The sequence below is a fragment of the Cynocephalus volans genome, chromosome 12 (genome assembly GCF_027409185.1).
Source record: "Cynocephalus volans isolate mCynVol1 chromosome 12, mCynVol1.pri, whole genome shotgun sequence".
Classification (NCBI taxonomy): Eukaryota; Metazoa; Chordata; class Mammalia; order Dermoptera; family Cynocephalidae; genus Cynocephalus; species Cynocephalus volans.
In genome coordinates, this window is record NC_084471.1 from 105,891,339 (window position 1) to 106,035,517 (window position 144,179).

General features: G+C 38.2%; 1 protein-coding gene and 1 pseudogene across 1 annotated transcript; both read left to right on the forward strand.

Annotated features, from left to right (window-relative positions):
• Window positions 1–34,921: 34,921 nt before the first annotated feature.
• A2M (alpha-2-macroglobulin) lies at window positions 34,922–104,329 on the forward strand. Its single transcript, XM_063115760.1, has 36 exons — window positions 34,922–35,034; window positions 37,369–37,552; window positions 38,397–38,556; window positions 38,700–38,752; window positions 40,198–40,218; window positions 40,485–40,650; window positions 41,079–41,163; window positions 42,674–42,794; window positions 43,510–43,624; window positions 43,777–43,886; window positions 45,787–45,948; window positions 48,769–48,996; window positions 49,187–49,250; window positions 50,225–50,367; window positions 50,991–51,140; window positions 53,462–53,629; window positions 54,083–54,194; window positions 55,711–55,831; window positions 57,377–57,605; window positions 58,333–58,459; window positions 58,818–58,939; window positions 59,594–59,645; window positions 86,997–87,080; window positions 87,360–87,536; window positions 87,862–87,949; window positions 88,752–88,908; window positions 89,193–89,267; window positions 89,684–89,864; window positions 91,538–91,761; window positions 93,106–93,324; window positions 93,483–93,610; window positions 94,478–94,568; window positions 95,246–95,314; window positions 101,997–102,099; window positions 102,545–102,586; window positions 104,274–104,329. The coding sequence occupies exons 1-36, from the start codon at window positions 34,952–34,954 to the stop codon at window positions 104,327–104,329; spliced, it is 4,470 nt and encodes a 1,489-aa protein (XP_062971830.1). The 5' UTR covers window positions 34,922–34,951.
• A 2,022-nt stretch (window positions 104,330–106,351) lies between these two features.
• LOC134391850 (WD repeat domain phosphoinositide-interacting protein 3-like) lies at window positions 106,352–109,829 on the forward strand (annotated as a pseudogene).
• The last annotated feature ends 34,350 nt before the right edge of the window (window positions 109,830–144,179 follow it).

Consider the following 144,179-nt stretch of genomic DNA (forward strand, 5'->3'; position numbering starts at 1 on the left):
TATTCAAAAGAATATATTTCTCTTGAAAAGTTCATGGAAAAATGGAAATAAATGATAACACAAATCTTTCCATGAACTTTTTGAAGGTCCCTCTTATAGATATAATGAGATGGACAGTTATCTCCAGTACATATTTATTTTTTATTTTAATTTTGTTGCTTTCTTTATTATTTTTTAATTGCTTTTTTATTTTATTAATATTTTTTTTTACATTCTAGGATGTTGTTGTGGAGCAGTTGGGAGAGAGGAAGAGAGGGGAAAAGGGAAGGAAATGCGATGGAAGGAAGAGGAAGGAGAAGGGGTGGGATTGAGGCCTGTGGCACCCCCCCCCATTCCCACAAGGGGCTTCCAGCAGTGGCTTGGTCATTACGGGCTGGGCACAGATGACGGGGGGGTGGCAAAAGCCCTCGCCCCACACTACCTCAGCCTGGGAACCTGGGGCCCTTCTTGATGCAGCTCGGTGGTCATCACTGGGCTGGTTGCAGGTATCGGGTGGGTATGGTCAAGGCACTCAACTCCCCAGCCCCTCACCACCCCAGTTCAGGAGAGCCCAGGGCGCTTCCTGTAGTGGCTCACTGGTTGTCATTGGGCTGGGGGACATGGCTGAGGTACTCAGCCCCCCAGCACCCCAGCTCAAGAGAGCCCAGACCACTTCTTGCAGCAGCTGAGTGGTCACCGCTAGACTGGCTGCAGGTATTGGGGGCACGTGACCAAGGCCCTTGGCCCTCCACTGCCCTAGCTCAGGGGGGCCCAGGGCACGTCCTGCAGCAGTTCAGTGTTCATTGCTGGGTTGGTAGTTCATGTCAGGGGGGTGTGTCTGAGGCTCTTGTCCCCCACCCTTGGGACTGGTTGTGGGTATCAGGGGGCATGGCTGAGACCTCAGCCCTCTCCCTTTCCTGGCTTGGAGCCCAGGGCACTTCCAGCCCTTCTAGGTGTTACAGGTATTCTTTGGTGAAATGAGACCTTTACTTATTAATATCAAACTTTGTGTCTGGTTGTGGGTACTTTGTTTTTTCTTTCAGTTCCGTGTAGGATTATTTGCTGTTCCCACCACTTACACTCTGCACTGGAACTAATTTGTTGTCCTTTGCTTACTTCTAAAATGGGAGAACTTCATGTGGGGACCAGTACTTAAGCTGTGTCATTAAGCTAAATTGCTGCTTTGCTGCTGGTTCCCTAGGGAAGTCTTTTTGTGCAGTTTGGGTTTTAATAGTTGACTTTTTAGGTACTCCCAGGTCTAGTGAAATCCGGTGAACCTGGGTTCTGTAGAAACTCTGGTCTGGGCCTGAGTCCTTCCATCAAACTGCACCTCATGCAGTTCTATATTCCTGACCAGTCTCTGAGTGGTCCTGTGCTGATTGGGGGGCAGATCAGCTGTCCTTGCTATGTCCCAGTGTTCCCCCAGTCAGCCTGTCTCCCCTGCTGCCCATGCTGCAGACACTTCCCATGGAAATGGCCATGCTCTGGTCCCTTGCGATGACTCACCAGCCTCTGAGTGACCCCTTCTTACAGTTGTTGTGGGTCCTCACTCCGCGGGAACCACATTAGTGGTCTTGCTGGCCTTGGGACCACCAAGGCCCTCGACTCCCCTGCCACCTCCAAGCAACTTTACCCGAAGGACACAGCTCCAGCACTCACCAGCTCCAGCCTTGAAGCAGCCAGGGCTCGAAACAGTCAGAGCTGTCCCTTCTTTCTCTCATTGTGGCTTCTCCCACCTTCATACACTCCATAGGTCTCTCCTCCTCTTCTGCTGAGCTCCAACAGCCCCAGCTTGTCTGTTGTTGCTTTTTTATAGTTGTAAATTGGTTGATTTGTGGGAGAAAGTGACACTGGGGACCTTCTACTCTGCCATCTTGACAGGAAGTCTCCTCTAGCATATATTTTAATTTTAAAAAATTGTGGAGCAAAATGTATAGTAAAATCTCAGTGAAAAAAAATTTCATCCTAAAATTTATATGAGGATCCTAAGATGGCGGTGGCTGCGGCGGTTGGCGCGGAGTAGCTGAGGTGGAAAAGGTGGCCGCTGGGCCTTAGGCAGCCGGGAAACTTGTGGACCTTCCTCTTGCCATCTCTTAAGGGAGGACCGCTGCTGGTGGCCGGTCATGGGGGCTGACCGCAACTTTGCCCTTAGCAGGAGAGGCTGCTTTGTTTACAGACAACAGCTTTGAAGTATGGAGCAGGAAAAGAACTGTTTCTTAGCTGCAAAAGCGAGTCTCTAAACAGGGAACACAGTGCCAGGGCTGCTGTTGAAGTTGCCAGGATCCCAGAGGCTGGGGCCGCGCTGAAGGCGGCCCACTGCCTTTTCATGATTCGAGGTTTCAGGCCGGCATAAAAGAAGATTCCTGGGGGTGCCCGAGCCACGCCACGGGACCAAGTGAGCAGCCCGAGGCGGCGGCGGCCGAGAATGGGGATGGTGATGATGCAGAGGCAGAGAGGGAGCTGCCAGACCCGGCACAGCCCCGTGAGTGACCCCCGACCCGGCCCTGCTCGGGGGGCAGACGCCCACCCGAATTCCGCCTGCCCCACCAGGCCACTCACCGGTCCCAGGGCTGCCTCCATTTTTTCAGGTGGTGGCAGCTCTGACCCGGCTCAGCCAAGCCTGTCCTCCTCGCCCAGCTCGGCTCCTCACTGAGCCCCGGCGCGGGGCTTCCCAAGGCCTGCGGGCTGGCCTCCCCTCCTACTCCCTCCGTGATTCTCTGGCAGGGCGGGTGGTGTGGGGCATCCCCGGCCAGCATCGGGAGGGCAAGAAAGTATGGGCTGGGCCGACTGTCACTCCACCACACCCTGGGCTCCAGCCCCCAGTAAACTTCCTGTTACTGGGAGGCAGATACCATCTCTGTGGCCACCAGTTTGGAAAAACGTTTAACCGATTTCTGGTTAGGAATAGTGTGGTCGGAGAGTTCCCAAGTTAACTTGAACCTGCTGGAGAGCTGACTGGGGGCCGTCACCGGACTCGGCCCGCACCGGGGGGATTCAAAGGTGAACCGTGTGTTGCAGGCTCCTCCCCCAAGAAGCTCATGCTCTGGTATGGGAGATAAGACAAGTACACAAATATCCGCGATACCAGGAAGAAGGTGATAAGTCCCAAGAAGGATTACACAGTGGAACAAAGGCACCCAGAGCTACCGGTCATCTGTGCCTAGCAGAAACCTGGTAAATTCCTGGGCAAGGTGGTGCCAAGCAGGGTCTTGCAGGCCCAGCTGATAAACAAGGGCTGCAGAAGACACGTCCAAGCCCAGCCCAGTGCACACAGAGCAGGGAGACATCTGGCTAGGGAGGCGGAGACTCGACAGAAACCACACACCCTGTTGGGTCACCACTGCACGATCCAACAGCCTGGGCCAGAGCACACGGAACAGGGAGAAGTCCTGCACAGGAAGTGGAAGCTCACCAGAGACCACACACCCTGCAATACCACCCCGTGATCAAGCAGCCCAGCAGAGTCCAAGCTGACCAGAGAGGTGGCTCCCCAGAGAGGCCCAAGACCCGAGGCAACCACACACACAAGGCACTAGAGGCCAACTGAGCAGTCACGGAGGGAGCCATACCAAATTGGCAACCACAGCAACATCTTAGTTAGTCAATAGTCTCAAACCGGTGGACTGTGAAACCCCCTGCCACAATGAATAAACATCCAAAAAAAGATACCAGAAATACAAAAAATCAAGAAAGTACACCACCAAACGTTAATAAATCTCAAACTCTAGATCCTATAGAACAAGAAGCCCTTGAAATGACTGACAAGGAATTTCGAGTGATAATTCTAAGGAAACTGAATGAGATACAAGAAAACTCAGCTAGACATCATGATGAAATGAGGTAAAGTATACAGGACCTGAAAGAGGAAATGTACAAGGAAATCAATGTCCTGAAAAAAAATGTAGCAGAACTTGCTGAACTGAAAATATAAATCAGCGAAATAAAAAACACAATGGAGACTTTTTTTTTTTTTTTTTAATTTTATTTTGTCGATATACATTGTGGCTGATTATTGCTCCCCATCACCAAAACCTCCCTCCCTTCTCCCTCCCCCCGTCCCCCCCAACAATGTCCTTTCTGTTTGCTTGTCGTATCAACTTCAAGTAATTGTGGTTGTTATATCTTCTCCCCCCCCCCCGGTTTGTGTGTGTGTGTGTGTGTGTGTGTGTGTGTGTGTGTGAATTTATATATTAATTTTTAGCTCCCACCAATAAGTGAGAAAATGTGGTATTTCTCTTTCTGTGCCTGACTTGTTTCACTTAATATAATTCTCTCAAGGTCCATCCATGTTGTTGCAAATGGCAGGATTTCATTCGTTTTTATAGCTGAGTAGTATTCCATTGTGTAGATGTACCACATTTTCCGTATCCACTCATCCGATGATGGGCATTTGGGCTGGTTCCCACTCTTGGCTATTGTAAAGAGTGCTGCGATAAACATTGGGAAACAGGTATAACTTCGACTTGATGATTTCCATTCCTCTGGGTATATTCCCAACAGTGGTATAGCTGGGTCGTATGGTAGATCTATCTGCAATTATTTGAGGAACCTCCATACCATTTTCCATAGAGGCTGCACCATTTTGCAGTCCCACCAACAATGTATGAGACTTCCTTTTTCTCCGCAGCCTCGCCAGCATTTATCGTTCATAGTCTTTTGGATTTTAGCCATCCTAACTGGGGTTAGATGGTATCTCAATGTGGTTTTGATTTCAATTTCCCGGATGCTGAGTGATGTTGAGCATTTTTTCATATGTCTGTTGGCCATTTGTATATCTTCCTTAGAGAAATGCCTACTTAGCTCTTTTGCCCATTTTTTAATCGGGTTGCTTGTTTTCTTCTTGTACAGTTGTTTGAGTTCCTTATATATTCTGGATATCAATCCTTTGTCAGATATATATTTTGCAAATATTTTCTCCCACTCTGTTGGTTGTCTTTTAACTCTTTTAATTGTTTCTTTTGCTGTGCAGAAGCTTTTTAGTTTGATATAATCCCATTTGTTTATTTTTCCTTTGGTTGCCCGTGCTTTTGGGGTCGTATTCATGAAGTCTGTGCCAAGTCCTATTTCCTGAAGTGTTTCTCCTATGTTTTCTTTGACAAGTTTTATTGTTTCAGGGTGTATATTTAAATCCTTTATCCATTTTGAGTTGATTTTAGTATACGGCGAGAGGTATGGATCTAGTTTCATTCTCCTGCATATGAATATCCAGTTATCCCAGCACCATTTGCTGAAGAGGCAGTCCCTTCGCCACTGAATAGGCTTGGTGCCTTTGTCAAAGATCAGCTGACAGTAAGTGTGTGGGTTGATTTCTGGATTCTCTATTCTATTCCATTGGTCAGTGTGTCTGATTTTATGCCGGTACCATACTGTTTGGGTTATTATAGCTTTGTAGTATAGCTTAAAGTCAGGTAGCATTATGCCTCCAGCTTCATTTTTTTTGCTCAGCATTGCTTTGGCTATGCGTGGTCTTTTATTGTTCCATATAAATGTCTGGGTAGTTTTTTCCATTTCTGAGAAAAATGTCTTTGGAATTTTGATGGGGATTGCATTGAATTTGTATATCACTTTGGGTAGAATGGACATTTTCACTATGTTGATTCTTACAATCCAAGAGCATGGGATATCTTTCCATCTTCTTGTATCCTCTCTAATTTCTCTCAGCAGTGGTTTGTAGTTCTCATTATAGAGATTTTTCACCTCCTTGGTTAACTCAATTCCTAAGTATTTTATTTTTCTGGTGGCTATTGTAAATGGGCAGGCTTTCTTGATTTCTCTTTCTGTATGTTCACTATTGGAGAAAAGAAATGCTACTGATTTTTGTGTGTTGATTTTGTATCCTGCTACTGTGCTGAAATCATTTATCAATTCCAGCAGTTTTTTTGTAGAGGTTTTAGGCTGTTCGATATATAGGATCATGTCATCTGCAAACAGGGACAGTTTGACTTCCTCTTTTCCAATCTGGATGCCCTTTATTTCCTTCTCTTCTCTGATTGCTCTGGCTAGTACTTCCAACACTATGTTGAATAGGAGTGGTGAGAGTGGGCATCCTTGTCTAGTTCCTGTTCTTAAAGGAAAAGCTTTCAGCTTTTCCCCATTCAGGAAGATATTGGCTGTGGGTTTGGCATATATGGCTTTAATTATGTTGAGATACTTTCCCTCTATACCTAACTTATAGAGGGTCTTTGTCATGAATGAGTGCTGAACTTTATCAAATGCTTTTTCAGCATCTATAGAGATGATCATATGGTCCTTGTGTTTGAGTTTATTAATATGGTGTATCCCATTTATTGATTTGCGTATGTTGAACCAACCTTGCATCCCTGGGATGAATCCCACTTGATCGTGATGAATAATTTTATGTATGTGTTGCTGTATTCTGTTTGCTAGTAATTTAGTGAGGATTTTTGCACCTATATTCATGAAGGATATTGGCCTGTAGTTTTCTTTTTTGGTTATATCTTTACCTGGTTTTGGTATCAGGATGATGTTTGCTTCATAGAATGAGTTTGGGAGATTTGCGTCTGTTTCAATCTCTTGGAATAGTTTGTAAAGAATCGGTGTCAATTCCTCTTTGAATGTTTGGTAAAATTCTGCTGTGAATCCATCTGGTCCTGGGCTTTTCTTTGTTGGGAGCCTTCTGATAACAGCTTCAATCTCCTTTATTGTTATTGGTCTGTTCAAATTTTCTACGTCTTCACGGTTCAGTTTTGGGAGCTTGTGTGTGTCCAGAAATTTATCCATTTCCTCCAGATTTTCAAATTTCTTCGCGTATAGTTGTTTATAGTAGTCTTGAATGATTCCTTGTATTTCAGATGAATCAGTTGTAATATCGCCTTTTTCATTTCTCATTTTTGTTATTTGAGTCTTCTCTCTTCTTTTTTTTGTTAGCCATGCTAATGGTTTGTCAATTTTATTTATCTTTTCAAAAAACCAACTTTTTGATTCATTGATCTTTTGAATTGTTTTTTGGTTTTCAATTTCATTCAGTTCTGCTCTGATCTTAATGATTTCTTTCCGTCTGCTAACTTTAGGTTTGGATTGTTCTTGTTTTTCTAGTTCTTTAAGGTGAAGTGTTAGGTTGTTCACTTGCCATCTTTCTATTCTTCTGAAGTGAGCGTTTAATGCAATAAATTTTCCCCTCAATACTGCTTTTGCACTATCCCACAGGTTTTGGTATGATGTATCATTATTTTCATTAGTTTCAATAAAGTTTTTGATTTCCTGCTTGATTTCTTCTTGGACCCACATGTCATTAAGTAGAATGCTGTTTAATTTCCATGTGTTTGTATAGTTTCCAGAGTTTCGTTTGTTATTAATTTCTAGTTTTAATCCATTGTGGTCTGAGAAGATACATGGGATAATTGCAATTTTTTTGAATTTATTCAGACTTGATTTGTGACCTAATATGTGATCTATCCTGGAGAATGATCCATGTGCTGCTGAGAAGAATGAATATTCTGGGGTTGTTGGGTGGAATGTTCTGTAGATATCTGCCAATTCCAATTGGTCTAGAGTCTTGTTTAGATCTTGTGTTTCTCTACTGATTCTTTGCCTAGATGATCTGTCTAATATTGACAGTGGGGTGTTCAGGTCCCCTGCTATTATGGTATTAGTGTCTATTTCCTTCTTTAGGTCTAATAGAGTTTGTTTTATAAATCTGGCTGCTCCAACATTGGGTGCGTACATATTTATGATTGTTATGTCTTCTTGATGGATCAGTCCTTTTATCATTAAGTAGTGTCCCTCATTGTCTCTTTTTATGCTTTCTAGTTTAAAGTCTATTTTGTCAGATATAAGAATAGCCACTCCAGCTCGTTTTTCTTTTCTGTTTGCATGGTAAATCTTTTTCCATCCTTTCACTCTTAGTCTGTGTGAATCTTTATGGGTGAGGTGGGTCTCTTGTAGGCAGCATATACTTGGGTCCTGCTTTTTGATCCAGTCAGCCAGTCTGTGTCTTTTAATTGGGGAATTTAAGCCTTTTACATTAAGAGTTGTTATTGAAAGGTGTTGATTTATTCCTAGCATTTTATTGGTTGTTTGGTTGTCTTAGGTGTCTTTTGTTCCTTGCTTTCTGATTTACTGTTTGGTTTCTGTGTTTGTTGGTTCCTTAGGTTGTAGATAGTGTTTTTGTTAGCTTGTTTTCTCTTCATGAATGCCATTTTTATTATACTAGCGGGTTTAGATTTTTCTTGGGTTTTTATGGCAGTGGTAATTATTTTTCAGGAACCAAACCCAGTACTCCCTTGAGGATTTCTTGTAAGGGTGGTCGTGTGGTAGTGAACTCCCGTAGTTTTTGTTTGTCTGAGAAATATACTATTTGCCCCTCACTTCGGAAGGATAGCCTTGCAGGGTAGAGTATTCTTGGCTGGCAATCTTTGTCTTTTAGTATTTTGAAAATATCATCCCATTCCTTTCTAGCTTTTAGGGTTTGTGATGAAAAGTCTGATGTTAACCTGATTGGGGCTCCCTTATAGGTGATTTGACGCTTCTCTCTTGCAGCTTTTAAGATTCTCTCTTTCTCTCTGAGTTTTGCCAATTTGACTATGACATGTCTTGGAGAAGGTCTTTTTGGGTTGAATACATTTGGAGATCGTTGAGCTTCCTGGATCTGAAGATCTGTGATTTTTCCTATACCTGGGAAGTTTTCTGCCACTATTTTGTTGAATATGTTTTCAATGGAATCTCCATTTTCTTCCCCTTCTGGAATACCCATGACTCGGATATTTGATCGCTTATGGTTGTCTGATATCTCTCTCAGATTTTCTTCAATGTCCTTGATTCTTTTTTCTTTCTTTTTGTCTGCTTGTGTTATTTCAAACAGCCCATCTTCAAGTTCAGAGGTTCTCTCTTCAACTTCGACAAGCCTGCTGGTTAAACTCTCCGTTGTGTTTTTTATTTCGCTGAATAACTTCTTCAGTTCAGCAAGTTCTGCTACATTTTTTTTCAGGTCATTGATTTCCTTGTACATTTCCTCTTTCAGATCCTGTATACTTTTCCGCATTTCATCATAATGTCTAGCTGAGTTTTCTTGTATCTCATTCAGTTTCCTTAGAATTATCACTCGAAATTCCTTGTCAGTCATTTCAAGGGCTTCTTGTTCTATAGGATCTAGAGTTTGAGATTTATTAACTTTTGGTGGTGTGCTTTCTTGATTTTTTGTATTTCTGGTATCTTTTTTTGGTGTGTATTCATTGTGGCAGGGGGTTTCACAGTCCACCGGTTTGAGACTAATGACTAACTAGGATGTTGCTGTGGTTGCCAATTTCGTATGGCTCCCACCGTCACTGCTCAGTTGGCCTCTAGTGCCTTCTGTGTGTGGTTGCCTCGGGTCTTGGGCTTCTCCGCGGAGCCACCTTTCTGGTCAGCTTGGACTCTGCTGGGCTGGTGGATCACATACCCCAGGGTGTGTGATCTGTGTTGAGCTTTCACTTCCTGTGCAGTACTTCTCCCTGTTCCGTGTGCTCTGGCCCAGGCTGTTACATCGTGCAGTGGCGACCCCACCGGGTGTGTGGTTTCTGTCGAGTCTCCGCCTCCCTGGCCGCACGTCTTCCCCCTCTGTGTGCACTGTGCTGGGCTGGGGCGTGTCTTCTGCACCCCTCGTCTATCAGCTGGGCCTTCAAGACCCTGCTCGGCACCACCTCGTCCAGGAAGTCTACCAGGTTTCTACTGGGCACAGACGACCGGTCTCTCTGGGTGCCTTTGTAGCACTATGTAGATCTTTCTCGGGTCTTGTTCACCTTTGCATCCCCCCAGTATTAACCGAGTCTAGCGCCCACCTGCAGCCTGGTCTCCGGCAGGTTCAAGCGGACCTGGGAACTCTCCTACCACACTATTCCCAACCAGAAATTCGTTAGGCTTTTTTCCAAACTGGTGGCCGCAGAGATGGTATCTGCCTCCCAGTAACAGGGAGTTTACCTGGGGCCGGAGTCCAGGGTATGGTGGAGTGACAGTCGGCCTGCCCGTACTTCCTTGCCCTCCCGACACTGGCCTGGGACACCCCCCGCCACCAGCCCCGCCAGAGAACCGTGGAGGGAGTGGGAGCAGAGGCCGGTCCTCAGGTTCCGGAAAGCCCGGCGCCAGGCCAAGCAAATGGGAGGGCTCAGTGATGGCCGAGCAGGGCGGAGCTGCCCGCACCTGGGAAAATGGAGGCAGCACCTGGCGGTGAGTGGCCTGGTGGTGCAGGCGGGAGCCGCGTGGGCATCCACCCCCCGAACAGAGCTGTGCCAGGGGTCACTCACAGTGCTGTGCTAGGTCGGGCGCTCGCTCTGTCGCTGGCTTGCCGCCTTTCCCAGTTCTCGGCCGCTGCCACCTCAGGCTGTTCAGTCGCAGCGCGGCTCGGGCGCTCCCAGGAATCTTCTTTAATGCCAGCCCGAAACCTCGAATTCTAATAGGGCAGCTGGCCACCTTCAGCGCAGCCCCGTCCTCCGGGATCCTAGCTGCATCCACAGCAGCCCTGGCACCCTGTTCCCTGTTTCGAGACTCGCTTTTGCAGCTAAGAAACAGTTCTTTTCCTGCTCCACACTTCAAAGCTGTGGCCTGTAAATGAGGCAGCCTCTCCTCCCGGGGGCAAAGTGGCGGTCACCCCCCACGACCGGTCAGCAGCAGCAGTCCTCCCTTAAGAGATGGCGAGAGGAAGGTCCACAAGTTTCCCGGCTGCCTGAGGCCCAGTGGCCACCTTTACCACCTCAGCTACTCCACGCCAGCCGCCGCAGCCGCCGCCATCTTGAAAAGCCCACAATGGAGACTTTAACCAGCAGTCTTGTTGAAGTTGAAGAGAAAACCTCTAAACTTGAAGATGGGCTGTTTGAAATAAAACAAGCAGACAAAAAGAAAAGAAAAGAAAAGAAAAAAGAATCAAAGACACTGAAGAAAATCTGAGAGAGATATCAGACAACCTTAAGTGCTCAAATGTCTGACTCATGGGTATTCCAGAAGGGGAGGAAAATGGAGATTCCATTGAAAACATATTCAACAAAATAGTGGCAGAAAACTTCCCAGGTATAGGAAAAATTACAGATCTTCAGATCCAGGAAGCTCAAAGATCTCCAAAAGTATTCAACCCAAAAAGGCCCTATCCAAGACATGTTATAGTCAAATTGGCAAAACTCAGAGACAAAGAGAGAATCTTAAAAACTGCAAGAGAGAAGCACCAAATCACCTATAAGGGAGCCCCAATCAGGCTAACATCAGACTTTTCATCACAAACCCTAAAAGCTAGAAAGGAATGGGATGATATATTCAAAATACAAAAAGACAAAGATTGCCAGCCAAGAATACTCTACCCTGCAAGGCTATCCTTCCAAAATGAGGGGCAAATAGGATATTTCTCAGACAAATGAAAACTGCGGGAGTTCACTACCACATGACCACCCTTACAAGAAATCCTCAAAGGAGTACTGGGTTTAGTTCCTGAAAAATAACTACCACTGCCATAAAAACCCAAGAAAAATCAAAACCCACTAGTATAATAAAAATGGCATTCATGAAGAGAAAACAAACAAAAACGCTATCTACAACCTAAGGAACCAACAAACACAGAAACCAAACAATAAATCAGAAAGCAAGGAACAAAAGACACCTAAGACAAACAAACAACCAATAAAATCCTAGGAATAAATCAACACCTTTCAATAACAACTCTTAATGTAAAAGGCTTAAATTCCCCAATCAAAAGACACAGACTGGCTGACTGGATCAAAAAGGAGGACAAAACTATATGCTGCCTACAAGAGACCCACCTTACCCATAAAGATTCACATAGACTAAAAATGAAAGGATGGAAAAAGATTTACCACGCAAACAGAAAAGAAAAACTAGCTGGAGTAGCTATTCTTATATCGGACAAAATAGACTTTACACTAAAAACCATAAAAAGAGACAATGAGGAACACTACTTAATGATAAAAGGACTGAGGCATCAAGAAGACATAACAATCATAAATATGTATGAACCCAATGTCAGAGCAGCCAGATTTATAAAACAAACTCTATTAGACCTAAAAAAGGAAATAGACTCTTACACCATAATAGCAGGGGACCTGAACACCCCACTGTCAATATTAGACAGATCATCTAGGCAAAGAATCAGTAGAGAAACACAAGGTCTAAACAATACTCTAGACCAATTGGAATTGGCAGATATCTACAGAACATTCCATCCAACAACCTCAGAATATTCATTCTTCTCATCAGCACATAGATCATTCTCCAGGATAGATTACATATTAGGTCACAAATCAAGTCTCAACAAATTCAAAAAAATTGGAATTATCCCGTGTATCTTCTCAGACCACAATGGATTAAAACTAGAAATTAATAACAAATGAAACTCTGGAAACTATACAAACACATGGAAATTAAACAGCATTCTACTTAATGACATGTGGGTCCAAGAAGAAATCAAGCAGGAAATCAAAAACTTTATTGAAACTAATGAAAATAATGATACATCATACCAAAACCTGTGGGATACTGCAAAAGCAGTACTAAGGGGGAAATTTATTGCATTAAATGCTCACCTCAGAAGAATGGAAAGATTGCAAGTGAACAACCTAACACTTCACCTTCAAGAACTAGAAAAACAAGAACAATCAAAACCTAAGGTGAGCAGATGGAAAGAAATCATTAAGATCAGAGCAGAACTGAATGAAATTGAACCCAAAAAAAACAATTCAAAAGATCAATTAATCAAAAAGTTGGTTTTTTGAAAGATAAATAAAATTGACAAGCCATTAGCATGGCTAACAAAAAAAAGAAGAGAGAAGACTCAAATAACAAAAATTAGAAATGGAAAAGGCGATATTACAACTGATTCATCTGAAATACAAGGAATGATTCGAGACTACTATAAACAACTATACGCCAACAAATTTGAAAATCTGGAGGAAATGGATAAATTTCTGGACACACACAAGCTCCCAAAACTGAACCGTGAAGACGTAGAAAATTTGAACAGACCAATAACAATAAAGGAGATTGAAGCTGTTATCAGAAGGCTCCCAACAAAGAAAAGCCCAGGATCAGATGGATTCACAGCAGAATTTTACCAAACATTCAAAGAGGAATTGACACCCATTCTTTACAAACTATTCCAAGAGATTGAAACAGACGCAAATCTCCCAAACTCATTCTATGAAGCAAACATCATCCTGATACCAAAACCAGGTAAAGATATAACCAAAAAAGAAAACTACAGGCCGATATCCTTGATGAATATAGATGCAAAAATCCTCACTAAAATACTAGCAAACAGAATACAGCAACACATATGCAAAATTATTCACCACGATCAAGTGGGATTCATCCCAGGGATGCAAGGTTGGTTCAACATATTCAAATCAATAAATGTGATACACCATATTAATAAAGTCAAACACAAGGACCATATGATCATCTCTATAGATGCTGAAAAAGCATTTGATAAAGTTCAGCATGCATTCATGACAAAGACCCTCTATAATTTAGGTATAGAGGGAAAGTATCTCAACATAATTAAAGCCATATATGCCAAACCCACTGCCAATATAATCCTGAATGGGGAAAGGCTGAAAGCTTTTCCTTTAAGAACACGAACTAGACAAGGATGCCCACTCTCACCACTCCTATTCAACATAGTGTTGGAAGTACTAACCAGAGCAATCAGAGAAGAGAAGGAAATAAAGGGCATCCAGATTGGAAAAGATGAAGTCAAACTGTCCCTGTTTGCAGATGACATGATCCTATATATCAAACAGCCTAAAAGCTCTACAAAAAAAAAAAAACTCTTGGAGGTGATAAATGATTTCAGCACAGTAGCAGGATACAAAATCAACACCCAAAAATCAGTAGCATTTCTTTTCTCCAATAGTGAACATGCAGAACGAGAAATCAAGAAAGCCTGCCCATTTACAATAGCCACCAAAAAAATAAAATACTTAGGAATTGAGTTAACCATGGATGTGAAAAATCTCTATAATTAGAACTACAAACCACTGCTGAGAGAAATTAGAGAGGATACAAGAAGATGGAAAGATATCCATGCTGTTGGATTGGAAGAATCAACATAGTGAAAATGTCCATACTACCCAAAGTGATATATAAATTCAATGCAATCCCCATCTAAATTCCAAGAACATTTTCCTCAGAAATGGAAAGAACCACGTAGACATTTATATGGAATAATAAAGACCACGCATAGCCAAAGCAATGCTGAGCAAAAAAAATAAAGCTGGAGGCATAACACTATCTGACTTTAAGCTATACTACAAAGCTATAATAACCAAAACAGTATGGTACTGGCATAAAAACAGACACACTGACCAATGGAATAGAATAGAGAATCCAGAAATCAACCCACACACTTACTGTCAGCTGATCTTTGACAAAGGCACCAAGCCTATTCAGTGGCGAAGGGACTGCCTCTTCAGCAAATGGTGCTGGGATAACTGGATATCCATATGCAGGAGAATGAAACTAGATCCATACCTCTCACCGTAGACTAAAATCAACTCAAAATGGATTAAGCATTTAAATATACACCCTGAAACAATAAAACTTCTTAAAGAAAACATAGGAGAGACACTTCAGGAAATAGGACTGGACACAGACTTCATGAATACGACCCCAAAAGCATGGGCAACCAAAGGAAAAATAAACAAATGGGATTATATCAAACTAGAGAGCTTCTGCACAGCAAGAGAAACAATTAAAAGAGTTAAAAGACAACCAACAGAGCGGGAGAAAATATTTGCAAAATTTACGTCTGACAAAGTATTTATATCCAGAATATATAAGGAACTCTAACAACTTCACAAGAAGAAAACAAGCAACCCAATTAAAAAATGGGCAAAAGAGCTAAGTAGGCATTTCTCTAAGGAAGATATACAAATGGCCAACAGACATATGAAAAAATGCTCAACATCATTCAGCATCCGGGAAATGCAAATCAAAACCACACTGAGATACCATCTAACCCCAGTTAGGATGGCTAAAATCCAAAAGACTCTGAACGATAAACGCTGGCGAGGTTGCGGAGAAAAAGGAATTCTCATACATTGTTGGTGGGACTGCAAAATGGTGCAGCCTCTATGGAAAATGGTATGGAGGTTCCTCAAATAATTGCAGATAGATCTACCATACGACCCAGCTATCCCACTGCTGGGAATATACCCAGAGGAATGGAAATCATCATGTCAAAGGTATACCTGTTCCCCAATGTTCATCGCAGCACTCTTTACAATAGCCAAGAGTGGAACCAGCCCAAATGTCCATCATCAGATGAGTGGATATGGAAAATGTGGTACATCTACACAATGGAATACTACTCAGCTATAAAAACGAATGAAATCCTGCCATTTGCAACAACATGGATGGACCTTGAGAGAATTATATTAAGTGAAACAAGTCAGGCACAGAAAGAGAAATACCACATTTTCTCACTTATTGGTGGGAGCTAAAACTTAATATATAAATTCACACACACACACACACACAAAAAAAAAAACAGGGTGGGGGATACGAAGATATAACAACCACAATTACTTGAAGTTGATACGACAAGCAAACAGAAAGGACATTGTTGGGTGGGAGGGAGGAGAGGGAGGAGATAGGGAGGTTTTGGTAAGGGGCATCAATAATCAACCACAATATATATTGACAAAGTAAAAGTTAAAAAAAAAATAATAAAATAAAATAAAGTAAATAAATAAATAAATAATTTTTTAAAATCAAATTTATATGAAATATCAAGGGACCCCCCCAAAAACAGCCAGAACAATTTTGAGAAAAGAGCTCAGGAATAAACCCTCAGATATATGATTAAATGATATTTGATAAGGGTGCCAAGACCACTCTTTGGGAAAAGAACAGTCTCTCCTACAAAATGTGATGGGAAAACTAGATATCCCCTTGCAAATGAATGAAATTGGACCCTTATCATACAGTGCATATAAAAATTCAGTTAAAATGAATCAAAGTCACACACATAAGACTTAAAACTATAAAATTCCTAGAAGAAAGCATAAAGAAAAATCTTTATGACATTGAACTTGGCAAAGACACCAAAAGCACAGGTAATAATAACAAAAATAAGTGCTGGCAAAAATGTAGAGAGATTGAAACCCTTGTACACTATTGGTGGGATTGTAAAATGGTGCAACTCCTATGGAAAACAGTATGAAGATTTCTCAAAAAAATTATAAATAGAACTACCATATGATCTAGGAATTCTGCTTCTGGTTATACATTCAAAGGAATTAAAAATAAGTTCTCAAAGAAATATTTTCACAACCGTGACTATAGCAGCATTATTCACAATAGCCAAGAAGTGGAAGCAACTCAAATGTCCATCAACAGATGAATAAATAAACAGTATGTGATATACACACACAATGGAATATTACTCAGCCTTAAAAATAAATGAAATTCTGATACATGCTACAACATGGATAAACCTAAGAACATTTTGCTAAGTGAAATAATTTAGTCACAAAAGATAAATTTTGTATGATTTATCATACATGAGATATCTGAAACAAAAAGTAGAATGATGGTTACCAAGGGCTTGGGAAGGAGAAAAGAAAGTTGTTCAATGAGTATAGAGTTTCAAATTTGTGAGATGAACAAGTTCTGGAGATCTGCTGCACAACAACGAAAATATACTTAACATAACAGAGACCAACACTTTAAAATGTTTAAGATGGGGGGAAAGCCCATATCCCCATTTTCATATATAAGGGTACTTCAAAAAGTTTGTGGACAAAATGGAATTAAAAGATCATATGAATCTTTCTATGAATTTTTTGAAGTACCCTCATATATTATTATATATAATAATATTTAAATACTGGAATACTTGGGTGGCAGCTTATATATTATTTTCTATTTTCTTTATAACTATATATTTTAAAATAAGCAAAATTACTTTTACAATCAGAGAAATTTTTGAAAAAAACTAAAAGTTACTTTCTTCTCTCCAACTCTTTTGAAATAGTACTGACCATTTATTTGCACTTACATTGTCACCAACAGAATTTATAATGTTTATTGAATGAAATAATAACTTTATCATCAACTAGTGATGGTAAAAAACGCGTTTAAAAACAATCGATATTTAGCCCCAAATTAACAATTAAATTCAATATCATTCTGTACTTAATAAAAGTATATTGTTACTAAGTGCCTACCATGCGCCAGATGTGCCCGTGTAGGTTTTAAGTATTGTTATTTTTGAAGCTGTCTCTTGATAAAGGAAGAGAAAAAAAGAAAAAGAAAGAAAAAGGTAATGACTAGCGGGTGACATTAAAATGTAAGCCACAGAATGAAATCCTATAACAAGCCAAGATTATTTTATCCAAGTGTGTAATATTCTGGTTGTCTAATCTTACCAAAGTTAGAGCCTAAATATATAGCAAAGTAAGCACATTTCATATATTTCAAAAAAATTTGACTGGAAGAATGAAATACCTCTTGACCCCAGAGACCTCACTCCAGCTTCTGCCAGAGAAAACTGTTGGAAGAACAACTGTCTTGGCTTAGACACTAATTGCATTCTTACCAACTACAAGAATTTTAGGGTTATGAGTGGACTTAGCAAGGCTAAGAAAAAGGTCAGTAAAAGGCAATGGCCACTGGTGAGGGAAATTTAAGAGGAGGAACTAGGTATCAAGCTTCTAAACTCACTGTTGACTACCTATGTAAAGTCCGGTCCTCATCCCCAGAAGAAAGGGCCAAAGTCCACCATTGGATGTCCTACCAAAGTCCATCCCCTGGGCATTATTCTATGCAGAACAACTCAGATGTAGACAAATGTACTCCTGGAAGAAAGGATGACTCGATTTCTAGGAGTATTGGATAGACACTCTCAAAAGTTCGCTGGAAAAATAACAGAGAAAAGAAGAAAGAGGTACCTTTATAAGGAGAAAGGAAAGGGAGAATAAGGGATTGAGATTGGGAGCTGAATGTGCCCGTTACAAACCTCATAGCAAGAATGTGATATCCTAGAGCTTTCATTGATGGACTGTCAGAAAAGGTATAATTACCACATAGCTTTGTATGGTCTTTTTTATATTATAATGTTTTCTTTAATTGTTCTAACCCTTTTAGCAAAGTCTAATATACTTGGACAGCATTATGTGAGGATGACATAAAGAATAAATGGACAAGTGAGTAAAAGAAATTATGGTGCTTCACTGTCTATACAGGAGGAACAGAATCCCTGGCAAGGACACTATGTGCAGAAGTCTCAGGCAGTGAGCACCTGAAAGGCAAATTGTAGTCCGTTATATTCCACATTGGAGACAAGAACAAAGGGAGGGGGTACTCGATACTTAAGGGAAACTTCTGGATTTGGAGCAGTCTGATACTTTCATAGATGTCACTTCTTTCAGTTAATCTTTGAATGGGAACTAGACAGCAGCCCACTGAAGGACCTGGGGTCCCAGTATTCTAAATTGCTATGTGGGATAGATCTATTACTTAGAAATCAGATGAGCAGCTGGTACATTATGCATTCTTCTGCAAACAGGTGACTTAAATGCTTACCCAGAATCATTGTGGTATATTACCAAATCTGTTATGCCGGCTGCATTATTAAATTATAAATTTTAATAGTAAATTGCATGAACTGATAACACAAATACTTTTTTCATATTTATTTTTTAAAATAAAAACTAAGTTGAAAGTCTTTGGAAAGACTCAATGGAAATGAGCCACTTAAAAATGCCATTGAAGCCATTTCACTATGTATACATATTTCAAAATAACATGTATGTCATAAATATATATAATTTTTGTCAATTAAAAATATATTAGAGGGCCGGCCCCATGGTTCACTAGGGAGAGTGTGGTGCTGGTAGCGCTATGGCCGCGGGTTCGGATCCTATATAGGGATGGCCAGTGTGCTCACTGGCTGAGTGTGGTATGGATGACACCGTGCCAAGGGTTGTGATCCCCTTACTGGTCAGAATATATATATATATTAGACTGACAGTGGAGGCACCCAGGCAGGCAGGAGAACAAGCCAGCCACCCTCCAGACCCCTGCTCCACCCATGCAGAAGGCAGGACCCTGCTTTGTGCCACTACTGATGGTGGAGGCAACCAGGCAAGCAAGAGAACAAGCCAGCCACCCGCCAGAGCTTCACCCCACCTGTGCAGAAAGCAGGACCCCATGCAACACACCGCCACCATGAGGCTTCACACAGCTTTCACAGAGGTGAACCACAACAGCCACCACCACAGCTAATACTGTTGCAAGAACAGCTGGCTACCTTAAAAACATCCATGACCACTGTGCAGGTAGCCTGTTACATATTAGACTTCATCAACACAAGGAGAGTCACTGGACAAGCCTGGAGAAAGAGGAAGAAGTCTTTCTCCTCACAGTCCACTCCAGAGTAACAGAAGAACCAATCGATCTACCAGAAGACCAAAAATCAGCATACAGATACTAGAAATATGAAAAAAAATCAGAAAATATGACACCACCAAAGGAATTCAGTAGCTCTCAAGCAGTAGATTCTATAGAACAGGAAACGCTTGAAATGACTGAAAAAGAATTCTGAATAACTATCTTAAGGAAACACAATAAGATAAAAGAGGACTCTGTAAGACAACACAATGAACTGAGAAAAAATATCCAGGATATGAAGGATGAAATTTACAAGGAGATTAACACCTTAAAAAAGAATGTAGCAGAACTACTGGGACTGAAAGACACACTAAATAAAATTAAAACATAACCAACAGCTTAAGCAACAGATTAGAACAAGCTGAAGAAAGAATATTTGAACTCAAAGATGGTCTTTATGAAATAACTCAGGCAGACAAGAAAAAGGAAAAGAGAATTTAAAAAAATGAAGAATCTCTAAGAGAGCTAGCGGAAAACCTTAAGCACACAAACATCCAAATCATGGGTGTTCCTGAAGGGGAGGAGAAGAATAAAGGCATTGAAAATCTGTTTAACAAAATAATAGCAGAAAACTTCCCAGGTAAAGGGAGAGACACAAACCTTCAGATTCAGGAGGCTCAAAAATCCCCAAACAGTTTCAATCCAAAAAGATCCTCTCTGAGACATGTATAGTCAAACCGGCAAACCTCAGAGACAAAGAGAAAATCCTAAAAGCAGCAAGAGAAAAGCATCAAGTCACTTATAAGGGAACCCCCATCAGACCAACAGCAACCTCTCAACTAAAACCCTAGAGCAAGAAGAAAATGGAATGACATATTCAAAACTCTGAAAGAAGAAAACTGCTAGCCAAGAATACTGTACCCAGCAAGGCTATCCTTCAGAAATAAGAAATAGTGTGTTTTCCAGACAAACAAAAACTATAGGAGTTCATCACCAGTCCTTCAAGAAATTATCAAGGGAGTCCCGCATCTGGAATCTTAAAAGCAATGATCACTATCATGCATTCACAGGTGAGAAAAAAACCCACCAGTAAAACACAAAGGCAAATGAGAAAGAAAAAGGAAACTAAATCTTACCACCTCAATAAACCCTTATAAATATTGAAGACCAATTATCAAGGGAAAAGAAAGGAACAAATGACACTGAAAACATCTAAACAAAAAGTCATCAAATGCCAAGAATAAGACAAAAACCTCTCAATAAGAACCCTTTAAATTTAATGGATTAAATTTAAATGGATTAAACTCCCCACTCCAAAGACACAGACTGACGATTGGCTCTAAAAGTAAGACCCAACAATATGCTATCTTCAAGTGACTCATCTCACCAGTAAAGATGCACACAAACTAACAGTGAAGGGATGGAAAAAGATATACCACAGAAATGGAAACCAAAAATGAGCAGGAGTAGCTATTCTTATATCACATAAACCATAAAACCATAAAAAGAAACAAAGGCCCCTAGATAATTATAAAGGGATAGATCCAGCAGAAGACATAACAATCATAAATATGTGTGCACCCAACACTGGAGCACCCAGATATATAAAGCAAACACTATTAGATATGAAGAAAGAGATAGACCTCAATATGATAATAGTAGAGAACCTGAACACCCCTTCTCATCACTAGACAGATCACCCAGGCAACAAATCAACAGAGAAACACAGGATTTAAACAAGACTTTAGACCAGTTGGACTTGGCAGATATCTACAGAAAATTTCACCCAACATCTACAGAACATACAGTCTTCTCATCAGCATGGAACTTTCCCTGACATAGACTACATGATAGATCACAAATCAAGTCTCAATAACTTTTAAAAAATTGAAATCATCTCAAACACCTTTGAATTAAAATTAGAAATTAATAACAAGCAAAATTCAGGACTCTATACAAATACATGAAAATTAAACATCAGGCTCCTGAATGACCTAAGGTTTCAAGAAGAAATTAAACAGGAAATCAAAAATTTTCTAGAAAACACTGAAAATAAAGTCACATCATATCAAAACCTATGGGATACTGTAAAAGCAGTACTAAGAAGGTTTATAGCAATAAATGCTTACATTAAAAAAAAAAGATTTCAACTAAACAACCTAATCTACACCTAAAAGAACTAGAAAAACAACAATCCAATCCCAAAGTTAGCAGAAGGAAAGAAATAATTAAGATTAGAGCAGAACTAAATAAAAGACCCCACCCCCCAAAATATAAAAGATCAATGAAACAAAAAGGGTTTTTTTGAGAAGATAAACAAAATAGACAAACCATTGGCTAGGCTAACTAAAAAAAAGGAAGAGAGAAGACCCAAATGCCAAAAAAATCAGAAATGAAAAGGAGACATTACAACTAATTCCACAGAAACACAAAAAATTACTAGAGACTATTATAAACAACTATACACCAACAAATTTGAAAACCAGGAGGAAAGGAATAAATTTCTGGACACATTTAAACTACCAAAACTGAACCAAGAAGAAATAGAAAACCTGAACACACTAATAACAAGCATGGGACTAAAGCAATCAGCAATCTCCCAACAAAGAAAATCCCAGGACTGGATGGCTTTACTGCTGAATTCTACCAAACCTTTAAAGAGGAATTAATACCAATTCTCTTCAAACTATTCAAAAAATTAAAACAGAAGCCACTCTCCCAAAGTCATTCTATGTGGCCAGCATCAACCTGACACCAAAACCAGACAAAGATACAACAAAAAAAGAAAACCGCAGACCAATATCTCTGATGAACATAGATGCAAAAATCCTCAATAAAATGCTAACAGTCAGAATACAGCAACACATCACAAAAGTTATACACCACAATCAAGTGGGATTCATCCCAGAAATGCAAGGATGGTTCAACATGTGCAAGTCAATAAATGTGACACATCACATCAACAAAATCAAGGGCAAAAATCATATGAACAGATGCAGAAAAAGCATTTGACAAAATTCAACATCAATTCAAGATGAAGACTCAACAAATTAGGCATAGAAGGAAAGTATCTCCACATAATAAAAGCCATCTATGACAAGCCCTCCACCAATATCATCCTGAATGGGGAAAAACTGAAGCCTACGCCCTTAGGAACAGGAAGAAGATGAGAATGCCCACTCTTACAACTCCTACTTAACATAGTTCTGGAGATACTAGCCAGAGCAGTCAGGCAAAAAAAAAGAATTAAAGGCCACCCAGATTGGAAAAGACAAAGTTGGGCCGAGCCCGTGGCGCACTTGGTAGAGTGCTGCGCTGGGAGCACGGCGACTCTCCCGCCGCGGGTTCGGATCCTATATAGGAATGACCAGTGCACTCACTGGCTGAGTGCCGGTCACGAAAAAACGACAAAAAAAAAAAAAAAAGGAAAAGACAAAGTTGAACTGTCCCTATCTGCAGATGACATGATCCTATATATAGAACAAACTAAAGACTCTATCAAAAAACTACTAGAGACAGCCAAGATGGGGCTGCTGGAGCTCAGGAGAAGAGGAGGACAGACCTAGGGAATTCATGAAGGCAGGAGAAGCCACGATGAGAGAAAGAAAGGATCACTCCTACCATCTCAAGCCACTGCTGTCAAGGCTGGAGCTGGTGAGCACACAGAGCAAGAGCTGGCAAAAGCCACAGCTGTGCCTATCCTACGAAGATGCTTGGAGGTGACAGGGGAGAAGAGGACCTTGACGGCACCCAGGCCAGCAAGACCACTAACAGGGTTCCTGTGGACCCACATAGGAGGGAGGAGCCACAGCCAACAGAAAAAAGGAGCCACTCAGAGGCTGGTGAGTCATTGCAAGGGACAGATGCACAGCCTGTCCCATGGGAAGTGTTTGGAGTGTGGGCAGTGGGGGAGATAGGCCCACCAAGGAAACATGGGAGCACAGCAAGGACAGCTGATCTGCCCCCAATCAGAGCAGACCACTCAGTGGAGACTGGTCAGGAATACAGATCTGCAGGGGGTGCAGTTTGCTGAAAAGACTCAGGCCCAGAACAGAGATTCCACACAACCCAGGTGTACCAGACCTCGCAAGACCCAGAAGTACCTACAAGGTCAACAATTAAAACCTGAGCTGCAGAAAAAGCCTTTCCCAGGGAATCAGCAGCAAAGCAGCAATTTAGCTTGGCTCAACTACAAGGCTCAAGTGCTGGTCTCCACAGGAGTTTCCTCCTTTAGAAGTAACCAAAGGACAACAAATTAGTTCCAGTGCAGAATTTAAGTGGTGGAAACAGCAAATAATCCAACACAGAACTGAAAGAAAAAACAAAATACCCACAGACCAGAGACAAAGTCTGATATTAACTAGTAAAGGTCTAATACCACCAAAGAATACCTATAAAACCTAGAAGGACCAGAAGCCCACTGGGCTCCCAATCCAGGGAGGTTGGAGGGCCAAGGGCCTCAGCCATGCCTCCCCAACATCTGCAACCAGCCCAGCGACAACAAACAAGCCTCCCTAAGAAGTGCCCCAGGCCCCCAAGCCAGGGCAATGTGGAGCTGAGGGCCTCATCCACACTCCCTCCACCTCCAACACCCACAACTAGCCCAGCAATGATAATCAAGCTGCTGCAGGAAGCACCTTGGGCCCCCAAGGTGGGGTGGGGGGGGCCAAGGGCTTTAGCCACACCAGCTAGACATCTGCATCCAGCCTAGCAATGACCAAGCTGCTGCTAGAAACCCCCTGGTCTCCCCTGCCAGAATGATGGGAGTGCCAAGGACCTCGATCACACCTCCACCTTCCTCCTATTCTCACCTGTTTCTTTCCCCATTCCCTTCTCTCCCCCCTCCCACTCCCCAGCTGCTCCACAACATAAATGAGTCATGGAGCCAGGGAAAGCTGAGTCCAGCCACAACTAGGCAAGCTGCCACCACTGCCCTGGGGCCCTGGAGCTTGGAGAAAACTATGTTGAGTGAAAAAAAGACTGGCACAGAAAGAAAAACACTGCATGTCCTCACTCATAAGTGGGAGCTAAGAGAGAAACAAGGAAGGGAAAAAAAGACCACAGCGGTGTGTTGGACTTGCAGAGGGAGAGAGCAGACCTAGGGTAGCAGAGTGGGGGGAAGGGCAGAGGGAGAGGGAGGCTGGGAATTGAGTGGGAGACACAGGGAATAATCACAATTCGTGGTAATGGACATGCTGATAGTATTGATCTGGCCATCACATCATGAGTACAAGTGGTGACAGTCAACTTTGTATCCCACGAATATGCATCACCAATAAAATAAATATGTATTTATTAAGTGACCAATTCGATTTTTTAAAATATATCATTATGAACTCAAATTTAAATATATTTAATGAATTTAAATACATTATACGAGTTTCTTATCATTATTAAACTCAAGGTGTCACATCTTTGGCCAGTGGAAACCTCTTAAGCATGACAGCTGAGTCCTTTTGACATAACCCTAGTTGTCTTTGATAGCATCTTTTTATCGGATAGGATAAGGTATGCTCATCTTGCACTCCCTGCCAAAAAAATATATATATATGCCTTTGAATTGGGCATAGAAGAAATAACTAAAATTTTACAGGAAAGTGTAAAGAATCTAGGAAGATTCTTCTCTCCAATTGCTTCACAATCAAGGGAGAAACTGAAACTAGAAACGCAGTCAATGAATTGCAGATGTGCTTTATGCAAGAAAGATAGTACAGTAGACCCCCTTATCTGCAGTTCCACTTGCTGCGTTTTGTTACACACAGGCAACCAGGTCCGAAAATACTCAATGGAAATTTCCAGAAATAAACAAACAATTCCTGAGTTTAAAATTGTGCACTGTTCCAAGTGGCATGATGAAATCTCACACAGGTCTACTCCGTCCCACCCAGTCCCTCCTGGAACATGAATGATATCTTTGTCCAGCGTCTCCATACTGTACATGCTACCTGACCATTCGTCATTTAATAGCCTTGTAAGTTATTGGAACGACTATCACTGGATCTCACTGTTTGTGTTAAAGTAAACCTTATTTTACTTATTAATGACCCGAAAGTGCAAGAGTAGTGATGCTGGGGAAGCCACAAAGTGCTTCCTTTAATTGAAAAAGTGAAAGTTCTCGATTTAATAGGGAAATTTTAAAATCTTATGCTGGTATGATCTACAGTAAAATAAGATATTTTGAGAGAAAGAGACCACATTCACATAACTTTTATTACAATATACTGTTGCAATTCTATTTTTTTTTTTAATTTTATTTTGTCGATATACATTGTAGCTGATTATTGCTCCCCATCACCAAAACCTCCCTCCCTTCTCCCTCCCCCCTCCCCCCCAACAATGTCCTTTCTGTTTGCTTGTTGTATCAACTTCAAATAATTGTGGTTGTTATATCTTCTTCCCCCCACCCCGGTTTGTGTGTGTGTGTGTGTGTATGTGTGTGTGTGAATTTATATATTAATTTTTAGCTCCCTCCAATAAGTGAGAACATGTGGTATTTCTCTTTCTGTGCCTGACTTGTTTCACTTAATATAATTCTCTCAAGGTCCATCCATGTTGTTGCAAATGGCAGTATTTCATTCGTTTTTATAGCTGAGTAGTATTCCATTGTGTAGATGTACCACATTTTCCGTATCCACTCATCTGATGATGGGCATTTGGGCTGGTTCCAACTCTTGGCTATTGTAAAGAGTGCTGCGATGAACATTTAGGAATGCAATTCTATTTTATTATTGTTGTTGTTAATCTCTTACTGTGTTTAATCTATAAATTAAATGTTATCATAATGATGCATGTATAGAAAAACACCATAGTATATATAGGATTTGGTACTATCCACAGTTTCAGGTATCCACTGGAGGTCTTGGAACATATCCCCCAAGGATAAGGGGAGACTGCTATATGCAAGATTTAAATAAGGTCATTTTAAATTCATTGATACAATTATATCATAAAATATTTATTTCAGGAACAAGAAATGTTTAAATTATTTCATCTGATAAAAATTAACATTTGTAGTTTCTACTAAAAGTTAAAATACGTTGGCAGTCTGTACCATTTTCTTTAATTGTATGGGAAAAGTTACAACGTGATGTCTAACCAATTAATGGAATTCTTTGTGATTATTGCCAAAAACCAAAAACCAGAATTTGATACACATGTATTAAATACCATAACTTTTTATGCCCCTTGCTTTATAAATAACTTATAATTTTACCTTCAAATTACACTGCATAATTTAAAATTAAATAACTAGAGTACATATTTATAACTTGCCTTGAAAATACATTAATTATGGGAGTTCCAGTCAAGATGGCAGAATAGATGGTTCCCAGCATCACTCTCTCCCACAAATCAACCAATTTACAGCCATAAAAATGTAACAACAGCCAAGCTGGGGCTGCTGGAGCTCAGGGGAAGAGGAGGAGAGACCTACGGAGTGCATGAAGGCGGGAGAAACCACGTTGAGAGAAAAAAAATACTGCTCGGAGCTGTGAGTGCATGGAGCAGGAGCCGGCAGAAGCCACAGTTGTGCCCTTTGGATGGAGTTGCTTGGAGGTGGCAGGGGAGAAGAGGGCATTGGCAGCCCCCAGGACAGCAAGACCACTAATAGTGTTCCTGTTGACCCACGCAGGAGCAAGGAGCCAGAACAACTGAAAAAAAGGAGCCATTCAGAGGCCAGTGAGTCATCGCAAGGGACTGGCGCAGGGCATCCTATGGGAAGTGTTTGGAGTATGGGCAGTGGGGGAGACAAGCCCACTGGGAGAACACCAGCACACAGCAAGGACAGCCTTTCCCCCCACAGTCAGCACAGGACCACTCAGAGGAGACTGGTCAGGAATGCAGAATTGCATGGGGTACAGTTTGATGGAAAGACTCAGGCCCAGATCATAGTTTCTACACAACCCAGATCCACTGGGTCTCTGGAGAGCTGGAAGTACCTATAAGGTCAACAATTAAACCCTGAGCTTCACAAAAAGACTTTCCTAGGGAAACAGCAGCAAAACAGCAATTTGGCTCAACCACACAGCTCAAGTACTGGTTCCCACAGGAAGTTCCCCCATTTAAGAAGTAAGCAAAGGACAAATAATTAGTTCCAGCCCAGGCACACCACCAGTGCCTTGGGGCCCACCAGGGAACACGAGGCTTAGAACCGGGGACTGGACCCCACTCCCACCTCCAGGCATACTGCCAGTGCCTGGGGCCCACCCACGGACCTGAGGCATGGAGAAGGGGACTGGACTCCCCTCCCACAACCAGGCACATCATACCAGTGCCTTGCGGCCCACCCAGAGACCTGAGGCATTGAGAAGGTGACCGGACCCCATTCCCACATCCAGACACACCACCAGTGCCTCAGGGTCCTGCCCAGGGGCCCAGGGCATGGAGCCAGGGACCAGACACACCCCATAACCAGGCACACCACCAGCCCCAAGGAGAATCAAAAACATCACCTCCATGTGGGTGGCCCACCACAGCCACCACAATAACCATGGCTGCCACAAAAGCAGCTAGATGCCACAACCACCACGCAGATGGTCCACCAGCCACTAGAGTGCATTGACACAAGGAGTCACCAGCAGAGATAAAAAAGAGGACGTCTCTCTCCACGAAGCCCATTTCAGAGTGACAGAAGAAGCATCTGCTCTGTGATAATATTGGGGACCTGATCACATCTCTCGGCATTGGACAGATCATCTAGGCAACAAATCAACAAAGTAACCATTATTCTTTCAGAAGGAGAGAAGAAATCTAGGGCAATTAGAGGGGGAGGAGGGAGAGGGGGATGGGGAGAGATTGGACAAGGGGCATAAAGAATAATTACGATTTGTAACAATATATATGCTAGTAATATTGATTTGATCAACATATCTCGATGTTGAACCCTGAAAATATGTATAATCAATTTTGATTCAATAAAAAATAAATTTTAAAAAAAATTCACATAAGCATCTCTGATACCCACACCTTCAATCCGAAATGCTGAATAAACTCAGACTGAAATTGAGAAAAAAGAAAAAATGAAAATACATTAATTATGAGAAATACACCATTTAACACTTAACAGCTTTTAATAATATCAATATTTCCTAATTTATTTCTTACAAATTTTTATAGTATTACTATAAATTGTGGGCTAAATAACTCACAGTTTAACTAAGAGTTAATAATCTTTGGGTGTGACAAAAATCAAATAAATTAGAACGTGTGAGGCTCTTAGACTATTACTCAGCACAATCGTATGGTAAGGACTGCATAATTGCTAGCTATCATTTGTGTTATTGTCGCAGCTTTTGTTAACATCATTATCATCTAAGTAATTAAAGAAAGTTTGGCAAACAATTTTACCTTTCCCTCTTCTTAAAATCTGACTCCAATGTTTGTTCTCAGGCTAAATAGAATTTGCTAAAATGGAAGTTCTGACACTGAAAAGTTCCATAGAGAACACTAGAGCCACAGTGAACAAAGCGGATTCATGAGATTAAAAGTCATGCAACAATCCGTGTGCATGCATGAGTGCACACACATGCACACAAAATTTTTATTCACCCAAGGAAAACTAACCGTGCAGCATTTCCCCTACCTTCCTTCCTATTCAAAAATAAGCTGCAGACAGTTACACATAAAAATTTAAACACAAATACTTAACATAGGAAAAAATATGGGAGAATATTTTTTATAATTTCAGTGTGCAGAGGACTTCCTAATCAGAAAATAAAACCCCTAAACCAAGTTAAAATACAAGCAACAAACCGAGGTCCTACAAGTAACAATGATGCTGAACCTCACTAGTGATCATAAACTCAGAAAAGAAAAAATATGTGTCCCCCTCCCTATCAGACTGATAACATTTAAAAAGATGAGTTGTAGGAAAATACACACTCTTAAGCATTGATGGTGAGAAGGTAAACTGGCAGAATCATTTTAGAAAGGTGATGTGACAATATCTGTAAAAAGGTTTCAATAATGTATGTACTCTGGCCTAGCAAGTTCACAGTACAGACCATACGAAGATAAGTCCATATGCCCTAAAATATGTGCAGTATATGTAAGGACAGTCATCAAATTTTATTGTTTGTAGTAAATTGTTCTAGTGCAGGAAATAACTCCCCTGTATCACAGTGTAGGGTCTAGTAAAATGGATTGTCTATGGATATCAGTCCTCTTTAGAAACCTAGAGAAGCAAGTGGATTTTAATTGAAAGATAAAACATTTACTAAACTTTTTGATAATTTTGAGAAACTATGGCAAGCATATCGTTAGAATAGAAACAATCCGAGTTGCTATGCTTTTATTTTTGTACATTCAAATATTCTTTCTCACTGAAAATTAGGGGGAAAAGTTAATGAGATGGCACAAATGAGAAACACTGGTCTTTAAGAAAGTCTCCGTAGACACATATTGCCCTAACTCCAGGTTTTGCCCAAGTCACTTGTGCAAAGAGAAAGACTACATTCTCTGACAGGGTGAATATGGCTATGCCACCAACTGAGCTTTCTGATTTTGAAGGTGGTTAATAAGCAACCAGCTGAAATGTCCTTCATTCTCATCATGTCAGTAAATACATGTTGCTTAAGTGTTCTATTTTCTCAGGAAAAGTAAACTAAGTGTGCAATTGGTATGATTACAGAAGTTATATTCAGTCCCTGGCAAGCACTACAGCAATACAAGGGGAAAAAAAATTTTTCTGTTTATTTTTATTAAGGCCCATCTACTTCCTAGCCCTAATTTTTCTCAATTCTCAAATATTCCTCCTTTATTTTTAATGGTGTGTGTTTTCCTGTATTTTGCTCCCCTCCTTCCTTTTCCATGAACTGCCTTTCTTTTTCCCTTACTTTCTTTTTTCTCGTACCCCTTTACCTCAGCTGTCCAGCAAGTAAGTCTTGGCTAAATATTTCAAAGTTGTCTAGAACTTGCCCAAGTGGTGTGGCTCCCTTTCCTGTCAAGGACATCCTGCTCAGGTCACCTACCTCGTTTTTTCCCCCTGGAAATGCTAACGCTTGCTGTTGTTCCTACAGCAAAGCCCAGAACAGATAGAAAACAGACTTCTTCCTCAGCCGTTAGGATTCAAAATATAAGTATTAATATACACTGCTATGGTAAGATTTTTAAAATTCTGTCACATGCAGCATCTTGTATAAAACTAGCCCACGAAGCTGGTAACGCAGGGGGTTATTGGCAAGGAGGCTGCGGCTCAGAGCTGTTAACTGAGTCACCAGGACCACATGGCTCCATCAGGACTGGCACCCAGGTGTCCCCCAGTCCTCCTGACTGGTCCGGTCAGTTTTTTGTGTGTTTGTTTTTTCCCTCAATCTTATTTTCCCTTTCCACAAGAGGAGAAAGCTCTGTCTCAGTGAAAGGGGATTTTAATAAAACTGTCCCTCGTTTTCTGTGAGTGTCCTGCAAGTGGTGGCCCTGCCCGAGCAGACCCCTCACCCACCTTCTTGGGCCTCGACCTGCGCTTCCTGCAGTCCCTCTGGGCCACCCCTTCTCTCTCTGCAAAGCTCGACCTGTCCCCTTTCGTTTGCTCCTCCCACTCGGCATTGACAGAAGCAACCTTCCATTTCAACTTGCTCAGGTCTCTCTCCTCTTAAAGAAACCTTCCTCTCGCCGGGGCATCTCTGCCAAATACTGCCCTGTCGCCTTTCTCCCCTTCAAACTCTGTGAAACTGGCTCCGGTTCGTCACATCCCCCCACTTCTTAGCAAGTTGCGATTAAGCCTCTGCCTACATGGATAATGAAATAGCTGGATCCCGATATTCATGTCCCCAAATCTATCAGAAAAATTATCCATCTATTATTTGATTTCACAGTGGCATTTGACATGAACGTCTGGGAATTTAGCAATCGCAACCTTTATAGATCATCTTTGTAATTTATATGAGGCATCAAATGAATGCTATTATCCTTAATCACTTCTACATTAAGCAATTAATCTTTCAAATAAATGTTCAGTTATTTCTGGCTTCTTAAAAAATACTTAAAATCTGTTATATTTTTCATGGATACATTATAAAATCATAAATCTTTTGTAATATTGTATTTTAATTTTGTATGCTATTAACATTGATGCCTTGGCATAAAGTTACAATCACTCTGAACTAGTAAAAATCTTCTGACTCTTCTCATATTCAAATGGTCCCTTCACTGGGATGTAGAGAGACCCCATGACCTCCTGCCTGTGTTCTTCCCTCTCTGGCTGGTCCTTCTTGGTCCATTTTGGTGTCCCTGCCCATCACCTTGTGGGCGATCCCTGTGACTCTGTCTAGGGCTCTTTCCTCTTTTAATCAACATATTCTACATGGGTTTTATCATCCATTTCCACGGCATTGGGTCTCCCAATAATCTGATAAATCTCTGTCAGCAGGCCAGATCTCAGTAAATTGTTGGCATTCAGACTGCTTTAACTTTCACCTACAATAAGATAATTTGCACATTTTTAATAGAAAGTTTACAATGTAACACTATGGTCACATTTTCACAATGTAACTTTTGTATTGTGCCCTAGGACACTCACAGTTAAGAACAGAGATAATCAAGATAATGAAAGAGAAAGTTAGGATACGGGTTTTGCTGCTCTAACAAACAGAGCCCAAAATACAAAGCCTTAACTAAGAGAACGTATTTCTCTCACGTGAAAGTCCAATAAGAGTAGCCTTTGGATGACTCAGGAACTCAAACTGGTTCTTGAGCATTATTCCACCTTCCCCTACACATGGCTTCCATTTTATAGTCTACGATAGAAGTTCTGACACAGTAATCATGCCCACATTCCAGCCAGGGTAAGGAAGAAAGAGGAAGCACAGGACCTGACCCTTCAAGTCATAAACTGTAAGTTGCAGGCTGGCCGATTAGCTCGGTTGATGACAGCATGATGCTGATAACACCAAAGTCCAGGGTTTGATCCCTGAACTGGCCAGCTGCCAAAAAAATAAATAAATAAATTTTAAAAATGAAATGAAGATAAGTCATAAACTGAAAGTTGCATATTTCGCTTCTACTCACACGCCAGTCACCAGAACCCAGCTTCAAAGGAGAAGTCTAGGAAATAAAAGTCATTGACTAGGCAGTCTGTGCACAGCAAAAACTCAGGAGTTCTATTATTAAAGCAGAATTGGGGAAATGGTAACGGGAAACACCCAACAGTCTCTGCAGCATATATGTGAAAGAGATGTTTCCAAATGAGTATTTTCACTTACTGTGTGTAAATACACTGTATTTTCTATTTCATTTTTTTTAAATCCTGGTCATTATTCATAGATCATATCATAACTCACTATAGATGATGACCCATAATTTGAAAAACATTGCTCTAAACTTATTATGTCCAATACATAGCCACTAGACACATGGAACTGTTAAACACTTGAAATTTGGCTCGTCTAAATTGATCTGTACAGTAAGTATGAAATCCACACCAGGTTGCAAAGACTAGCCACAAATCTCATTAGCATTTCGTATATTGGCTAAATGTTGAAATGATAATATTTTGGATATATTGAGTTAAATAAAACACATTACTAATTTAATTTAATCTGTTGTCCTTTTTTTAATGTGGCTACTAGATAGTTCTAAATTACATAGGAGGCTCACGTTATGTTTCTATTAGACTACACTGCCGCAAGCTTAGATTCAAATGTCAAACTCCCTATGAATAATAATATCTGAATATCCCACAAGCACTTTTTAAAACTATACTTTTTATTTTCCCAGCCCTCAGCCCTTCTGTCCTCCTTCTGCTCCCCCCAGTCTGTGTTTCTTCTGTTTCACTCACTCAAAGGCAGCACAATCTACTCAGTGACCAGCCAGAAAAATTGAAAGGCACATTTTCCTTTATTCCTTGTACTCAGACATTCACCGAGCACTATAATTTTACCCCTTAAATATGATATAAATTTACTACCTCTTTCCAATCCCATCATGAATACGCTGGTTCAAAATACCATCAGCTCTCACCTATGCCATTGCACCAACTCCTAACTGGTCTCCCTCTGCCTCCTTCCAGCCAGTCTTTCAAAATTCAGTGAAAGTGATCTTTGCAGGAAGCAAATCTGAGGTCGGTCTATTGATTACTCCTCCACATAAGTTAATATGGCCAACAAATTCCTTTCTGACTTGAAGCCAGCTCTCACCACCCCTCTTCTAAGCGTACAGGCGCTTCCTCCATGCCAAACAGTGATCATTATACTGATTGTGCCATGATTGTTCTCACCGCCTGGGCCTTTGCATATGTCATTCCCGAGACTTATGATGCAGTTTTCATCTCCTTCCTCCTCTGACTAACCACTGCTTATACTTCAGAGCTTAATTTACACTTTGCTTTCCTCCAAATTTCCTTTCCAATGCCCCAAGTCTGGGTTGTGTGCCATTTTATGTGCTCCCAGAGCATTATGAACTTCTCCAATAATAATGTTTGCCTGGTCCGGCCCCGTGGCTCACTCGGGAGAGTGTGGCGCTAGTAGCACCAAGGCCGCAGGTTCAGATCCTATATAGGGATGGCCGGTGCGCTCACTGGCTGGGCGCGGTGCGGGCGACACCAAGCCAGGGGTTGCAATCCCCTTACTGGTCACAAAAAAAGAAAAAATAAATAAAAATAATGTTTGCCTACTGTATTTTTATTGCTTGTGTGTGTGTGTGTGTGTGTGTGTGTGTGTGTGTATTTACCCCCTATAAGAGTATAAGAACTTTTACTGCATATCTGTTTCTACTTACTCACCCATTCTATCTCTAGGATATTGCATGGTGTCTAGCCCTAACAGGATCAATAAACACTTACAAAACAACCAAATAGCTGCACAAACAAATGGATGGATGAATGAATGGACAAATGAATGGATTAATGAAATTCTTTATGTGACTTAAAGATTGGTAAGAAGTATCATATTCAGAACGCAGTAAGAAAGTTTGATTGTATAGCAGATGGTAAAGGCATTTGGGATCCCCATTAGGCACCATAGGGCAAAGCTTGTTTTCAAGGTCCTGTTACTTCTCCTTTCATCTTTTTACTTCATTAAAACAGGAAACTCTTTTCTATTATCGTTCTTCCAGAGCCTGGCTCTTCATCTTCAAACCAGTAATATGCATAAGATCAAAACTTACTAGCTTAATGCAATATCATCCATAAAGACTACTGAATTCTGAAGCAGCTTCAACATTTAAGGAAGGCATATGGAATGGAAGACTTGCAGGCACACCGACTTCTAGTGAAATATCTATTTTGAGCCTGCCCAGTATTGCTTGAATTGCGGCCACCCTTGCCAACTATTCATACAAGAGAAGTGAAGAGAGCCATAAAAGGTGCTGTGGGGGGGCTGTGGAGGCAGGGAGAGAGAGAAGGGGTTGAAAAGCTAATTAGCTGCTTTACAGGAAAACCCAGAAAAAGTGAGCACTAGTGGGAATGTGGTTTTATCCCTTCAAGAATTCTATTTAGCCTGCCAGGAATTAACCTTGACTGCAATTAGGCCATCAATACCCTTTCAGAAAATGTTCAGAGACCTCAACTTTGTTTAGAGACCTTGTGTGGGTGGAACTTCCTGTTTGCACAGAGAGCAGCATAAAGCTGGGTTGCTCTGGGGAGTGTGGGGACCAGATCGATTGTAGGGAGTAGGGTACAATAGCCTGGTCTCCTCCGGTCCCTTCTCCCTGCACAATGGAGGACAAACTCCTTCATCCAAGTCTTGTTCTCCTCTTCCTGGTCCTCCTGCCCACAGACACCTCAGTCTCTGGAAAACCGTGAGTTCCACACAGAGCATACAGCATGAACTTTCCTTATTTCAGATTCTCTTTTCTATCATTCATTTCATTTTTTCTAAAACTGTCACCTTCTTGTCTTTAAGGTTCTTTTCAACCACGAAGTGTTGTAAATCTGATTTATTCATTCTTTGCTTATGTTTAACCATTTCGTCCCAACTGTTTGGATCTCTGAATCTCTAAATTCAGAGTGATATGCAAAGCTTAAGAAGCATCAGAAATTGATTCTTTTTTAGAGGAATCAATTTTTAGATCTTCATGCTCCTATTGATGTGTTTAAGATTATGCTATTTATCCTTCGTATCTCTCTTAATTTCCCATCTTCTATTTTATAAAATAAAGATAATCCTCTCCCTCAATCAGATCCTGCCATGGAGCACTGTCCTGGAGTATAGACATCTCTAGGGTGCCAAATAAAGGAACAATTTGAAATACTGGTGTTTATGCTGAAAAAGCAAAGGACCCTAATACCAGGGGAGAAATCCTTTTGCAGATCAGGGGTGATGACTTCTCTGCTTAAACAAAACTGAAGGAGAAACTAAAGGAAATGCCATCTGATAGATGATTAGAAGCAAATGTTGATAACCAGGTACTGGGTGATTTTTGGCCTGCAATGCAGAAGCAGCTGCCAGAAGTGGTGACGATACAATCATCTGACCTGCCATTGACTTACTTTGATGTGAATAATTCTTCATAGCACTTTCATCTAACCAAAACAAAAATAGTAAGGGAATTAATGCTAGACCTTGTTTAATTCTTGCAATAAGGAATATCCATCTGTGAATACATAAATTTACTGAAGGAAAAAACATCTCATCATTCTCATTAAAGTTGCGTCTCAAAAGTATTTTAATTTTATATCTAATATGTATGAATCATAATTTGCAATATATCTATTTTATTTTGATCAGTTGTATACTAGTGCTATTGAAAGTTACCCAATCAGAAGAAAATGTTCAATATTTGCAAATTTAATGGTCTCATTATATTTAATAGAAGAGTTAAAGTTATATTTATATACCCACATTAATATTACATATGTATGTATATATGTACGTATGTATATTTGTTAGTAAAGAGTGAAAAAAAATTAGTTAAAATTAAAAAGAAGAGTGATCCATAAAATATTTTGAAGCATAAAAGTCTTAGCATAAACTTCTGTATGTTAAGTGGCATGGAAATTCAAGTTCAAGGAGGAAAATAGGGAAAGACCATTACCAAAAGAACTTTTTGATATTTTTTTAAATAGGTAATATTGGATATCCGATCACTATCATATTTAAGATTCCATGAGAAACTTGTGAAAGTAATCTAAGTTTTAATTTAAAATATCATCAAAAAAATCTTTCACTATTACTTAAAATTGTAATTAGAAAACAGATGTTTACTTGAAAATATGACAGTGGTGCACAGTGTCTAAATTTTATCTTAGGAGTTCTGCGAGCAAAATGTTGGGAAACCACAGTATCAATTTTAAATTATATATCAGGATATTGGGAAAGTTTCTGTCCAGCTCGTGAGTTACCAAGATCCAAATTCAATTCATCTTTGGATGGAGCCATTGTCTAGCTATGAGGTAAAAGGCAGATATTTAAAATGCAAACATCCATGGTCAGGTAACACACTAAGACTTTATTAGTTGCTTACCACCACTGAGACTTTCAACTGATGACTCACTTTCCTTGAGCCTCAGAATCCATATCTGCAAAGAGGAAGCGAGTACTTGCCAGACAGTTTTAACAGGGTTGTTAAACATGTATACAGGGGTACTTCAAAAAGGTCATGGAAAGATTCACACTATCTTGTGTTTTCCCACAAACTTTTTAAGTACCCTCGTATACTGGGTGATATATATACACATATGTATATGTGTACATATGTATATTTTTGTTCGTTTGCTTGTTTTTTAAGGAAAGTTGTGTACTTTGATTGGCTTTTGTACTGTCCACATGCCTGAGAGCTTGCTCGTTTTTACAGCAATCCTAAGGTAAAATAGATTTGTAAAGTGAATAAATGTAACTACCATATTTTTTAATTTGAATCCAGATGCTCACATATTGATGTTCCTTGTAGTAAGGTATGCTAACAAATTTTAGTCTGTTTAAGGCCCATCTCAAGTGTTCACTGCCACAGCATATGACAGAAAGGGAAAATAATCCCCTTGCAAGCCATTCAACAGCAGAGCTCCGTGCATATCACACACCTTTTTCGGTGTAGAGCAAATGATGATAACAAGAGTTGGGATGGAAAACAGTGCTGTTGATAGCAACGTCTCTCCTCCTTCACTTTCCTCGAACTGGACGCCCCCCCTCCCAGGCAGTATATGGTGCTGGTCCCCTCCCTGCTGCACACTGAGACCCCTGAGAAGGGCTGCCTCCTTCTGAGCCACCTGAACGAGACAGTGACCGTGAGCGCGTCCTTGGAGTCTGTCAGGGGGAACAGGAGCCTCTTCGCTGACCTGGTGGTGGAGAAGGATTTATTCCGCTGCGTCTCCTTCACTGTGAGTGTGGCTGCTCGACTGAATGTACTCAGTTCTAGTGGTTAGGGTCGTCGGGATCCAGTATTCAAGATAAGGTTTTAGTAAGCTGGTAAGTTCTTCAGGAAGGAATCTAAATATGGCAACTAAGAGTAGAAATTAAGAAGCAATGCAAGAATTTCCAACCATGGAAGACAAATATTTATAGATATGTTAAAAATCAACTCAGTGATCAATGAGAAATCCTATTAACCAGAAGGGGAAAAAAAAAAAAAAACAGTACGCACTATATGCACTAGACAAAGGGAAAATGTGACTTTCCCTTAAAATTAAAATGGAAAAAAACATTGATAAAGCAAACTAGGTCAAGGTTCAACATGAGCCACTAGTAGTGGACTGACAGGAACACATCAATTCACACTCTTTCTAAGAAAAAAAGTCGTAGAAATTACCCCATGCAAATGCCCGATTCTCTTTAGAGTTTCCTGTTTATGGGATGCTTACAGCCTAGTGTCAATAAAATATTCTAATTTTTTTCATAGCCTTAAGACATGCTTCTTCCATGCCCTTGTAACATCAGCTTGGTACAGATCAGTGTATAATTGAATCAAGACCGTATTGTCTGAGGTGCACCAAAATATGTCTCAGTTATAACCTCTCTAACTGATGTATTTTCGTCTATTTTGTGTTCTGTCTTCCCATTTGTTAAATGACAGAAGTAATTTCTGTCCGTGCCTACTTTCCCAAATGAAAATGAAGGAGTGAAATTAAGTAGAAAGGCCAAGATCTTAGGAAGGAGTAGAACAGAGAATAGGGGAGGAGACCTGGGAGACCCAGTGGTTTTCTCAGGATCTCTTCTATATTTCAGGTCCCAAGGTCATCACCCAATGAGGAGGTAATGTTCCTCACCATCCAAGTCAAAGGACCAACCCAAGAATTCAAGAGGCGAACTACAGTGATGGTTAAAAACGAAGAGAGTCTGGTCTTTGTCCAGACAGACAAACCCATCTACAAACCAGAGCAGACAGGTATGAAGAGGGCTATGGTCAGGACAATTTCCCCTGCATATTCCCCAAACTACGTATAACCCTGGTTCCTTAATAGTTTGTCTTACCAGCCTGTAGGCCGAGTTAGAGTTTTGGGGGCTCATGGAAAAATATTTCTGTTTCAGTAAAATTTCGTGTTGTCTCATTGGATGAAAATTTTCACCCCCTGAATGAGTTGGTGAGTCTCCTTTTATCGACATAAAATCATTATTATCTCTATAAACAGTCTGGGAGTCTGTTTTGAGCATTGGAGGGAGGACCACAGAGAGGAAGAATCTGGTCTTATTAACAGCAATTTCTGGCACTGTAATAATAACACCTGATTCTAATTTAAAACATTATTCCCAGTAAAGAGAGTAGGTAATTCTTCCTGCCTTGGTACTGGTACTCAGTTGTCACACAATTAAACTTATCCTTTTGATAGTTCTACATTGGAAAAATTAGAAAGATACATTAAATAATAGACACAGATAAACCATCAAAAGCCCATGTTCAAATAACTTCTCAGAGATTTAGACTTTTCCTGCACACACTTACCAGAGCCTCTGCTATATAGGAAGAGAGTGATTATCTGTTCCTCTGCACTAAGCCGTATTTGCAATAAGAAACACTGCTGTCTGTTGCAATGCAGTTATCAAATCAAATCTTCATTTTTCTTTCCTACATCTACTTCTCCACTACATTTTATTAGCTCTATCAGAGGCAATTCCTTTCTAGCTCCTAAAGCAAAAGATTATGGTGCAATCCTTGCTTCTCTTTCTTTCACACCCACATCCACTTCACCAGAAAATCATGTCAGCTTAGAATAATATATCCAGACTACTTCTTACCACCTGAATTGTTACAACCTAGTACTGGCCAATATCATCTCTAAACAAAATCACTGCAATAACCTTGAAAACTGGTCTCCCAGTTTCTACTTTTACTCCTCTACTTAAAATCAAACACCACATCCATCACTGTCAGCTTAAACCTGCTTTATTTTTCTTCATGGTACTTACTATCCCCTGAGATACATAAATCTCATATATATGAGGGGGTTTTGACTTATCTGTCCATTTCTATTAGAATGTAACTTTCATGAGGACAGACATATTGTTCTTTTGTGCATTGCTTTATTCTCAGAACTTACATACACAGCATATGAGTAGGCACTTAATGAGTATTAGTTATTAAAGATGAATAAACATTGATAGTAGAGGAGCTATTCCCACTCCTCCTCATTCTTAGAACTACCTAAGAGTTCTATGATGAATCTTAATAATTGGATCTGAACATGATTATTTCCATAGGTTATTTCCATAGGTGTTTATATCTTAATCTGTAAAATTGCATAGCAAAGGAATGTTCTTCTCTGGAATGCTATAAGCACTTAAGTAATGTTAGTAAATCCCATTTCTAATGAATGGAAGTGCACATATATATTTGTTGCTGATGATCTAGTAAGTTCTTAACATTATTTATTAATTGCTTAAAATGGATTAATTAAAAGTTCTGTAAAATTTAACCTGGAATCTTCCTGTTAAGAATTAGTTTACATAAAGCTGTTTTGCTTATAAATCAAAACTATTTAGAATAGTTTAGGACAAGTATAAGCTCCTTTCTTTCTCTTTTGTCTTTCAGATTCCACTGGTATATGTTGAGGTAAGTAACATGAAACATACCATAATTAAAAGGAAAGCAGTAAATTTAGGGGAAATGATCTTATTTGAGAGGTTCTTAAAATATCCCAGATATTTGTCATTAGGGAGAAAACTTCAAATGCACATAGGGTTCGATGGTTACAACTCATCTCCCCTTCCTACCACTCTATTTGTCCTTTTTGTGAATAACATAGGAGTTCCCAAAGATTAATTTATCGTCTCTAATGCTCTGGGTGCAATTGTAAGTTATAATGAATTTATCCACAGGACCCCAAAAGAAATCGCATCACACAATGGCAGAATCTCAAGTTAGAGAGTGGCCTGAAGCAACTGTCCTTTCCTCTCTCATCAGAGCCCTTTCAGGGTTCCTACAAGGTGGTGGTGCAGAGGGAATCAGGAAGGACAGAGCACCCCTTCACCGTGCAGGAATTTGGTATGGATCATGGAAAACCTTGGAACTTTTTTTTCATATTTAAAGTTCTAGGGCTCAGAATTTGAGCTCATTTGGAGCCCTTCCTTTTCCCATGGGTGATATTGGGCTTGGAGTAGAACTAGTTGTATCAAAGTCCAATGAAGACATCAATGATTTGTGAATAGGACTTCATATGACTTGGTTATTTTGTAGCAATATTTAATGCCCCCAAAATGTAAAACATCTTCGTTATAGTAGAGTCTTCTAAAATTCATTAAGGTTACAGGGATCCGTCATAGTCCCTCAACAAAAATCTCCATTTCAGAGAAAGGTGGAAATGGATATATTGGAGAGTGGAGCTACCTTTTCACAGCCCTAGACAATCTGAAAATATTAATGCCCCAAAAGTTGAAAACCAATCACTAACCTCCTTTATCACCAATCAACAGTGCTTCCTAAGTTTGAAGTGCAAGTAACAGTGCCAAAGATAATCACTATCTTGGAAGAAGAGATTAACGTGTCAGTGTGTGGCCTGTAAGTTGTTTTTTTTAATCATTTAAGAGGAATATTTTTATTAAAACATATTGATTACACATATTTATGGGGTAGAGAGTTATATTTCAATAATAACCAAATCAGGATAATTAGCATATTCATCATTTAAAAACTTAATCATTTCTTTGTGATATGGGCATTCGGTCTTCTCTCTTCTAGCCAGTTGATAACGTGCAGTAAATTATTTACGAGACTCACCCTTTGCGGTATTTTGGCTAGTTTCTAAGGGAGGAGTGGCAACACAGACACTTCAAATATTTGGCAAGCATTCCCATCTCTAGAATGTTCTCTTGCTCTCCTATTTTTCCTTTTTATTTTCTTTCATGTCCTTATCTGCATAACTAACTACTTCAAGAGAGGCTGTGCTACCAGTATTGATTCTGGCACACACCAAAAAAAACAAACAACGACAACAAAAAGCAGGATAGTGTTGAAGGGTAGTAGCTTTCTCGTAACTAGAAGTAACCAAACATATATTAGAGAGATAATCAGCATATCGTTATAGGAGTATTCAATTATCAACACATCATTTACCCAACCTTGCATGCATAAGTGGAAAAATAGCTCAGATTCAAACTTTGTAGTGATAGGCATATAACCGAAATCTCATCTAACTCGTTGGTCTACGTATGGCATGTCACATATCTCTCCGCACTGCCGTTTTTACTGAGGAGACTCTCAGTATGGTCCCTTTTACCCTTGAAAATTCATGTTTTCTGGATCTTATGCTCCCACCTCTGGTAGCCCAGTAGTAGCACTAGCATTAGAGCAGGCAGAGTGAAAAAACCAGTCCTGCCTAAAGACCATATATGTAATGCACCTACTAATCACCTAGGCTTCTGCCCCAGCACTGTGTCAGAGTAATGGCCACCAAGTTCTTGGTCACACATAACTGGTGAGCCAACGCTCCTACAAATCCAGATATAAAGGATTCAAACAGGAAAGGAAGTAAATGCTTTGAAAATATAGCAATCGTTTACGACATATTTATGGCACAGCCCTATTTTTGTAAAATAGCAAACAAGTAAAATTTGATGTAAATAGAGAGGCTGCACGTGGAAAGAAATTGATGGAAGGAGAGACATTGTCATATTAATAGTTATTAATAGTTTTTATTACCAGACAGGCATTAGGGCATTCATTTCTTCTCTTGGTTTCTTGTTTTGCTTTGTTTTGTTTTGTTTGCTACTATTGTTTTTTCTTTGAAGAATAGGTTTAGATTTTGTAATACACAAGACATTTTTAAAGATGAAATTGAAAAGAAAAAAAATCAAGAAAAAAACTTAATAAAAGAAGAATGTAGTAAATTTCAGCTTGTTATACTGGAGATTTCTAAAAGAGAAGAGTTGTTACTCAGTTCACTTGCCTTCAATACTGTATGAGCTCGACAGAGAGTGACTATACTGCAGCTAAGGGGGGAATATAAATAGGTAGAAAATGTGGAGGTTCAATGCCTCCTTTGATTCATTTGACAATGTCCTCATGACAGATACACATATGGGAAACCTGTCCCAGGACATGTGACCGTGAAGGTTTGCAGGAAGTTTGGTAACCCTTCCGACTGCTTTGGTGAAGAGTCACAGGCTTCCTGTAAGAAATTCAGTCAACAGGTAGAGTGAAAACTGTTCCTTCTAGGAATTAGCAATAAAGGCATTGTTGACAGGCTGTGAGTTGCAACATGGTGCTAACTCAGAAAGAGAACTATATGGAAGAGAATTCCATGCTAGCTACTGTAATTTTTAAAAAAATCAGCGAACGAGCACAATAAGAATTATTTATGTCTTGTATTTGGACATTGTGGATGTTCCAAAATGATAGAAGTTGAGCCATCCAAAGCCTCGATGGGTATCTACTTCTAGGAAGGAAAGAGAAAAAACATACCTCCTTACCTGCCTTGGCTGGGATGGGTATCAATTCTGTTTTCTTTCTATGAGCAAGAGCCTAACACATAGCCCCACCTAGATACCAGGGACATGGGAACACAGTTCCCAGATGAGCAGCCGCTGCAAGCCACAGTTCTATTATACAGGAGGAGGAACAAGACTTTGGTGAAGAGTTAGTTGCCTGCTACAGTAAGATTACCCAAAAAAATTTAAGTCATTTCTATCTCATTTTATCTAGAGAATTTTAGATAATAAGGAATATACCAGTCAACTATACACAAGATATTATTTTGAATTGTAGTACTAATTAGTCCCTAGAGAATATTTATTGTGTCCTTATCATAGAAAATGCCTAGATTATGTTGTCTCAAAAAAATCCCACCAGAGTAACTGTCCAGTACGATATGCGTTAGGTTTCGTATTTTATTTTCTCTCCTCTTAGCTAAACAACCATGGCTGCTTCTCTCAGCAAGTAAAAACCAACATCTTCCAGCTGAAGAGGCAAGGATATGAAATGAAACTTGAAGTGGAGGCCAAGATCCAAGAAGAAGGAACAGGTTTGTGTACCACCTGGATATGGGAGAAAAAACAGTGGACACTGATTTACTGTTCCACCCAAATTATGAACTGTAAGGGAGGAGGTAATATAAGAAGTTCAGGGACATCATCTTTTCAAGAATGAATTTATTTTTTTCTTTTTCTTTTACAGCGGTAGAATTAACTGGAAGCGCATCGACTGAAATCACAAGAACCATAACCAAACTCTCATTTGTGAAAGTGGACTCGTACTTTAGACAAGGGATCCCATTCTGTGGGCAGGTGGAGTATTTTACAACTCACTAGTCAAACTGGGTACTGTCACCTAGCTAACAGAATAGGTATGGTTTCTGTTATTAAAACTATTATAGCTGTTTATTTATTTATTTATTTTGTGGCTGGCTGGTCTGGGGATCTGAACCCGTGACCTGGGTGTTGTAAGGCTGCACTCTAACCAACTGAGCTAACCAGCCAGCTCTAAAACCACAGGTGTTTAATGTTATCAGTTAATATAACCAAAGGTGTAAAAGATACCAAAGTTTGATTAATATATCTAAATGTATAAAACCTTATAAGAATAGATTCCTCTGTAAATTGGTATATGAAATCTATAAAGTCATTTTGAAGCCCTATTGAAATTAGTAAAATTTTTTTCTCACTTTTGGAACAGCATTGTATATCACTCAATCTCTTTTTCATGGTTTACCAGGCAGTCTCAGGTTTTTATGACTTTTTTTAACAAGAATCTCAAAATTCATGGTGACCAATTACCTTATCCTTCTAACACTGACTTGTATGGAAATAGGTAGGTAGGTGGTTTTAATTTTTATTTTGAAGTATTAAAGATTTTACTATATATAGTGTTTCTTTTATGGATATTATATTTGTATTAATTTTCTATAATAACAATTATATTTTTTTTTAAAGTAAACATAAGGGTAAAATACTGCTGTTTAGTGTTCCCAGATCTTAAAATTATAAATTTTCTCACAGATTTACAAAAAAAAAAAATCTTCTATTGTGATTCTTCTATTGTCAGCACATGGATTGTCTGACTCCAGAAATTCGAGGTAATAGTTGCATATACCTCAATGCATAATTACTACATATCATGTTCTTAATGGAAACGAGACAGGATTTAAGCTATATATGGTATAAAAGACAGAGAAACTAGACTCAACAAAGTGGAGTACATTCTAGAAAATTAGCTTATGTTATGACAGCAAAACGTATCCAGAAACCTTGGCCGCTTCCTAAAAATGAAAGTACAGTCTACTTTTAAATTTCTCAGAGGCATAACATACCTTTTATATTTTATTGCTGCTAAATAACTATCCTACTTGTCATAAGAGTCTCTCACTAGAAGAGAAAGAATCAGAATTTTGTGCCTATTCTTGTCTTTGTACGTGCAACCCGCATTTCACTGGCAAACTTAGAAATACTGATCCAAGTCAGACCATCATGCCTATCAACCTGAAAAAAGAGTCACCATGTTAGCGGTAATTTGCCTTTATGGACTTACTTGATACTGTGTGCCTCTTCTCATTTCACATTTTTCACATGGGAAGTGAGTCATAAAATCTGCCTGCCTTCCAAAAGGTTGAAGATCTAGGTTGAGAAGCAGATACCATACGTAAAACAGCTAGAGAACCACGCAAGACAATGTACTAACAATTGCTTACTTGTGCACTTATGACATTTTAGAACACTGATCCTTACAAAGTTAATGGCCTAGCACAAAATAAGCGTTTGGGACTCAGCTAAATTTGGCTAAGTAAGGAATTAAAAATGTTTATCGCTATCTTACTCTTGTGGTCTGTGACTCTCCAGGAATTATATATAATACACAGCATTTCCAAAATATCCAGAGTACATTTTTCTGATCACCCCTATTATCATCCCTATCATTTACAATCCCTTCACATTGATTTATTTTTCTCTTAGGAATGTTTACTACTAAATAAGTGTAAATTATTTATATACTTATTTGACATCTTTCTTTTTTAGTAAGTGGTAACCTCTGTGATGGAAGGAACTTTGACTTGTTCACTGCTATATCCCCAATGCCTGGAACCGTGTTCAACATATAAGAGGCACTTAAAAAATATTCGTGATAAAGTGAATATGTTTGGTGCCTATTGGTTATTATCCATATAACTTATCCACAGTTTTTAATCTTCAGGTGCGCCTAGTGGATGGGAAAGGCATCCCTATGCCGAGTAAAATGATCTTCATCACAGCTGATGCGGCTAACCATCACTCCAATGCCACCACTGATGAGCACGGCTTGGTGCAGTTCTCCATCAACACCACAAGTGTCACGGGCACCTCTCTCACCATTAGGGTAAGTTTGGAAGGAAGTTACAAATGACATAGAGTAGCCTTGAAAATAAGGTTGCAACCTAAAAGTGATGAACTTTCAAATTGTGTTTAGTCCTTTGGAGGGAAAAAACTAGAAACTAGAAGCCAATTTAAGGTCAATTTTTTAAAGTTTATGAAAAGGAGGCCGTATATTATGGTTAACGTACAGGTTCTACTTTAGCGACATTGTAGGAACATAAAATGGTACAGCTACTATGGGAAACAGTATGGCACTTCCTCAAAAAAGAAAAAAATAGAATTAGCATATGATACAGCAATCTTACTTCTAGGTATATGTATATAACAAGTGAATTGAAATCAGAGTCTCTAAGAGATATGTGCACACCCATGTTCATAGTGTCACTATTTGTAATAACCAAGAGGTGGAAGCTACCCTAATTTCCATCAATGGATGAATGAATAAACCAAATATGGTGTGTGTGTGTGTGTGTGTGTACACAATGGAATAGTATTCAGCCTTAGAAAGGAAGGAGATTCTATCACATGCCACAACATGGATGAGTCTTGAGGACACTATGCTAAGTGAAATAACAAAAAGACAAATACAGTATGCTTCCACTTATATGAGGTTTCTAAAGTAGTCAAAGTCATAGAAACAGAAAATACAATGGTGGTTTCCAGGTGCTGGGAGAGGGAGAAATGGGAAATTGCTGTTTAATCGGTGTAGAGGTTTAGTTTTGCAAAATGAAAAGTTCTAGAGATCAACAGATACACTTAACACTACTGGACTGTACACTAAAAAATGGTGAAGATGGTAAATTTTATTTTGTATGTTTTTTACCACAATTACAATTGGTAAAGGGCCATGAAAATCAACTACATTGTATAATGATAAATAAAAAAATAAAAAATAAATTAAAAAACTAAACCTTAAGGAAACAAACATGACTCAAAACAAAATATAAATATAAAGATTCAACTTATCAGTAAGATAAAATGATTCCAAATTTGTATATATCTGATAACACGATATCAAAACTAGAAAGCAAAAACTGATAGAACTTCAAGGAGAAACAAACTCACAAATTTGATCTAATAGACACATAAGCTATATTCGATGATTGAAGATACACATTCTTTACCAGTATATTTTCAAAAACCACATTTACAAAAACATCTATAAAAATGTTTTATATACAGGGCCATAAATCAAGTTCCAACAAATTTCAACAGTTAAATCATACAGAAATGTTTTCTGACCTCAATGCAATTAATCTAGAAATCAAAGACAAACATATCTAAAAATTCCCATCTGTTTGTAAGTGAATAAATATACTTCTAAATAGCTAATGGGACAAACAAAAAAATCAGAAAATAAAAGAAAGTGTGGTTTCCAGAATCAGAATCAGAAAAACTGGTTGAAAACACTGACTCAACCCTATATTAAGGGCAAATAACTAAAACCTCTATACTTCATTTTCTTATCTGTAAAATGGGTGCAATATTAATACCTAATGCTCGAGGTGATAGTGGGGATTAAATAAAATAATACAGGTTAAAGCACATAGTAAGCGCCCTTTGACTATTACGTATTTTACTATAAAAGCCCATTTTAATGCAATTACATTTAGTTTCAAAAATATACACTGCATAAATTACTGTCTTACTTTTTGTCCTGCTATTCTAATTTTCTCCAGATGGCATATTCATATACATATAACTTGTTTTGTATACCACACTGTCCTCAATTCATCAATAGAAATGTAGGCATATGTTGATAAATATATGGGTAGGCAATATATATTACATAATGATAGTGATGAAAAACTCCTACCTCTTAAATGTTTTCATGTTGGTATGAGGAAAGAATAAATAGTATATTTTATTGATTCAGTTTTAAATGGATGGTATAAAAGCCCATAGTTCTAATAACTCAAACTTAAACGTTTATTTATTTATCATCAATCAAGAAGTGTCTTGAATGCTATGTGCCCGGCACTGTGCTAGTCCTGACAATGAAAATACTATTTTTAAATGTTCCCTCTTTTTTGATGATTATATATATATATATATATATATATATATATATATATATATATATATATATATATATATATGCTATCACTAGAACATATGTTGAGGTAAAAACAAAGTATTTTGCTGGCACAAGGATTTACTCATGCTACTTGGGAGCTGTGAATGAGGATAGGGGAAATCTGGCAAGAGCTAGGAAACAACTTGAACATGGAGAAAAGTTGGAAATACAACCCAGACAGGACCTACGAGGTATAAGAATCCAGAACCAAAGGAAGCATTAAAAAGAATCAGCCTAAGATAGCCCAGGAGAGGTAGACTTCAGCTAATTCACCAGCTCAACTCTTGAACCAATGTTTTGTACATACCCCTGAGGTTGCAATGTTTTATTTATTCCTAATACCCATTTGAAACCCATCATAAAAGAGGCAGCTACTTTCTGAAGCACAGTTTTTCCATTTCTGGAGATTATTTACCCTCCTCAGTGAGGTTTCATAGCTCCAGTGGCTCTGTCTGCATAGGTGAAGTAGCCAAAGAGATTTCAAGCAAGATAAATTAGAGCAAAGGATGCCTCCTTTCATGCCCTTCAGAAATGTAAATACCAACCCCAGGAGCCTATGCAGTGTAAAGGCACCAACCATGCCTGCATTTGATACACATGGACAAAATAAGGTGCCCTTGTCATACTTTTTACTGTGGAGTGAAAGATCTCTAGCTACTACTTAAGGTAGGGACAGTCAAGCAGTTTTGTGAGAACAGTAATTCTTTATACAATTTATGAAATCGTATTGTTTTTCTAATTCGTTAGGTAAGACACAAGGATCACCATTCCTGTTACGGCTACCAATGGCTGACAGAAGAGAATGAGGAAGCACACCACACTGCCTACCTCGTGTTCTCCCCGAGCAAGAGCTTTGTCCACCTTGAGCCTGTGCCTGGCCAGCTGCCCTGTGGCCAAACTCAGATGGTCCAAGCACATTACAGTCTGAATGGACAGGTCCTGAAGGAACTGAAGGAGCTAGTCTTCTATTATCTGGTGAGAAGGGAGGTCACCGTGTTGACTTGTCTGTACTTTGAGTTCTGATCCATGTTTCTTTTCAAAGTTTGACTTCTCTTCAAGCTAATTATTGCCAGCAGGGGCTCAATAAAACAAGCATATCGAACGCATGACTGGAGTAAGATCTCTGTCAGGCAAATTAAATTCCTTTTTATTTCCTTTTTTGCAGATAATGGCAAAGGGAGGCATTGTCCGAGAGGGGACTCACGTACTGCCTGTGGAGCAGGGGGACAGTACGTATTCCCACAGTCTCCTCGTAGCTGCCCCACTGTGACACATTCAACCTTACCCTATAGAAATATCAGCAATACTTAAAAATAAAGAGCATTTCTATCTAATCACAATACAGAGGAAGTTGAGGGAGAGAAAAGCAATAGTATTTCTTCTCTTTACCCTTAATTAAATATTTGTTTTCTTATTCTTTGGCATATTTGGTTTAGATTATTTAAAATGTTGATGTTGTTGTGCATAATCTATGCTTATTCCAAATTTTCAAACCATAAGTATTCTTGGCCCATCTTCTCAAAATGAGAGACATTTCAGAATTGTTTTAGAGAATGAGGAGGAGGTAAAATTTAGAGATGCTTTCTATATGCCAGGTCTTGTGCTGAGTCACTTATATCTTTATAAATATTTTATATCCCCATTGAAGATAGCTGTAATTTATGAAGAGTTAAGTTGGGTACTTTTGCCATGGAATTGGACTCTCCCCATGAACAAATATGAAATGATATAAACCTTTGAAGGTTTCTCCTAATGGAGTGTAAAAGATGACTTACTAGAAAACTATTAGTCAACTGCTCTTTTGTTATCTCCTCTTAGCAACACAATGACACCCTGGTAGACTTACAGAAGTTCAATCTCTGTAAGAATCTATCTTAACCTCCAAAGAATCTACATAGGCATCAAAAAATAACTTCCAAAGGAGCATAGTGTTCATCTTAAGGAGAAACAGAGGTGAGAGGGCTGGTTGCAGATGTCACGGGGGCCATGGCTCAGGCTATCAGTCCCCCACTGCCCTGGCTCAGGAGCCTGGGGAATTTCCTGTGGCAGCTCAGTGGTTGTGTCTAGGCTGGTTGTGGATGTCAGCGGGGCATGGCTGCAGACCAGGCTTCTAACATGGCTTTGTGCAACAGAACAATCTCATCTCAGCCCTGGGGAGATGTCTAACCCATGCTCACTTCCTCTCATCCTCTCCATGCTCCAGTGAAAGGCCATTTTCCTCTGTCAGTTCCTGTGAAGTCAGACATTTCTCCCATTGCACGATTGCTCATCTATGCCATTTTACCTGATGAGGAAGTGATTGCAGATTCTGAGAAATATGAGGTTGAAAATTGTCTGCCCAACAAGGTGGGTGCTTTATATTATAAAATTTTCAACATTTAAAACTAGAAGTTAATATCATTATCAATTATTTTATATATGTGAGCATTGGGGCCAAAAGGGTTAAACAAACTCCCCAGAGACTTTCAGCAAAGTAATGACAGAGTCACACTAAGAAGCCATGTCCCTTGGCTTCTAGTGCAAAATTCTCAAGTTCTCCTACTGCATTGTCTCCTACCATGCAACGCAGTTCAAAGTACTTTGTTCCCTTCTTCTGTAATGAAATGTTGGGAAATATGCAAGCAAGTTTTTAAGACAACTAAAGAACCAAAAGAAAAATACAAAAGCACTTAAACCCCTCACATTTCCAATCACAGTTAACAAGCACCTCACTGTGTACCAAGGGCAAAAACTGGCATCTCAAAGTTAGTAATTTGTAAGAATAATTAGAAATCATTATAATGGCTCAACTGATTCTTGAGATTCCCAGTGAAGCATAGGGGACAAAAAGCCCCAGACTGACATAATGCCTACCGCCTCAAAGTCAAAGTGGTTATTTATTAAATGGAAAAAAACACTCAGGAAACATGCAAGAATGCATGTTTAAATCAGGAAATTTGTTTTCCTGACTTTTTTCCCCAATTGCATAGGTGGATTTGAGCTTCAGTCCAGCACAAAGTCTTCCGGCCTCCCACGCCCACCTGCGAATCGCAGCTTCTCCTCAGTCTCTCTGCGCTCTCCGTGCCGTGGACCAAAGTCTGCTGCTCTTGAGGCCTGAGGCTGAGCTTTCCCCATCCTCGGTGAGTTCCCAACAGCTTCAAGGATCAGAAACGGCCACATGAGGGGCTCAAAATGAGGAGAAATGCCTATCTGAGTAGGATAATATCTATTAAAATTATATTTATCTACAAGTTAACAGTTTTGAGCTCTTTCACGTGTGTTTTCTTTGGCAAGGAAGATATTATATATTTTATAGTAAAATATAAATATAAATATAAATATATACATATATATATTGAGAGAGAGAGATTACCAGTTTTTGCAAGTAAAAAAACAATGAAAATGTACTGCCTAATATGGTATATTGAACCAAATAAAAACATTTTTTCAAAGATAAAATATGGTAAAAAATTAGCACAAAAAAGACTTGTGATTCAGATATATTAAGATCCTTGTTCAAAGTCACATAGCAATACAAACCCAAGTCTTCTGATTGTGTTGACACCCATATACCCAAAGCTGGAGAGAATACAAGGCAGATTGTGAAAGTGCTATAAGACAGGTGAAGGGAAGTCATTCTTAAATTATATAGACAAAATGTAAAGGAGACCATACACTATCCAAAGTCCCTGAGATCCCAGACCTCCACGAAATCAAAAATAGAAGTTTTCAAGACAGTTTTAACATTTCAAGAAGCTTAACAGAAGTGATAAATTTTCCTGCACTAAGACTGCACAAGCTAAATGATATATCAAGTTTTTATTTTCATAAGAATTATATCAATTGAAATAATGGATGTCCCAAGCTCAGCATCATTTCTGAAGGAAGTTATGTATGGTCTCTGATGAGTAAAAATTAGGAAAAATGAATTACTATATGATAACTGTCTTAATCAATAAAATCTTTTAAAATATGGGGTTAATAGAAGAAATAGCAAAAGGGTATGCTGGAGTGGAACAACAGGAACCTCCTTAACAACATGTACAAATAGTAGTTTGCTCATATCTTCAAATTTTCAAATGACACCAATTTGAATACCTGTTACTGAAGTTTTTTCTACTATCAAAATTTTATAAAGGGAAATTTTATATTTTTACTTCCTCAAAATAGAAATTTATTTTTAAAAAATTCTTACTTTTTGGTCTTTCTGATGGAATTTTAGTTGAAAATATTAAAATACTTCTAAAAGAAGCATTAAGTGCATTTCAGTAGTGAGAGCAAAAGGATATATGAAGAAGTAATGTTAATGTTTTGCATTTGTATAACATAATTTTATAGTTAAAATAATTTATAGTCAAAGGGTTTTTAATTACAAATAAGGCAAACAATCACATTTAATTTATTAGTAATAAAGCAGAAGCTTTCAGGTATTTAGAAGCAGACTAAACACTGGTTAGAACACTGGTTCCTCTCAATCCTTTATTGGTGTTTTACAAATGAAGTACTTTGCTACTTATTTTATTTAACGTGTACTGTGTTCTAGGCACTATACTAAGTGCTGAGGATTTAGTAGTGAACTACTGGAAAGACAAACATCCGTGTCTCACAGAACTTACCTTCTCATAAATGAGACAGGCAATAACTATACAATATGCTTTGGAGAAAAATAAATCGAGGGGAAACGGGGAATGTCGAGACAGAGAAAGTGTCTAATTTAATCACACTATTCAATTTGCTAATCTATTCTTGTCAATTAATTTAAATTTTTTATGAAGATAATACAATGCACGTATCAGCATTCTTATGTCTCTCTTATTCCTTCCCTTCAAAGACTTGAAAGCATCATTTTTAATATTTTAGTTAATTTTAGTTATTACGTAAAGATCTGGAGCATTTTGTTTCTATAAATAATACCTAAGAAAATGGTATCTTGTCCTGTGTAGAGGACATATACACAAGGGAACTTCAAAAAGTCCGTGGAAAGATTTGTATCGTCATTCAATTCTATTTCTCCACAAACTTTTTGAAGTATCCTCATATACTTATTTATGTGCCTGTGTGTCCATTGATTTTGTTATATGCTGAGTCCTTTGATAACTGCAAGATACAGACAAAACTATCATTTCATTCTGTTGTCATGAAGCTTTGTATAATGTCAATTTCATTAATACAGTTTTATTTCATTCTACTTTTGGGTCTAATGTTTTCTTCTGAACTGTGTAACAAAGTATTATGACCCTTGCGTACTTAAATGAGAGTGTTTTTATTTTTTCCTAAAATTTTTAAAGATCTTCAAAATGAAAATACTGCTTAGAGAAAATTGTCTGTACCCTCACTATAATAATTATCAAAGCAATGAGAACACTCGAACAAAGACTGATAGTGGTTATTCTTATCCTTTTCTCCTTGAACTTAAAAAAAATAAACCACAAATACCCTTTTATCCTTTGCATTTCTACAGGTTTATAACCTGCTACCAGTAAAGGACCTCACTGGCTTCCCTGAGAGTTTAAATCAGCAGGAAGAAGACAAGGAAGATTGTGTCAATCTCAATAATGTCTATATTAATGGAATCATGTATTCCGCAGTATCCAATGCAAATGAAAAAGACATGTATAGCTTCCTACAGGTAAATTCCTTATATCACAGATGGTCAGTTCTTAAGGTTTTTAAAGTATTATAAATAGAAAAATTATTTAATGCCTTAATATCATAGTTGAGGGTAATGGGACATAGAAAGGTCAAGTGACTTCCCCAAGGTCACTAATAGTAGCAGATCTGCCAAAAGTCACAGAACCAGGCTGAAACTTTTGAACTATTAATCAAGTTTTCTTTTTTAATTGAAATTAATTGCTTTGTGATGCTTATAAATATCACATGTATAAATAATTACTGTTGAAAGAGTTTTAAAAAACAATCAAATTACCTCTATAAATATTCTAACGTCCCTTCTGCAGATGTGAACATTAAAAATTTAATATTAAGCTAACTGGATTGTTTGTCAAATTCAATTAAAAGAAGTATGCATGTCTATGTATTTAATAATGTATATGTATTGATTAGATGATAATTTCCTTTACAGGGTATGGGCTTAAAGGCATTCACCAACTCAAAGATTCGTAAACCCAAAGTATGTTCTCAGCCTCGACATTGTGAAACACAGACAACCGGTAGTTATCGTGTGGCTTATTTAGGTAAGAAATAATAATGATAATAATAATAAAAGTTTAATACCTAATGTATTGAACCAAATAAGGGAATTTTTGTAAAAAAAGATCAAATGTGATAAATACTAACAAAAAAGGACATGTGATTCAGATATGTCAAAGTCATTGCTCAAAGTCACAGAGCAATACAAACCCAAATCAGCAATATAAACCCACATCTCCTGATTGTGTCAAGCCACTCACATAAGCAAAGCTGGAGAGAATAAAAGGCAGATTGTGAAAAGTTTTATAAGACATATGGAAGGGAGAAATTGGTAAAGGGCCACAAAAAAATGTTTACATTGTGTAATAATAAAATTAAAAATAAAAAACTTAGAATATTTCTAAAAGAAATATGCAAATATACCAAGGTCAAGAGTTTGGATCCCCATACTGGCCAGCCACAAAAAAATTTTTTTTTAATGTAGATCTGCAAAATAAAAGAAAAGATTACCTCTGACTGAGGAATCAGGGAAGTCAGTCATGAAAAAAATTTGCTTCTGGTAAATGGAAATGTGTGAATTTGGAAAGGGAAGAGAAAGTTTCTGTGCACAGGATAAGTGTAAACAGAAATAGAAAATATTCACAAAACAGGACTATACTCTCATCAGTCAAGTCAAGAAACACTTCAGCTTCTCTAAAGCATCAGCCATACTTATGTTAAAACCAGATGCAGTTGTCAATGATGTGAGTAACTTCTTATTTACAGTCTCATAGTCATATTGTCAAATCATGGTTGAAGATAAGTTGAGTACAGACAGGAGGCTGTCAAAAATCAAGGAAAGCATGCAGGGAGAGTCAACTGACTATATGAAATTTACTATAAAGATCATTGTCTATTTTCATTATTTATAAATTATATTCTATAATTTTTTATCAGTAAGATTAATGGTAAGCTTCTGTATGTGCAAGTATGTATATGCATGGCGTTTTTTCAGAGATGTGGTTGTTAAATATACACCCAGCACCTTAACAGAAAGACAATGGGGTGAGAAAACCTAACCCTGACCTTCTGACCCAGTATGCAGCGAAGAGCCTTTTTTGTCCTTGATCCCTTTACTCCTATAAACTGCTTCTCAAAGCCACTGTCTAAATGTCTGGGTCACAATTTTTCTTTTCTCCCATCGAGGAACACAACCCTGGAAATGTGGTCTCCTGCTCTCCTCCCAACCCCACGTCATAGCACTCTATACACTTAGCACAATGGGCCGTAGCCACGTAGGACCCCAGAGAGAACTTCTGCTCCACAGACAATCCAAGGCTCTTTCTGCCAAGGTGTCTAAATTCTCAGCCTGTGCTTGTCTTCCCCCAGCTCAGTCCCAACTTATTCTAATACTTCAGAACTTCACCTCCTCAGAGGAGCTTTCCCTGATTGCCCAAGTGCCCTCTCCTGGTTCCTTTCTATTCCATCACCCTATTTATTTCTTGGATAGCACTTACTGCAATCTCTCCTAAGCTTTCTCTGTATATTTATCGTTCCTGTCTTCTCCCTCACCCACCATAGAGTCAGATATGATGGAACGAGGCCTTGGACATGCACTGAAGGCATCTGTTTCAGAGCCTCGCGTGGAAACTGTACGAAAGTACTTCCCGGAGACGTGGATCTGGGACTTAGTGGCGGTAGAGTAAGTAACTTCTTTTATATGTGAGATGAAACAACATAGATCCCTCACAATTTTCAATTCTTAACTATTTTTTCTTTTTTATTGTATATATTTAAGATATATAACATGATGTTTTGATATATATACATAGTGAAGTGATTACTACAATCAAACAAATTAACATATCTATCGTCTCGCATTGTTACCTTTGTGTGTGTGTGTGCTAAGAGCACCTAAAATCAGCTCTCTTAGTAAATTTCCAGTATACACTACATAGCTGCAACTTTGTACACTTTGACCTGCATCTCTCTATCCCCTGCCGACCACCGTTCTACCTTCTGTTCTGTGTTCCACTGCTTTTAGATTCCACGTATGAGTGAGATCGTGTAGTATTTTTTATTCTGTGTCTGGTTTATTTCACTTAGCCTAATGCCCTCCAAGTTCATTCATGTAGTCATAAATAGCAGGATCTCCCTCTTTAAGGCTGAATAATATTCCACTATATGTTTACCACAGTTTCTTTGTCCATTCAGCCACTGATGGACTCTTACATTGTTTCTATATCTTGGCTACCATAAATAATGCTGCAATGAATTTGGGAGCACATACTCATATATGAGGTGATGATATCATTTCCTTTGAGTATATACCCAGAAGAGGACTTTCTGGGTCACATGGTAGTTCCAGTTTTAATTTTTTGAAGAGTCTCCATACTGTTTTTCAAAATGGCTGTACCAATTTACATTTCCACCAATAGTCCTCCGTGTGTGGACAAACTCCTTCCAGACAGAATCTGGAGACCTGGTTTTATGGCTGGAACACGCCAGTGGGATGCATGAGAAGGCAGGGAAAGTGTCCACGCTCCCTTCCAGGCTCCCAAAGGTCTATTGTGTACCTGCCCCTTCTGCTCCCAGATGCAGGCTAGTTAGAAGCCCAACCCTCAAGAAACAACTGGGAAAGTCTCTAGACACATCCCTTACAAGGAGAAACCGGGAGCTGTTTGCTAAGTTTTCAATATCCAAGTACTAATAATTCTGTTAATCTAATTGCATCAGAGCCAAGAAATTTTGCACAAAATTATTTCTAAGACTTGCATAAAATGGGCATAAGGACTAAATATAACCAAGGCCCACAGAGATTAACACCTATGAGAGATCCTTCATTGGTCAGCAATATTGGGTTAAGCATAGACTCAATCAGGCCAATTATGCAGCATGGTAGTAGTAAAATTAAAAATTATGTCAGCCCTCAGTGGAACAGTATTTTAGAGAAGAGAGTTCAAGGACAGTCTCAAATTGCATGTTAAGTTTATAACTGTATTGTCTGTAAAAGATTATGCTACAAGTGTATGTCTATAGGGGATTCTTATATAAACTAGAATTGAAAACAGTCAGAGTTGGAAGAAAAGGACTTTTCCCATCTCAAGCCCTGATTACACTCTCTGTTATTGATATTTCTATTGAGTACAGTCAAGTCATGACAACAGAATCATTTATAGAGGTTCTCTTCCTAGAGGGATTTATTTAACTGCTTACTTTCTGTTCTTCACATTGTCACTGTCCCCAGCTCATCGGGTGTGGCTGAAGTAGGAGTAACAGTCCCAGATACCATCACTGAGTGGAAGGCAGGGGCCCTCTGCCTGTCCAGTGACACTGGACTCGGTCTCTCTCCCATTGCCTCTCTCCGAGCCTTCCAGCCCTTCTTTGTGGAGCTCACAATGCCTTACTCTGTGATCCGTGGAGAGGCCTTCACACTCAAAGCCACTGTGTTAAACTATCTTCCCAAATGCATACGGGTAAGAATTTGTCTTTCCTAAATTGAATACAAGGTAACAGTCAAGTAAATTAAAAATCGCATTCCTGGGAATACTGACAGACTCTTGTGTACAAGATGTGTTCACTAGAGGAAGAATACTATCAGAGGGTTGCTCATATGTTGTATTAGTTGCGGTTGCTGATATCTCCAAATACCAGATTGTAACTTAAAACAAGTTCTAACCCTTATCAAAGTTTAGGTGCTTTATGTATTATAAAGATTGCGGACATGAGCAACGAAAATCAGTATTCTTCATCCGCACGTCTTAGATTCTGCCACGTTTCAACCTGTACATTCCCATATATTTAACTTTGCATAGCTCATTTATTATAGTAAACCTAATTTTAATTTTAAAAGTTGTTTGCAAGCATCTTATCTCTGCTGAAACCACAACTCTTTATAAATCTTGTATAGTCTGCTAGGACAGCTGAGAGAATGGTCAAGGTTCCAGGCTGCAGAAGCAGAGCAGCAGCATCACCTTTCCTCTCCTCTGGTCCCACCACATGAAAGTGCAGGTTACCCCCAAAATGCTAAGACTTAGATGTCAGATCCACCAAAATATACTCAAGGTGCTTGGTCTTTGTTATGTCAACTTTAATATTAGGCAACCTGAAATATAACCAAACTCTCAATATGCTTTATTTCAAACCCATTCTCCCTCTGATCTCCTTTTACTTCGAATCTCTTTGTCTCATGTATGGTTTCAGGTCAGTGTGCAGCTGGAAGCCTCTCCCGCATTCCTAGCTGTCCCAGTAGAGAAGGAACAAGAGACTCACTGCATCTGTGGGAATGGGTGGCAAACTGTGTCCTGGGCAATAACTCCAAAGTCATTAGGTGAGAGACAGACTTTTAGAGACAGTTCTCTACCCAAGATATATGTTGGCGGATACCTTATATCCAAGGCATGTACTGGTGGATACCTTGTTTCCTGCACTACCTCCCTCAGGAAAAGATCCCCCATTCTTTTGTCTTCCATTCTAGGATGCCTAGAAAGATATTCCCACTTCCTCGCCCCATCCATCTCCACCTTGAATTCGCAGTATCATCAGGCTCTAGTTTATGCTGCTTCCATTCCTGCTCCTGTGTTTTTGTAAAATGAAAGTTTGCAGAATATCAAACATTTATAAATCTTGAGTTTGGAGGCGTGGTGGAAGGGGAAGAAGGTACTCATCTCTACTGGCCCTTTTTTCAGGAAATGTGAATTTCACTGTGAGTGCAGAGGCACTGGAGTCGCAAGAGCTGTGTGGGACCGAGGTGGCTATGGTCCCTGAATATGGAAAGAAAGACACAATTGTCAAGCCCTTGTTGGTTGAAGTAAGTATGCCTGCCCATTTGATAGGTCACACTGAGTCACAAAAAAAACAATGAGTTTACTTGGAGTTTCAGCTTTTAGGTAAGAAAGGCTAAATACTATATGGCCCATAATAATATATAGTAATATATATAATATAATAATAATATATGAATATCTCCCCATATTATTCTTCTCTATCTACCTGCCCACCATCTCTATCTCTGTCTCTCTCTTTATTTTCTTAATTTTTCACTCACTTCCTCATCTATCAACTTGCCTCCTCTATACTGCTGATACTTGCAGAATTTGTTCATATAATACAGTTCAAATCCTTCTCTTCACTATCCAGAAATCTGTGGTTCCCCTATCAACACACGTCCTGAAAGTCCATTCTCACTCATCTCTAACTTTTCCTTTTAATTGTTACCATTTTTTCATTGACACAATAATTGTATATATTTGGGGTACGATGTGACGTTTCAATATATACACTGTTTTTTAATCAAATCAGGGTAAGTAGCATATCCATCACCTGAAACATTTATCACTTTTTTTGTGGTAAGAACATTCCAAATTCTCTCTTCTAGCTATTTTGAGATGTACAGTATCTTATTGTTAGCTACAGTCACCTTACTCTGTGTCACCTCTAACTTTTCTCTTTTTTTTCACGTAAGCCTGAAGGACTAGAGAAGGAAGCGACATTCAACTCCCTGCTTTGTCCCTCAGGTAAGAGTCAGCCATCCTAATTTAAAAAAAAAAAAAAAAAACATTAACTAAAGTTTATATAACATTTGAGTTCAGGAACTTTTATGCATTATTCCTACACTTTTCCTGTGAAGTAAGACCTGCAGTACTATCAACACATTTGACAAATGAGTAAATTGTTTCTTAGAGAGGCCAAGTAATTTCACCAGGAGGATCTCCTTAGCTCATGCATTCTCGGTCGCGATCTCTTGCAGTACCTGTGCAAAATCCAAAGTGTCTTTCTCAACAGTGGATGGCATGGGTGTAGGTAGAAAATGGGTAGAATCAAAGGGGATATTTCCCTGAAAAATTAGTAATACAACCTACGGATAGCTGAATTCAGACCATTACGACACTGAGTTCTTCCTAGCTAACAGCATTTGATAATGGGCTGATGCTATTTCCCAAAGAAAGAGTTGTAATGGCCTTTACCATTGTTATCCTAGTAATATTTGTTTGATGCCAATTCTGTACCTAGTTTTGTATCTAATGCCCCATCAGTCATTTGAGAAGCTTACAGTAAAAAAATTACTTTTTCTTGTTGGAGGATTTTCTAATCTAAACAACATTTCTAGAAATTTAGTATACTAAGAAGTTTATCAAGACAACATGTTCTTACCCCAAACTGACATCAAATCAACATCATACCTCTGTTCTTTGCCTTTTTCTATCTACTAAATTCTATTTACTATATTTTTTCTACTGTCAAGATTTAACATACAAAGTGTGTTCAAAAAACATAATTTCCTATTGCTTAGCCTTATTTCTACACTTAAGTGAATTTAGTGCCCACCACTCCATCCTTTTATCAATGACTTCCCCATTTCTCAGTTAGTTCTTCAATTCAAGTAATCTCTTATGCTTCCAGGATCAACCATCAAGTAGTTTTATTAAAATTTATTTTAATTAATGTATTAATTTGTTTAATTACCCATGTTATTAATCACCTATATAATTATATAAAAATACATTCTCCTTTTCAAAAAATTGTATTAAAAGCTAATATTCCCCTTTGTAATATTTTTTAATACTTCAATGATCATCCATATACCTTTACAAATATGTGTAAGTGTATGTCATTGTGTATGTGTGATTTACATAAATTATGTTTTATTCTATAACTCGCTTTTATTTCTTTCTAATCAGCAATCTGTCAGAGATCTATGCATGTAAAATTGTAGACCTAGGGCACTCCTTTTAGTTGCTTTTAATTCTATACCATCAGTGTAGCACAGTTCTGCTCAGTTTCTTGGCCATTCCCATATCAGTTTTTCAACTATTTGCTAGTAAAAATATTTAATTAATTAATTAATAATAATATTCTCCCTGTGTACATATGCAAGTGTAGTTAGGGTAGGTACCAAAATGTGAAATTCCTGAGTCACAGGTGGTATGCATATTATTAGTATTTTTGTTTGTTTGGGGGGATTTATTTAATTTTATTATAAATTGACAATTTATAATTGTATATATTTATACAGTAAAAAGTGATGTTATGGATTTATGAATACAATATGGAATAATTAAATCAAGTTAATTAACATTTATCACCTCAAGTATTTATCATTTTTTGTGCTGAGAATATTTGAAATTTATTCTCTTAGCAAGTTTAAAATATATAATACACTATTATTAACCATATTTACCACACTGTGCAATAGATGTCAAAAAAAAAAAACACCTTATTCCTTCTGTCTGAGACTTTGTGTCCTTTGACCATCATCACCGCCATCACCTCACTCAGCCTCTGTAACCACTGTTTCACTCTCTGCTTCTGTGTCTCTACTCATTCATCCATTGATTGACACTTAGGTGTCAATAGTTTCATAACCTGGATATTGTATCGTGCTGCAATGAACTTGGGAGTGCAGACATCTCTTTGGCAGGCTGATTTCAAACCTTTTAAGTATATACCCAGACGTGGGACTGATAGATCATGTGGAAATTCTATTTTTAGTTTTTTAAGAAGCCTCCAGTTTCCCATAATTACCATACTAATTTACGTTCCCATTAACAGTGGACAGGGCTTCCCTTTTCTTTACATTCTCTCCAGTACTCACTATCTTTCGTCTTTTTTATAGTAGCCATTCTGACCAGTGTGTGGTTATAACTCACTGTGGCTTTAATTTGCATTTCCCTAATTATTAGTGATGTTGAGCATTTTTCATGTATCTGCAGGCCATTTGTATGTCTTCTTTTGAGAAATGTCTATTCAGGTTTCTTACCTATTTTTAATTGGATTACTTGTTTTCTTACTATTGAATTCCTTATATATTTTGGATACTAACCCCTTTTTGAATGTATGATTTGCAAATAGTTTCTCCAGGTTCACAGGTTGTCTCTTTACACTGTTAATTGTTTCCTTTGCTTCACAGAGATTTTTCAATTTAATGTAGCCCCATTTGTCAACTTTTGTTGCCTGTGCTTTGGTGGTCAAATACAAAAAATCATTGCACAGACCACTGTTGTGTAGTTGTTCTCCTACATTTTCTTCTAGTAGTTTTACAGTGTCAGTGCTTATGTTTAAGTCTTTAATCTATTTTGAGTTGATTTTTATATATGGTATGAGATAAGATTTCAATTTCATTCTCATGCATGTGGATATTCAGTTCTCCCACTACCATTTTTTGAAGACACTATCTTTTTTCCACTATTTATTCTGGGTATCTTTTTAAAAATCAATTGATCATATGTGTATGGATTAACTTCTAGGCTCTCTGTTCTGTTCTATTGGTCAATGTGTCTACTTTTATGCCAGTACCATGCTGTTTCAATTATTATAGCTTTGTAATATAGTTTAAAACCAGGTAGTGTGATGCCTCCAGTTTTGCTCTTTTTGCTCATGATTGCCTTGGCTATTTGGGTTTTCTTGTAGTTTAATATGAATTTTAAGATTATTTTTTCTATTTCTATGAGAAATGACGTTGGAATTTTAATAGGGATTACACTGAATTTGTAGATCATCTTGGATAGTATAGACATTTAAACAATATTAATTCTTCCAATCCATGAATGTGGGATATGTTTCCGTTAATTTGTGTCTTCTATTTTTTTCATCAACATTTTAAAGTTTTTAGTGCACAGGCATTTCACCTCCTTGGTTAAATTTATTCCTATGAATTTTTTTTTCATAGCTATTACAAATGGGATTGTTCTCCTCATTCTTTTCCCAGATAATTCATTGTCAGTGTATAGAAGTATTATTATAGTGTATAGAAATATTATTTCTATACACTAGGGACTAAAACCACATGATCTTTTTAATGTGATGTGTCACACTTATTGATTTGCATATGTTAAACCATCCTTGCATCCCAGGGATAAATCTTACTTGATCACGGTGGTTGATCCTTCTAATATGGTGTTGAATTCAGTTTGCTGGTATTTTATTGAGGATTTGTACATCTATGTTCATTAAGAATAGTAGCCTGTAATTGTTTTTTGTTGTTGTTGTTGTTGTTTTTATGTAATGTCCTTGTCTGGAATTGGTATCAGAGTAATGCTGACCCTGTAACAGGAGTTTGGAAGTACTACCTCCTCTTCAATTTTTTGGAATAATTTGAAAAGGATTAGTATTAGTTCTTTTTAAATGTTTGGTAGAACTCAGCAGTGAAGCCATCAGGTCTTGGGCTTTTCTTTGATGGCAGACTTTTGATTAGTGGTCACCCTCCTTCCTCATTATTGGTCTGTTTAGATATTCTACTTCAGTTTTTTGTTGTTGTTGTTGTTATTTGCTTTCATTATTTTTTTTAATTTTATTTTGTCGATGTATGTTGTGGTTGATTATTGTTGCACCTTACCAAAACCGGCCTCCCTCCTCCCTATCCTCCCTCCCCCCCAACAATGTCCTTTCTGTTTGCTTGTCGTATCAAATTCAAGTAATTGTGGTTGTTATATCTTCTTAACCCCCCCCCCCCCCGGTTTTTTGTGTCTGTATGTGTGTGTGAATTTATATGTGAATTTTTAGCTCCCACCAATAAGTGACAACACATGATATTGTGCTTTCTGTGCCTGACTCATTTCACTTAATATAATTCTCTCAAGGTCTATCCATGTTGTTGCAAATGGCAGTATTTCATTCATTTTTATAGCTGAGTAGTATTCCATTGTGTAGATATACCACATTTTCCGTATCCACTCATCTGATGATGGGCATTTGGTCTGGTTCCAACTCTTGGCTATTGTAAAGAGTGCTGCAGTGAACATTGTGGAACAGGTATACCTTCCACTTGATGATTTCCATTCCTCTGGGTATATTCCCAACAGTGGGATAGCTGGGTCATATGGTAGATCTATCTGCAATTGTTTGAGGAAACTCCATACCATTTTCCATAGAGGCTGCACCATTTTGCAGTCCCACCAACAATGTATGAGAGTTCCTTTTTCTCCGCAACCTCACCAGCATTTATCGTTCAGAGTCTTTTGGATTTTAGCCATCCTAACTGGGGTGAGATGGTATCTCAGTGTGGTTTTGATTTGCATTTCCCAGATGCTGAGTGATGTTGAGCATTTTTTCATATGTCTGTTGGCCATTTGTATATCTTCCTTAGAGAAATGCCTACTTAGCTCTTTTGCCCATTTTTTAATTGGGTTGCTTGTTGTTTTCTTGTAAAGTTGTTTGAGTTCCCTATATATTCTGGATATTAATCCTTTGTCAGATGTATATTTTGCAAATACTTTCTCCCACCCTGTTGGTTGTCTTTTAACTCTGTTAATTGTTTCTTTTGCTGTGCAGAAGCTTTTTAGTTTGATATAATCCCATTTGTTTATTTTTCCTTTGGTTGCCCATGCTTTTCGGGTCATATTCATGAAGTCTGTGTCCAGTCCTATTTCCTGAAGTGTCTCTCCTATGTTTTCTTTAAGAAGTTTTATTGTTTCAGGGTGGATATTTAAATACTTAGTCCATTTTGAGTTGATTTTAGTATATGGTGATAGGTATGAGTCTAGTTTCATTCTCCTGCATATGGATATCCAGTTATCCCAGCACCATTTGCTGAAGAGGCAATCCCTTCCCCGCTGAATAGGCTTGGTGCCTTTGTCAAAGATCAGTTGGCAGTAAGTGTGTGGGTTGATTTCTGGATTCTCTATTCTATTCCATTGATCAGTGTGTCTGTTTTTATGCCAGTACCATACTGTTTTGATTATTATAGCTTTGTAGTATAGCTTAAAGTCAGGTAGTGTTATGCCTCCAGCTTTTTTTTTTTTTTTCTCAGCATTGCTTTGGCTATGCGTGGTCTTCTATTGTTCCATATAAATGTCTGGATAGTTCTTTCCATTTCTGAAAAAAATGTCTTTGGAATTTTGATGGGGATTGCATTGAATTTGTATATCACTTTGGGTTGTATGGACATTTACACTATGTTGACTCTGCCAATCCAAGAGCATAGGATATCTTTCCATCTTCTTGTATCCTATCTAATTCCGCTCAGCAGTGGTTTGTAGTTCTCAGTATAGAGATTTTTCACATCCATGGTTAACTCAATCCCTAAGTATTTTATTTTTTTGGTGGCTATTGTAAATGCGCAGGCTTTCTTGATTTCTCCTTCTGCATGTTCACTATTGGAGAAAAGAAATGCTACTGATTTTTGTGTGTTGATTTTGTATCCTGCTACTGTGCTGAAATCACTTATCAATTCCAAGAGTTTTGTTGCAGAAGTTTTACGCTATTTGATATATACGATCATGTAATCTGCAAACAGGGACAGTTTGACTTCATCTTTTCCAATCTGGATGCCCTTTATTTCCTTCTCTTCTCTGATTGCTCTGGCTAATACTTCCAACACTATGTTGAATAGGAGTGGTGAGAGTGGGCATCCTTGTCTAGTTCCTGTTCTTAAAGGAAAAGCTTTCAGCTTTTCCCCATTCAGGATGATATTGGCAGTTGGTTTGTCATATCTGGCTTTAATTATGTTTTGATACTTTCCCTCTATACCTAACTTATAGAGGGTCTTTGTCATGAATGAGTGCTGAACTTTATCAAATGCTTTTTCAGCATCTATAGAGATGAACATATGGTCCTTGTGTTTGATTGTATTAATATGGTGTATCACATTTATTGATTTGCGTATGTTGAACCAACCTTGCATCCCTGGGATGAATCCCACTTGATCGTGGTGAATAATTTTACGTATGTGTTGCTGTATTCTGTTTCCTAGTATTTTAGTAAGGATTTTTGCATCTATATTCATCAAGGATATCGGCCTGTAGTTTTCTTTTTTGGTTACATCATTACCTGGTTTTGGTATCAGGATGATGTTTGCGTCATAGAATGAGTTTGGGAGATTTGCGTCTGTTTCAGTCTTTTGGAATAGTTTGTAAAGAATCGGTGTCAATTCCTCTTTGAATGTTTGGTAAAATTCTACTTTGAATCAATCTGTTCCTGGGCTTTTTTTCTTCGGAGCCTTCTGATAACAGCTTCAATGTCCTTTATTGTTATTAGTCTGTTCAAATTTTCTACATCTTCACGGTTCAGTTTTGGGAGCCTGTGTGTGTCCAGAGATTTATCCATTTCCTCCAGATTTTCAAATTTGTAGGCATGTAGTTGTATATAGTAATCTCGAATGAATCCTTGTATTTCAGATGAATCAGTTGTAATATCGCTTTTTTCATTTCCAATTTTTGTTATTTGAATCTTCCCTCTTCTTTTTTTTGTTAGCCATGCTAATGGTTTGTCAATTTTATTTATCTTTTCAAAAAACCAACTTTTTGATTCATTGATCTTTGTATTGTTTTTAGGGTTTCAATTTCATTCAGTTCTTTTTTTTTTTTTTTTCTTTTTTTTTTTTTTTTTTAAATTTTATTTTGTCGATATACATTGTAGCTGATTAATGCTCCCCATCACCAAAACCTCCCTCCCTTCTCCCTCCCCCCCTCCCCCCCAACCATGTCCTTTCTGTTTGTTTGTTGTATCAACTTCAAATAATTGTGGTTGTTATATCTTCTTCCCCCCCCCCCCGGTTTGTGTGTGTATGTGTGTATGTGTGTGTGTGAATTTATATATTAATTTTTAGCTCCCACCAATAAGTGAGAACATGTGGTATTTCTCTTTCTGTGCCTGACTTGTTTCACTTAATATAATTCTCTCGAGGTCCATCCATGTTGTTGCAAATGGCAGTATTTCATTCGTTTTCATAGCTGAGTAGTATTCCATTGTGTAGATGTACCACATTTTCCGTATCCACTCATCTGATGATGGGCATTTGGGCTGGTTCCAACTCTTGGCTATTGTAAAGAGTGCTGCGATGAACATTGGGGAACATGTATACCTTCGACTTGATGATTTCCATTCCTCTGGGTATATTCCCAACAGTGGGATGGCTGGGTCGTATGGTAGATCTATCTGCAATTGTTTAAGGAACCTCCATACCATTTTCCATAGAGGCTGCACCATTTTGCAGTCCCACCAACAATGTATGAGAGTTCCTTTTTCTCCGCAGCCTCGCCAGCATTTATCGTTCATAGTCTTTTGGATTTTAGCCATCCTAACTGGGGTTAGATGGTATCTCAATGTGGTTTTGATTTGCATTTCCCGGATGCTGAGTGATGTTGAGCATTTTTTCATATGTCTGTTGGCCATTTGGATATCTTCCTTAGAGAAATGCCTACTTAGCTCTTTTGCCCATTTTTTAATCGGGTTGCTTGTTTTCTTCTTGTACAGTTGTTTGAGTTCCTTATATATTCTGGATATTAATCCTTTGTCAGATGTATATTTTGCAAATATTTTCTCCCACTCTGTTGGTTGTCTTTTAACTCTTTTAATTGTTTCTTTTGCTGTGCAGAAGCTTTTTAGTTTGATATAATCCCATTTGTTTATTTTTCCTTTGGTTGCCCGTGCTTTGGGGGTCGTATTCATGAAGTCTGTGCCCAGTCCTATTTCCTGAAGTGTTTCCCCTATGTTTTCTTTAAGAAGTTTTATTGTCTCAGGGTGTATATTTAAATCCTTAATCCATTTTGAGTTGATTTTAGTATACGGTGAGAGGTATGGATCTAGTTTCATTCTCCTGCATATCGATATCCAGTTATCCCAGCACCACTTGCTGAAGAGGCAGTCCCTTCCCCAGTGAATAGGCTTGGTGCCTTTGTCAAAGATCAGATGGCAGTAAGTGTGTGGGTTGATTTCTGGATTCTCTATTCTATTCCATTGGTCAGTGTGTCTGTTTTTATGCCAGTACCATACTGTTTTGGTTATTATAGCTTTGTAGTATAGCTTAAAGTCAGGTAGTGTTATGCCTCCAGCTTTATTTTTTTTGCTGAGCATTGCTTTGGCTATTCGTGGTCTTTTATTGTTCCATATAAATGTCTGAATAGTTTTTTCCATTTCTGAGAAAAATGTCTTTGGAATTTTGATGGGGATTGCATTGAATTTGTATATCACTTTGGGTAGTATGGACATTTTCACTATGTTGATTCTTCCAATCCAAGAGCATGGAATATCTTTCCATCTTCTTGTATCCTCTCTAATTTCTCTCAGCAGTGGTTTGTAGTTCTCATTATAGAGATTTTTCACCTCCTTGGTTAACTCAATTCCTAAGTATTTTATTTTTTTGGTGGCTATTGTAAATGGGCAGGCTTTCTTGATTTCTCCTTCTGCATGTTCACTATTGGAGAAAAGAAATGCTACTGATTTTTGTGTGTTGATTTTGTATCCTGCTACTGTGCTGAAATCATTTATCAATTCCAACAGTTTTTTTGTAGAGGTTTTAGGCTGTTCAATATATAGGATCATGTCATCTGCAAACAGGGACAGTTTGACTTCATCTTTTCCAATCTGGATGCCCTTTATTTCCTTCTCTTCTCTGATTGCTCTGGCTAGTACTTCCAACACTATGTTGAATAGGAGTGGTGAGAGTGGGCATCCTTGTCTAGTGCCTGTTCTTAAAGGAAAAGCTTTCAGCTTTTCCCCATTCAGGATGATATTGGCTGTGGGTTTGGCATATATGGCTTTAATTATGTTGAGATACTTTCCCTCTATACCTAACTTATAGAGGGTCTTTGTCATGAATGAGTGATGAACTTTATCAAATGCTTTTTCAGCATCTATAGAGATGATCATATGGTCCTTGTGTTTGAGTTTATTAATATGGTGTATCACATTTATTGATTTGCGTATGTTGAACCAACCTTGCATCCCTGGGATGAATCCCACTTGATCGTGATGAATAATTTTTCGTATGTGTTGCTGTATTCTGTTTGCTAGTATTTTAGTGAGGATTTTTGCATCTATATTCATCAAGGATATCGGCCTGTAGTTTTCTTTTTTGGTTATATCTTTACCTGGTTTTGGTATCAGGATGATGTTTGCGTCATAGAATGAGTTTGGGAGATTTGCGTCCGTTTCAATCTTTTGGAATAGTTTGTAAAGAATCGGTGTCAATTCCTCTTTGAATGTTTGGTAAAATTCTGCTGTGAATCCATCTGGTCCTGGGCTTTTCTTTGTTGGGAGCCTTCTGATAACAGCTTCAATCTCCTTTATTGTTATTGGTCTGTTCAAATTTTCTACGTCTTCACGGTTCAGTTTTGGGAGCTTTTGTGTGTCCAGAAATTTATCCATTTCCTCCAGATTTTCAAATTTGTTGGCGTATAGTTGTTTATAGTAGTCTCGAATGATTCCTTGTATTTCAGATGAATCAGTTGTAATATCGCCTTTTTCATTTCTAATTTTTGTTATTTGAGTCTTCTCTCTTCTTTTTTTTGTTAGCCATGCTAATGGTTTGTCAATTTTATTTATCTTTTCAAAAAACCAACTTTTTGATTCGTTGATCTTTTGAATTGTTTTTTGGTTTTCAATTTCATTCAGTTCTGCTCTGATCTTTTTTTTTTTTTTTTTTATTTATTTTTTATTTATTTATTTTATTTTATTTTATTTATTTTCCTTTTTTCTTTTTTTTTAATTTTTTTATTTTTTTTTTTTTAAATTTTATTTTGTCGATATACATTGTAGCTGATTAATGCTCCCCATCACCAAAACCTCCCTCCCTTCTCCCTCCCCCCTCCCCCCCAACAATGTCCTTTCTGTTTGCTTGTTGTATCAACTTCAAATAATTGTGGTTGTTATATCTTCTTCCCCCCCCCCCCCCGGTTTGTGTGTGTGTGTGTGTATGTGTGTGTGTGAATTTATATATTAATTTTTAGCTCCCACCAATAAGTGAGAACATGTGGTATTTCTCTTTCTGTGCCTGACTTGTTTCACTTAATATAATTCTCTCGAGGTCCATCCATGTTGTTGCAAATGGCAGTATTTCATTCGTTTTTATAGCTGAGTAGTATTCCATTGTGTAGATGTACCACATTTTCCGTATCCACTCATCTGATGATGGGCATTTGGGCTGGTTCCAACTCTTGGCTATTGTAAAGAGTGCTGCGATGAACATTGGGGAACAGGTATACCTTCGACTTGATGATTTCCATTCCTCTGGGTATATTTCCAACAGTGGGATGGCTGGGTCGTATGGTAGATCTATTTGCAATTGTTTAAGGAACCTCCATACCATTTTCCATAGAGGCTGCACCATTTTGCAGTCCCACCAACAATGTATGAGAGTTCCTTTTTCTCCGCAGCCTCGCCAGCATTTATCGTTCATAGTCTTTTGGATTTTAGCCATCCTAACTGGGGTTAGATGGTATCTCAATGTGGTTTTGATTTGCATTTCCCGGATGCTGAGTGATGTTGAGCATTTTTTCATATGTCTGTTGGCCATTTGGATATCTTCCTTAGAGAAATGCCTACTTAGCTCTTTTGCCCATTTTTTAATTGGGTTGCTTGTTTTCTTCTTGTAAAGTTGTTTGAGTTCCTTATATATTCTGGATATTAATCCTTTGTCAGATGTATATTTTGCAAATATTTTCTCCCACTCTGTTGATTGTCTTTTAACTCTTTTAATTGTTTCTTTTGCTGTGCAGAAGCTTTTTAGTTTGATATAATCCCATTTGTTTATTTTTCCTTTGGTTGCCCGTGCTTTTGGGGTCGTATTCATGAAGTCTGTGCCCAGTCCTATTTCCTGAATTGTTTCCCCTATGTTTTCTTTAAGAAGTTTTATTGTCTCAGGGTGTATATTTAAATCCTTAATCCATTTTGAGTTGATTTTAGTATACGGTGAGAGGTATGGATCTAGTTTCATTCTCCTGCATATCGATATCCAGTTATCCCAGCACCACTTGCTGAAGAGGCAGTCCCTTCCCCAGTGAATTGGCTTGGTGCCTTTGTCAAAGATCAGATGGCAGTAAGTGTGAGGGTTGATTTCCGGATTCTCTATTCTATTCCATTGGTCAGTGTGTCTGTTTTTATGCCAGTACCATACTGTTTTGGTTATTATAGCTTTGTAGTATAGCTTAAAGTCAAGTAGTGTTATGCCTCCAGCTTTATTTTTTTTGCTGAGCATTGCTTTGGCTATTCGTGGTCTTTTATTGTTCCATATAAATGTCTGAATAGTTTTTTCCATTTCTGAGAAAAATGTCTTTGGAATTTTGATGGGGATTGCATTGAATTTGTATATCACTTTGGGTAGTATGGACATTTTCACTATGTTGATTCTTCCAATCCAAGAGCATGGAATATCTTTCCATCTTCTTGTATCCTCTCTAATTTCTCTCAGCAGTGGTTTGTAGTTCTCATTATAGAGATTTTTCACCTCCTTGGTTAACTCAATTCCTAAGTATTTTATTTTTTTGTTGGCTATTGTAAATGGGCAGGCTTTCTTGATTTCTCCTTCTGCATGTTCACTATTGGAGAAAAGAAATGCTACTGATTTTTGTGTGTTGATTTTGTATCCTGCTACCGTGCTGAAATCATTTATCAATTCCAACAGTTTTTTTGTAGAGGTTTTAGGCTGTTCGATATATAGGATCATGTCATCTGCAAACAGGGACAGTTTGACTTCATCTTTTCCAATCTGGATGCCCTTTATTTCCTTCTCTTCTCTGATTGCTCTGGCTAGTACTTCCAACACTATGTTGAATAGGAGTGGTGAGAGTGGGCATCCTTGTCTAGTGCCTGTTCTTAAAGGAAAAGCTTTCAGCTTTTCCCCATTCAGGATGATATTGGCTGTGGGTTTGGCATATATGGCTTTAATTATGTTGAGATACTTTCCCTCTATACCTAACTTATAGAGGGTCTTTGTCATGAATGAGTGCTGAACTTTATCAAATGCTTTTTCAGCATCTATAGAGATGATCATATGGTCCTTGTGTTTGAGTTTATTAATATGGTGTATCACATTTATTGATTTGCGTATGTTGAACCAACCTTGCATCCCTGGGATGAATCCCACTTGATCGTGATGAATAATTTTTCGTATGTGTTGCTGTATTCTGTTTGCTAGTATTTTAGTGAGGATTTTTGCATCTATATTCATCAAGGATATCGGCCTGTAGTCTTCTTTTTTGGTTATATCTTTACCTGGTTTTGGTATCAGGATGATGTTTGCTTCATAGAATGAGTTTGGGAGATTTGCGTCCGTTTCAATCTTTTGGAATAGTTTGTAAAGAATCGGTGTCAATTCCTCTTTGAATGTTTGGTAAAATTCTGCTGTGAATCCATCTGGTCCTGGGCTTTTCTTTGTTGGGAGCCTTCTGATAACAGCTTCAATCTCCTTTATTGTTATTGGTCTGTTCAAATTTTCTACGTCTTCACGGTTCAGTTTTGGGAGCTTGTGTGTGTCCAGAAATTTATCCATTTCCTCCAGATTTTCAAATTTGTTGGCGTATAGTTGTTTATAGTAGTCTCGAATGATTCCTTGTATTTCAGATGAATCAGTTGTAATATCGCCTTTTTCATTTCTAATTTTTGTTATTTGAGTCTTCTCTCTTCTTTTTTTTGTTAGCCATGCTAATGGTTTGTCAATTTTATTTATCTTTTCAAAAAACCAACTTTTTGATTCGTTGATCTTTTGAATTGTTTTTTGGTTTTCAATTTCATTCAGTTCTGCTCTGATCTTAATGATTTCTTTCCATCTGCTAACTTTAGGATTGGATTGTTCTTGTTTTTCTAGTTCTTTAAGGTGAAGTGTTAGGTTGTTCACTTGCCATCTTTCCATTCTTCTGAAGTGAGCGTTTAATGCAATAAATTTTCCCCTCAATACTGCTTTTGCAGTATTCCACAGGTTTTGTATGATGTATCATTGTTTTCATTAGTTTCAATAAACTTTTTGATTTCCTGCTTGATTTCTTCTTGGACCCATATGTCATTAAGTAGAATGCTGTTTAATTTCCTTGTGTTTGTATAGTTTCCAGAGTTTCGTTTGTTATTAATTTCTAGTTTTAATCCATTGTGGTCTGAGAAAATACATGGGATAATTCCAATTTTTTTGAATTTATTGAGACTTGATTTGTGACCTAATATGTGATCTATCCTGGAGAATGATCCATGTGCTGCTGAGAAGAATGAATATTCTGAGGCTGTTGGATGGAATGATCTGTAGATATCTGCCAATTCCAATTGGTGTAGAGTATTGTTTAGATCTTGTGTTTCTCTACTGATTCTTTGCCTAGATGATCTGTCTAATATTGACAGTGGGGTTTTCAGGTCCCCTGCTATTATGGTATTAGTGTCTATTTCCTTCTTTAGGTCTAATAGAGTTTGTTTTATAAATCTGGCTGCTCCAACATTGGGTATGTACATATTTTTGATTGTTATGTCTTCTTGATGCCTCAGTCCTTTTATCATTAAATAGTGTCCCTCATTGTCTCTTTTTATGATTTTTAGTTTAAAGTCTACTTTGTCAGATATAAGAATAGCTACTCCAGCTCGTTTTTCTTTTCTGTTTGCATGGTAAATCATTTTCCATCCTTTCACTCTTAGTCTATGTGAATCTTTATGGGTGAGGTGGGTCTCTTGTAGGCAGCATATATTTGGGTCCGCCTTTTTGATCCAGTCAGCCAGTCTGTGTCTTTTGATTGGGGAATTTAAGCCTTTTACATTAAGAGTTGTTATTGAAAGGTGTTGATTTATTCCTAGCATTTTATTGGTTGTTTGGTTGTCTTAGGTGTCTTTTGTTCCTTGCTTTCTGATTTACTGTTTGGTTTCTTTGTTTGTTGGTTCCTTAGGTTGTAGATAGTGTTTTTGTTTGTTTGTCTTCTCTTCATGAATGCCATTTTTATTATACTAGTGGGTTTTGATTTTTCTTGAGTTTTTATGGCAGTGGTAGTTATTTTTCAGGAACCAAACCCAGTACTCCCTAGAGGATTTCTTGTAAGGATGGTGGTGTGGTAGTGAACTCCCGCAGTTTTTGTTTGTCTGAGAAATATACTGTTTGCCCTTCATTTCGGAAGGATAGCCTTGCAGCGTAGAGTATTCTTGGCTGGCAATCTTTGTCTTTTAGTATTTTGAATATATCATCCCATTCCTTTCTAGCTTTTAGGATTTGTGATGAAAAGTCTGATGTTAGCCTGATTGGGGCTCCCTTATAGGTGATTTGATGGTTCTCTCTTGCAGCTTTTAAGATTCTCTCTTTGTCTCTGAGTTTTGCCAATTTGACTATGACATGTCTTGGAGAAGGCCTTTTTGGGTTGAATACATTTGGAGATCATTGAGCTTCCTGGATCTGAAGATCTGTGATTTTTCCTATACCTGGGAAGTTTTCTGCCACTATTTTGTTGAATATGTTTTCAATGCAATCTCCTTTTTCCTCCCCTTCTGGAATACCTATTACTCGGATATTTGAGCGCTTAAGGTTGTCTGATATCTCTCTCAGATTTTCTTCAATGTCTTTGATTCTTTTTTCTTTTCTTTTTTGTCTCCTTGTGTTATTTCAAACAGCCCATCTTCAAGTTCAGAGGTTCTCTCTTCAACTTCAACAAGCCTGCTGGTTAAACTCTCCGTTGTGTTTTATATTTTGCTGAATAACTTCTTCAGTTCAGCAAGTTCTCCTACATTTTTTTTCAGGACATTGATTTCCTTGTACATTTCCTCTTTCAGGTCCTGTATACTTTTCCTTGTTTCTTCATGATATCTAGCTGAGTTTTCTTGTATCTTATTCAGTTTCCTTAGAATTATCACTCGAAATTCCTTGTCAGTCATTTCAAGGGCTTCTTGTTCTATAGGATCTAGAGTTTGAGATTTATTAACTTTTGGTGGTGTACTTTCTTGATTTTTTGTATTTCTGGTATCTTTTTTTTGATGTTTATTCATTGTGGCAGGGGGGTTCACAGTCCACCGGTTTGAGACTATTGACTAACTAAGATGTTGCTGTGGTGGCCAATTTGGTATGGCTACCTCCGTGACTGCTCAGTAGGCCTCTAGTGCCTTGTGTGTATGGTTGCCTCGGGTGTCGGGCCTCTCTGGCGAGCCACCTCTCTGGTCAGCTTGGACTCTGCTGGGCTGTTGGATCACGGGGCCGTACCGCAGGGTGTGTGGTCTCTGCTGAGCTTTCACTTCCCATGTGGGACTTCTCCTGGTTCCATGTGCTCTGGCCCGGGCTGTTGGATGGTGCAGTGGCGGCCCCACAGGGTGTGTGGTTTCTGCTGAGTCTCTGCCTCCCTAGCCGGACGTCTCCCCACTCAGTGCACATTGGGCTGTGCTGGGACGTGTCTTCTGCAACCCTCGTCTATCAGCTGGGCCTTCAAGTCCCTGCTCGGCACCGCCTCACCCAGGAAGTCTACCAGGTTTCTGCTAGGCGCTGACGACCGGTCGCTCTGGGTGCCTTTGTAGCACTGTGTAGATCTTTCTTGGGACTTATCACCTTCCTCCTGGTATCACGGTTATTTGCGTAGTTGTCTTATCTCTCACACCAGAGTGTGAGTTCCTCGGGGGACGATCCCACAGCACATGGTTCACCTTTGTATCCCCCCGGCGTGGAGCAAGTCCGGTGCCCGCCCACAGTCAGCTCTCCAGCAGGTTCAAGTGGACTTGGGAACTCTCCAGCCACACTATTCCTAACCAGAAATCGGTTAGGCGTTTTTCCAAACTGGTGGCCGCAGAGATGGTATCTGCCTCCCAGTAACAGGAAGTGTACCAGCGGCCGGAGCCCAGGGTGTGGTGGAGTGACAGTCGGCCCAGCCCATACTTCCTTGCCCTCCGGATGCTGGCCGTGGATGCCCCACGCCACCAGCCCCACCAGAGAACCATGGAGGGAGTGGGAGGGGAGGCCAGCCGCAGGCCCCAGGAAACCCCCTGCCAGGGCAAGCAAGTGGGAAGGCTCAGTGAGGAGCTGAGCCGGGTGAGGAGGACAGGCTTGGCTGAGCCAGGCTGGTGCCACCACCACCTGAGAAAATGGAGTCAGCCCCGGGGTGGTGAGTGGCCCGGTGATGCAGGCAGAAGCCGGGTAGGCATCCACCCCCCGAGCAGGGCCGGGTCGGGGGTCACTCACAGGGCTGTGCCAGGTCAGGTGCTCACTCTCTGCCTCTGCTTTGTCGCCATCCCATTCTTGGCCGCCGCTGCCTCGGGCTGCTCCATCGGTCCTGCAGCGCAGCTCGGGCGCTCCCAGGAATCTTCTTTTATGCCGGCCTGAAACCTCGAATCCTGAATAGGGCAGCTGGCTGCCTTCAGCGCGGCCCTGGCCTCCAGGATCCTGGCTGCATCAACAGCAGGCCTGGTGCCATGTTCCCTGTTTAGAGACTTGCTTTTGCAGCTAAGAAACAGTTCTTTTCTTCCTCCATACTTCAAAGCTGTTGCCTTTAAACGAGGCAGCCTCTCCTGCTGAGGGCAAAGTGGCGGTCAGCCCCCACGACCGGCCACCAGCAGCGGTCCTCCCGTAAGAGACAGCAAGAGGAAGGTCCACAAGTTTCCCGGCTGCCTGAGGCCCAGTGGCCGCCTTTTCCACCTCACCTACTCCGCGCCAACCACCGCAGCCACCGCCATCTTAGGATCCTCTGATACTCTACTTCTTTGTGACTCAGTCTTGGTAGCTTATATATGTCTAGAAATTTATTCATTTTTTCTAGGTTTTCCAATTAGTTGGCATATAATCATTCATAACAGTCTCTTATAACCATTTTTAACTTGTGTTGTCAGTTTTAATGTCTTGTCTTTTATTTCTGATTTTATTTATTTGACCCTTTTCTCTCTTTTTTTTTTTTTCTTGGTTAGTCTAGCTAAAGGTTTGTCAATTTTGTTTATCTTTTTTAAAAAATACATTGGGTTTTTTTGTTTGTTTGGTTTTTGGTCTTTCATATTGTTTTTCTAGTCTTGATTTCATTTATTTCTGCTCTGATCTATATTATTGCTTCTATATTATCCTTCTGAAAACTTTGGGCATAGTTTTTTCTTTTTTCTAGTTCCTTGTGGAGTAATGTTAAGTTATGTATTGGATATCTCTCTTCTTTTATGGTGTAGGTGTTTGCTGCTATAAACTATCATCTTAGAACTGCTTTTGGTATGTCCCATAAGTTTGGTATGTTGTGCTTCCATTTTCATTTGTCTAAAGATATCTTTCCATTTCCCTTTTAAATTCTTAATTTACCCATTGGTTGTTCAGGATCATCTTATTTAATTTCCATTCATTTGTGATTTTTCCAAAATTTTTCCTGTTTTGGATTTCCAGTTTCATACCATTGTGGTTGGAAAAAAAATTGACATGATTTCAGTCTTCTTAATTTGCTAAGGCTTTTTTCCCTGGAGAACATTCCGTGTGCACTTGAGAAGAATGTGTTTTCTATAGCTGTTGAATGGAATGCTCTGTATATGTCTGTTATGTCCATTTGGTATAAAGTGTTATCGATTCCAATGTTTTCTTACTAATTTTCTACCTGGATGATCTGGCAATTGTTGAAAGTGGGTATTGTAGACCCCTGCTATTACTGTATTATAATTTATCTCTCCCTTGAGATCCTTTAATATTTGATCTATATATTTAGGTGTTCCAATGTTGAGTACATATATATTTATAGTTATTTTATCTTCTTGATTAATTGACCCCTTTATCATTATGCAATGATCTTTTTCATCTCTTTTTACAATTTTTGGTTTAAAGTCTATTTTCTATGATATAAGTATAGCTTCCCCCACTCTCTTTTGGTTTCCTTGTGCATGGAATATCTCTTTCCTCCCTTCACTTTAAGTTTCTGTTAAGTTTACATTCTTAAAAATTAAGTGGGTCTCTTAAAAGCCACATGTTGTTGGGTCTTTTTTTTTTATCCATTTAGTCACTCTCTGAATCTTTTTACTGGAGAATTTAATTCATTTACATTCAAGATAATTAGTAAACACTTACTACTGCCATTTTGTTCATTCTTTTCTGATTGTTTTGAAATACTTTGTTCCTGTATTTCTCTCTTGCTGTCTTTTTTTGTGGTTTGATGGTTGGTTTTCTGTAGTGGTGTGCTTTTAACCTTTTTATTTTTCTTTTGTGCTTCTACTAAAGATTTTTGCTTTGTGGTTACCATAAGGCTTACACAGAACATCTTATAATAGTCTATTTGAAGTTGATAACATAGATTGCATACAATTCTATGATTTTACTACTCCCCACACATTTATGTTTTTGATATCAGAATTTATATCATTTGTAATGTGTACCTTGACAACTGATTTTAGTGTAGTTTTTATTAATAGTTTTGTTTTTTATTCCTCATGTTAGGGATAAAGTTGCTTTACACACCATCTTTAGAGTCCTAGAGTATTTTAAATATGGCTCTGCATTACTTAACCATTGGGTTTCTGTCTTTTGTGTATTTTATGTTAGTAATTAGTGTCCTTTTGCTTTAGCTTAAAGAACTCCTTTCACTAATCCCTGTATGGTGATGAGCTTCCTGAACTTTGGTTGTATGGGAAATTTTTAATTTCTCTCTCATTCTGAAAGACAGCTTTGCTGGGTAAAGTATTCTTTGTAAGCAGTTTTATTTTTCTTCAGCTCTTTGAGTATATCACATCACTCTTGACCAGCAGGATTTCTGCTGAGAAATCCAGTGATAGTCATTTTGTGACTCCTTTGTATGCAATGTGTTTCTTATCAATTGATGCTCTTGGGACTTTTTTTCTTTTGTCTTTGATTTTTGATAGTTTGATTATTGTGTGTGTTGGTGAACTCCTCTTTGGGTTGAATTTATTTGGAGACCTCTGCACTTCCTGTACCTGGATGTTGGCATCTATCCCCAGATTAGGAAAGTTTTCAGCCATTATTTTTTTAAACATGCTTTCTGGCCCTTTTTTCTTTTTTCTCATTCTAGAATTTTTTTTAAGCAAAGGTTTGGTTTCTTGATGGTGTCCCATTCTTTCCATAGGCTTTCTTAATTGTTTTTTCTTTTTGCTCCTCTGACTGGATATTTCAAATGTTCTGTATTTACACACACTGATTCTTTCTTCTGCTAGACTGTGTCTGATGTAAAATCTTTGTATTCAGTTGTTCAGTTTAGTTATTAGGTTCTTCATCTCTAGGATTTCTTTTTTTACTGTTTCTATTTGTTGTCAAACTTCTCACTTTGTTCATGTATTTTTTTACAAATTTCATTTAATTTTCTATTCATATACTCTTGTAGTTCACTGAACTTATTTAAGAAGATTATTCTAAATTCTTTGTCAGTCATTTTATAGATCTCCATTTCTTTAGGGTCCATTTTGGAGCTACACTACTTTCTTTTAAAGGTGTCATCATTCCCTGATTCTTTGTAATCCTTGTGTTTTTGTATTGTCTGTGCATTTGAGGAGACAACTACCTCTTCTGGCATTTACAGGTGTGCTTTGGCAGGGATAAACCTTCACTAGTCTAGCCTCTAATTCTGGAAGGGCCAGTTGGTAACAACCCTGGGCAGGCAGAGCTTGTTGTGGGTTCTCTAGTTGGCTAGGCTACTGCCTTTGCTCTGATGTGAGATGAAGCTGCTAGCATTGTACTGCAATGGCCTCTGGCAAGGCCAGTAACAGAATGTCTTCCTTGGCTGGGTGATTTTGCTACTTTGAATCTGCAGTTGGGCAAGACTACAGGGTGGGCTCGGAGGTTAGGTAGAGTTGCTACCCAGGAGAGGTAGAAGCAGAAACTATGTTCCTTAAATGCAGGATTGAGGATTGGTTCCCTGTCTAAGCAGAACCATGGGATAAGCTTTGGCCTGAGTCAAGCCTCTATTTGACCTCCTGGGTCAAGCAGGTCTAGCCCATACACATCTCTGAATGGCACAGAGGTGGGCATCTCCCTGACTGGACAGAATCATTGGAGAAGGCTCTGGGGCCAGGCATGGAGAGTAGCCATCTAGAGACTCAAGTAGGTTCAACTTCCCACCATGCTTTTGAAAGCATGCTCAGCTTCACAAGTGGGCTATGCAGTTGCTGGTATTTCTGATTGGGTGCCACAGCTGGCAGAAACACAGAGCTGCATGCTGGTCACTGTAAGCTCTACCTCCTTTCTTTGTTTCTACCTGGCCCCAGGCAGTCTAGCTGTGCCATTATCCCCAGTGCTTCCTGCAAGATGAGAGCAAAGTGGGCTTCTGGGAAGAACCTCAGAATGATAGGGAAGCTGGATGACTACCTCTGGTTCTCTTTTCCCCTGTAGAAAACATGGGCCCAGGGGAAAACTCTTCTTCTGGAATTGTGCCAGCCTGAGGGAGGGAAGGAATGGTGCAACTGAAGTGAGACCATTTTTCTTACCTGTCTAACTCAATTTTCATTCAGTTCTGTGAACCACACAGGTGTCTCAGACTTGTTTCCAAGTACATGGGGTTTTTTTAATTGCTCTTGCCTGTGGATAGTTGCTAGTTGAACTTTCTGGGGCAGGGGCAGAGGGGAGTGGAGCCTGAGACATCCTATTCAGCCATCTTGCTCTATTCCTAGTTTGAAAACTAAATAAAGCCCCCTTTTTATTACTTAAACACATTTATACTTCCACCAGCATACAATTCCATAATGTATACTCATCATCATCTGTTAGGTAAATATTTTTAATTTTTGTCAAAAAATTTGGAAGAAAAAATATTTTGCTGTTATTTTAATATGTATTTCCTTAATTACAAGTGAGGATGAGCTTATTTTCTCATGTTTATGAATTGGCTTCATATCCTTTGACCATTTGTTTTTTTAGTGGTTTTTGTAGTTTCTCTTTTTTTGATGCAGTTGTATGGCACTGATTCTTTATCTGTTGAAAATGTTGCAAAAAGTTTCATTCACTTGGTCATTTGTCTTTTAGATTTGCATATAGCGTTCACTTTTTTTGTTATTTAACAAATGTTCTTAAAATTTTTTAATTTATTATTCGCATATTCACTCTTACAAATCATATTTCTTTATACCTTTGCTTGACCTATCACTTCCCCAACTATCCCCCCATTTCTACCATCCTTAGTATCATTCTCTTCTTCTGAAAGTTCAATGTATTGTTGTAGTCTTTTCTTTCTTTCTTTCCTTCATTCCTTCCTTCTTCCCTCCTTCCCTCCCCACCTCTCTTCCTTCCTTCCTTCCTAGCAGCCAGTTATGAGTGAGAATATGTGGTATTTCTGTTTCTTTGTCTGGCTTACTTCACTTAACATAATTTTCTCCAGACTCATCCATGTTGCTGCAAATGACAGAATTTCATTCTTTTATATGGCTGAGTAGTACTCCATTGTGTATATGTACCACATTTTCTTTCTCCAGTCATCCATCGATGGACACTTAGGTTGGTTCCATATTTTGGCTATTGTAAATAGAGCTTCAATGAACATGGGAGTGCAGGTATCCCTTCAACATGATGATTTCCATTCCTTTGGATTTATACCCAGTGGTGGGATTGTTGGATCATATGGTAGCTCTATCTGTAGTTGTTTGAGAAATCTCCATACTATTTTCAATAATGGCTGTACTATTTTACAGTCCCACCAACAATGTAGGAGGGTTTCCCTTTCTCCACATCCTCACCAGCATGTGTTATTCTCAGTCTTTTAAATACTGGCCAGTCTAATGAGGATGAGATGATAGCTTAATATGATGTTGATTTGCATCTGATGACTACTGATGCTAAGCATTTTTTCATGTACCTGTTGGCCATTTATATGTCTTCCTTTGAAAAATTTCTGTTCAGCTTCTTTGCCCATTTTTAAATTGGATTCTTTGATTTTTTACTGTGAAGTTGAGTTCCTTATATATTCTGGATATTAATCTATTGTTGGATGTATAGTTTGTGATTCCATAGGCTTTCTTTCCATTCTGTTGTTTCCTTTGCTGTGCAGAAGGTTTTTAGTTTGATATGATCCCATTTCTTTTTCTTTTATTGCTTTATTTTTTCTTTTATTGCTTTTCATTTGGGGGGTTTTATTCATAAAGTCTTTGCCTAGTCCTACTTAGTAAAGTGTTTACCCTATGTTTTCTCTTAGAAGTTATGGTTTTGGGTGTTATACTTAAATCTTTAATCCATTTTAGGTTGATTTTGGTATATGATGAGAGGTACAGATATACTTTCATTCTTCTGCATATATATGTCCAATTTTCCCAGCACCATTTATTGAAGAGGCAGTCTTTTCCCCAATGTAGGTTCTTGTTGCCTTTGTTAAAGATCAGTTGGCTGATTTCTGGGTGTTCTATTCTGCTCCATTGGTCCAAGTGTCTGTTTTTATGTCAGTACCAAGCTGTTATGCTTACAATAGCTTTGCAGTATAATTTGAATTCAGATAGTGCTATGCATCTGGCTATATTTTTTTAATAATTTTGCCCAGATTGCTTTGGCTATTGGAGGTCGTTTATTGTTCCATATGAATATTAGGATTGCTTTTTCTATGTCTGTGAAGACTGTCATTGGTATTTTGATGGGGATTGCATTGAATCTGTAGATTGCTCTGGGCAGAATGGACATTTTCATGATGTTAATTCTTCCCATCCAAGAGTATGGTATGTCTTTCCACCTTTTTGTGTCCTCTTTAATTTCTTTCAGTAGTGTTTTGTAGTTCTCATTAAAGAGATCATTCACCTCCTTGGTTAAATTGATACCTATGTTTTTGTTTTTGTTTTTTTTGCGACTATTGTAAATGAGCTTGCTATTTTGAATTCATTTTCTGCTAGTTTGTTATTGTAGTATAAAAACGCTATTGATTTTTGAGTGCTGATTTTGTATCATGCAACATTACTGAAATTGTTAATCAGCTGTAAGAGTTCTTTGGTAGACTCTATAGATTTTTCTATATATAAGATTATGTCATCAGAAAACACGGAGAGTTTGGCTTCATCCTCTCCAATCCTGATGCCCTTTATCTCTTTCTCTTGCCTGATTGCTCTAGCTGGTCCTTCCAATACTATGTTAAATAATAGTGGTGACAGTGGGCCTCCTTGTCTGGTTCCTGTTCTTCTCATCCATTCAGGATGATATTGGCAATTGGTTTGTCATAAATTGCTTTTATTGTATTGAGATAATTTTCTTCTATACCTAATTTGCTGAGAACCTTAATCATGAAGGGATATCAAATTTTGACAAATGCTTTCTCTGCACCAATTGAGAAAATCATACTGCTTTTGTCCTTGGTTTTGTTGATGTGATGTATCGTATTTATTGACTTTCATATGTTGAACCAACCTCTGATTGCTAGTATTTTGTTGAGGATTTTTGTATCTGTATTCATCAAGGATACTGGCCTGTGGTTTTCTTTTATTTGTTGTATCTTTGCCTGGTTTTGGTATCAGGATGATGCTGCTCATACAATGAGGTTGGGAGAATGGCTTCTGTTTCAGTTTTTTTGGAAAAGTTTGAAGAGAAGTGGTATTTATTCTTCTTTAAATGTTTGATAGGATTCAGCTGTAAAGCCATCTGTCCTGGGCTTTTTTTATTGTAAGATTTCTGATTACTGCTTCAATCTCATTACTTGTTATTGGTCTGTTCAAGTTTTACATTTCTTCTTGATTCAGTCTTGGAAGTTTATATGTGTCCAGAAATTTATCCATTTCCTCCAGGTCTTCATATTTCTTGGTGTATAGTTGTTTATAATAATCTGTAATGATTCTTTGCATTTTTGTGGTATTGGTTGTAATGTCTCCCTTTTCACTTCTGAGTTTTGCTACTTAGATTTTCCCTTTCTTTCTCTCTGTCTCTCTCTCTCTCTCTCTCTCTCTCTCTCTCCTCTCTTTACTTTTTTAGTTAACCTAGCTAATGGTTTATCTATTTTATTTACCTTCTCAAAAAAACAACTTTTCGTTTCATTGATCTTTTGTTTTGTTTTTTGGGTCTCTATTTCATTTAGTTCTGCCCAGATCTTGATTATTTCTTTTTGTCTACTGCTTTTGGGTTTGTTTGTTGCTGTTTTTCTAGTTCTTTGAGGTGTAGTATTAGGTCATTTATTGGAAAACTTTCCATTCTTCTAATGTGTTTATTGCAATAAACTTCCCTCTTAGTACTGCTTTTGCAGTATCCCACAAGTTTTGATATGATGTATCTTTATTTTCATTAGTTTCAAGAAATTTTTTGATTTCCTGTTTAATTTCTTCTTGGACCCATAGGTCATTCAGGAGTCCGTTGTTCAGTTTCCGTGCACTTGAGTAGTCTCCAGAATTTTGCTTGTTATTGATTTCCAGTTTTAATCCATTGTGGTGTGAAAAGATACTTGGGATGATTTCAGTTTTTTTTAATTTGCTAAGACTTGATTTGTGACCTACCGTGTGGTCTGTCCTGGAGAATGTTCTGTGTGCTGATGACAAGAAGGTATATTTTCTAGTTTTTGAATGAAATGCTCTGTAGATGTCTGCCAGGTCTAATTGGTATAAGGTGTAGTTTAAATCCTGTGTTTCTTTGTTGATTTGTTACCTGAAAGATCTGTCTAAAGCTGATGGGGGGGTGTTCAGGTCACCCACTATTACTGTATTTGGGTCTATCTCTATGTTTAGGTGTAAGAGTATTTGCTTTACATATCTAGGTGCTCCACTGTTGGGTGCATACATATTTATGATTGTTATGTCTTCTAAGTGGATAGATACCTTTATTATTACGTAGTGGCCTTCTTTATCTCTTTACAGTTTTTGGTTTGATGTCTATTTTATCTGATGTAAGAATAGCTACCCCTGCTCATTTTTGTTTTCCATTTTCATGGTATATCTTTGTCCATCCCTTCAGTTTTAGTCTGTGTTTATCTTTATAGGTGAAATGGGTATCTTGAAGATAGCATATAGTTTGATCTAGCTTTTTAATCCAATCAGTCATTTAGGGTTGTTATTGATAAGTATTGCTTTACTCCTGTCATTTATATTGCTTTTTGTTTAGATGTTTTAAACATCATTTGTCCCTTTCTTCCCCTTTTATTTTTCATCTTCAGTGCTAGTTGTATTTTTGAGGTGACATGATTTAGTTTCTTTCTCCTTCTTGTTTGCATTTTGGTTTTAAGGGCAGGTTTTGCTTTTTCTTATGAATCCATGATATTGATTATTGTTTTTCAGATTGCAGATGCAGGACTCCTTTGAGAATTTCCTGCAGGGCTGGTCGTGTGGTAGTGAACTCCCATAATTTTTGTTTGTCAAAGAAATACACTATTTCTCCCTCATTTCTGAAGGATAACCATGCTGGGTATATTCTTGGCTGGCAATTGTTTTCTTTTAGTCTTTTGAATATATCAACCCATTTTCTTCTGGCCTTTGAGGTTTCAGTTGAGAAGTCTGCTGTTAACATGATAAGGGCTCCCTTATAGGTGACTTGACACTTTTTTCTTGCTACTTTTAGAATTCTCTCTTTGTCTGTGAGTTTTGCCAGTTTGACATCATGTGCCTTGGAGAGGATCTTTTTGGACTGAATGTGTTTGGGGATCTTTGGGCTTCCTGGATCTGAAGATCTGTATCCCTCCCTGTACCTGGGAAGTTTTCTGTTATTATTTCCTTGAATAAGTTTTTGAATGCCTTTTCCTTTTTCCTCCACTTCTGGAATACTCATGATTTGGATGTTTGTACATCTAAGGTTGTCTGCTAGCTCTCTTAAATTTTCTTCATTTTTTTAAATTCTTTTTTTTTTCTTTTTCTTATCTGCCTTGGTTTTCTCAAAAAGACCATCCTTGAGTTCTGAGATTCTTTCTTCTGCTTGCTCTAGCCTGCTGCTCAAACTTTCTGTTTTGTTTTATATTTCACTGAGAGAATCCTTCATTTCTAGTAGTTCTGTTACATTCTTTTTTATAAGTTATTAATCTCTTTGTAAATTTCCTCCTTCATATCCTTGATATTTTTTCTTGTTTCATTGTGTTCTCTAGTTGATTCTTCTTTCTTGGAGAATTCTTAAAATCAGTGCTTGGAATTCCTTTTCAGACATCTCAAGGGTTTCTTGCTCTATGGGGTTTGGTACTTGAGAATTACCATATTCCTTTGGTGGTGTCATATCTTCTTGTTCTTTGTAGTTCTAGTATTTCTATGCTGATGTTTGGTCAGCTGGTAGAACACTTAATTTTTCTATCACTCTGGAGTGTGTTATGAGGGGGAAGACTTCCTTCTCTATTTGTAGGTTCTGCTGGTGACTCTTCTTTCTTCAATGCAGTTGAGTATGCAGTGAGCTGCCCTGGCTAGTTAGTGCACAGGTCCTACATGCACTCACTTGGGCAGCCCACACAGTGGTTCAATGGGGCCTGCAAGCCCCTCCAGAGCTCACTCAGGTCACATTTGTTCTCTTAAAAAATTTTTAATATTAATTTTATGAAGGAAGAAAGATAAATAATACACATACTTCATCTTTATATAGTTCACAAAAATTAAAATGACAGTAAATATATGTTCATCAGTAACAATTATTTTAATTAGTCAAAATATTTCACTCGATCATTTGTCTTATAACTTTGTTTATGGCATCTGCCTTCTCACAAAAGTTTTAATATTAATTGTACTAGGAAAGGATGCAGTACAAAAATAAATACTACACTTCTCTCATTTCCATCTTTACCATAATTCACCAAGATTAAAATGGAAGTATATGTATGTTCATCACTAGTAATTATTTTATTTTCAATGTGTCGAATACTGTCCATCTTCACCTCTCTACCCCCATTTTATGAATCTTTCACAAAAACACTATCTTCATATCTGATGAAATTTGACTGAAGAAAGGATATAACATTGTTTTAGAATTCAGGACCTTTTGAGGAATTTTTCTTTTGCTTATGTATACATACAGGGCTTTGCTGGTTTTTCTCCCATGCAGCTGTTGAGTAAGGAAGTTGAGGGAAGGCACTAAATAGATCATCTTGTAATAACCATCTTGCGTTAGCCATGGGATAATTGCACCTGAATCACATCATCATCAAGCTCTTATCACTTCATTGTCTTTTTTTGTAATTCACCTCTACACATGGGGAAAAAGATGGTTGGGGAAAAAATTCTGGAAATTTCAGAATTCCAGTAGCCCATGTTTGAGATATGAAAATACTGTTCTATTAAGAGAGTGATAGTTTTTCAAAAGGAATTTAGGTGTAAGACATAGTTCTGGTTTCTGGATCATAGAGCGCTCCAGAAAGATATATTGCATAAATAATTTTTATACGGCTGATTTGTTTCTCTAGGTGCTGAAGTATCTGAACAAATACTCCTGAAGCTGCCACCAAATGTGGTAGAAGAATCTGCCCGAGCCTCTGTCTCAGTTTTGGGTGAGTCTCCAGACCCTAGTGTATTTGCGCATTAACAGCTCCTACTATATTTCTTTTTTATAAACATTTACTCAAAATAACAGCTATAATTTTACCTTCTTTCTCCCTCCTTCCTTGGGCTTGTGTATTGCTTCCAATCATACCTCTGTCCCTGGGAGACTCACCCTTCCTATAAATCTTCATTTCTTCTTAGCTCAGCTAATTATTCATTTCTTCTTAATGATTCTGATAGATTATAATTTCTAAGCTTTATGGCTTCCCATCTCTTTCATTCCCTAGGAGACATATTAGGCTCTGCCATGCAAGATACACAGAAACTCCTCCAGATGCCCTTTGGTTGTGGAGAACAGAATATGGTCCTCTTTGCTCCTAACATCTATGTTCTGGATTATCTAAATGAAACACAGCAGCTGACTCCAGAGATCAAGTCTAAGGCCATTGGATATCTCAACACTGGTGAGTGATTGAATGAGTGAGTGGAGACTTGACAGTGCTGTTTCAACTATATTTCCAAATAGGCTTGAGTTATTTATCAATACTATGACACATTAGCTTATCTCACTATAATAGCTACTATGGTAAGAATACTATAACTGTTAATTCCATGGAAACTCTCCACTCTCCAACCTCCAACAAGATGTTTAAGGCTCAGAACTTTGTGTCAGAACCTTATGTCAGCAAAATTTGGGAATGGTCACAAGAGAGGCCAAGGCATTTCAGACATTTCTCTGGCTTCAGTATGCACATTAATCTGTCATGTTTCATTAATCTTCCATTCCAGGTTACCAGAGACAGTTGAATTACAAGCACTCTGATGGCTCCTACAGCACCTTTGGGGAGAAACATAGCAGGAACAAGGGCAATACCTGGTAAGGGAAGGACAATTTTTTGAGCTCCTATTTTTGTGCCATGTCTTGTGTGTGTATTAACACAATTATATTCACAGCAACCCTATTAGATATGTTACTAGACATGTAGTTGGTTATACTGATAAATACATCAAGATTAGCAAGATAACAAGCAGAAAAGCTGAAATTGAAATATATTTGTGGTAGACTTGTTCCCAGAATTAATCCTCTTAATAATATGCCAAGGTATTCTTTCTGAAATAGCTCTCATAACCATGAGTTTTTAAATTTTATGACCAGTGAACATATGGTATAACTTCCAGATAAACTATGTTAACTTCAGCTTATGTTATATTTTTTAGATCATATTCATCTTAACTTAGAATAAATTTATTAACAGGAGGAAAAAATTTAGAGGGAGACAGTGATATGAAACATTATTTTTTAAGATCCCCAAGGCAACACAACATTAGCAGGAGTTATTGCATCAAATCTCAGTAGGTGCACATGAGAAGATTCCATCATTCACAAAAGGAAATCTCTAAAGAAAAAAGAGATTTAACCCTTGCCCAAATAACTAAGAAAAATCAATGGTAGAAGTACTTATACTCCCTGTGATAAAGGGAAAGTGAGTCTGCAAGGAAATACTAGATCTAGAAGGTTAATCAAGGAGACTAAAGGCGTTAGGCAACCTAAGGACACAAGAATTCCTGTTAGATGACTCACATCAATGTAAGAAGTGTCATATAAAGCCCCTTGCTGTGAAGTGGCTACAAAACCATTGTAATACCATAGATACCATCATGACTTCCTCCCCGCTCAGGCTCACAGCCTTTGTGCTGAAGACTTTTGCCCAGGCTCGAGCATATATCTACATCGATGAAGCACACGTTACCCAGGCCCTCACCTGGCTCTCCCAAAAGCAGAAGGACAATGGCTGTTTCAAGAGCTCTGGGTCACTGCTCAACAACGCCATGAAGGTGAACCATTCTGGTGTTAGTTTTGATTTGTCCATTATGATATCCACAAGGATGAGAAAGGAAGTAATAATATAGAAATGCCTAAGGGAATGTATCAGAGGAAAGTAAAACCTGGATAGCACCACGAAAGAAAGAATGACACTTAGGTTAGTGGTGACACATTGCTCCATGGGGATGGATATGGGTGAGGATAAACTTCATGACACAGCAGCGTGGAAAGCACTGATTAAGAGAATTCTTAGAAGTTGAATTACTCAAATCTCCTGTCTTTCTCATCTTCACAGGGAGGAGTAGAAGATGAAGTGACTCTTTCTGCCTATATCACCATTGCCCTTCTGGAGATTCCTCTCACAGTCACTGTAGGTACCACCGTACGTCCCTGCTGAAGAACAATTCTGTATGCAACAAAACTGCTGACCTGCTGTCTGAAACACTACTTTACTAAATGCCAAGTGTCAGTTTCCCCTCTGTGCAATGCCAATGCTTCCCAGATCAATGGAGAATTTGGTCAATCCATTAAGAAAGGTTTACACTTTCCCAGTGGCTATTTCTCCCCTACTTTTTCCCCTCAAAAGAAGAATTCTAAAGATATGTCTTTTGAATATGAGAATAACACATCAAAAATATTTTTCTATCTATCCATAAGAATGAGAAACAGATGTGTAAAATCATTTGAAAAACTTCTTTATCTCCTGTGCTATGATCTGTGTGTTTACCCAGAATGCTAGCACCCCTGTGCACATAGCTCAGTTCTCTTCCTGTTCTCTTTTCACAGCACCCTGTTGTCCGCAATGCCCTGTTCTGCCTGGAGTCAGCCTGGAAGACAACACAGAAAGTGGCCCATGGCAGCCATGTCTACACCAAGGCACTGCTGGCCTATGCTTTTGCCCTGGCAGGTGACCAGGACAAGAGGAAAGAGATACTGAAATCACTTGAGGAGGAAGCTGTGAAAGAAGGTGAGAGCACACCTGAGCTCTTTCTCCTGTCCCATATTCTCTATATCAAGAACCCCCTACTCCTACCTCCTGTGAACCCATCCCCTGTCTTCTTTCATGTATATCATATATATTTTGTCCATATCATATTTTTATAAAATCCAAGATTTCTTAATCAAACCAGACATCAAAGGATAAGAGGCAGTATAATGCAGTAGTGAGAAGCTTAGCCCCTGTAGACTAGCTCCAAAACATACTACCTATGTGATTTCGGGCAAGTCATTAACTTGTCTATGTTTCAGTTCCTTCATCAGCAAAATGGGGATAATAATAGTATGTACTTCATAGGGTTGCTGTGTAAAATGAGTTAATGCACATGAAACACTTGGTAGAGCATATGGCACATAGTAAATGCTAGAAAAGTACTAATTATTACTAAGATATCAGTTCTTAATATGTATCCAAGCCTTACCTGGTGAATCATATCATCTTCAATATAAGGAAAGCTCATTTCACAAGATTAATAATGTTGACCAATCTATTCATATTTACACAATACTTCTACATATACCACGGTCTATAAAAGGGGTTGAAAAAATAGAAAATAAAATGCAAATGATAAGATGTCCGATAAAATGCATTCTACCTTTCTCCTTTGACTGTGCCATTAATTATTTTTTAATGTACTGGTAAATATTACATATATATAAAAAGGCATAAAAAGTCACTAGCAAACACCCATATAACTCCTTCCCAACTTAAGATACAAAATATCACCAACGCAGGAAAAATCTCCCGAGTACCACTTCCATTCGCAGAAGTAACCATTGTCCTGAACTTGTCACTACCTTTTCCATCGATTTCTTTATGTTTTTGCTGTATATGTATCCTTAAATAATAGTCAGAATTTGTACATGTTTTTCATCTTTAGATAAGCAGTATTATATTTTTAGGATATTTCAGCAGTTTGGTTTTTTGTTTGTTTTCCTTTTATTTTTTAATTTCAATATTATGTTTAGAGTCCCCTATACCAGTGTCTGTAGCTCTTAGTTCATTAATTTTCACTGCTGCATAACATATTACAGTCTATAAATAGGTCATAATTTATATATCAGATTTCTCCTCATGGATCTTTTCTCATTATTACAAACAATGCTGCAGTGAGTACCCTCGTACCTGTCTCCCTGTGCACGTGCACGAGTTTCCCTTAGTTAGACTTCAAGAAGCATAATGATGGATCAGTAGGCTAAGCACATCAGCTGTTACTATTGTTTTTTCCAATCAAATGAGTGCAAACTCTAGAATCTCGTGTGATCTGTGATCCTCACAAGAAACCACTAAGAATGGGATTTATAAGAAATTTAACAAACTCCAAATGAGAATAACATCAGAACGAGGAAAGAGCCATAAGCAGTGAGAGAACTTGCTCCTGCCATTTCTTCCTCCCACCAACCCAGTTGTAGCAACTATTTAAAAACACAGATACGTATAGGCATCAGACTCCAGCAACTTTACTTGCCTTAGCTGATCTGAAACACACCAAGTTCAGATGACATAAAAGGAAAAGCATCTATATAACGTTAGGAAGATTGTAGCTGGAATACAACCTTCACTTCAGCTCTGGCTTGGGTACTTTCAACTAAAATTTAATATAAATATATAGTCAATTATAAATATTTTTTTCTCACGCCCAGATAATTCTATCCACTGGACACGACCTCAGAAACCCAGGGCACCAGAAGGGCATGTTTATCAGCCGCAGGCTCCTTCTGCTGAGGTGGAGATGACGTCCTATGTGCTCCTGGCTTACCTCACGGCCCAGCCAGCCCCAAGCTCAGAGGACCTGAATTCCGCAACGCACGCTGTGAAATGGGTCACAAAGCAGCAGAATTCCCATGGCGGCTTCTCCTCCACCCAGGTCAGTGATTCGCCGGAACGTTTTACTCTGGCAAAAGGTTTGAACAAAATACAAACACATACAAAAAGAAAAAATGAAGATGACAATAATCTGAAATGAGGAAAAGGTTATGAGTATTCAGGGATAATGAGAAAATCAAAGTCAACGAGGGCTGAAAAGAAACTGTGTAGAGTTCTGGCACCCCATCCCTGTGTTGTTATGCAGTCTCCTGCCTCCAGCAGCAACTCTCGCTCCCTAAAGGAGCAGTGGGGCACCAGCAGAATGAAGAAAAAATTTCCTACCATTCTTCTGGAAGTTCTAAGAGACTTTTAAGTTATTTCCAGGAACTATACACAAAACTCACAGTCTCTCCTTACAAATCTTTGCATTCTTGGGTCCCCCTTAGCTGGCATCTTTTAAAGCTGACACACTTCATGTGTCCCTTATCCACCTCTTAATACACCAACATTTGTTCATCAGGAGTGTAAAGAGCTGTCATTATTCACCCAACCTCCTGAGCCTAACCATATAATCATGTATCTAAACAATTCATCAATATGTGCACAGCAGGAAACTTTATCTTCAGAGAATTTAGGTGTCAGCATATACAACCTTAAAAGAGAATAGAAAGTGACTAGATGCATGCCATTCTTTCTTCATTGTATTTAATCACTTATCCTTCCATATGAATGAAAAGAACTAAATAATTTTATGAAGATAGTTACCATTCATTTTGGATGTCATCCAGCTTCATTGTTGATGAGTACTGAGAATATGGCATTTAGGGAGAATCCACTGGGCACAGATAATATTTCAATAAAAAGGGAGCACCAAATAAAAATGCCATTAGATCAAGAAAATAATTATAATATTTGCCTTTTATTTTCTTTGGAGAAACTGAAGCATGACCCTGATCATGGCTGCAGAGGACAGTGGGTTCTCTCAGGACTCCCGCCTCAGCAGCCAGGCAGAGTAGACTGAACTTTGTTTAGGTGGTGGCAGAAATGACCACAGTTGTCAAGAAAGACATCTAAGGCAGATAGCTGATGCTAATAAATGATTACCATTAACATACATTTTCCACATTCCATATCCTACATATATTTATAGAGAAAAAAGCAATCAATTTTCTGATAAATAAAATAAACCTCTAGGGCATACGGTCCAATGTGAATAAGAGTATTATGGTTCTGTCATCTATCTAAAGATTATAATCAATCTTGAAATTAGAGCTACAATATTTAAGTAGAGAGGGAAATAGGAAATTAAGGCCCCTTTGTAGCAGCTTATATGGGTCTTTGGAGAATATCTCAGTCCTCAGAGGGTTATTATACCTAAGCAGGTTCTCTCACTCATCTCTTTCAGGACACCGTGGTGGCTCTCTATGCTTTGTCCAAATATGGAGCAGCCACTTTTACCAGAACTGGGAAGGCTGCACAGGTGACCATCCAGTCTTCAGAAACATTTTCCACAAAATTCCAAGTGGACGACCACAACCGCCTGTTACTACAGCAGGTCTCATTGCCAAAGGTGCCTGGGGAGTACAGTGCAAGAGTGACAGGAGAAGGATGTGTCTACATCCAGGTGAGACTCTCGGACAGATGAGGGCAGTGTACTGTAACTATTCTCACTGAAAAGTCCCAACACAGCCAGCAACGGGGCGAATCAGAGAAAGAGTGAGAAAGTTGAAAGGAATTCTGAGGAAGGGAGAAAAACAAATTTTTGTCTTTAATGTTCCATAGACATCCTTGAAATACAACATTCTCCCAGAAAAGGAAGATTTCCCATTTGCTTTAGTGGTGCAGACTGTGCCCCAAACTTGTGATGGACCCAAAGACCACACCAACTTCCAGGTTTCACTGAATGTCAGGTAAGACCTTCTGACTATATCACCTAATTCTGGATTAGCAATCAATCTTCTTACTGAAACTCCTCACTACGTAAAGCAGTATGACAGTAAATGCTTGTACTACATTTGCTTTAAAAGCAACGTATTCTGTTAATATTCATACGTAAAATTTATAAACAATGGGGTTTACATTGCCCATCCTCTGCCTTCAGGATCTATTGTTGTCCAAAGTCATTATTTAAAGGTTAATAATTCTCCTCAATAATAACTAAACAAAGAATATTACCCCTTGCTTCTGACTTGAATTCCTTCTAATGCAATGAAATCCTATAATATTCTTGTTCTATTCAGGACAGAGATGGAGAACTTTTGAAAGAGCTTGAATAGTAGGAAGTAGTGACTCTTAGAATTCCCACTGGCAATAAATAAATCTTAGGTTATACCCAATATAACTAATTTGGGGGGGAAATTATATACAGCAATATTCAAATAGCTGCAGGTCTTACAAAAAGTATCTGTTCACAAGAATATTATAACTTGGTTGGGGATACTATTTAGGAAAAAAATTAAGATAAAGTATAGGTAGTAAATAACTGGCATAGATTAGAGGTCTCCAGTTCATGCATCATTTGTAGAGCTTTTTTAAAATGCAGACCCTCAGAGTCTACACACTTGAAATTCCGATTCATCAGTAGGCCTGGTCTCTGTGGCTTGAATAGGCTCCATAAAATTTCTTCTGCACAGTCAGTTTTCCAAATCACTGGGGTAGGATATTTGGGGAGACTTATGTGTACCTCTTAAAGCTGTTGAGTACTTCATGTGAACATAGAAAAAGAGAATATTTAATAACATAGAAAACTCTAACGACTTCCTTTTCTGGATCTTCAGCTATGCCGGGAGCCGTCCTACCTCCAACATGGCGATCGCTGATGTGATGATGGTGTCTGGTTTCATTCCCCTGAAACCAACAGTGAAAATGGTAGATTTAGTATAAGTCCTGGATACTCTGTTCTACTTAACGTCTTATGTATCCCCATCAGACATATAGACTTATATGTCATAAGACTAAGACAATACTAATATTAAAACATTATTAAATCAACCTCTTTGAAAGACTAATACTTTCCCTAGACTCAGAAACATGATTGAGCGTGTTTGTAGGAGTGCCCGCCCTGTGCACAGCACTCTGCTAGGAGCCATGACTACTAGAAAAAAAAATGGAACCAGGTTCCTGCTTTCACAGAGCGTAGACTCTGATAAATGTGAAAAGCATATAAATGTGAAAAAATATGAAAATGACTGATGGACAAACGGTAGGCATTATAGAAGGTAAGAGAAAAATGAGACTTGAGAAAACACCTCTGTGAGGAATAGAAAGTGAATTGAAACTTGAAATTTGAGGAATTCCCAAGTTTAGGACATTTAGTTTCCTTTCCTTCAGATAAATCATATAGGTCATGTGTCATATGAATATTAAACCCTTCATCCAAATTACCTTTCATTTTTAACTTTACTACATTATGTCTTTACTTTCAAAAAGGATTTGAAGAAATTCCACCCTCAGGCTTATGTTGGTAATAAAAAAATATTTTTTTCTCAGGATCTCCCAGGGGTTTCATCTATTTATTAACATTTGTGGTGCTTAATTTTATACAGCTTGAAGGATCTAACCATGTGAGCCGGACAGAAGTCAGCAACAACCATGTCTTGATTTACCTGGATAAGGTGAGAGCTCTGCCAGTCCAGTTAAAAAATAGAGATTATACTCCTTTTAAGGGAGCCATCTGGGAAGTGAGTGAATGCATTTTTATTTTATTTTATTTTGTCAATATACAATGGGGTTGATGATTGTGGCCCATTACCAAAACCTCCCTCCCCTCTCCGTCTCCCCACTCCCTCCCAACAATGTCCTTTCTGTTCGCTTGTCGTATCAACTTCAAGGAATTATAATTGTTGTGCCTTCTTCCCTCCCCCCATCCCAGGTTGTTTGTGTATTTATTTATTTATATTTAGCTCCCACCAATAAGTGAGAACATGTGGTATTTCTCTTTCTGTGCCTGACTTGTTTCACTTAATATAATTCTCTCTAGGGCCATCCATGTCATTGCAAATGGCAGTATTTCATTTGTTTTTATACCAGAGTAGTATTCCATTGTGTAGATGTACCACAGTTTCCGTATCCACTCATCTGATGATGGGCATTTGGGCTGGTTCCAACTCTTGGCTATTGTAAAGAGTGCTGCAATGAACATTGGGGAACAGGTATACCATCAACTTGATGATTTCCATTCCTCTGGGTATATTCCCAGCACTGGGATAGCTGGGTCATATGGTAGATCTATCTGCAATTGTTTGAGGAACCTCCATACCATTTTCCATAGAGGCTGCACCATTTTGCAGTCCCACCAACAATGTATGAGAGTTCCTTTTCCGCCACAACTTTGCCAGCATTCATCGTTCAGAGTCTTTTGGATTTTAGCCATCCTAACTGGGGTGAGATGGTATCTCATGTACTTTTGATATGCATTTCCGGGATGCTGAATGATGTTGAACATTTTTTCATATATCTGTTGGCCATTTGTATATCTTCCTTAGAGAAATGCCTACTTAGCTCTTTTGCCCATTTTCTAATTGGGTTGCTTGTTTTTTTCTTGTAAAGTTGTTTGAGTTCCTTGTATATTCTGGATATTAATCCTTTGTCAGATGTATGTTTTGCAAATATTTTCTCCCACTCGGTTGGTTATCTTTTAACTCTGTTAATTGTTTCTTTTGCTGTGCAGAAGCTTTTCAGTTTGATATAATCCCATTTGTTTATTTTTCCTTTGGTTGCCCGTGCTTTTGGGGTCATATTCATGAAGTCTGTGCCCAGTCCTACTTCCTGAAGTGTTTCTCCTATGTTGTCTTTAAGAAGTTTTATTGTTTCAGGGTGTATATTTAATTCTTTAATCCATTTTGAGTTGATTTTAGTATATAATGAGAGGTATGGGTCTAGTTTCATTTTCCTGCATATGAATATCCAGTTATCCCAGCACCGTTTGCTGAAGAGGCAGTCTCTTCCCCAGTGTATAGGCTTGGTGCCTTTGTCAAAGATCAGATGGCTGTAGGTGTGTGGGCTGATTTCTGGATATGTATTCTATTGCATTGATCCGTGTGTCTGTTTTGATGCCAATACCGTGCTGTTTTGGTTATTATAGCTTTGTAGTATAGTTTAAAGTCAGGTAGTGTTATGCCTCCAGCTTTATTTTTTTTTTTTTTTTTTGCTCAGAATTGCTTTGGCTATGCATGGTCTTTTGTTATTCCATATAAATGTCTGGATAGTTTTATCCATTTCTGAGAAAAATGTCATTGGAATTTTGATAGGGATTGCATTTAATTTGTAATTCACTTTGGGTAGTATGGACATTTTCACAATGTTGATTCTTCCAATCCAAGAGCATGGGATATCTTTCCATCTTCTTGTGTCCTCTTTAATTTCTCTCAGCACTAGTTTGCAGTTCTCTTTACAGAGATTTTTCACATCCTTGGTTAACTCAATTCCTAAGTATTTTAATTTTTTGGTGGCTATTGTAAATGGACAAGCTTTCTTGATTTCTCTTTCTGCATGTTCACTATTGGAGAATAGAAATGCTATTGATTTTTGTGTGTTGGTTTTGTATCCTGCTACTTTGCTGAAATCATTTATCAACTCCAGGAGTTTTTTTGTAGAGGCTTTAGGTTGTTCGATACATAGGATCATGTCATCTGCAAAGAGGGACAACTTGACTTCATCTTTTCCAATCTGGATGCCCTTCATATCCTTCTCTTCTCTGATTGCTCTGGCTAGTACTTCCAACACTATGTTGAATAGGAGTGGTGAGAGTGGGCATCCTTGTCTAGTTCCTGTTCTTAAAGGAAAAGCTTTCAGCTTTTCCCCATTCAGGATGATATTGGCAGTGGGTTTATCATATATGGCTTGGGTTATGTTGAGATACTTTCCGTCTATACCTAACTTATAGAGGGTCTTTGTCATGAATGAGTGTTGAATTTTATCAAATGCTTTTTCAGCATCTATAGAGATGATCATATGGTCCTTGTGTTTCATTTTCCTGATATGGTGTATCACATTTATTTATTTGCGTATGTTGAACCAACCTTGCATCCATGGGATCAATCCCACATGATCATGGTGTATAATTTTACGTATGTGTTGCTGTATTCTGTTGGGTAGTATTTTATTGAGGATTTTTGCATCTATATTCATCAGGGATATTGGCCTGTTGTTTTCTTTTTTAGTTGTATCTTTACCTGGTTTTGATATCAGAGTGTTGTTTGCTTCATAGAATGAGTTTGGGAAAATGGCCACTGTTTCAATCTTTTGGAATAGTTTGTAGAGAACTGGTGTCAATTCCTCTTTCAATGTTTGGTAAAATTCTGCTGTGAATCCATCTGGTCCTGGGCTTTTCTTTCTTGGGAGCCTTCCAATAACAGCTTCAATCTCCTTTATTGTTATTGGTCTGTTCAGACTTTCTACATCTTCTAGGCTCAGTTTTGGTAGCTTGTATGTGTCCAGAAATTTATCCATTTCCTCCAGATTTTCACATTTGTTGGCATATAGTTTTTTATAGTAGTCTCGAATGATTCTTTGTATTTCAGATGAATCAGTTGTAATATCACCTTTTTCATTTATAATGTTTGTTATGTGGATCTTCTCTTCTTTTTTTAGTTAGCCATGCTAATGTTTTGTCAATTTTATTTATCTTTTCAAAAAACCAACTTTTTGGTTCATTGATCTTTTGTATTGTTTTGGGGGTTTCAATTTTATTAAGTTCTGCTCTGATCTTAATGATTTCTTTCCATCTGCTGACTTCAGGTTTGGATTGTTCTTGTTTTTCTAGATCTTTAAGGTGAAGTATTAGGTTGTTCACTTGCCATCTTTCCATAATGTAATAAATTTTCCCCTTAGTACTGCTTTTGCAGTATCCCACATGTTTTGTTATGATGTATCATTATTTTCATTAGTTTCAATACATTTTTGGATTTCCTGTTTGATTTCTTCTTGAACCCATATGTCATTAAGTAGAATGCTGTTTAATTTCCATGTGCTTGTATAGTTTCCAGAATTTCGTTTGTTATTGATTTCTAATTTTAATCCATTTTGGTCTGAAAAAATACATGGGATAATTCCAACTTTTTGAATTTGTTGAGACTTGATTTGTGACCTAACATGATCTATCCTGGAGAATGATCCATGTGCTGATGAGAAGAATGAATATTCTGAGTTTGTTGGTTGGAATGTTCTGTACATATCTGCCAAGTTCAATTGGTCTAGACTGTTGTTTAGATTTTGTGTTTCTCTGCTGATTCTTTGTCTAGATGATCTGTCCAATATTGACAGTGGGGTGTTCAGGTCACCTCCTATTATGGTATTAGTGTCTATTTCCTTCTTTAGGTCTAATAGAGTTTTCTTTATAAATCTGGCTGCTCCAACATTGGGTGCATATATATTTGTGATTGTTATCTCTTCTTGATGGATCAATCCTTTTATCATTATGTAGTTCCTCTTATTGTCCCTTTTTATGGCTTTTAGTTTAAAGTATATTTTATCAGATATAAGAATAGCTACTCCAGCTCATTTTTCATTTCTGTTTGCATAGTAAATCTTTGTCCATCCTTTCACTCTCAGTCTATGTGAGTCTTTATAGGTGAGGTGGGTCTCTTGAAGACAGCATATAGTTGGGTCCTGCTTTTTAATCCAGTCAGCCAGTCTGTGTCTTTTGATTGGGGAATTTAATCCTTTTACATTAAGAGTTGTTATTGAAAAGTGTTGATTTACTCCTAGCATTTTAGTGATTTTTGTTTGGATGTCTGAAGTGTCCTTTGTTCCTTTCTTTCTGATTTACTGTTTGCCTTCTGTATTTGTTGGTTCCTTGGGTTGTAGATAAACTTTTTTTTTCTCTTTATTGTTGCCATTTTTATTTTACTAGTGGGTTTTGATTTTTCTTGAGTTTTTATCACAGTGGTACTTATTTTTCAGGTACCAAACCAAGTACTCCCTTGAGGATTTCTTGTAAAGGTGGTCATGTGGTAGTGAACTCCCGCAGTTTTTGTTTGTCTGAGAAATATACTATTCTCCCTTCATTTCGAAGGATAGCCTTGTGGGGTAGAGTATTCTTGGCTGGCATTCTCTGTCTTTTACTATTTTGGTTTTTTTTTTTTTTTATCATTGAATAACTTTAACTTTTTTTTTTTTATTTTATTTTGTTGATATACATTGTGGCTGATTATTGCTCCCCATCACCAAAACCTCTCCCCCTTCTCCCTTCCCCCCTCCCCCTCAACCTTTTACTATTTCGAATATGTCATCCCGTTCCTTTCTGACTTTTAGTGTTTGTGATGAAAAGTCTAATATTAGTCTCTTTGGGGCTCCCTTATGGGTGATTTGACGCTTCTCTCTGCAGCTTTTAAGATTCTCTCTTTGTCTTTGAGTTTTGCCAATTTGACTATAACATGTCTTGGAGAGGACCTTTTTGGGTTGAATACGTTTGGGGATCTTTGAGCTTCCTGAATCTGAAGATCTGTGTCTTTTGCTATACCTGGAAGTTTTCTGCCACTATTTTGTTGAATATGTTTTCAATGCAATCTCCTTTTTCCTCCCCTTCTGGAATACTGATGACTCAGATATTTGAGCACTTGAGATTGTCTGATATCTCTTAGATTTTCTTCAATGCTTTTAATTGCTTTTTCTTTTTCTTTTTTTTTTTTTTTTTCTTTTTTTTATCTGCCTGTGTTATTTCAAACAGCCCATCTTCAAGGTCAGAAGTTCTCTCTTCTGCTTCTGCAAGCCTGCTGGTTAAACTCTCTGTTGTGTTTTTTATTTTGTTGAATGAATTCTTCAGCTTGGCCAGCTCTGCTACATTCTTTTTCAGGGCATTGATTTCATTGTACATTTCTTCTTTCAAGTCCTGTATACTTTTCCTCATTTCATCATGATTTCTAGCTGAGTTTTCTTGTATCTCATTTAGTTTCCTTAGAATTATCACTCGAAATTCCTTGTCAGACATTTCAAGGGCTTCTTGTTCTATAGGATCTAGAGCTTGAGAGTTATTACCCTTTGGTGGTGTACTTTCTTGATTTTTCATATTTCTGGTATCTTTCCTTTGATGTTTAGTCATTGTGGCAGGGGATTTCATGGTCCACTGGTTTGACATTATTGTCTGTCTAGGATGCTGCTGGGGCTGCCAATTTGGTATGCCTGCCTCAGTGTCTGCTCAGTTGCCCACTAGTGCCTTGGGTGCATGGTTGCCTTGGGTCTTGGGCCTCTCTGGGGAGACACCTCTCTGGTCAGCATGCACTCGGCTGGGCTGGGGATGGAGTCAGGTGGCGGCGGTGAAGCCTACCTGCTGGGTTGCGCACAGGCACTGCAGGGCATGTGGTCTCTGTGGATCTTCCACTTCTCCAGCTGGGTGCCTCTCTGATCAGCTTGCACTCAGCCAGGCTGGGGATGGAGTCAGGCAGCAGTGGCAAGGCCTACCTGCTGGGTCATGAGCTGGCACCACAGGGCATGTGGTCTCTGCAGATCTTCCGCTTCTCTGGCTTGACTTGGCCTCATGAGTGCATTTTAGAAACATCACCTGCATGCCAGAAATTTGAGAATTCTAATATTAATTCCAGTGAATGTTCTCTCCTTTTTTTATGTTTCGCCTGGGATTATAAGTAGAAATGGCTTATTATAATATCAGTACACAAATATTTCTAGAACCCCTTATGCAATAAATTCTCCACAAAATGTGTTCATTATGTCCACAAGTTATTTTGAAGGTACGAGTGATGTAAAGAAGTAACCATGGTTATTAGTCAATTATTACATCGACATCCTCATCAACAGTGTAAAAGGGATGAATACTATTAATTTCAGCAAGAACTTCAACCATAAAATAATAAGACCTATTCACCAATAAACCTATCTGATTTCACAGATTTGTGTAGTAGCATATTTTATTCATGCCTATATTGATGGGAATTATAATTTTTAAAATTGTATGACATTTAAACAAGCCTTCAGTGATCAACCTTTTGTATACCTCTTTGAGACTACACAAGTATTTCTGCAAGATAGAGAAGTGAAACTGTCCCAAATCTTAAATATTTTTAAATGGACATAGCTAATCAACCAATAAAAAGCATATACCCCCTATGAACAGATCCATGTGCTGGCATTAATAAAAGCATATGTGTTGTGTTAGTTATTTAAAAAATAATTTGGGGAATTTTTCATTCACTCCAAAGGCTTTCTACACAATTTAAGGAGGCTGTAGTGTACTGTTAGTTGAGAAATTGTTTTTTTCCCAAAAATAGATGAATACTTAAACTTATTGAAAGAGAGAAGAAAGCTTCCTAGCAAGTAACCTAATTACTTTTTGCTTTTTAGGTGTCAAATCAGACATTGAGCTTGTCCTTCACTGTTGTGCAAGATATTCCAGTAAGAGATCTGAAACCAGCCATAGTGAAAGTGTATGATTACTATGAGACTGGTGAGTGTGAGCAACTGTCACATGAAAATTAAATTCTCGATCACCCAAGTTTAGATTTGAGAAATGTGTTAGGGCGTTTCATTACATTAAGTTCTCATCACTTCACTTTGTCTTCATCAAGTCTAATTCTCCTCTTTTTGTCTTCTGTACCTACCCTGTATAAATACAGCAACTACTAATACAAAATGTCTGTAAATCAACTGTAGGACAATATGAAATTTAAGTAATTGTAACATCTGAGCCATCCTTCAGGAGTTTGGGGTTAAAGAAAATATACTGTATTTGAAAAAAATATATAAGGCAGGGAGTAACACATCAAATGAATGATGCTGATGTTTCCAATATATTACAGTTCTTCTCACAACAAATTTTCCTTTGTTGACCTGTATTCCACAGACATTTGCTTTCCCTCTCACTTCATGTAATGATTTTTGTTTTTTTTCAGATGAGTTTGCAGTTGCTGAATACAATGCTCCTTGCAGCAAAGGTAAGCAATTCACACTCCTTCTAACTGCAGGCATAACTCCTTTGGCTTGTCCCCCAAATTTCCACCTTCATAAAATTATGGCTAAATATTTTTCATAGACATCATACTGCTCACACTGTATATTATTATTTTTTAAAAAAATACGTTGATTGGAGAGGACCACTGACTTTGTCAAACCTCAGGCAGTTCATAGGATTACTCCTTGAGTGATTATCTGTAATAGATCTCATTTCCGACTGTACTAATTGGGTTTCCTCAGGCACTATGCTACCCAGTTCTAAGGGAGGGAATAGTCTCTGCTCATGGAAACCCAAGTCTATATTAACGTTCTTTTCTTTCCAATATCACAGATGAGGGAAATGCTTGAAGACCACATGAATGAAAAGTGCTTTTAGAATCCCTGTTCTCAGGACTCCACAGAAGAAAAGCATTTTTTTTTTATCTCCTAAGACAATTAATAAACTTTTTTTCTGATGGATCTCTATCACTGTTTCCTCGTTTATTTAATAAACATTTTTTAAATTTCCATATGATTCCCAGTAGAATACTGAGATAAAAATTCATAGCAATCAAGGGCTGAGGGGCTTCAATGTTGCAGTGACGTTGGTCTGAACAGGCTTCCTGCAGAGGATGCAGGGAAAAGAAGAAAGTATTGGATTATGTGCTAGGAAAGTGTAAAGTGTGTCTGGTTGTGGGAATATGTAAGAAAAAGCCAAAAAGTAGATTTTTATGAGAAAATAAATGACGAGAAAAGACTTTTCACATTAAAGGGAAAATACAAAGTTGGATAGGTTATATTGGAAGGGAGCCTGATTAATTGGGACTTGACCTGAATTGGGAGTTATGTGTCCTAACCTAAACCAAAATCTGCCACTGACTGATAAAAGTGATTAGTCAGTTAACCTTGGGTCTCAGATTCAATAATAGATGACAGACTGAAAATGTTGAAGGGGTGATATATACAGAAGCAAGTTTTCTCAGGAGAAATATGCATGACTCAATGCCCAAATAAAACTGTTATGTTGGAGCATCTTTCTCCTGGAACCTTGAGCCAGGATGAAAGGACATGTTTCAGGGTTTAATAAACATTATAATTGGCTATCAAATTAAGTACCAAGCCAAGAAACAGAACATAAAAGAAATCGATATGGCTAAGGAAACAAGCCAACAGGATTTTAATAAATTCTATCATTTAGTTCTAGTCCCTTTTTCTTTGTTCATGTGGAGATCATAACTGAAAACATACTTTAAGGGTACATGCATTGCAAAAATTGATTATATCACTTGGACCAAGAAGATTAGCTCCTGAAATATGGACTGATTACCTACTATATGCCAGGCATATCCCATGCTATGATACAAAATTGAATAAAATGGGATTCCTCACTGAAAAACTCACTGCCAAGTAAAAGATACAATTTTGGATCAGTATGATATTATGTGCTAAGTGTTACAAACTAGTCATTACCACAATGGAATGGAGATACAATGACTTTCTCAAGTTTTGAGATATCAGATCCAAATTTCGACGTGATCCTGGAGAAGGGGCTTAATTATAACTAAAAATGGATTTGTCAACAGCCTAATGGCGTGGAAATCTTGGAATTAAAATTAAGTAGAATTTTAAAGAGTGATGTATTTCCCACATCTGATTTTGTAAACTGAGATTTGTTTTTTTCCTCAAAAGTATATGCAGTATTACAGGAAATGAGATCGAGATCTGCTAGAGTCTGCCTTATGTGAAGTTTTGTATTTTATTTGAATTTTATTTTGAAATATGATAAGGTGCTACTCTCTTACAGTTCTTCACCACCAATCCCATTTTCCCCCCTTCAGGCCAGTGGGTCAGAAGCATCCATTTGCCTCCAGGAATGTTGGGTTTTTCTGACAGGAATTCAAAAAGAAAGAAATAGAATATTTGAGGACACCTTGTAAAAGCAAATGGCTTTTTATTTACTTAGATCCCATTGATAAATAGAGAGTTAATCCTGGCAGATTAGGGCATAATAATTCTCCATATGAAAGATGCAACAAGAATTGAGGATATATTAGAGAAACATCTAAACAATAACAAAATGTGTGGCTGAAAACAGAATGAGGATGCACTCTATGTATTGATGCAGAAATAGCTCCAGGATTACATTGTTAAAAGAAAAAAGTAGAGTGCAGAACAGGGTACACATTATGGACTCTTACATAATAAGGGAGTGGGGGTTGAAACATGTGTCCATACTTTTTGCATTTACATAAGACTGGAAGAATACTCACCTCCCAAAAACTACTAAAATGTGTTTACCTACCTATAGGAACAGGGAGAAATAAGTAGAAGTTTTCCAGAGTGGAGAGTATTAGGCCTCACTGTCAGCTTAACATAAGAACATCTGCTACTCCCTCAACCTGTCCCCCTGTCCCCTCCCTTTCTCTCAAGGCCACTACATTCCAATAAGAACACCTGGTACAACTCACCCTGTCCCCCTACCTCTTCCCTTTCTCACAGGCTAGTGCGTTCAGATAAAAATATCACGTATTAAGCAAAAAAAAAAAAAAAACTGCAAAGCCCTTACGGAATGCTGAGGGCTCAGAATAGCTGCCCGAACCCCTCCCGGACAAACCCTATAAAGCCTTTGCCAGTCTGTACAAGGGCAGAACACTGACCTTTCAGTTTCCCCTCCACGTTTGCTGGAGTAAACTCCCTTGCTTGATAAACGTTTGGCTCTGAGTCTTTCATTCTGTGTGTCTCATCAGCCTAACAGGAAGGAGACCACTCAGTGAAATGGCATTTTAAATTACTTAATTATTAAACCATGTAACCATATTTACTATTCTGAAAATTAAACTAATTCAGTACCTGCCAATTTGTATAAGAAAGAATACTTACTCTATAAAGTGCAACTAAAGATGTCCTACATTATAATCTTCATTTGGTCTTAAATTCCAAATACTCTTCATATCCTGTTTTATGAAATGTATTTCCTGCTCTTGCTCCGCCTTCTTCCCTCTTCTTTGATCTCTCCTCCTTTCCCCAAAAGTTTATCTCCTTCTCCTCACCTTTTGTCTACTTACTTAAGATAAGAAATAAGTATTTTTAAAATCAAACAGCACATATTTACTCTCATTCATCAAATATTTCTACATAGAAACCTAATACCTTCATTATAAGAGATGATGCTAAATGTTAGATCATCCACTTCTTTACATATTAGTATTAAGTAATATGATGATAATAGGATTAATAGTCAACATACTGAGGCTTGGAAAGGCTAAGAAATTTTCGCAAGATTTCAAGTCTTGTTAGGATGTCTGGAATTTATATTGAATAATTTGGTATTAGACAGTGATATTATTAGGTATTATTAATTAGTAGAAGCTAGTGCTCTGAAATGTGGCCTGTACATAGGGATTTTTGGAAGCTTCTCAAGTGATTTTAATGCACAGCCAAATGCACTGCTTTAAGTCAGCTCTCAAAGAGTGAGGTCTCCAGACGAGCAGCAGCAGCGTTGCCTGGGACCTTGGTAGAAATGCTAATCTCAGGGTCCTATCCAAGACCTACTGCATCAGAAGGTGTAGCAAGCCATTTTAACAAGCCCTGCAGGGGATTCTCATGTCCCTAAGGGACTCTCTGAGCTATACTTTAGGGCAGAGAGTGACAGCCCTGATTGCACATTAGGATCACCTGAGGAGGTTTGCGGTTGGTTTGTTTTTCTTTTAGTAATACCATGGCCCCCTGCCCAAATATACAAATTTAATTTGTTTTATTGGGCTGAAATGAGGTACGAGCAGCACTATTTTGGAGGGGGGGGATTCTAATGTATGGACAAAAATGAGATCCACTGCTCTATGCGCAAACAGCTAACCTAATCAACATTCATGTTCCAGGTACGATTAGTTTCTAATCCAGTGGTTCTCAATCCTACTCTCTAGGACCATCTGCGGAGCTTCTAAAATACCTTTACTGGACCCCACCACCAGAGTGTGATTTAATAGGTTGTAGGTGGGGAATCTATCCAAGGTTCCCCATGTGAGACTTCCATTCTCCAGAGGTTGAGAGCCACGGATCTAATCAGAGGCTGTGCTCCAGGCAGCTACTGGCAATGCTTCAATTATTTTTTTCTCTCATCAATAATAGAGGCTTTGCTAATTACCATAATAAATGCACAGTGTTTTTTATTAATAAAATTATTGGCTTCTATTTAGCCTAATTGTTGGAAATGAGCTCTCATTGGTAAAATAAACAGTAATCAAGATATGTCAATAGGCTAAAATATTATAGAGCAGTAGTTTTCAAAGTTTGGTTCCTGAATCATCAGCAACAGCAATGATACAAACGCAAATTATAGACCCTATTCTAGACTTACTGAATTCGAAACTACAGGGTCATGTCCTAGCAACTCATGTTTTAGTAAGCCTTTCAAGTGATTCTAATGCACACTAAGTCTTGAAAACCTCATGACTAGATGTAGAGCTAGGGCTGGGTCTGGAGCTCACAGACCCCTCGAGCCTGTTCACAAACCCTTCACATGCAGGTCTATGAGCTAGGTAACTGGCAAAAAGGTCCTTGGAGCCTTGGTTGAAGAAGTAATAGTCTTTATTCAGCACACATGGCTAAGAGTTAGGCAGTCCAAAGAGAAACTCAGAAACTCAACTGCTACTGGCAAAGTCCAAAGAACTGAGCAGCTGCCAGCAGAGTAAACATGCTCTATTTTTAGACACAAGCTCTGCCAGCCAGCTCTACTTCACTACCTGAAGAACACACACAAAAGCAATTAACTAAAAAGATACATTGGTGCACATGTGCACTAACTCCACCCACACACAACTTGTTTACAAAGAATTTAGAATGTGCTGCTCCACGCCAACCAGACCTGAGCCAAGGGAGCCTGACTAAATTATCCTATTTTCCCCACAATCCACCCCTTCAGGGTCCCATGCCATACAATCTACACATTAAAAATCTTCCATGATGTTCCCTTAGCGAGGATAGATGACCCTTTTATTTATACAACCTATTATCTGTTCAATATAGCTTAAGGCTTGTCCTTAAGGCTTGTCCTGTAGTTCTGTCCTTTAGCTACACATGTTGGGTTAGTAGTCATCATTGGCATGATTTTCCATAGGAATCTTGTAGTCATACTGATGTGAAGTTCAGTGTATATTCAATAGATGATCACGCCAACGTATGTATGCACCCAGTCAACCCTGGTGCAGTGCCTGCAGCCAGAACACTATGGGCAAAAAGACAGAAGGGTTATTGGTACCAATAGGGGAAGTTCTCGCCCCTCTGGTAAGATACAGGCCAGTTTGCCATCCTGAGAAAGGATGGTTGCAGGAACAGGTATCTTGCCTGGTTTGGGGCCCCACAAGGCCATACAAACAGAAGACCAGTAACTCTCTGACTTTGGCAGTGGTCCCCACAAGATCCACCTGCCACCATGTCAGGGGCCTCCTCACGTGAGTTATCTGCCCATCAGGGGCACCCATCTGCTCATCGGGAGCACATCTGCCCATCAGGGGCATTTTTTCTCAGGTTAATGTGGCACCCAGCAAGCCATTGACCACCCAGCCTTGCAGCCAGCATGCTGCATTCTCCAATATAGCCACCCAGCCACATCAGCTGCTGAAGCTGTCTCCAGCCACCTTACCTTAGCCAGTGCATCAGCTTCATCACTGCCAATTCATCATGAGGCCTCCGGTCCTCGCCTGCCCCCAAAAGACGAACACCTTGGCCTGCTCCCTAGTCAGAATGGAACAGTTCTTCCACCTCCTCAGGAACAATCAAAAAATCCTTTAAATCCATGGAGCAGGCCTTGCTACCTGTTTCTGGATGTTTAGTAAAACACTGTTCAGGGTGCAATTGTTGCCACAAGGCAAACAGGACCGCATCTGGTTGCCAGTCAATTTTCTTACTATCACTAGAAATTACTGAACTGCTACCACAAGTAACCTAATTGGAGCTGGGTGAGACCAATTCACAACATTTGACACATTTAATCAAACATGTATTTAGATAAATAATCAATTAAGCATAGGAAATGTATAATCTTTTGTAAGAAACAAAACTGGAAGCTGGGAAGGCTTAGCAACCTGTTGCTGTAGTATAAAGAAAAAGCAAAGAAACCCTGAAGATTGTTTAGATACATATCCTCCCTACTGGACAAAAAAAAAAAGCCTGAATTCACACTACAAAGCTCGCATGAGACTAAAGTTACATTTTATAAGAACCCAAGAGAAGAAAATGAGTGGTCAGGATTGTGTGAACAGCTTGAAGACGGTGACATCCTGACGGTACTGTACAGCACAGATTTGGATTCCACATACCATTTTCCTGTGAAAGAAACCATGGCTGTTTCCATGTATTAGATAAGAAAGAAACGAGATAAGCTTGAGGCATCTTTACTTGCCAACAAACAAGGAAGAATTCAAGATTATTGGAGCCTTATCAAAAAAACATAGAAGTTAGCTTGAAAGCGATCCCTTTGCCCAAAGTTGTAATAGTTTTAGCATCAAAAATTAAAGAATGAAGTTCTGGCCCCAGCAGTGGTCTCAGAGCCAACTAAAGTGACCAGAGCACCCAGCTTCCCCCCAGCAGCAGGTGGCACTGAAAAGCGTGGACCACCACAGCTGCCACAAACTTCCTATCATGTAACTGCACAGTAACAGGCTTCTCTACACCGGCTTCAACCAGCACCACAGATGGAAAATGGATTCTGAGTCTGTAACACCCATCCAATAAAAGAAAAAGAGAAACAAGGATTTCTAGGGGGAGTTGGCCATGTTAAAATGCTATTTCGCTGCAACTATTTAGCTTTAGTTGGTGGTAGAATAAAGTTGAAATACCCTCCCAACAAAGTGATGGTCTGGGATGACCTGACAAAGAAGATTGTTATTGAAACAGAATTTTCTACAGAAGTCAAGGCAGTCAAATTACCACAAGCTAGAATTGTGGTTGTTTTGGTCTCCATGGCTAAGGAGCTCGCATTCACACACACAATCCCTATAAATTGCACATCTTTGAAAACTGTTATATCCTTAAAGGCCTCTGTGTCCTGTTTCCAGGGCACACAGACAGGCCACATGCAGCTCATGGACCTCGCTGTCACCAAAAAGTCACCTGTGGACATTCCCACATACAGGGTCATCCTGAGCTGCATCACACTCGACCTGCAGGAACAAGAATTGCAACTTATTAGTAAAGGGGACCCTTATAAGAATATTTGGTACTTCATTGGCCATTTGCCTTATCTGAACATGGTTTGAACAGTTGGCTGCCTGGAATTGGCTCAGACACAGCTGCTTGTTACAAGGGTAGGTTACCGTCTGTTTACACATCAAGCGAGGTTACAGTTTTCCATTTGAAGAAATCTTTATGCCAAATGTAACTTAACAATTCCCCCCTTTCAGTCAATCTCTCAATTTTTTAACCAAAACTTTAGGCATTGACATCACTCTTTGTCACTGTTGTAAATTGACTTCTTTGGTCTCAGATTCCACTAGGAAATAGCAGAACAGTAGGTTTAATAATATGGGATCAAGGAAACAGAACAACAGAAAGAAAAAATACTGATTAACATCCACTTACTTTTTCATAAGTGTTAGAGCAGAGGAGACTTTTTAACTATGCTAGAATCTCCTGTTTTCAGGAGAGAAAAATACTTGTCCATTGTGAGATCTATCTGCTTCCTTAAAGTTTCAGTTTGATTATGTGGCTGCTGCAAAAGTGGCTAAATGCCACAACCAGCATGCAGATGGTCTGCCAACCACTGGAGTGCATTGACACAGGAAGGGTCACCAGCAGAGACAAAGAAAAGAAGAGGATGTCTCTCTCCACAAAGCCCATTTCAGAGTGACAGAACAAGCATCTGCTCTGTGATAATATTGGGGGACCTGATCATGTCTCTCAGCATTGGACAGATCATCTAGGCAACAAGTTAACAGAGTAACCTTTATTCTATCAGAAGGAGAGAAGAAATCTAGGGCAATTAGAGGGGGTGGGGGAGGGAATGGGGGAAGAGGAAAGGTTGGACAAGGGGTTATAAAGAATAATTATGATTTTTAACAATATATATGCTAGTAATATTGATTTAATCAACATATCTCAATGTTCAACCCCCAAAATACAAATAATCGATTTTGATTCAATAAATAAAAATAATAATAATAATTTTAAAAAACTGTGGACAACAAAACTTAAAATGGTCATGATTAAAGACACAATTGACAAGAAAATATGGTTATTTCTTTGGCCTACAATAATTAAACATAACCACTATTATGACTGATAACATACCAAGACATATCAGTACTTTAGAAATATCATGAAATTTTGGAACATATATTAATAACACATCCATACAAATATAACTCAAAACAGGAAAAGGTTAAACAGTTTTTATTTGACAATGCTTCCCACAGAACTTATATCAAATATGCTCATTTATTATCTCTCTTTCGAATGCCTTAGGGGTCAAAGTTGGTTTGGGGTTAAAAGACTTAATATTGATTTTGAAATTTGACTTTGTTCAATATATCATTTGAGACACTTGATCAAAATAGGATCACAGGTCTCTGTCAAATAATAGTCATTCATTTACCCAAAGTGATAGTTAAAACATTTTAAAAAGCAAAAACCTCTACTCTTTGATAGATGACTTATTTATCCAAATAATCAAAAGATGTAGTAAAGACTACATGAGGCTAGACAACCAAATTCTAGATTTTTATTCACATACTTTTAATATTAAAGCTTAATTTTTGTTTTTGGTTTTCTTGGGGGGTTTGTTTTTGTTTTGTGTTTTGTGTTTATTGGTTCTGAATATTCATGGGGTACAAAGCAAATTGTCACCACTCGTGCCTAAGATGTGATGGCCAGATCCACACTGGCAGCATGTCCATTACCACAAATTGTGATTATACCCTGTGTCCCCCACCCAATTATCCCCTCAATTATCCCCGACCTCCCTCCCCCTCCCCCTTTGCCCCCCACTGCACTTTGTATCCCTAGGTATGTTCTCTCCCTCTGCAAGTTCAATGCACCACTGTGGTCTTTCTTTCCTTTCTTCTTTATCTCCCACTTATGAGAGAGTACATGTGGTATTTATCCCTCTGTGCTTTGCTTATTTCTGTCAAAATAAGTTTCTCCAAGCTCATCCATGTTGTTGCAAATGGGAGAATTTCATTCTTTTGTATGGCAGAGTAGTATTCCATGGTGTATATATACCACAGTTTCCTTATCCAGTCATCCATCGATGGACATTTAGGTTGATTCCATATCTTGGCTATTGTGAACAGAGCTGCGATGAACATGGGAGTGCAGGTATCCCTTCGACATGATGATTTCCATTCCTCTGGGTATATACCCACAAGTGGGATTGCTAGATCATATGGAAGATCAATCTGTAGTTGTTTGAGAAACCTCCATACTGTTGTGCTAACTTACAGTCCCACCAACAGTGTAGGAGTGTTCCCTTCTCTTTGCAAACTCACCAGTATTTGTTATTCTCATTCTTTATGACTATAGCTAGTCTAACTGGGGTAAGATGATATCTCAATGTGGTTTTAATTTGCATTTTCCTGATGACTAGTGATGTTGAGCATTTTTTCATGTACCTATTGGCCATTTGCTTCTCTTCCCTTTGAAAAATGTCTATTCAGTTCCTTTGCCCATTTTGTAATTGTATTGTTTGGTTTTTTTACTGTATAATTGCTTGAGTTCCTTGTATATTATGGAAAATAATCCCTTGTCAGATGCATAGTTAGCAAATATTTTCTCCCACTGTGTAGGTTGTTGTTTCACTCCCTTGATTATTTCCTTTGCTGTGCAGAAGCCTTTTAGTTTGTATAGTCCCATTTGTTTATTTTTTCTTTTGTTTCTTGTGCTTCTGGGTTCATGTCCACAAAGTCTGTGCCCAGAGCTAGTTCCTGAAGTGTTTTACCTATATTTTCCCTTAGTAATTTTACTGTTTCAGGTCTTATACTGAAGTCTTTAATCCATTTTGAGTTGTTCTTTGAGAAGATAAATAAAATAGACAAACCATTATCTAGGTTAACAAAGAAAAGAAGAGAAAAGACCCAAATAACAAAAATCAGAAATGAAAAAGGAGGAATTATAACTGATACCACAGAAATATGAAGAATCGGCCCCCAGCAGGAGAGGCTGCCTCACTTACAGGCAACAGCTTTGAAGTGTGGAGCAGGAAAAGAACTGTTTCTTAGCTGCAAAAGCGAGTCCTGAAACAGGGAACACGGCGCCAGGGCTGCTGTGGATGCAGACAGGATCCCAGAAGCCGGGGCCGCGCTGAAGGCGGCCAGCTGCCCTATTCAGGATTCGAGGTTTCAGGCCGGCATTAAAGAAGATTCCTGGGAGCGCCCGAGCCGTGCCGCGACTGAACAGCCCGAGGTGGCAGCGGCCGAGAACAGGGAAGGCGACAAACCAGAGACAGAGAGTGAACACCCGACCTGGCACAACCCTGTGAGTGACACCTGGTCCAGTTCTGTTCGGGTGGATTACACCCACCCAGCTCCAGCCTGCATCACCAAGCCACTCACCGCCCCAGGGCTGCCTCCATTTTCCCAGGTGTGGGCAGCTCTGCCCGGCTCCGCCCTCACCGAGCCTTCCCACTTGCTTGGTACGGCGCGGGGCTTTCCGGAGCCTGCGGGCCAGCCTCCCCTCCCACTCCCTCCGAGGTTCTCTGGCGGGGCTGGTGGCGGGGGCATCCCCGGCCAGTGTCGGGAGGGCAAGGAAGTACGGGCTTGCCGACTGTCACTACCCCACACCCTGGACTCCGGCCCCCAATAAACTTCCTGTTACTGGGAGGCAGATACCATCTCTGCAGCCACCAGTTCGGAAAAAAGCCTAACCAATTTCTGGTTGGGAATAGTGTGGTAGGAGAGTTCCCAGGTCCAGTTGAACATGCCGGAGAGCAGGCTGCAGGTGGGCACTAGACTCGGTCAATGCTGGGGGGATAAAAAGGTGAACAAGAACCGAGAAAGATCTACACAGTGCTACAAAGGCACCCAGAGAGACCGGTCGCCTGTGCCTAGCAGAAACCTGGAAGACTTCCTGGGTGAGGCAGTGCCGAGCAGGGTCTTGAAGGCCCAGCTGATAGAAGAGGGGTGCAGAGGACACGCCCCAGCCCAGCAAAGTGCGCACAGAGTGGGGAGACATGAGACCTGGGAGGCAGAGACTCGACAGAAACCACACACCCGGTGGGGTCGCCACTGCACGATCCAAGAGCCAGGGCCAGAGCACACGGAACAGGGAGAAGTCCTGCACAGGAAGTGAAAACTCAACAGAGATCACACACCCAGCGGTACGTGATCCACCAGCCCAGCAGAGTCCAAGCTGACCAGAAAGGTGGCTCCCCGGAGAAGCCCAAGACCCGAGGCAACCACACACACAAGACATTAGAGGCCAACTGAGCAGTCACAGCGGGAGCCATACCAAATTGGCAACCACAGCAAGATCCTAGTTAGTCATTAGTCTCAAACCGGTGGTCTGTGAAACCCCCTGCCACAATGAATAAACACCAAAAAAAAGATACCAGAAATACAAAAAATCAAGAAAGTACACCACCAAAAGTTAATAAATTTCAAACTCTAGATCCTATAGAACAAGAAGCCACTGTAATAACTGACAAGGAATTTCGAGTGATAATTCTAAGGAAACTGAATGAGATACAAGAAAACTCAGCTAGACATCATGATGAAACGAGGAAAAGTATACAGGATCTGAAAGAGGAAATGTACAAGGAAATCAATGCCATGAAAAAAAATGTAGCAGAACTTGCTGAACTGAAGAAGTTATTCAACGAAATAAAAAACACAATGGAGAGTTTAACCAGCAGGCTTGTCGAAGTTGAAGAGAGAACCTCTGAACTTGAAGATGGGCTGTTTGAAATAACACAAGCAGACAAAAAGAAAGAAAAAAGAATCAAGGACATTGAAGAAAATCTGAGAGAGATATCAGACAACCTCAAGCGCTCAAATATCCGAGTCATGGGTATTCCAGAAGGGGAGGAAAAGGGAGATTGCATTGAAAACATATTCAACAAAATAGTGGCAGAAAACTTCCCAGGTATAGGAAAAATCACAGATCTTCAGATCCAGGAAGCTCAACGATCTCCAAACGTATTCAACCCAAAAAGGCCTTCCCCAAGACATGTCATAGTCAAATTGGCAAAACTCAGAGACAAAGAGAGAATCTTAAAAGCTGCAAGAGAGAAGCGTCAAATCACCTATAAGGGAGCCCCAATCAGGCTAACATCAGACTTTTCATCACAAACCCTAAAAGCTAGAAAGGAATGGGATGATATTTTCAAAATACTAAAAGACAAAGATTGCCAGCCAAGAATACTCTACCCTGCAAGGCTATCCTTCTGAAATGAAGGGCAAATAGTATATTTCTCAGACAAACAAAAACTGTGGGAGTTCACTACCACATGACCACCCTTACAAGAAATCCTCAAGGGAGTACTGGGTTTGGTTCCTGAAAAATAACTACCACTGCCATAAAAACCCAAGAAAAATCAATACCCACTAGTATAATAAAAATGGCATTCATGAAGAGAAAACAAGCAAACAAAAGCACTATCTACAACCTAAGGAACCAACAAACACAGAAACCAAACAGTAAATCAGAAAGCAAGGAACAAAAGACACCTAAGACAACCAAACAACCAATAAAATGCTAGGAATAAATCAACACCTTTCAATAACAACTCTGAATGTAAAAGGCTTAAATTCCCCAATCAACAGACACAGACTGGCTGACTGGATCAAAAAGTAGGACCCAACTATATGCTGCCTACAAGAGACCCACCTCACCCATAAAGATTCACACAGACTAAGAGTGAAAGGATGGAAAAAGATTTACCATGCAAACAGAAAAGAAAAACGAGCTGGAGTAGCTATTCTTATATCTGACAAAATAGACTTTAAACTAAAAATCATAAAAAGAGACAATGAGGGACGCTACTTAATGATAAAAGGACTGATCCATCAAGAAGACATAACAATCATAAATATGTATGCACCCAATGTTGGAGCAGCCAGATTTATAAAACAAACTCTATTAGACCTAAAGAAGGAAATACACACTAATACCATAATAGCAGGGGACCTGAACACCCCACTGTCAATATTAGACAGATCATCTAGGCAAAGAATCAGTAGACAAACACAAGATCTAAACAATACTCTAGACCAATTGGAATTGGCAGATATCTACAGAACATTCCACCCAACAACCTCAGAATATTCATTCTTCTCAGCAGCACATGGATCATTCTCCAGGATAGATCACATATTAGGTCACAAATCAAGTCTCAATAAATTCAAAAACATTGGAATTATCCCATGTATCTTCTCAGACCACAATGGATTAAAACTAGAAATTAATAGCAAACAAAACTCTGGAAGCTATACAAATACATGGAAATTAAACAGCATTCTACTTAATGACACATGGGTCCAAGAAGAAATGAAGCAGGAAATCAAAAAATTTATTGAAACTAATGAAAACAATGATACATCATACCAAAACCTGTGGGATACTGCAAAAGCAGTATTGAGGGGAAAATTTATCGCACTAAACGCTCACTTCAGAAGAATGGAAAGATGGCAAATGAACAACCTAACACTTCACCTTAAAGAACTAGAAAAACAGGAACAATCCAAACCTAAAGTTAGCAGACGGAAAGAAATCATTAAGATCAGAGCAGAACTGAATGAAATTGAAAACCAAAAAACAATTCAAAAGATCAACGAATCAAAAAGTTGGTTTTTTGAAAAGATAAATAAAATTGACAAACCATTAGCATGGCTAACAAAAAAAAAGAAGAGAGAAGACTCAAATAACCAAAATTAGAAATGAAAAAGGCCATATTACAACTGATTCATCTGAAATACAAGGAATCATTCGAGACTACTATAAACAACTATACGCCAAGAAATTTGAAAATCTGGAGGAAATGGATAAATTTCTGGACACACACAAGCTCCCAAAACTGAACCATGAAGATGTATAAAATTTGAACAGACCAATAGCAATAAAGGAGATTGAAGCTGTTATCAGAAGGCTCCCAACAAAGAAAAGCCCAGGACCAGATGGATTCACAGCAGAATTTTACCAAACATTCAAAGTGGAATTGACACCGATTCTTTACAAACTATTCCAAAACATTGAAACGGACGCAAATCTCCCAAACTCATTCTATGAAGCGAACATCATCCTGATACCAAAACCAGGTAAAGATATAACCAAAAAAGAAAACTACAGGCCGATATCCTTGATGAATATAGATGCAAAAATCCTCACTAAAATACTAGCAAACAGAATACAGCAACACATACGAAAAATTATTCACCACGATCAAGTGGGATTCATCCCAGGGATGCAAGGTTGGTTCAACATACGCAAATCAATAAATGTGATACACCATATTAATAAACTCAAACACAAGGACCATATGATCATCTCTATAGATGCTGAAAAAGCATTTGATAAAGTTCAGCACTCATTCATGACAAAGATCCTCTATAAGTTAGGTATAGAGGCAAAGTATCTCAACATAATTAAAGCCATATATGCCAAACCCACTGCCAATATCATCCTGAATGGGGAAAAGCTGAAAGCTTTTCCTTTAAGAACAGGAACTAGACAAGGATGCCCACTCTCACCACTCCTATTCAACATAGTGTTGGAAGTACTAGCCAGAGCAATCAGAGAAGAGAAAAAAGTAAAAGACATCCAGATTGGAAAAGATGAAGTCAAACTGTCCCTGTTTGCAGATGACATGATCCTATATTTCGAACAGCCTAAAACCTCTACAAAAAAACTCTTGCAATTGATAAATGATTTCAGCACAGTAGCAGGATACAAAATCAACACACAAAAATCAGTAGCATTTCTTTTCTCCAATAGTGAACATGCAGAACGCGAAATCAAGAAAGCCTGCCCATTTACAATAGCCACCAAAAAAAATAAAATACTTAGGAATTGAGTTAACCAAGGAGGTGAAAAATCTCTATAATGTGAACTACAAACCACTGCTGAGAGAAATTAGAGAGGATACAAGAAGATGGAAAGATATCCCATGCTCTTGGATTGGAAGAATCAACATAGTGAAAATGTCCATACTACCCAAAGTGATATACAAATTCAATGCAATCCCCATCAAAATTCCAAAGACAATTTCTCAGAAATGGAAAAAACTATCCAGTCATCTATATGGAACAATAAAAGACCACGCATAGCCAAAGCAATGCTGAGCATAAAAAATAAAGCTGGAGGCATAATACTACCGGACTTTAAGCTATACTACAAAGCTATAATAACCAAAACAGTATGGTACTGGCATAAAAACAGACACACTGACCAATGGAATAGAATAGAGAATCCAGAAATCAACCCACACACTTACTGCCATCTGATCTTTGACAAAGGCACCAAGCCTATTCACTGGGGAAGGGACTGCCTCTTCAGCAAATGGTGCTGGGAGAACTGGATATCCATATGCAGGAGAATGAAACTAGATCCATACCTCTCACCATATACTAAAATCAACTCAAAATGGATTAAGCATTTAAATATACACCCTGAAACAATAAAACTTCTTAAAGAAAACATAGGAGAGACACTTCAGGAAATAGGACTGGACACAGACTTCATGAATACGACCCCAAAAGCACGGGCAACCAAAGGAAAAATAAACAAATGCGATTATATCAAACTAAAAAGCTTCTGCACAGCAAAAGAAACAATGAACAGAGTTAAAAGACAACCAACAGAGTGGGAGAAAATATTTGCAAAATGTATGTCTGACAAAGGATTAATATCCAGAATATACAAAGAACTCAAACAACTTTACAAGAAAAAACAAAGCAACCCAATTAAAAAATGGGCAAAAGAGCTAAGTAGGCATTTCTCTAAGGAAGATATACAAATGGCCAACAGACATATGAAAAAATTCTCAACATCATTCAGCATCCGGGAAATGCATATCAAAACCACACTGAGATTTCCATCTCACCCCAGTTAGGATGGCTAAAATCCAAAAGACTCTGAACGATAAATGCTGGCGAGGTTGCGGAGAAAAAGGAACTCTCATACATTGTTGGTGGGATTGCAAAATGGTGCAGCCTCTATGGAAAATGGTATGGAGGTTCCTCAAACAATTTCAGATAGATCTACTGTACGACCCAGCTATCCCACTGCTGGGAATTTACCCAGAGGAATGGAAATCATCAAGTCGAAGGTATACCTGTTTCCCAATGTTCATCGCAGCACTCTTTACAATAGCTAAGAGCTGGAACCAGCCCAAATGTCCATCATCAGATGAGTGGATACGGAAAATGTGGTACATCTACACAATGGAATACTACTCAGCTATAAAAACAAATGAAATACTGCCATTTGCAACAACATGGATGGACCTAGAGAGAATTATATTAAGTGAAACTAGTCAGGCACAGAAAGAGAAATACCACATGTTCTCACTTATTGGTGGGAGTTAAAAATTAATATATAAATTCACACACACACACACACACACACAAAAATAATAAAACGGGGGGGGGAGAAGATATAACAACCACAATTACTTGAAGTTGATACGACAAGCAAACAGAGGGGACATTGGTGGGGGGGTGGGGGGGAGGGGGAGGGAGGAGGGAGGGAGGTTTTGGTGATGGGCAACAATAATCAGCCACAATGTTTATCGACAAAATAAAATTTAAAAAAAGAAAAAAAAGTTCACACCACAGAGGCACAGCTACAAGTGCTTCAACTATCATTAGTACCCATTAACCCCATCCTTGCTAATTAGCACAAGGAATTGTGGACTTAATATTTAACATTGAAATTAGAGACTTATTATTTAACATAATGGATGCTAGTAATACGTTCTCCTTGGTGAGATTAATGGCAATCAAGAAGTGTGCATTGGCTAGAATACTGTGGACTTCTACCTAGTTCAACAAGGCAAAGAAATCTGGAGAGGTCTGTGACTTGCACACCGGGGTAGTAAAGCCTAGGTTTAATCTGTAGAGGGTTTTGTAGCCCATGCCACTGATTCAGCAGGGGTTTTTTTGCCTCCTGACTCTGATGCACAATTAGTCAAATTTTGCCATGAAATAGCATCACATTTGCTTCAGTTGAACTTTTCATAAGAAATGTTTCAGAGTACCAAAAAATAAAGGTAGGGCAGGTTATGTGACTCTTTGGTGTCTGTTTCCTAATGAGGGTCTGTGAGATCAAGCCAGCACCCCCTTCCCTGAGAGCCTTGCCCAAATCCTCATCATAAGAAATAAGATGGAGTCCCTGAGACTTAAAGTTCTGGGAAATCTAAAATTGCTAGCTTCCTTAACTGAAAAATGCATATGTGCAGAAAGTGAGATAGCCTCTAAGCAGAAAATAATAATGGCTTAAACAATAACCAAAAGCAGAAGTCAGAGTCACAAGATTTTTCCTCCCTCCAAGGTCTAAAGATAGCATCACTGACGCATGCCCGTGAGTTGCATTTTAGAACCTTGAAGGCACAAGTAAATGCGGAGTAAGACCCCATGCTGACCACAGTCATGCAGACCCAGATCTGCTGGAACCAGACAACTGATGACTAAGACTTGTGAAAAAATTCTGTTGACATACCCTGCGGTTACTCAAGATCCAGACAATTAGAGATGTCCACAAGCTGATCATGCACCTAAGACCCCTACCCATAACTTACACTAAGAAAAACCATTGCTTGTGAGCCATGGAGGAGTTTGAACTTTAAGGGATAGCTACTTTTACTCTTTGCTTGGCACTTAGCAATAAATGCCTACTTCCCTTCACTGCAAATCCTGGTGTTCAGTGTTTGGCTTGGCTGCACATTGGGCAAGAAGACCCAGGTTCAGCTCCGTAACATCTGTGATAGGATAGCTGGTCTGACTCTTGCTTTCATACCGGTTATGAGGTTGTGAAGGAGTAGCTAATGCTCACCTCCCTCCCACTGTAGGTGATGCTATGAGCTAAACGTGTTCCCCAAAAGTTCATGCATTGGAAAATTGACCCATTGTAACAGTGTTAAGAGGGTGGGAAATCCAATTGTGGTAATTGAAAGATGGGGCCTTTAAAAGGTGATTGATTCCAAGGACTATGCCCTAGTGAACGTATTGATCATTTATGGAGAAATTAGTCGATGGTTTAGTGGGTGGTCATGGGCGTGGCTCTGATGGCTTTATAAGAAGAGTGAGTGAGCAGGTCAGCTCTCTTGCTCATCTCATTCTCGCCATGTGACAACCTGGTTGCCACAGGACCCTGTATAAAATTCTCACTAAGAAAAAGACCTTGCCCCAGATGTGCTCCCTGCACTTTGGACTTCCCAGCCACCTAAACTGTAAGAAATAAATTTCATGTCTTTATAAATTACCTAGTCTCAGGTATTCTGTTATAAGCAGCAGAAATGAACTAATACAGATGGTTATCGAAATATTCCACAAAAAAAGTCAGTCATTTTGCCTGATAACAAAACTTTTCAACAATCTGACTCCAGATTCCTTACTCTCAATAATGAAGCAACTTTTATAGGTGCTTTGTAATATACCATCTTATGGGAAACAATGTTGAGAGTCAGGCAGGAGAGAGATTGTTAACCCCATTTTACAGATTAGAAAACTGAACTTCAAGGAAGTTAAGCAACTTGCCTGAAATCCCATGAAAACTAAGTATAGAGCCAGAGCTCAGATCTTTTCACGCACAGTTCAGTGCTTTTTCCAGCTTTTTTTTACTTGCTCACCAAACGAAGAGAGGGGTCAGCCTCAGTAGGGGGACCTTTGAAGCAGGTAGCCTTTTCTCTTTTCTTCCCCACACGATGGAAGCGGTGTCCTTCCACCTACATGTTAATGGCATGCCCTCCTTTCCTCTTACATCCTCACTCTGAGGATGATGCCAGCCTCCCTTCACTATCAGCTCCTTTTCATCCATATTTAAATATCTTTGTCTCTGATTTAAAACAAAACAAAATTCCCTTTAATCCCACATCTTTCTCAAGCTACTAACAAATAATTGAAATAATTATTTCCAAAATCTGAGTCCACATTATCACATCCCTTTTTTGACTCCTCATCCCACTGAAATCTAGATTATGACAACTGGACTGCAATGAAAGGCCTGGATCACCAATACCTCATCACTGAAAAACCCAATAGGCTCTTTGCACTCATATTTCTTAACTTCTCTATCAACTGCTGATCAGAGCTGAGAATAGTGGTGTTAGCTGTTTTTTACTCCAATACATAGGACTTTTCTCCTTGCCCTCTCTCCCACCACATTCAAATAATACCTCAGAGAGAGATATGACATTAATTTACAGTATTCTTCCACTCCAGAGGTATTTCCACTTGCACAGAGGACTTTTAGGGCCTAAAGACACCTCACCATGTGTGGAAAGAGTAGCCAATGTTGCAGGCACTGTGACATGTGACAGAATAACTCTGTTTGGGTTTGCTGAGAACTCCACTGATGACGGTCTCCTAATCTACTTCCTCAAGATGCAGACCTTAGAGGCAACCATGTAAGGATCTGGAGAAGATGTTGACTCCCTAATTAAGACTTTCAGTATGAAAAATAGTGCAATTGTATTCTAAATGAAAGAGACATGCCTCTCACAATTTCCTATGCCTGACCAAAATTAGCCTTGGCCAAAATCAGGCAATTGCGGAGAGCAATATTCCTTCTGTAGAATCTGTGCTCAATTTTTGACTATGGTAAGAGTTATTGGGGCTAGGGCTGATTCATTTAAGTCATTTCTAAGGTCAGGCAAAAGAGAACTTACTTTTCTCCATGGGTAACAGACAGAATCTTTCACGTAATATGTTGGGGAAATATAATTAAATACAAAAATCTCCTCCCAATCCAGTAAACCTCTCCACAAAAGTCAAAAAGAAATAAAAACAATTTTATTATTGATTAAGCACAAAACCAAAATGTGATATGCATCATAGGCAATTGGCTAAGAGATTGACAAGACAGAAATTTTACCCTTTTATATAGCCTGATACATACAACCTACTATATACACGTTCCCAAGAGAAACACTAACTAATCCTCGATTAAGAGAACTTGACAGCATTTGTGATGCATAGTTCATAAATTCAGTTTGTAATTGGGGTAGCTATCTCTGTTAGCTAATTGGATTTATCCAAAGGGAAAATAAACTCACATCTTTTATAGGTAGTTTTGCATCTTAGAGCAAGGCACCCACTGAGGTGTGAAAATTATCAGAATCAAAGTGGAATTGCTTGTGAAAAAACAAAACTGACAAACAGAGCTGGGGAAGGTCATAAAGAGAGGCCATGATAATTTTTGTTATCATGCTCAAATGCCTGACAACAAAAATTATCACAAAGGACACTGCAAAACCACAATGTTTCACAAAGGCCATCACAACCTTACATAAAAATACCTCTGCAAAGACGTCTGCCCAGCAACTGTTTGTCCAACCTCGGACTGGAATCATCCTTGTTACTGATCCTGTAGCCAAGGATAATTATGCCAAAACAATAATGCAATCCTCCATCACTTTTTCTTAAAAACCCTTTGTCTTCCTTTACCTCTCCCTGAGTAGACACATAGTTCATTATGACATGCAAATTCCCATTGCAATTTTATGTTTCCACTTAAACTCATTACTATGTTATGCTTCCAGTTAAAGTCATTATTCTTTTAGAGAGGTTTTCTTTGTTCGTTTTCTAGGCTAACAGTTAGGCTCCTGCCCTCTCACAGAACTGGGATATAGCTCTACCTTCCTTGATAATTATGTTCAGAGATATGGTTCTCAAATCCTCAAGAAAGACATTCCTGAGTTGGAAAGCTGGCAACAGGTTTATTTCGTTTTTAAAAATATCTCCGTACACTTCAAAGAGACAGAGAGAGAACTTAGAATCACAAATTTTTTCTAAAGTAAATACTCTAAGAAATGGAGGGAAGAAAATTTTCTTTCCTTATTTTCAATAAAGGCGATTTGAGCCACTTATTTTTTTAAAATTTTATTGTCCTTATAAATATAAATTCTCCTTGGATTCATACCTACAGATATACTGGGCATTGGAAAAATATAAAAAACCTATCTTTTCCGTATTTCAGCCCCTCTCCTTTATGGAATTTCTTTTTCTATTCTCTCAATCTCCCTCTTCCTATCCTCCCCAATACAACTATTACCAACACCTCTGTTGCCTTTTCAAGCCTTAAAAGTTTATCATTCTAGTTTATTCATTCACTTGTTTTCATTTCTCTTTCACACCCCAAAGAGTAATTAACTAAGCTGAGTACCAATCAGAACAGTGAGGGAATTTCAATATTTCCTATTCCACAAACCAACTTCTGAGGTCTAAATTTGCACCACTAGATAAACATTCCTTAGGGTTACAACCATTGCTTTTTCTAAAGGTAAATGTTTAATGTTAAAATTTCATGATTAGGAAATGCATAAGACTTTGTTAATGGCCTACAATAAATGAGGCCCTGAGCAATTTGCTCAATTTTATTGAGCCTCAGATTCCACATTTATAAAAGATAAATCACCACACCATTTCATAGGGTGGTTGCAATGTTCAATTGTACATGGAACTGCTTTACAAGTTAGATATTAGAATATCAAGGGCACTCCTAATTAGAGATAATAACAATTGTGTTTTACTTCTACAGTTAAAAACAGGAAAATAAAAAGACATTTTATTAGGACATAGCTATGTTAATAACATCTTGGAAAGGCCAGATAAAACAGATTGCTGAGCATAATGAGAGCAAGAGAAATAGGATTGGCAGCAAAGGACAGATGAAAGGGCACTAAAAACAAAAATTGCCTACTTCACAACTATGCCTTAGGTTAGTCCTGACTCCTTTAATTACTTTTGCTAATTTGTCCCTGGGCTTTTTCATTTGAGAACAATAATATATGGGAATCAATAACAGAAAAAAAAATTATTTAGAAAAATTAAAATACGTTCATTGGTTGGAAAGCTCTAATATAGAAAGGAATTCATGAAATTTATCTATAAAAATCAATGAAGTTCTAATCAAAATTCCAGCAGTCTTCTCTGTAAAAATTGACAAGCTATTTCAAAAAATTACATAAAATGGCGGAGTGTAAAAAAAAACTGTAAAGAATGTAGACTAGCTAAAAAATATAAAGACCCTTGTATAAAAAGAACAATACTAAAAGTTTTACACTACCTGATTTTAAGAGTACATTTATCAAGAGAGTGTGGTACTGGTGTAAGAACAGACATGTAGATAAAAGAAACATAGTAGAGAGTCCAGAAATAGATCTACTGAAGTGCTGTGTTATGTTTTTATAAAAAGACCAATAAAATTCAATGGAGAAAGTACAGTTTTTTCAACAATTATGCTGGAACAACCAGATATAATAGTAGGAAAAAATGAGCTTTAACTCATATCTCATACTGTACATAAAACTACAAAACTCCCAGAAGAACACATAGGAGAACATCTTTGTGACACAAATATATGAAAAGATTTTTAAGACAGAATTGAAAATACCGTATTTAAAAAAAGATGATATGTGGACTTCACCAAAATTAAAAACTTTTCTCATCAAAATACAGTTGAGAAAAGAAAAAGGCAAACCAACAACTGCCAAAAAGTATTTGTAATACATATGTCTGACAAGGGACTCATATCCAAAATATATAAAGAATTTCTTCTAATCAGCAATAAGACAAATAACACGATTTTTCTAATGGTCAAAAAGACTCGGACGGTGATTGTCTTCCAAAGAGTGCAGTATGGAAAGGAGGAAAAATTGAGTAACTGTACAGTGGGGAAACTTGACAAGCACTGTCTCAGCCACGTGTTTGGGGCCAACATCGGTAGTGATAAATCATACTGAGAGTATGTGCTCTTGATATGACATGATGAAAATGGTACTTTACTGATGTGGTCTTCCTCCCAAAAACTCATCACCCCAGAAAACCCCAGTCTAATCATGAGAAAAACATCAGATAAATTTCAGTCTAGGGGCATTCTACCAAATACATGACCAGAATTCCTCAAAACTGTCAAGGTCATCAAAACACAAGGGAAGTCTAAGAAACTCCCACAGACAAGAAGAACCAAAGGAGACATGGAAATTAAATGTAATTTGGTAACTTGGATAGGCTTCTGGGACAGAAAAAAACGATGTTAGGTAAAAACTAAGAAAATCTGAATAAAGTATGAACTTTACTTAATAATGTATCAAACTTGGCTCACTAATCATAACAAATTTACCATACTAGTATAAAATGTTAATAATAGGCAAACTGCATGTGAGGTATGAAAATCTCTGTACAAATGGTTCCTGACTTACAGTTCAACTTAGAATTTTTCAGCTTTATGATGGTGCAAAAGTGATGCTCATTCAGTAGAAACAGTGCTTCGAGTACCCATGCAACATTCTGTTTTTCACTTTTGATACAGTATGCAATAAATTACATGAGATAGTCAAGACTTTCTTATAAAATATGCTTTGCATTACATGACTTTGCCCACATTTAAGGTAGGTTAGGCTAAGCTATGATGTTTGTTTAGATGTTTTAAATGCATTTTTGACATGATGTTTTCAAGACATAATATAATAAGTAGAGGAGCATCTACAGCATCTTTTTGATGTTTCTGTACATCTGAGAAATAAAGTCTATTCAAAGTTTTTTAATATGCATATGTCCAACATTCAAAAAATAGCATATTTAAGCTTAGTAACTGCTCTGTTGATCTTTGTATATGATGTTACCGCTACAGACCTCAGAATTAGATGAGGGCGAACTTCCTATTGAGTTGTTTTTCCAATATTTGTGGAGACACTACTCAAATATCATGCCTCACACAAGCATGAGGGTATCAAAGGTGCTAACGAGAGGACTGACCAAGATCAGCATGGAGTTTGTGATTCTGGAAAGGATAGCGCATAACAAAATCTTAGTGTAAGAGCAGCGATGTTAGAACTTAATGTTTAGAAAAGAATTCTGCTTGAAAAATGACAATCCCTGCAGCTTGTAGGAGTAATAAAACAAGGTCGTATATCAGTAACTTGCAAATCTCAGTTTCTCTTTGAGGTTACACATGTCCTGGGAAAGAGATAAAGTCAGAGCTGAGAAGTCTGACTCCGAACCTCAAAGGCGTGAACACAAAGAAAGAGGCTAAAACATGCTGACCTGCACGCAGTAGTCACCCTGTCCCTGCATCATTTCTAATACACCTCTCCCTTTGTCCTTTGTCATATATAAACCCCTCTGAAAACCTGAGGCTTTGAGATGGTTTTAACCTGGCTGTCTCCTCAGGCCTGAAAATAAAACTTCCTACCTCACACCACCATTTGAGACTTACAAGTCTTTTGTTTCTGAGCAGAGAGCAGCTGAACTTCCGCACTGCTACCAGAAATTTTTCTAGTGCCCCAATAGGTTGGGGTGGAGGATAAACCTTTGCTTGGGCCTTTTATTACCATGCCCAGGATAATATTTTCTTTTTCTTTAAATATCTCTTTTCTAGAAAAAAGACTTGAAAACATTTCATAAAAGAAGATATGCAAAAGGCCATAAAAAGATGTTCAACATTATTGGTCATCCGAAAATGCAAACTAAAACCATAATAATATGCCAATAGACACCCCCATGAAAAGCTAAAGTTAAAAAGGCTTACAATTCTATAAATGGGAGACAATACAAAGCAACTGTATTCTCACACATTGCTAATGGGAGTGTAAATGGTACATCTCTTTGGTAGTTCCTTATAAAATTAAATACAGATGAACCTAATAAAACAAAAATTTCAGACTCTTTATAGAAGCTTTATTTATCATGGCAAAAAAATTGAAAATGACCAAATGACCATCAATAGAAGAATGTGTAAACAAGCTGTAGAAAGTGTACATAAGGGAAGACTACTCAACCATAAATAGGAATAAACTAATTCATGTAATAACATACATGAATTTCAAAATATAATGTTAAGTGAAAGAAGCTAGACATAAACTAGTACATATTACATTATTCTCTTACATAAACTTTAATATCAAGCAAAACTCATCTATACAGATAAAAATCATAATACTGGTTATTGCAGGATGGAAGGAGAAGAGGAATAGACCAGAAAGGGACATGAGGGAACTTTCTAAAGTGTGACATTCTCTATAGAGAGCTGTCCAATGATAAAAATGTTCATTTAATCTGCATTGTGTAACATGGCAGCCACAAGTCACATGTAGCTATAAGTACATAAAATGTGGCTAGTGCAAAAGAGGTTCTGAATATTTAGTTTTATTTAACTTTAAATAATTTAAGATAATGCCAACACACTGGATGGTACAGCTGGTATATATTTTGCAGAGTTAATTAATGAGTACATATATTTGTCAAAACTCATCAAATTGTACACTTTAGACATGTGAGTTTTAGTGTATGTTATTATACCTTATTAAAAAATAAAATAATAAAAAGCAGCATTAAACTTCAAATTCCCTCTCAATTAATTTCCAAAAAATACTCTATCTCCTCTTTTCCATATTCTGAACCCTTCCTTTTGTAGGTGGAAAACTTAATCCCAAATGTTCTAAAATAAGCCCCTATTCCTCAGCTTCCCCTTTCCCTGCACCACCCCTCCTCCAAATCCTGGGGTGCCATCCTTTCAAAATTTACTCTCAGTGGACTGAAGTTCTGGGCAGAGATAAAAAGGTCATGATAATAATTTAAAAATCAAGTGTCATTAAATTACTATAAAGAATTGAGTGGCATTTGGTTCATTCATTTTTTTAGTTATGACATTCAGACCTGACTCATAACCTAAAATTGATATTAAAAATCTTATTTATTACCATTCCCCTTTTCTCCATTTCAAAATGAGAGAAAAATGCTTTTTCCTTCATGTCAATATACAATCTGCTGGTGTAAATTTTAAAAAATGCATCTAACTGAATCCTTGTGTACCCTTCCACATTTTCATTGGTGATTTCTTTAGCTGATTTTATATAAACATACACACAAACTGTGATCAGCAGAATTTTGGCCCCCTTGACCCTCACACCTTTGTTATGAATATATTATACTACATGGCAAAAAGGATTTTGCAGCTGCAATTAATGGACCTATAATCAGTAGACCTTAACACAGGAAAATTATCCTGGATTATTTGGAAGGACCCAATGTAATCACATGAACTCTTAAAAACCAGAGAGATTCAGCAGAGAGAGAAGTAAGAGAGATTTGAACCAAGAGAAAGACTGAACATGTTGACTTGAAGATGAAGGTAAACACATGTCAAGAAAACAGGGACCTCAGTTCTAAAACCACAAGGTACTGAATCATAACAGCAACCAGAGAGATTGAAAGATGACCCCAGGCACCTAGAAGCTGAGAACCACAGCCCCAGCCAACATCTGAATTTTAGCCAAAAGAGACCCTAAGAAGTGAATCAGGCACATCCTATCAGACTTCTTACCTATAGAAACTGATAGATAATAAATGGATGTTGTTTTAAGCAACTAAATGTGTAGTGAATTGTTATATCAGCAAGAGAAAACTGACACACAAGTGTACTTATATGTATAATTTGGCCTTTAAAATCATATGATATGCTGAGGTTTGGTTTTAATTTTTATATATTTTTTTCATTTTCTTTGTTGTTTTTGCCTCTTGCTATGCAATATTCTCCTATACCTGTCCTCACAATTGAGGTGCACATAATTAGATTTTTGACCCATGCATTGGACATTTATTTATTTGTTTGTTTATTTATTTATTTATTTTTTATTTATAAAACCATTTTAGAAATAATAAACCACTTCTTAAATGAAGAGAGAAAGAGTGTTTGTAGAAAAAATGCCTGAAAACTTCCTAAATTTGATTAAATACATGCATCTACACATCCAAGAAGCTCAACAAACTACACACAGTACAAATTCAAAGAGATCTACAACAAAACACATGATAGATAAATTATCAATACAAAAACAAAGCAGGAATTTTGAACGCAGCAAGAGAAGTGACTTGTATCATACAGGGGATCTTCAATAAGACTTAAAGCTGATTTCTCATCAGAAACCATGGAAGCCAGAAGGTAATAGAATGGCAAATTTAAAGTACTAAAAGAAAAAAAAGAGTCAACCAAGAATTCTATATCTAGCAAAACTATCTTTCAGGAATGAAGAAAAAATAACGACATTTTCAAAGAAATAAAAGCTGAGCAGGTAGGCCTGCTCTATAAAAAAAAAATACTAAATAGAGTCCTTCAGACAAAAATAAATGGACACTAGACAGTAATTTGAAGCCATATGAATAAACAAAAACAATAATAAAGGTAACTCAATAGATATATAAAAGCCAATATTATTGTACTTTGATTTGTAACTGCTTTTTCTTTCCTACATGATTTATTTGGCAAATAAACAAATGGTAATTATAAATCTATGTTAATAGGCACACAATGTACACAGATATAATCTGTAGCAATAATTATATAAAAGCAAGGAGATTTATAGGAACAGAATGTTTGTATACTAATGAAACAAGATTGGTATTTTTCAAACTAGGCAATTATAAGTTTAAGATGACAATTGTAGTCTGCAGAGGAACTACTAAGAAAACAACTTTAAAATATATAGAAAAGGAAATAAAAACAAAATAGTACACTACAAAAAAACAAATAAATACCAAATAAAAGGCAGTAATGGAGTAAATAAAGATCAAAAAACAGCAATATGGCAGAAGTCCTTTCTTACCAGTAATTACTTTAAATGTAAAGGAATTAAACTCTCCTAATAAAAGGGGGAGATTGGCAGAATGGGTTTTAAAAACATGATCCATCTGTGAGGGTACTTCAAAAGTTCATAAAAAGATTTACTTTATCTTTTAATTCTATTTTTTTTTTTTTTTTCGTGACCAGCACTCAGCCAGTGAGTGCACCGGCCATTCCTATATAGGATCCGAACCCGCGGCGAGAGCGTTGCCGCGCTCCCAGCGCTGCACTCTCCCAAGTGCGCCACGGGCTCGGCCCTTAATTCTATTTTTCCACAAAGTACAAGCATATACAAGGGTACTTCAAAAAGAAAAACAGAATTAAAAGACAATATATACCTTTCCATGAAATTTTTGAATTACCCTTATATATGCTTTCTACAAGAGACTCACTTTAAACACAAATTTACAAAGGAGTTGAAAATAAAAGGATGGAAAAAGGTATTTGCTACAAATAATAACCCAAAGAGAACTGGGATTGTATATTATTATTGGACAAAATAGATTTTTAAGCCAACAAAGTGTACATAAGGCAAAGAAGGACATTATAAATTTATAGCATATTTAATGCATCAATATGATTTAACAATTACATGAATACCTAACAAAAGAGTCCCAAAAAATATGAAGCAAAATTCAGCAGAATTGAAGAGAGAAATAGGCAATTCTACAATAATAGCAGGAGACTTAAACACCTCACTTTCAATAACAGAAAGAATAACCAGACAGAAGATCAATAAGGCCATAAGAATGTGAACAACTTTGTAAACCAATTAGATCTCACAGACATGTGCAGATCACTCCACCAAACAATAGCAGCATACACATTCTTCTCAAGTGCACATGTAACATTCTCCAGGATAGATCAAATGTTAGGCCACAAGTCCCAAAAACTTTAAGGAGATCAAAATCATTCCAAATATCTTTTCTGACCACAACAAAATGAAATTAGAAATCAATTACAGAAGAAAAATTAGAAAACTCACAAATATGTGGAAATTAAATAACACGCTCTTAAACAACCAATGGGTCAAAGACAAAATCAAAAGAGAAGTTAGAAATTACCTTAAGATAAATGAAAATAAAAATACAATATAACAAAAATTATGGGATTCAGGGAAAGTAGTGCTCAGAGGGAACATCTACATTTAAAAAAAGAGAAAGATCTCAAATCAATAACTTAACTGTATACCTTAAAGAGCTAGGAAGGAACAAAATAAATCCAAAGCTACAAAAAGGAAGAAAAATGAAGATTAAAGATAAGTGAAATACAGAAGAAAAATAGAGAAAATAAACAAAACAAAAAGTTGGTTCTTTTAAAAGACTGGCAAAATTGACAAACTTTTATCAAAATTAACTAAGAAAAAAAAGACATAAATTAATAAAATTAGAAATAAAAGAGGGAGCATTACTATTGACTTCAAGAAATAAAAACATTATTAGAGAATACTATGAACAATTCTATGTCATCAAATTCAGCAACCTAGATGAAATGGAAAAATTCCTCAAAACACACAAACTACCAAAACGACTCAAGAAGAAATAGAATATCTGAATAGACCTATAACAAGTAAAGTGATTGAATCAGTCATTAAGACCTCCCAACAAAGAAAGCCCAGGCCCAGATGGTTTTACTGGTGAATTGTACCAACATTTAAGAAAGAAATGATACACCAGCAACTTGGGGCCCACCTGGGGACCCAAGGCTTGGAGCCAGGTACCAGACACCCCCACCCACAACCAGGCATACCACCAGCACCAATGAGCATGCCAAAAACATCACCTCCATGTGGGGGGGCCACCACAGTAACCACAGCTGCTGCAAGAGTAGCTAGACATCACAGCCACCACACAGATGGTCCACAGCCACTGGAGTGCATTGACATAGGAGAGTCACCAGCAGAGACCAAAGAAAAGAGGACGTCCCTCTCCACAAAGCCCATTCCAGAGTGACAGAAGAAGCATCTGCTCTATGATAATACTGGGGACCTGAACACACCTCTCAACACTGGACAGACCATCTAGGCAACAAGTCAACAGAGTAACCATGACTCTTTCAGAGGGAGAGAAGAAATCTAGGGTAATTAGAGGGGGGAGCGAGAGGGGGCTGGCGAGAGATTGGACAAGAGGCATGAACAATAAGTACAATTTGTAACAATATACATACTAGTAATATTGATTTGATCAACATATGTCAACCTTGAATCCCAAAAATATGTATAATCAATTATGATTCAATTAAAAAAAGAAAAAGGAAAGAAAGAAATGATAGCAATTCCCTACAACCTCTTACAGAAAATAGAAGCAGAGGGAAAACTCCCTAATTCATTCCATGAGACCAGCATTATACTGATACTAAAGACACTAGAAAAGAAGAGACTACAGACCAGTATCCCTTACAAATATAAGTGTGAAAATCATCAACAAAATACTAAGAAATCAAATTCAGCAGCATATTAAAATGATTATTCATTATAAACAAATGAGATTTAACAAGGAATGAAAGGTAGTTCAACATTCAAAAAATTAAGGTAATGCACCACATTAATAGAAAGAAGAAGGGAGGAAACACACGATCATCCCAAATGATGCAGAAAGAGCATTTGACAAAAATCCAACAATCAACAAACTAGCAACAGAATGATAAAAACCACGCAATAAACTTTCATGACAAGAAACATTCGTAAACTAGGAATAAAAGAGAAATTCCCCAACATGATACAAGGTATACATGAAAGCGCACAGCTATCATTACACCCAGTTAACATCAAGGTGAAAGACTAAGAGCTTTTCCCAAAAGATCAGGAACAAGACAATAATGACCATTTTTGCCACTTCTATTCAACATAATCCTGGAAGTTGTAGCCAGAACAATTTGGCAAAAAAAAAGACATAAAGGCATTCAAACTGCAAAGAGTTAAAACTATCTCTATTTGCAAATGACATGATATTACATGTAGAAAATGCTTAAAACATCTAACACACACACACAAAAATGAATAGACCAATTCAACAAAGTTGCAAGATACAAAATCAATGCACAAAATCAGTTATATTTCTGTGCACTAAAGGTGATCTAAAAAGGAAATTTTTTTAAAAAAATTTTGTTTACAATAGCATCTAAAAGAATAAAATACTTAGTGACAAACTGAACCAAGAAAGCACAAGATTTGTGTACTAAAAACCACACAATTGGTACCGGTGTAAAAATAGACACTCAGGGCAGTGGAACAGAATAGAGAACCCAAACATCAACGCATATACTTACAGAAAACTGATCTTTGACAAAGGCAACAAGCACATACAATTGGGAGAAAGACTGCCTCTTCAATCAATGGTGCTAAAGAAACTGGACATCCACACGTAGAAGTATGAAACTAGACCTGTATTTCTTGCCATATACCAAAGTCAACTCGAAATGGATTAAAGACGTAAGTATAAGACCTGAAACTATAAAACTCCTAGAAGAATACATAAGGGAAACACTTCAGGAGGTAATACTGGGCAGTGGCTTTATGAATAAGACCCTAAAAGCACAGCCAATAAAAGAAAAATAAACAAATGGCATTATACCAAACTGAAAAACTTCTGCACAGCAAAGGAAACAATCAGCAGAATGAAGAGACAACCTACAGGATTGAGAAAATATTTGCAAACTATAAATCCAACAAAGGATTAATATCCAGAATATACAAGGAGCTCAACAACTTAACAGTAAAAAAAAAAGCAAGTAACCTGATTAAAAAATGGGCAAAGGATCTGAATAGTCATTTCTCAATGGAAGATATACAAATGGCCAACAGGCACATGAAAAATCCTCAACATCACTAAGTATCAGGAAAATGTAAATCAAAACCACATTGAGATATCACCCAGTTAGACTGGCCATTACCAAAAAAACTCTTTTTTCACTAGATAAAATTCTTAATTCTGGAGACTTCTGGTCAAGATGGCAGAATAAACAGTACCCAACATCACCCTCTCCCACAATCAACAAATTTACAAATATTAAAATGCAACGACTGCCAAGCTGGGGCCACTAGAGCTCAGGGGAAGAGGAGGAGAGACCTATGGAGTGCATGAAGGCAGGAGAAGCCACGATGACAGAAAGAAGGGAGGGCTCTGACTGTTTCGAGCCCCATCCACTTCAAAGTTGGCCCTGGTGAGCACAGGGACCAAGAGCTGGAAAAAGTCACTGCTGTGCCCTTCATATGAAGTTGCTTGGAGGCTTCAGCAGAGAAGGGGTCCTTGATGGCCCCCACGCCAGCTAGACCACTAATAGGGTTCCTGTGGACCCACATAGGAGCAAGGAGCCACAACAACTGAAAAATGGAGCCACACAGAGGCCAGTGAGTCATTGCAAGTGACCGGCACATGGACCATCTTATGGGAAGTGTTTAGAGGGTGGATGGTGGGCAAGACCCAGCAGGGTGGGCCCAGCAGGGGAACATTGGTGCACAGCATGGACAGCTGATCTGCCCTCCAGTCAGCACAGGATAACTCAGTGGAGACTGGTCAGGAATATAGAACTTCACGGGTGCAGTTTGCTGAAAAAACTCAGGCCCAGATCAGAGTCCCCACACAACCCAGGGGTACCAGACCTCATAAGACTTGGAAGTGCTTGCAAAGTCAACAATTAAATCTGAGCCATGCAAAAAGCCTTCCCAGGGAATCAGCAGCAAAGCAACAATTCATCTCAACCACAAGGCTTAAGTACTGGTCCCCACAGGAAGTTCCCCCATTTTAGAAGCAAGCAAAGGACAACAAATTAGTTCCAGTGCAGAGTTTAAGTGCTGGGGGTAGCTAATAAACCAACACAAAACTAAAGAAAAAACAAAACTCCCACAGACAAGAGACAAAATTTTTATATTAACCAGTAAAGATCTAACACCACTAAAGAACACCTATAAAACCTAGAAGGACTGGAAGCCCCGCAGTCTCCCAAGCCCTGGTGGGGGGAGCCAAAGGCCTCAGCCATGCCCTTCCAACATCCACCTGCAGCCCAGTGATGACTACCGAGCTGCCACTGGAAATGTCCTGGGCTCCTGAGCCAGAGCAGTGGAAGGTTGAGGTCCTCAGCCACACCCCCTGACATCTGTGTCCAGCCCAGCAACAACCACCACACCACTACTGGAAGTGCCCCAGGCTCCCAAGCTGGGGTGGTGGGAGACCGAAGACTTCAGTCACACACCCCTGACATCTGTATCCAGCCCAGCAATGACCACTAGGCTGCTGTAGGATGCACCCTGGGCTCCTGAGCCAGGGCATGGATGGGGCCGAGGGCCTCAACCACACCCCCCTGACGTATTCATCCAGCCCAGCCACAAACGAGCTTCCACCAGAAGCCCACGGCCTCAACCACACTCCCCTCCCCCCTTCCTCGTCCTCCTACCCTATCCTCTTGCCCTTCCTCTCTCCCTCCACCCCAACTGCTCCACAACAACATCTTAGAATGTAGTAATAATAATAATAAGAAAGAAAGAAAGAAAGAAAGAAAGAAAGAAAGAAAGAAAGAAAGAAAGAAAGAAAGAAAGAAAGAAAGAAAGAAAGGAAAGAAAGAAAGAGAAAAATATTCTTAATTCTTTTCACATAAACGGCAAATTTTACCCAGATGGGTCAAGAAAGGAAAGAATTGGAGAAAAATCAATGGAAAGTTTATATGATCCCTTTGGGAAAAAGATAAATAAATTCAATCAATTTTCATCTGAAGTTTGTTGAATTTGTCTTACAATTTATAAAACATAGTTTTAAAAATAGTATTGAAATGACACACTGCACTCCACAAACATGTACAAGTAAATGTCAAAATAAATTTTAAATAAATAAATAAAGCCTGGATTTGGATTCCAGGCTTTCTTTACTATTATTTTTATCTTTTCATAACTGACCCTGTACTTGTGGACTGTCTCAAGAAATGTTCCTTATGTGTTCTTAAGAAAAAAAAATGCAGGCTAGCAGACACATTAGAATAGCCACAGTCAAAAATTTTGCGGAGGAATAACTGAATCATTGCCTTCATTGGACAATGGGCTTGAGTCCTTTTTGGTATAGCATCAAAGAAATAAGAATGTTCAGATGTTGAAACTATTGCCAAAAATGTTTTAATCATTTCTAAATGAATGCAATTACCTAAATTATCAAATTCATTTTAAAACAAATAAATTATAACTGTATGAAAAACAATGGCCTGAGAAGTGCTACTTTCTATAACTCATTTATTTACTTTGTTTATTTATTGCTTTTTTGTTCCACTGCTGTATAAACAGCACGTAGGCAGGGATTTTTGTTGGTTTTCTTTCATAGACATATCCCAGCTGCCTAGAACAGTGACTGATACATAGTAGAAGTTCAACAAATTTGTTAAACAAATGATATCCTTGCTGTTCAATTTTAACAACTATTTAGCTATTTAATAAAAGTTTTAAATAAATGCTTTTAAAAAACTAAATAGAAATTATCAAGAAAATATTATTAGGAGATTTATTAATATCCTCAGGTTAACCCAAAACAATAAAGGAGACTTTCTAAAATTGCATAATTTTCCTTCAGGAAATGTAAGTACTGTGAAAATTTGGTTCACACAAAAGATTTTTAAAAAACAAGTATAAGTGTATTTCGAAGTGTTGGTGGCTTCACTAAAATAATCTGTCATTTCCAGTACCATCCCTGTGTTCCATCAGGACCAAATCATCACCGTTTTTCTTCCCTCCTCTTATCCCATACAAATGTAATGTCAGTCGAGGTGGTTTCATGACTTAATATAAACAATAATTTCTAGTTGATGACGTTCAGGCTTGCTAAAGTTTAAAAGAGATAGGAAATTACTATACGTTAGCCGGAAGGGATGAATAACGTGGACCAGTTTTTCAACAGTAGAGGTTCTGGTGGAAGATACCTGCACCACTTTTCTCATACCCTAACCAGACCGTCAACACCCAGGCCATTAAGCACTGGATAGATGCAGGAATGTCTTCACTGTGAAGAGACAGTTCCCACAATCCCTACACGTTTGGTCATTCAGGTTTTCCTGACAGTATCCTGGCCCATGACCATCTCCCCTCATTTTCTCTGTGCTCCAAGGAAAGGTCATTTTCCCTGGTCAGTTCCTGTGGAGTCCAACTCTGCTCCTGTAATTCAATTGCTCATCTATGCCCTTTCACCTGATGGGGAAGTGATTGGGGAATCTACAAAATTTGAGATTGAAAATTGTCTCCCCAACTAGGTGGGTGATTTATTTCCTAAAATTAGAAAAATAAAAAATGAAAGCAGAAACAGCAGTCTAGGAAGGACATAGATGACCTTATAGATGAAGAAAATGAGGCCATGATAACTTAGTAACTAATCCAAAGTCATACAATTTAATAGCGAGGTCTTCCAACTCTGGGTTCAGCACACTTTTTTTTTCCTCCTGCCCCCTTTATTATTATTTTTGTATGTGTGTGATATGAACACTTAACATACAATCTGTCCTCTTAGCAAATTTTTAAGTATAAAATACAGTATTGTTAACTGTAGGCACTATGCTATACAGTAGATCTCTAGGATTTATTCATTTTGGATAATCAAAACTTTGTACCCTTTGATTAATATCTCCCAGTTTCTCCCTCCCCCAACCCCAGGCAGCCACCATACTACCCTCTGCTTCTTTCAGCAAGCTTTTAATCACACTGTGCTATGAACTTTAGATACAACCCCATCCAGACCCATCCACTTCACTTCTCTGAAATGAAATGGGAAGTGTAAGAAAAGAAAGAGAGAGAGAGTGATTTCCAATTAGAATGACTGACATTTCACCAATAGCAATAGAACAAATGTATCATTTGTCCCTAAAAAGAAGTAATTAACAAGAATATTCATCACTTTCAAATGCTTATTTGTTGCTACATAATATTACTGGTCCATATGCTAACTGTTCAATAAACCTTGGTGAAGGAAAGAAAAGCAAAGGGCTTCAGGACTAACTCTCTGGCAATCATAATTTAGCAAAACAGACTTATATGTTGAACATGCAGATGACTCAAAAATGTGAGAGGACTGTGATATCAACTAGTTTACTAACTTGATGATTTACCCTTTCTCACAGTTGGATTTGAGTTTCAGCCCAACACAAAGTCTTCCAGTCTCCCACGCCCACCAGCAAGTCGCTGCTTCTCTGCAGTCCCTTCACCCGCTCCGTGCAGTGGACCAGTGTGTGTTGCTCATGATGTCTGAGGCCAAGCTCTCCCCGTCCTCAGCGAGTTCCCAACAGCCTTGGGTGTCAGCAACGGACACATGAGGGTCTCAGAGCAAGGAGAAAACCCTGTTCAGAAAAGGAAGTAATAATTTAAAATACTTTACATTTGTTTGGGGATTGTTAATTATCAAAGTTCTTTAACATACGTTATCGTATTCAATGCTTCTGCCATACCTCAGAGATATCTTCATTACAACAAGATCTGAAAGTACAGTTCAGAAAAATTTAGCCATTTAGTCAAGATAAAACAGAAAGTAATACAGCCAGTAAGTTACAGAGCTTGGATCTGTCAAGATAAAACAGAAACTAATACAGCCAGTAAGTTACAGAGCTTGGATCTGATTTCAGATATTCTGTCTACATACCTGTAATCTATTATAGCACTGCTATCTCCATAATGAGTCAAATGCATGTCATAATTACTTTGCCCTTAAGATACTCAATATAGAGCCTGAAAAGTAGTGTTGGTCTTTGGGCACAAAGTAAACTTTTTGTAAAAATGGAATCTTACAAATTTCAAGGGTCCTTAAAATAGAATAAAATAAAATAATAAAAAAATAAAAATAAAGACAGGAGATTCTCAAACTCTTCAAAATTCTCAAAAGCACAATTGAAATTATAAACTATTTGCAATAGTCTTGCCTAGGCTAATTAAGATATGAAAATCGTCTTGGTTTTTACATTGGCATTTATGAGGAACAGTTACATCATAGTAGTAATTAAAAAAAAACAATTAAGAATAATTATTGGCATTGCTTGATGGCATATTTTAAAACACAGGGCTTATTCATGAATGAAAAAAGAATTACTTAGCTAGGATACAGCTGGGAACTTATCATCCTTTAAATTAAACTAGTGCTTAAATTAAACTAATGTTTAAACAATGAGAGTTCATGGTTGATAAGTAGCAAATCCTTGGGAAACCTATTACTAAAATTTTGCCATTTATATTTTGACTTCCTCAAAACATGTTTATATTAAAAGATCTCTTGAGTAATTATTTTTATCTGAGAAATATATACACTAGTTTTAAAATACAAATCATGCTAAATGGGTTATAACCAAAAAACAGTAAGAACAACAAAGGTTTCTAATTCTTCCCTACCCCTCCTCATCCCGTTCCTTGGAGGCATACACCTGCAACCATTTTAGATATTTCTTTTGATATTTACTTCCACATTCCTAAGTAATATATGCAGCCATTGTTCTTCGTTTTTAACATTATCTACTGATTCCTATTACAGTAAAGCAGCATTAGAACTCTTATTATTCATCCCCTTTCCTCTCCTCATCTTGCTTATATTAGGTATTGGTAGATAGATGGATAGCTAGATGGATGGATGGATAGACAGACAGACAGACAGACAGACAGACAGACAGACAGACAGACAGACAGACAGATAGACAGATAGATAGATAGATAGACAGACAGACAGATAGATAGATAATTTAGGTTGAATCCATAGTTGGGCCACCAGGACATGCCTGAGCTCCAGAGAGGCCTGTCCACTGACCAACCGGGAGACCAGGAGATCACCAGTCCCACATGCCACTGTCACCACCAAGGGCCCACAACTCAGACCTGGAGGGGCCCCACTGACAAATCAGGAGCTGAGGCAGCCCACTGCATACTCAACTGCATAGATATGGGAAGAGTCACCAGCAGAGCCAACAAATAGAGGAGGAAGTCTTTCCCCTCACAGCCCACTCCAGAGTAATAGAAGAAATGAGTGTCCTGCCAGATGACCAAACATCACCAAAAAATACTGGAACTACAAATAAACAAGAAGATATGACATTATTGAAGGAATATGGTAATTTTCAAGTACCAGACTCCATAGAGCAAGAAAACCTTGAAATGTCTGAAAAGGAAGTCTGAGCACAGATCTTAAGAAAACCCAGAGAGATAAGAGAAGATCAATTAAAGAACACAATGAAACAAGAAAAACTATGCAGGTTCTGAAGGAGGAAATTTACAAAGAGATTAATACCTTAAAAAAGAATGTAATAGAATTCCTAGAACGGAAGGATTTATTCAATGAAATAAAAAACAGAACAAAAAGCTTGAGTTGCAGGATAGAGCAAACAGAAGAAACAATTTTGATCTCAAATATGGTCCTTTTGAAATAACCCATGCAGACAAAAAAGGAAAAAAAGCATTTTAAAAAATGTAGAAAATCTAAGACAGCTAGCAGACAACCTCAAGCACACAAACACCCAAACCATGGGTATTCCAGAAGGGGAGGAGAAAAGAAAAGGCATTGAAAACCTATCCAAGGAAGTAATAACAAATTTCCCAGGTACAAGGAGAGATATGGACCTTCAGATTCAGGAAGCCCAAAGATTCCCAAACAGATTCAATCCAGAAAAGATCCTCTCCAAGACACATTATAGTCAAACTGGAAAAACTCAAAGACAAAGAGAGAATTCTAAAAGCAGCAAGAGAAAAACATCAAGTCAACTACTAGGGAGCTCAAATCAGACTAACAGCAGACTTATCAACTGAAACCTTATAAGCTAGAAGAAAATTGGACAATATATTCAAAATACTAGAAGGAAAAATTTGCCAGCCAGGAATTCTATACCCAGCAAGGTTATCCTTCAGAAATGAGGGAGAAATAGTGTATCTCCCTGATAAACAAAAATTATGGGAGTTCATACCACAAAACCAACCCTGCAAGAAATTCTCAAAGGGGACCTGCATATGGAATGTGAAAAACAATCACTATCACAGATTGACAAGAAGGAGTAAAATCCACCCTTGAAAGCAACTGAAGCAAACACTCTTACACTTAAAAAAAAGAGATAGACCCTAACATGTTTATAGTGAATGGCCTGAACACCCTTCTCTCAGCATTGGACAGATCTTCCAGGCAAAAAATCAACAAAGAAACACAGAATTTAATCTACAGGTTACACCAATTAGACCTGGAAAACATCTATAGAACATTTCATCCAACAACTACATAATATACATTCTTCTCATCAGCACATGGAACATTCTCCAGGATAGACCATGTTAGGTCACAAATCAAGTCTCAGCAAATTTTTAAAAATTGAAATCATTCCAAGTATCTTTTCAGACCACAATGGACTTAAACTGGAAATCAATAACAAGCAAAACTCTGGAAACTATACAAGTGCATGGATTCTAAACATCAGACTCCTGAATGACCCATGGGTCTAAATACAAATTAAACAGGAAATCAAAAAAATTCTTAAAACTAATGAAAATAAAGGTACATCATACCAAAACCTGTGGGACACAACAAAAACAGTACTAAGAGGGAAGTTTGTTGCAATAAACACTTACTTCAAAAGAATGGAAAGACTTCAAATAAACGGCCTAACACTATGCCTCAAAGAGCTGGAAAAACAACAACAATCCAATCCTAAAAGTAGAAGAGAGAAAGACATAATTAAGACAGAGCAGAACTAAATGGAATAGAGACTCAAAAAATGATACAAAAGATCAATGAAACAAAAAAATTGTTTTTTTGAGAAGATAAATAAAACAGACAAACCATTAGCTAGTTTAACAAAAAAAAAGGAGTGAAGACCCAAATAACAAAAATCAGAAATGAAAAGGGAGACATTACAACCAATACCACAGAAATGCAAGAATCATTAGAAATTATTATAAACAAATGTATACCAACAAATGTGAAAACTTGGAGGAAATGGATGAATTTTTGGACACATACAAACTACCAATACCGAACCAAGAAGAAATATAAAACCTGAATAGACCAATAACAAACAATGAGATTGAAGCAGTAATCAGCAATCTTCCAACAAAGAAAAGCCCAGGACTGGATGACTTTAGAGCTGGATTCTATCACATATTTAAAGAAGACTAATACAAATTTTCTTCAAACTACTCCAAAAAATTGAAACAGAAGCCATTCTCCCAAGCTCATTCTATGAAGCCAGCATCACCCTGACACCAAAACCACACAAAGATACAACAGAAAAAGAAAATTACAGACAAATATTTTTGTTGAGCATAGATGTAAAAATCCTTAACAAAATATCACCAATCAGAATACAGCAACAGATCAAAAAAATTATACACCATGATCAAGTGGGATTCATCCCAAGGATGCAAGGTTGGTTCAACATAAGCAAGTCAATAAATGTGCTACACCACATCAACAAAGCAAGGACAAAAACCATAAAATTACCTCAATAGGTGCAGAAAAAGCATTAAACAAAATTCAACATTCCTTCATGATAAAGACTCTCAGAAAAATAAGGTATAGAAGGAAATTATCTCAACACAATAAAAGCCTTTTATGACAAACCAATTGCTAATATCATCCTTTCAGCTTTTTCCCTTAAAAGCAGGAACAAGACAAGGATGCCCACTCGCACCACTCCTATTTAACATAGTATTGGAAGTACTAGCCAGAACAATCAGGCAAGAGAAAGAAATACAGGACATTCAGAATGGAAAGGACAAAGTCAAACTGTCACTGTTTGCAGATGACATGATCCTATATATATAAAAATCTAATGACTCTACCAAAAAACTCTTAGAGCTGATTAACAATTTCAGTAATGTAGCAGGATACAAAATCAACACCCAAAAATTAGTAGCATTTTATACTCCAGTAACAAATTATCAGAAATATGAATCAAGAAATCAAGCCCATTTACAGTACTCACCAGAAAAATTAAATACCTAGGAATCGATTTAACTAAGGAGGCGAAAGATCCATACAATGACAACTGCAAAATACTACTGAAAGAAACTAAAGAGGACACAAAAATGTGGAAAGACATACCATGCTCTTGGATGGGAGGAATTAACATTGTGGAAATGTCTATTCTACCCAAAGCAATTTACAGATTCAATGTAATCCCCATCAAAATACCAATAACATTCTTCACAGAAATAGAAAAAGCAATTATAACATTCATATGGAAGAACAAAAGAGCCTGAATAGCCAAAGCAATCCTGAACAAAAAAAATAAAGCCAGAGGCATAACACTACCTGACTTTAATTTATATTACAATGCTATAGTAACCAAAACAGCACAGTACTGGCATAAAAACAGACACTTGGATCAATGGAATAGAACAGAAAACCTGGGAATCAACCCACATACTTATAGCCGACTGATCTTTAACAAAGGCAACAAAAACCTACATTGGGGCAAAGACTGCCTCTTCAATAAATGGTGCTGGGAAAATTGGACATTCATATACAGAAGCATGAAACTGGACCTGACCTCTCACCGTATATCAAAATCAACTCAAAATGGATTAAAGACTTAACTATAAAACCCAAAACCATAAAATTACTAAAAAAAAAAAAAAAAAAATAGGGGAAACACTCCAAGAAGTAGGATTGGGCAAAGAGTTTATGAATAAGATCCTAAAAGCACAAGCAACAAAATAAAAAATAAAGAAATGGGATTATATCAAACTAAAAAGCTTCTGCACAGCAAGAGAAACAATCAACAGAGCAGCAAGACAACCTACAGAATAGGAGAAAATATTTGCAAACTATACATCCAACAAGGGATTAATATATGGGATTATATAGGGGATATATAAGTAACTCAAACAACTATATAGTAAAAAATAATAATAAT

Excerpts from the sequence above, each read along its gene's own strand:
- A2M (XM_063115760.1), top strand. The coding sequence starts at position 34,952 with ATGGAGGACAAACTCCTTCATCCAAGTCTTGTTCTCCTCTTCCTGGTC. Across the intron at positions 87,081-87,359 it reads AGCCTCTGTCTCAGTTTTGG|GAGACATATTAGGCTCTGCC; the intron begins GTGAGTCTCCAG and ends TTCATTCCCTAG. Across the intron at positions 95,315-101,996 it reads TCTTGATTTACCTGGATAAG|GTGTCAAATCAGACATTGAG; the intron begins GTGAGAGCTCTG and ends TTTGCTTTTTAG.